Below are 142,617 nucleotides of genomic sequence, written 5' to 3'. Positions count from 1 at the left end.
ATTAAAACACCTATTTTGAATCTCTTCCTGGAAAAGATTCTGTGTGCCACTTCCTGCCGTGGACCGTGGCTACGAGGGACCCTGAGGATTGGCTTCCATGGACAGGCTCTTCTGTGCACCTCAGAACAGTGACTTTTCACTCAATAAGTCATGACCCCATAATGGATTTAGAAATCCATTTAGTGAGATGTGTCAGCACTTTTGCTTAAATGAAATAAAAGAGAATAGCAAATATCAGAATGTATCCTGCATGGTAAGAGTAAGTATTGCACCGTGAAATGTTGCTTCGGTTCCAAATATATGTGTATGTGTCATATATTTCTGATAGAAACGGGACTCCTCACTGACTGTTGTACTCTAAAATAAAAAGTATGAAAGCCCAAGTCATGGAGAATCTATTCCACCAAATCAGAGAGCGCTCCTGCCTCATGTCCATGTCCCAGTTTTTAAGGCTATGTTGGCAGATAAGATGGGGAACTCAACTAATGGGAATAATTAGCTCAGGAGAGAGGTTGACGTATATGAGCAGGAGCATGCTTTCCCGTCAACCCGCTGGAGTGCCCTCATGCTGTTCAAACCCTACTGTGCCTGAAGCTTGGCCCCTGAGTCTTATCTCTACACTTCACTTCCATCTTCTCAGGATCCGCTGTCATTCCTGGGTAGTCCTGGAATTCCCACAGCCCTTCACAATTACTCTGAGACAGACTCAGGCACGGGGAGCTCTAGAAGTCTCTGAGGAGGGAAAGGAACCACCTTAATCTCTCTCCCTAACCATCCCCTTTCTCTTTCTATGCCTAAGTGTCCCATTTCCCCTTTCACCAATTTGCCAGGAAGAGGATTGGTCACTCCAGCTTCCATTAAGGATGCCCTCTCATCCATGAACCTGCTGACTCTCCCAGCCCAGTGGTCTGATATTCTGGCCAACGTCCCACCGCTAAGCCTTGTGCCCTACAGAGTCTGCCTCATGGATCTGCTACTGGTGTTCTGATCACCCAGGAAGGCGGTCGCTAGAACTTTTCAACCACATATGGCGAAGAACGGTGACTAACCAGGCTGGCCAAGCGGTGTCGCCTGGAGTGTGCTCCTTGGCATCAGCAGAACGGGGTCCAAGTTTTGGTGCTGTCACTTTCCTGGATGTTGACCTTGAGCCCATTGCTTAACTTCTCTAAAGCCTCCGGTAAAATCAAGATAATGCTAACACCCATCTCACAGGATTTGTTAAAGCCCTTTTTTAAAAGTCGGATTGAAGTTTCCGTGATGAATCCCTCTTGTGCATCTTATGAATGGACCTCACAAAAAAGTATTCTCTGCATGCTTTCAGGAATCTGTATTACCTCGGGAAAATATGAAAAACAGAGACTTTTTGAAAAATACGTATGTCTAACAAGTCAAGCCATGCCTAATATCTTAGACTTATAAAAAGTAAAAAGCAAGAAACAAGGAGGGAAGAAGGAAGGGAGAGAAAGAAAATTCTACATAGGGTCTGACCTCCTGCAATGTGCCACTGGGGGTCTTCTCATTCTTGCATTAACACAAGCCTGTGCACATCCTTCCGCCAGCAGCGTGGTCTGGCTTGGCAGGTCTGCAAGTCTGTCTCAGCACAATAGATCTGCTTAATGGAAAGCAGGTGTGCTGAGGAAAAACCAGGTTCCCATTTTCTTGTGCGTTCTTTGCACAAAATAAAAATGATTCAATAACCCAAACTAACCGAGGTCGTATTTGAACGAACTGCCCTTTACATGTGGGACTGGTCTTTCTTCTAAGGTGGTCAAAGATGGTGTGACATTTAAAAAAAAAAAAAATGCAGTTGATTTTTAAAGGGTTTTTAAAACCCTCAATAATGCATCTGTGGCACAGCAATAGGAAAAATACTAAAGCTTCCATTTTCTCTAAAGGTCCAAAACATAAACAGATAATTCAAAAAAGAAATAAAGTTGCTAATAAATATATAAAACTAAGTTCACTGATGAGCAAAGACATACATAAGAGCAAAACTGAAACTCATATCCTTTAATCAAACTTGTAAATATTGAAAACAATACTTAATGTTAGTGTGGGATCTATAAATCCAGCATTCTTCTCTCCTGATGGGAAGAGAGAAGATCAACCTTCTGACAAACATTTCGTAATACAAATCAATAACTTCCAAAGTTCCATACCCTTTGGATAGTAATTTAAATTCCTTAAGTACATTAAAAGGGAAATCACCAGACAGGTAGGTATGTAGACATATGTCCAAAAATTCTCATTATAGTAAAGTCTATAACAGTGAAAAATTATAGCCTATATCTCTAATAAGGAAATTGATAAATAAATGATGGTTTATCAATATGATGGAGTATTATGCAGTCATTGCCATAGAAAAAAATCTTGTCATTTGCAATGTGGATGAAACTAGAAGGTATTATGTTAAGCGAAATAACTCAATCAGAGAAAGACAATTATCATATGATCTCTCTGATATGAGGAATTTGAGGGGGGGGGGATGGGAAAATGAAACAATATGGGACCGGGGTTGGAGACAAACTGTAAGAGACTCTTAATCTCAAGAAACAAACTGAGGGGTGTTGGGGGTTGTTGGGGGAGGGATACGGTGGCTGGGTTATGGACATTGGGGAGGGTATGTGCTACGGCGAGTTGCTGTGAATTATGTAAGACTGATGATTCACAGATCTGTACCCCTGAAGCAAATAATACATTGTATGTTCGTTTTAAAAATTCTATTTTCAAAATGTTTAATGGCATAGGAAACTTGGGGTATAAAATTTTGCACATAGAATGTTCCAAATTAGGTAACTGAAACACAGACAAAAGAAGGTTAAAATGAAATATACTGAAGCATTAACAGGTGTTATCTCTGGATAGTAGGATTATATGTAAACTTATACCTTATGTATTTCTAAACTTTGAAAACTGGGTATGTATAACTTTTATAGTTATATGTTCAGTTTATTACCGTGTTACATTAGAGCTCCTGCGAGAGTAAGCTGACTAATGCCTGGATATTTAGCTTTTAACTCCAATGTGCCGGCTGGTGCGAAGGATGCATGTATTACTAATGATCCAATTCCTTAAGGGGCACAACACATACAGGGATGAATAATCTGAAAACAAAGAATCAAGGATAATCCACAATCAATACAGGATTATGATCAACACAAAGCCTTCCACATACAGGCATACCTCAGAGATATCGTGGGTTCAATTCCAGACCATGGCAATAAACGAACACCACAATAAAGCCAGTCAAATGAGGTTTTGGGGGGTTTTGGGTTTTCCAATGCATGTAAAATTTATGTTTATACTATAGTGTAATCTGTGAAGTTTGTAAGAGCATTATGTATAAAAAATAATGTACATGCCTTAATTAAAAAATACTTTATTGCTAAAAATACCATTATCTGAGCTTTCAGCAAGTCATAATTACTGATCATAGATCATCATAACAATAATAATAATAACAAAAAGTTTAAAATACAGTTAGAATTACCAAAATGTGACACATAGACATAGAGTGAGCAGGGCTGTTGGAAAAATGACTAACCCCATACAGGTTGCTACAAACTTTCAATTTGTAAAAAATGCAATATCTGGAAAGTGCAATCAAGGGGAATGATAATGAAACAAGGTATGCCTGTAGTAGATACTCAATAAACTATTTACCTTCCCTTTAGTAACAGGAACAGAATAAGCAGTAAATTCTATTGTGATCCTATGGGAAGAGTCCTGTGACCTGGAGGAGAGAAGCGCACTGTGAGGGGAAAGGTCCTTGCCTTGGAGCTTAACAGAGGGGCTAACTGTGCAAGTGTGGAGGGTGGGGGAGGGGAGGACCTGTGCTAGACACAGGCATTCCTCCGGGGCATCCCAGAGATACAGCTGGTGGCCTCCTTGGTCTTCCAGTTTCTACAAACCCCCTTCAAGCTATGTTAGAGCCTCCATAAATGATTATCCTCTTCCTAGAGCCGCAAGAAACCAATGGAGACACAGGACTGTTGGGATCATTCATAAGTGACAGCTGCTGCAAAAGCATGTCCATCCCTTGGTCATGGTTTAATCTGAATGCTGATGATGGTGGATTCTGAGAAACCAGTCTTTTTTTCTTTTAAGAGTTTTTATTTATTAATTTGGCAGAGAGAGAGAGAGAATGAAAGAGAGAGCACACAAGCAGGGGAACCAGCAGGCAGAGGAAGAAGCAGGCTCCCCACTGAGCAAGGAGCTGGATGTGGGGCTCGATCCCAGGCATGATCTGAGCTGAAGGCACACACTCAATTGACGGAGCCACCCAGGAGCCCCCATGAGGAAGCAGTCTTACTGGAGCCCTTCAACTGCCCCCACACTTTACAGTGTAGCCAAGTCTTCCAACATTGAGTTTTCCTCCTTAATCTCCCACTGTCCCATGGAGGGTTCTCAGTTTACAGCTAAGGAAGCGGAGGCTCATGGAAGTGAAAAGGTATACTCAAGACAGCACCTGCTAGTGATAAAACCAGGACTTCAATTTGGTCTGGTCCTTTCCCTCAAACTATAGGACTAAGTTGTGATCCACTCCTGGAGAAATACTCTTCCTGGGAAAGTGCTGACTGTCCCTTCCGTTTTGCAAACCCTCCCAACTCTTGTCAACATCTCCCCCAGGTTTTGAAGTCCTTGTGTACATCAGCATTTGAGGCACTGGAAAGTAACACAAATAAAACATAAAATAATGTAGATGAAGATTTCCAAAAAGAGTGATCAAACGCCACTCTAAGCATATGTGTTGTAGGCATATATAAATGCTTCCTGAGGGATTCCTCTCTGCTTCCATCAAATTCCCACAGAAATCCATGAACCAGAAAAGATTAAGAATTGCTGAAAGAGGATTGTAACATAACCATGTGGGCTTTTGTGTGCACCAAATTCAGCTCTGAGCTTCCTGGTCATCAGGGGAAAATGAACAAAATAATGATAAAGCAAGGACTTTCTATTAGAGAATAACTCACCGCCAAAATATAAACACACAGACACAGACAAACACATTCATTCTGAGACAACTGGAAGCCAAAAAAGAATTGGCATTTCAGACTGCCAACCTGTGGAGTTACAAGGCACGAAATGGTCAGGAGGCAAGGCATTTCTTTTTAGTAAAACAGTACAGCTATTCAAGAAGTCAAAAGTGCTCATCTAAAGTAGAAAAACTTGGGGCATCTGGGTGGGTGGCTCAGTCGATTAAGAGTCTACCTTCAGCTCAGGTCATGATCCTGGGATCCTGGGATTGAGACCCGCATAGGGCTCCCTGCTCACTGGGGAGTCTACTTCTCCCTCTGCCTCTGTGCGCGCTCTCTCTCAAAAAAAATAAATAAACCAATCTTTAAAAAAAAATAGTAAAGTTGAAAAACTTGAAGCTAGCAGAAAAGAGACCTGCCCTAAATACATTTGGGAAACTGTAGCTTAGAATCTGCACCAACACATTGGAGGTATTTATCAAATGTTACCTCCCACCCCGAAAAAAAGTTCCCACATTATCCATTTTCAGAAATAGAAAACTTGTGCATTTCATATTAACATTCAAATAATTCAGTTGCTAGAAAGCTGAAGAAGAGATTAATTTCCAAGCCACATAAAGACTCTGCCTTTCTAATCTGGTTTACTCTGTTAATCTATTTGCTATACCCTTCTTCAAAGATAATGAAGTGGTGAGTGCCCGCCTCCTTTCCAGGTCTATTTTTCCAAATCCGGAATTAACAGGATCCTAATAAATAAAAGGGTTTGTTAGTAGAATTGGATTTTTTGGTCTGGAGGGTTTTTTCCCCACCGTGGGTTAAAAAAAAAAAAAAAAAAAAAAAAAAAAAAAAAAAAAAACAGAGGTTCTCTTTTCCTCACTCTATTTAACCCTGGAGAAAAAGAAGTTTAAAAAGCATTCTTGGTAAGGCTACTTCCGCAAAGCCAGTGGAACCACAAAACCTCCCCCAAGGATAAATCCCTCCTTGGAGTTGGTTGGTGTGAAAGTCCAGAGTTAAGGGGTTCTTTCCCCTAGCGCTTTGAAATAGCCATACTTAGTGCTAACCCAGAGGTTATGATGCAGTGGTATCATATACAGCAGCAGTCAGCAAACTATGTCTATGGGGGCACCCCTAGTTCCAACAGAGACCATGGGTCCGGCAAAGATACCCCTGGCCCCTTCCAGAGAAGGTCCTCCAACCCCTCCAAGCATCTCACCTTGGCCCTCAGGACTGCCTACGGAGAAGCAGGGTTTGAGATTCCTTCTGGAATACTACTTGCAAAGAATACCAATGTACTGGGCTGAATAAGCGGACGGGGGAGGGGACAGTAGGGAAGAGGTTTAGGGAGGTGACCCCAAAAGGAACAAATGAGTCCAAAGGAGGGGAAATTGGCAGCATCCAAGGACTAGCACTGAACAGGACACCCGGAAGCCACAACTGTCCTTCCTGCTGCTGTCCTTGCCCTTTGCATCCCCTAATGTCCTTGATACACACTTGGGGGGGGGGCAGTGGCAGCACTGGCCCAGCTCCTGGGAGGCAGCCCCCTGCACCTTCTCCCAGCTCTGTGGGCAGTCACATCACTGGGAGATTGCTATCAGTCACAAGAGGAGTATTTATACCAGAAAAATCGGCAGAAGCTACAAATCAGAGCTCCCCCCAACACCAAGAATGGATTATTAAGCATCTCCCAGCACAGCCCAGCACAAAATGCCATGGACTGGTAGCTTAACTAACAGATTTATTTCTCACAGTTCTGGATGCTGGAAAGCCCAAGATCAAGGTGCTGGCAGATTCAGTTCTTTGTGAACACCCTCTTCCTGGCTTGTATATAGTTACCTTCACAATGTGCACTCACACGGTTTTCCCTTGATGTGGGCTCGTTGGAGATCTGTCTCTTCCACTTTTTAATCCCATCATATACATTACAAGTCTGATTATGCACTCCCCTGCCCATTAGTAATTTCTCTTTGCACTTAAGATAGAGTTCACAATACAAAGTCCAGCCCAGCACATCGATAGGAAAGAGAATGTGGGGCCCTGACCCCCCCCAGCTAAAGGGGTGCTGGCTGCTGACAGCTTCTAGCCCTGTTCTTCTCCTCAGAGAACTGCCTGAAGCTGAAGAAACCACCCCACCCCAGGTCTGGTGGTTCCCTGGGGCACCCTCCTGTCACCGCTAACCCTTGATGGGTGCCCAAGCCAGACCCCGCTCAGTTCAGAGGCACTCCAGCTCCAAAGTCCCCTTTGGGTTCAGCCTATGTCGCAATTGCCTCAGAGAGATGGAGTGACTGAGGGACCCAAATACTCCAACTTCTTTCTTCGACTTCTCCTGTCTTGAACGATCTGTGTTGCTTAAGGTTCTTTCTAGAGTATCTTTCTCCAACAGGTGCCTGGGTACCTGGATAATGCATTTTCCCCCTGACCAGCAGGACACTTTTGGGCTGGCTCTCACCATCTTGAAGATGGTAACATCTTCGAGTTCCCATTATTAGAGGTGCAATAGGTGACCCCCATCTCTTTCCTTTTCCTTTATAACTGTTTCCCTCTTTGTATTGAAGAGGGAAGGGGGTTCTCTTTATACCTGCCTTTCAGGAATTTTATCTGGCTACGCTTAGGGGTGTGGCATTTCATCCTCAATGACACCACGACTTTTTTTCGTAAACCTCAGATTCCAGTCTTTTTTTCATGCAGGGCTGTTGTCTTCTAGCATTTGTCTAATTTCCCCCTGTCCTTCAGCTGTTTCTTTTTCTCTGCCAGGAGCTCCTGTGATTGACATCTCACATGTCCCACAGCCTCCTGGGCTCCTATTTCGCCCACATGATTTCCATTTCTCTGTATTCTTGTTTTGGGTTTGGGATATTATTGCACTTGATCTTCTAAGTCCACATTCTGCTTTATTTTTTTTTTTTAAGATTTTATTCATTCATCTGTCAGAGAGAGAGAGAGAGAGAGAGAGCGCACACACAAGCAAGCAGAGATGGAGAGAGAAGCAGGCTCCCTGCTGAGCAAGGAGCCAGATGTGGGACTCAATCCTAGGACCCTGGGATCATGACCTGAGCCGAAGGCAGCAGCTTAACTGACTGAGCCACCCAGGTGTCCCCACATCCTGCTTTAATTCATTCTATGAGTATTTTAGTTGAAAATGTTTTAATTCTGGGACATCTTCTTTCTTTTTCTGGTACTTTGTTGGAAGGTCCTTGTTACTTCTGCTCAGGCTGTCAGTACCATTTCCTGGAAGAGCTGTTCAATGGGCTCTTCTCCCTTTATCTCTGCCTGCTGAGCTCCCTCACATGCACAGTTTTCTTTTATCTATCCTTTGAAGCTCAGGGCCAGCTTTCAGGGGTTCCTTCAGTGACAACAGTCCTCGGAGGAGCTGCGTACAGGGCGACAGTTCCAGGCACCAGGCACCAGGAGGAAGGAAGACTCTCGGCTCCCCCATCTTCCCAGGTTCAGCTTCTTCTCAACAGCGTGGGACCAGAAAGGTGGCTCATGAATGCCGACAGAGCCCAGGGCCTACCACAGGTAGAGCCTTACCCCCATGCTCTCTGTTGTGTCAAGGTCCACCTGAAAGGTCCCATCCCCAGGTCTCTAACTGAGCCCTGCTTGCCCTCACTCCTCCGGGCTCCACCTCCACTGGTCCTAATGATTGCCTCACCAAGAGAAGTACCAGATTGGAGTTGGAAGTCAAGGGCAGCCAAGGTACCATTTAAGGAAAATCTCTACACCACCCCAGCCTCTTTTTTTTTCCTTAGGATTTTATTTATTTATATGACAGACAGAGATCACAAGTAGGCAGAGAGGCAGGCTGGGTGTTGGCGGGGGAAACGGCAACTCTGCTGAGCAACTCAATCTCTGCTGAGCAGAGAGCCCAATGCGGGGCTCCATTCCAGGACCCTGAGATCATGACCTGAGCCGAAGGCAGAGGCTTAACCCACTGAGCCACCCAGGCGCCCCTCGCGCCCCTCACCCTCAGTCTCTTAATACAAACGAAGGGCAAACTTGATCTGCTTTTTCCAGGAGGAGATGCCTAATTTGCATAGAAGACCATTAAACTCTTTTATCTCCACTGGTTTCTTTGGGGGAAGTCCTTCAAAGTTGCAATAAAAATCTTTTTTGAATAATTGGATTTTCTTTAAAATTGTGGTCAAGGGGAAAATAACTGGGCGAAAAAGTAGAGTACAAGATGCATGTATGTGTGTGTGTGTGTGTCACACATGCACAGACCTAAAAAATACACCCAGAAAAAAAGTTTGCACATAAATTATTATCTGTAGATGATGAATTTATAAATAAGTTTTACTGTTTACTGTTTCTCATTCAAATTGTCTCTTATTTCTCATTCATGAAAGACAAAAGAATGTTTCTTTTCGATTGTTAATTCAGCAAAACACATTATAAAATGTTGTTTGATGCTCGCAAGCATTTCTCGAGAGAGTGAGGAGGGTGATGGCATACAGCCCTTAGCCTCTCCATCTCAATGTCTGTACAACAAGAGCCCCTCTTGAGAGGTCTCTGCTCTCGGTGGACCCACCAGGCAATTAGTAACCTGTAAGGGTAAAGAAGAAGCACGTATTGAAGCTTCTTGCCCAGAGTCACCCAGGATGGCCCCACCTAGGATAAACCCAGGTCTGGAATGAGGCAAAGGCAAAGCTCAACCACCCCAGATTTCCCTGGGCTCCCCAAATGTCTAGGGGACTGGACAGTTTCTCAGAGCAGAACCATTTTCAGTTTATTGCTGAATCTCCAGCACCAGGACACGGTTTGGCACTTACTGGTTTCTCAGTAAACAGAGGTTGAATGAATGAATGAATAAATGCACGACCTCTCACCTCACTTGATACTATAGGACATGTTAGCAAATGACATTGCTTCCTTTGGGGCTATCTTTGGATTTGCAATCCCATCAAAGTAAGGAACAAAAATCTGAGCTCAACAAAGGGGAGTGGGGGGGCTCATACCTTCATTTGTTAGGAAGATTTCAGCTCCCGTTGCTTCCTATAGGGGGCTTCTTCCGAAGAGCTGAGTTCCCTGGCCATGAGCATGACCTACAAGGGGCTGGCTATCTCCTGTGGGGGTTGATCTAGAAGGGGCTGTGCTGGCTATAAAGAGAGACCAAATGTCCTCTAAGTTTCCTTCTGATCCAAACTCTACGACACATGCAGTTCCTGCTTGGAAAATATTATGCAAATGTGTCTTTTTCTTCCCCAAATATTCTTCATCCCTGACGTCACTCCTGTGCTTATCAAAGCCCTCCTTTGAAGCAGTCCTCTATGATTCAAGGGAACAGCTGGGTGTGTCCTTGCAGCAACCGGGGGAGTGACAGTCACTGGATAAGAAACCCTCCTCTGGGCACCCTGGCCTGGCCTGAGAAGGTCTGAGAAGAGGAGCCTTATAGAATTGTCCCTGGTGTGTTCCTCAGGTCTGTGCTGGACATAATCCCCAGGAAGATATGCTGTAGGACGAGGGATGTTCTCCGTATGTAACAACTGCTACCACATGGGCACCTGACACTCCAGAATGATGCGACCCTGGAGACATGGCCCAGAAGGGTATCTACAAGCAGCCTGTGTTGGATTGTTGGATTTCGGGGAGGTCCTGGCTGGGGCTGGGCAGCCAGGGCAGCCGGCGAGCCCTGAGGAAGCTAAGAGCAACAGCTACTGAGCCAGAAGGCTCTGGACAGTGTAAGAATCAGAATGGCCTGCCCAGTGCACACCAGCTAGACTTCGGCCCCGCTCTAAAACCACTTAGGAGCAGGGTGACCCTCTGGCACAGGCTGCAACCCCGTTGCTTCAAGCCACATTTTATGGAGTTCTTTTATTAGTCTCGCATGTAACCCATAGCCACATCATAAAATTAAACACCCCATTTTGTACATCAAGTCCACTGGCTTCTTGAGCCCTGATTAGCGCTAGGCTTTTCCCTTTGGGGGTTGTATTACAGTAACATTATAACCGATGGAAAAGGAATCTTTGCTGGGAGCAGTCAGATCCTTTTGACGACCTCAGTCAATGCTGTAGCCACTGCGGGTCACCCTGTTTCTGAAACCCCCTTGCCAGTCAGTCCCTCTGGGCTTCTTTCATTTTCCAAACCCCTCCCCACCCCTCCGGCCGGGTCCCCTCCCCTGCCCCAGGCCCTCCAGTGATGAGTCTGGGTGCTCAGATGTTGACCTGGAGTCCGCAGTCAGGGTAGCCCCAAGTCACCCCTGAGAATAAATTTAGCCCGTGGGTGATATCCCAGATGGAGAGGTTATCTTTAGCCTGGAAGAGGTTAGGAGTCAGTCTGGGCCGCGCCGTGAACCAGCAGAGAGAGTGGGGAAGAAGGCAAGGAAATGAATACTCCGGAGTCTACGATAGCCTACGATAGCCTTGCTCCAGTGTGCTCAGGTGGTAGAGAACTCAGTCGGGGCATGCTTCCTGAAACATGAGGCTGTTCCGGGAACACCCTGGAATAATGGCCTGTTTCATTCCATCCATGAAGGAGGAACAATTTTAACGGCAGAAAATATGGCTACATTCTGGGCAAGCAGTATAAAAAACCACAAAGCACACGTGTTCTTTAAAAAAAAAAAAAAAAGTAACAAACTCAGCAAGATCGGTGGTTTTCAAGCTTTCCCATTCATATGTTTACTACTTGTTCATTAGTTTTGTTGCCTGCAGGTGCTAAAGGTTTAAGAGTTAAGAAAAATGTATGGGAAAAAAATTTACGTGGAAAAATCACATTACCTGAATTAGAAGAAAGGCCACCGCCATTCGATTTGAAAGGCAGGACATGTGAGTCTGCCTCAGAGACACCAAGGAATCAGCTTGGAAGGAAGTAGGATGCCTTTTCCTGAACTATTCTAGAAAGGCTGTAGACTCTTCCTTCGGGAGATCAAAATACCTTTCCTGGTTATCATCCCGATACAAGACATCCTTCTTCCTTTTCATGCTCACTGAACTCTTTGCTCACATCCACAGCCTCTTGTTTGGCCTTCCTCACTGAACAAGTTCATCAGCATCTCAGTTACTACCCGGGGAAACCGAGGTCCCAGTTTGACCCTGAACGGAAGCTCTGGCATGTCTGGGCTTGTCTGACTGACGACGATGGGGGAGGCCTTGGAGCCTCCAGAGGGAACTTGGTCTGTGGGAAAGGTGACCTAAGGGACCCAGGCTAACCCAGGAAGGCAGTCCTGTCCAATGGAGGAAGAGAGCAATTAATTCTGAGTATCCCTTGGCCAAACACACTTTGGACTCCTATCTGAGTCTTATGAGAAGCAGCAGGACCATTAGGAAAAACTGGGAAGACAATCGTGTTGGGAGTTTGGTGAGAATTCAGAGAACAGACAGGAGAGCTTTGGGACCTCCTTACTGGAACGTCATGCAAAGCGAAGGGAGACAGGCAAAGAACCTTCTTCCTCATTCGCCAGAGCTTTGGCTCCAGAGTGCCTAGGGTGCCCAACTGTGACTTGAATGGCCTTCAGGAATGGGCCCTGGGGGCTCCTAGGACAAGTCAGAGAAGTTGTACAGGGGGCTAGAAATCCTTGGCTATAGGCAGCCATAGCATCCAGGGCCACAAGAAGACATCTGTCCTCAGACAGTGAGACCTGGGGCCACCCCATTTGCTTTGCCATGCACTCAAATAATTAAGTGCCCTTTTGTCCTCTTCTTTTTCAGCTTACATCATGCCAGTGTGGTCACCTTTATTTTAACATTATATGAGTGCATTTTGATCCTCCTTACTCAGTTAGAAGTTACTTTATTTATCTCTGTGACTCTCCATCTTCCCAGTATGTAGCAGAGTAACCAAGAAATGACAGGATATTTATAAATACTTAATAAGAATCTACCCCATAAATACTTAGCTGCTCTCCATCAGAAGTATGTCTTATGATCCATCCTAGCCACATAGTGGTACTTGCTAAGATGGCCTAACATTTCTTCGCCAAATCAAATCTGTGCCCAACCACATCTCCTTGGTTCCTTTTTTCACTACCCTTGGACCAGACCTGTCTTTTCCCAGGTAGTATTTGAGACATCCAGATTTTACCATTCCACCATTATTACTAGGCTTCATCCTAATGTGCAAGACTAGTTCTCCAGTTATCAAAGTCAATGAACCCTAAGCAATCGTAACAACAACAACACAATGTGCAAAGGCACTGAGCATGTCCACAACGATCTCATGAGTTCATCATAAAAAGTGTAAAAATATCTTATCCTACATGGCATCTCTGGGCCAAGAAATGCTGAACAATGGCTGCCTCTGAGCAGGAAGATGACGAGCTAAGGGTCTGCTTGAACCCTTGGCAATCCTTTGGATATTTAAATCATGTGCATGTGTCCCATTTCCAATTAACATGTTTTAAGGTAACTTCTAAACAAATAGAACTACAACAGAGAACAAGACACGGTCCTGCCCCTCTCAGCCATGGTGCTGACAGGTGCTCATAGTTGACATTGTACCCTTTGGACTCAAATATCCACACCGTGTCATTGGCCCCATGGAAATCGTCACTGAAATCAAGAAGGATTATGCAATGATCTGTCTGGCTCTCAACCCTCACAGTCCGTTCCTCATAACTGGACCAACAAGACTTCCTGCTATGCCCAGGCCCCAGGACTAATCCCACTCCTGGTCTGGAGGGATTTTAAGGGATGGCGGGCTTAGGTGACTGACTCTGCCTTTGTATTCCTTTGGCAGAGGGTGGTCCAGACCTTCACTGGTGCAGACACCCATCGTCTCCATTTTTAGTTTGCTTGATCATGAAATCCATCGAGAGGTTAAGTGAAGCATCTATGAGATTAGAAGCTTTCCCAGTCCCCCCATTTATTGACCAAATGTGGTTAGTAAGCACCTCTTATGTGCAGGATATTAAACCAGGCCTGGGGCAGACGTGAGTAAAAAGGGAAAGGAAGAGACTGGTGCCCTCCAAGAGCCCAGAGTCTAGTCATAAAGACAGAAAGGGGGACACCTGGGTGGCTCAGTGGGTTAAGCCTCTGCTTTCAGCTCAGGTCATGATCTCAGGGTCCTGGGATTGAGTCCCACATTGGGCTCTCTGCTCGGCGGGGAGCCTGCTTCTCCCTCTCTATCTGCTTGCCTCTCTGCCTACTTGTGATCTCTGTCAAATAAATAAATAAAATTTTTAATTTAAAAAAAAGAAAAAGAAATGGCCCAGAGACGAGAGCTTGACTGCATATGGGCAAGTGTGCCAGAGGAGAGAGGGGAAGATGGCTTTCACTTTTGGTGGGTCATGGGCTGGGAGATAAAGGGGCAGTCCAGGAAAGCTTCTGGGAGGGATAACTTTGCTCACTTGAAACCTAGTGGGATTTCATTGGCCACAGATAGAGCCTGCCAGATGAAGGCTGTGGCCTTGGAAGGAGATCCTGGTTCACACAATACAAAGGCTCCACACTTCCTTGGGGAGAACGCAAAATGGAAGGCAAAAGGAGCTGTGCCCTGGGAGCCTCTCTGTGTGGAGCCACCATCCTCTCATCATCAGGGTTGTCTGACTTCCCAGAATTCATGCTACATCCCTAATAACATCCCTGCCCCCAGGAAGCTCACCCCACCCATCCTGGGCAGGATTAGTCCTCAGGGCTGCCGCACTCCTGGGGTTCCCTGTCTGTTCTAGAAAGTCAGGGAGGTTTAGAGGCTGTACACGGACTCTGGTGGTGCCATGCTGCCAGGGTTCAAATCCTGGTGCAGCCACTGACTTCCTGAGTTATCTTACCCAAGTCACTCACCCTCTCTGGGCCTCAGTTTCACCATCTATCAAACGCAACAATAATGGCGCCTCCCACCTAAAGTCACTGTGAGGATCAAAGAAGCTAGTGCCCCCAGAGCATTAGAGCTGCGCCTGCCTTGGCGGCTGCTCTTGGCTGCTTAGAGCACCCTGCTGCAGTTCTCTGTCTAGGAATCTCTGTCAGCCACGTAGAGATGTCCCGCGAAGCAGGTATGCAATTACTAGGAAGGGAGGAAAAACGCAGGGCCATGAAAAGGGGAAAAAAAAGAAAACGAAAAGAAAGGGGAAAAAACCCCACCGAGAGTCAAGTCCAAATGCAAAGATAATGCAATGCACATGAAATGACGGGAAATGAAGTAAACGGTCAATGTAGGGGCTGAGAATCTGCCACTCCTGGGAGAAGAAACACTCCTGTCCCTCGCTTCTCTCTCTCAATAGGGCACGAAGCGTCTGGGAGTGGAGGATTTTGCCCTTTCCTTCCAGGCTCAGCGGGCCCTGGCGCTCCCTCCCTCGCGGGCGGCCCCGCCTCCACCCCAACCCCCGCCCCCAGCCTGGCCGCAGCCCTGACCTCGGCTCCCACGCGGGCCAGCAGTCGGCGGGCGGGCGGGGCAGGAAGGGGGAGACGCGGCTCCGGGCCCCGAGATCCTTAACTGCAGCTTCCAAAGCCCAGGCCGATCCTAATCAGTGTGGGAAAGGAGCGCGGGCCGGCCCGCCTGCCGCAGACGCCGCCTCTTTTCATAAACTTTATCACCGCGCACAGCCGCTGATAAAGCACCATCAATAAGCAGGCGGCCGGAGTGTGCCGGGGCCGGGGTTGACGGCGCACGCCCGCCCCGGCCCCGCAGCTCCCGGGGGAGATGAATCACGCGCAGAGCTGGAAGGAGTTCCGTGTGCCCCTCCTCTGCAGACCAGCGCCATAAATAACCATGCATTCCTCCCCTGCCCAGAAACCCCTCACCTTTTGTTTTATGGATTCAATAAAAAGCCCAGGAGTTTTCCTTCTGGCTGCCTGGCCACCCCTCCTTCCCAGGGCAGGGGGTGGGGGGTGGGGGGGTGGTGTTGGGGGATAGGGGGAGGTGAGTGTGCTGGCCTGAGTTAGCCTCCTGCCTCTGGTTAAGCTCCTGGAACTGAGTTGGAACCGGGGCCCTGTGGCTCCTGGATTCCCAACGCCTTTGGCTCCTGCACCACGGAGAGGGACTGGAGGGGGTTGGGGGGTAACTTGTAGTCTCTAGTGACAGGTGATGAGAACTCGGTTCCCACAAAACTCGCCTTGGATGTGGGCGCATGGAGAACTTGCCGAGGCTGACTCATGGCAGGAGGCCCGGGCTCTGGGCTTGGGGGCACCCAGAAGATTTAAGTCAGAGAGAGTGCAGTACCATTACTGCAGAGTCCCCGAGGGACCCCCACCACTTAAACTGCCGTGCCTTTGGGAGTGGAAGTGTCTCAGATGATATTTGGCAGATCTGAGACTCTGCATTCTTTAGTTCATGAAATTGTGACCGGATGGTCTCCATGGTAACCCATGGCACAACCTGGAGCCTGAGGTTTGAGGAAGACTGTGCCAGTATGAAGGAATATAGAAAGGTGGGGAAGCATAAAGTAGTCCAAAGCATCCCGCTCAGCCATCAGACCTCGGTTTCTTTTTTTTTTTTTTTTTTTTTTTTTAAATGATTTTATTTATTTGAGAGAGAGTATGAGAGGAGAGAGGTCAGCGGGAGAAGCAGACTCCCTGCTGAACAGGGAGTCCAATGTGGGACTTGATCCCAGGACTCTAGGATCATGACCCGAGCTGAAGGCAGTCGCTTAACCAACTGAGCCACCCAGGTGCCCCCAGACCTCGGTTTCTTGCTCAGCTCTGCTACTACGGGGCTCTGGATCCTGGTGCAGCAACTGACCCTCTCTGGGTCTCTGGTTCCTCATCTGTCTAGTGAGTGAATAGAATCTAAAAGGAGCCTCTGACTTTCCTACTATATAGAAAAAATAACATCCTCTTTATTTATAAATCACTACATTTCTGAAGTGCCCTATCTTCGGCCCTTCTGAGAAACACTGTTTTGTCCCCTTAGAAGAAATCGGGGCATGGCCAGTGTCTAAAAGTGATCCCTCGTTAGTGAGGTTAACGCTGGACTTTACCCCTCATGGAAGTCATGGAGGTCCAGAGTCCCTTGGGCCAGAAGGAAGTCTACCTGCGAGGCAAAAAGCCATTTAAAAATAGAATCATACCTACCCTAACAGCTTAGCTCACCAGTATAAGGGCCCCAATGACTGTGGTTCAGAAGGACTGGTTGGCTCAGAACATCTAATCTAGAAAAGCCAACGTTTCCCTCAGTGGGAAACCGGGCTAGGAGGAAAGAGGCCTCCGATGGCAGCTCTAGAGATAGTAAAATCTGGTGGGAGTCCTAAGGAGGTTGCCTTGGGTGTAAGGCTCCCTGGGAGTGTGCGTGGGGAGCCTCCCCTCCAGCCGTGGCCAAGAGGAGGAGCTCCCTCACAAAACAGAAATGGACAAAGGCCTTCTTCTTCCAGAACCCATTTCTGACACTACCACATGTCCCAAGGGAACGTGTGGCCCCAGACAGACTTCATTTCCTGATCTCTGGACAGAAAGCCACTCAGTCTTTTTCCCTCATTTGCATGATGTCAAAAAAAAAAAAAAATGAGTCATGCTGAATTGTCATTTGTTAAGAAATTTTGGCAAGTGGTTCCCAACTGAGATTAGAGTTGATTTCTCAAAAAAGGAGTACATACTAAATCAAACACTGATTTATTATGTGAAGGGGATCAACATCTTGGGTCTCAGTTTTCTGATCCGTGAATCCTGATGTGTTTCTTTCCACTCTAACCTACTGGGCCTCTAACACAGTCTTCTCATAAGTAGAAGTAAGATTTTTAAACTTTCCAGAGCAGAGTTAGGAAAACTTATCTAAATGTGACTCTTCCATCATCATTCTTGCTGCTGGGGAGGTCAGCAACCAAGGGGACAAAAAGGAGAGAACTCATCAAAAGGATAGGGCCCCATGTCAAGACTGGGGTTTAATCTGCCAATTATTTTACAATAGAGGTGGTTCTGAACCTTTCACTGTTATAGAACTTTGCAGAATTTGATGAGAATCACGTGCTCCTCCCCCTCCCCTCCCCCCAAATTCACATACAAATACATACTTGTCTTGGCGGGTCATTTCAGGGGTTCACAGACCCCTGAAGCCCCATCCAAGGACCCTGTTAGGAAATATTAAATAATAAATATTTAATAACTTATTAATCCTCTGTTTCCTTATCTGTGCAAAGAAAATACTGTTCCCCTGCAGTCAGTTTCATGAAAAAGGAGGAGGGTTGATAGGCCTGTGCTAGCAAAACCTTTCAGTTCTCTGCCATGTCATATTGATGCAATTCAATTACCATCAGCTGCCCGAGCCGTTCCCTCTTCTGCTTCACGGGATGTAAATTGCCACGCAAGACAGCAGCAGCCCTGGCTTGTGAAATTCCCGAGGCAAACCCTTCTGGTAAGCCAGCGCTATAAGTCTTCGTACTTGCTTGTTAGAGACGTAATGAGTCCCCATGGAGACCAAAGGGAAGGCTGGAGGTAGCTCTGCAGGCACTCAGAGGGTAATAACCACCAAGGTAGGAATGTCCCAAATGATACCCTTGTGGCTTTAAAAGTCAATGTAACTTTCCAAAGAGTCTTCCTTTCTCCCAGAGTAGGTTGTAGTATTAGAGAAATGAACTCATGGAAGCAAACCAAGGTTTAGGGGAAATGCTTTTGATGAAGTCATCAGATGATATGTTAAAGAGAGTCAGTCCATTTGGTACAAGGAGCCAGACCTCAGTTGCTATGTCACCCAGACAATGAAGGAATTAGATTAGACCCTGAGGTCCCTGTCCTCCTGGGTTCACATATTCCTTGGGAATGGGATATAACCTGTGGCTCCTGGCAGAAAATAGACATGCACTGGGCATAGACTCTCAGGCGCTTTTACTTACAATGTAGAGACCTTGCAGAGGCTGGTGGTCCAGTCGTGAAACACCAGGTTCACAGAAGCCACCCTCCCTGCTCCCTAATGCTTCTTCTGCCTCAGTTGCTAAAGGCTCTTGGAATCCCCCCATTAAGTCCCTCTGTGGCATCGGGGTCGAGTTCTTGTCCGTCTCTCCGAGCCCCTGCAAACAGAGAAAGGAGGGAACTGTTCTCCCTCAGTTGCTGTGAAAATAGCCATGCCCGAACCTGTCCATGTGCGCTATGTTTAGGAAGCAAAGCTCCAACAGCAGTCTCCCAGACAATGGCACGCAACCATAACTCCGTGGTTTGTTTGGTTTCGTTTTGTTTTGCGGAGATGAGGAATGGGGAAGAATAGGGAACCGGAACAGGGGATAAAGAGTAGCGTGTATTCAGAACATGCACGGTGCTTGGAAAAGTGAGTGCTAAGGTTTCTAGAAAGCCTGGATGAGCAGCCATCTTCCCTGTGTGGGGAGCTCCGTGGCTTCTCAACAGACAGAGGGACTCATCCCAAGCACCTATGGCCTGCTTTCCTGTGGTTCATAAATATTCACAGCCCCTTGCTGGGGAAGAGGATATTTCTTCTCCTCGCTGACATCAGACTTGGCCAGATGGTTTGCCCTGGCCGGGGAAATGAGCAGAAGTGGCATCCGTCACTTCCAGGCAGAAGATTCAAGGGCCACCTTGAGGCTTACCACACGCTTCTCTCCCTGAGCCACAAGACTGGCCATATTCCAAATCCAGCGCTCCGTCAGCCTAGTCCCAGAGAGAGGGCAGCCCGAAGCAGTCTGGCAGTCAGCCTGTCGGAAACCTCAGGCAGGTGCGAGAAAAAACGCTAGGCGTGTGAGCTACTGAGATTTAAGGGTTGTCTGTGACGGTTGCAGAGCCAAACCGAAGGTACCGATGCAGTGTCCTCTTTTGGAAAGGAAGAGAGATGGGTACCCTGAAAGGCCCTCGCTAGCGGGAGGGCTGCGATGACAGCGCCAGCCAATGTCGGTCTCATCCTTCCCTCTCCCTGACACTGTGACCAGTACCCTCTCTACCCACCGCCAGCCAGGCATTCAGGAGCCGGGCTGGGAGCCCCCTCTGTCGATCCACCTGTAGTGGGTTGAGTGGCAGCCTCCACAAAGATATGTCTGTATCCTAACTCCCCAAACCCGTGAACAGGATTTAGAAAAAGGGTCTTTGCAGATGGAAATAAGTAAGGATCTTTAGATAAGTAACCCTTCTTTCCCGCACATACTCTACGTCCAACAATGAGAGCCCTCATGAAGGTGAAGAGGCAAAGACAGAGGCAGAAAGTAGATGACAAGAACATCAGGAGCCACCGGACGCTGAAAGAAGCAAGGGATGCTCCTCCCCTAGAACTCTCAGAGGAAGCCCGAGACCCTGCTGGCACTGGCATTTCAGACTTCTGGTCTCCGGAACGTTAAGAAAATAAATTTCCGTTGTCTCAAATCCCTCGTTTGTAGTTCTTTGTTATGGCCACCTTAGAAAACTAAGGCCCCACCTTGGTAAAATACTTTTTGTTCCTGAGTTCCCCCCTCCAGCATAATTCTTCAAGGCCAGAACTACAAACCAGTATGCTAATGGGTCAGGAAGAAAGCCTCTCTTTCTCTCTACCCCGTCTCCAGGGCAAGGCCACAATTATGTTTGAAGAGGAGAATGCCAACTCACAAAACCGCCTGGGCTGTTTCCTCTCCAGAGGGGACACCAGCAGTGAGAGAGGTTGAATCCTTGATTACGGGCTGTGCGGAAACTGATGCTCAAAATAAAGAAGGCCTGGAATCAAAGCCGAGGGGGTGGTGCCTGGAATTTTAGAGTCTCGAGGACTGAGAGAGATCCCGTCCAACATCTTCAGATAGAAGTTTTAGATGCACAAGAGAGTTTGAAGGATTTGGGCACATTTGTTTATTTTTTTGCTTTGTTGGGGACCCTGAAGCCTAGAGAAGGGGTGTAGCCTGCCCAGTGTCACGAGAGAATTGGGAGTGATTCCTGCTCCTCCATTCAGCACAGGAAGGCTTACTTCTACAGGAGTCTGGCCATCCGCCTCCACAAGGACTGGGACTCTAACTACCACCAACTGGTCCAGCAGGCCTGGGTCCCTCGTAAGACCTCAACTCCCCTAATTTGGGGGCTTCCCTCGGTATCATTTAAGCATCTTCAAATGCATTTTCATCCCACTTCAAACTAATTTTTTTAAGAGGGGTACAGCAGGAGAGAGAGAATCCCAAGTAGGCTCTACACCCAGTGGGGAGGAGCCGGACACTAGGCTCGATCTTACAACCCTGAAATCATGACCTGAGCCAAAATCAAGGGTCAGACACTTAACCTGACTGAGCCACCCAGGTGTCCCAAACATCAGTTTTGTCTTGAAGTGTTTCTGTTGTTCTTTTATAATTTTTGCTTTTGAAATTTATTGCTTATAAATAACTTGCTTGATTTTAGATTTTCTATAATGGTCTCAGCATTCTTCGTTCCAACTCAAGAAAATTGAACCGTAGATTGTTTGCAAATGCAATGAAATGTTTATGAATGCTAAATCTCATGATTCATAAGACTGAAGTCATGCTTCCTCTGATAGAGATTTAATCCAATCCATACAGACTGTACAGATAACACGGGTATCGATTATTCCCATTTTATGTTTTCAAACAGAAAGGCTACTCTCCCAAGGATACCCAACTAGGAATGAAAGAAGCTAAGGGGACTGACATCCAGGTCCTCAGACTCCAAGAAGAGCCCCTTTTCTGTTGAGCCAAGGAGAGTTTCTGTTCAGAAGATTCACTGCCTCTCAAAGAATGATGAATAAGTCAGGCATCTGGGTAAATCAGTCAGTTGGGCATCTGCCTTGGCTCAGGTCATGAGCCCTGGGTCCTGGCATCGAGTTCCGCGTCAGGCTCCCTACTCAGTGAGGAGCATACTTCTCCCTTTGTCCCTCCCACCCCCGACTCGCACACTGGCTCTCTCTTTCTCTCACAAAACTAAATAAATAAAATCCTCCAAAGAACAATAAAAAAAGAATGGTGAATATGTCAAAAAGACACAGAGGTCAACTTGAAAACACTTGAAAATCTGGGACAATTTACTTATCAAAATAAATAATGATAGTAATACATTGTAATCATTGAGTAAAATAGGAATCTCTAAGTCCATACTAATACAAAAAAAAGAGGAAAGAAAGCTTTCCCTTACAGTTAAATACCAACTAATAGATGGAGAAACGATGGAATTTCTAAAATCGGCACTTAGTGGCCATCACAGCAATAAATTAATTCATCCAAGAGACACCAGCAGATTTTAAAATTGGGGGTAAAGTCAAAGTGAATAAGAAATGGGAAACTTGCATAGTTTCAGAGGGCCTCCACACAAAATTCTTATTCATGACAAAGAGAGAGCAATTTTATAATGAAAAATCAGGAGATAACATCAGACAAATGCAAACAGAGAGACATTCTCCAAAATAATCAGAATATAATATTCAGAAGTATCAAATTTGTGTAAGTCAAGGGAAGACTGAGGAAGCGCTCTGAGTGAAGGAAGGAGGAGACATGACTTACGAGACAAGATGTGACAGATGACCCTGAACTGGGTCCTTCAGTTCTAACAAACCTGGTTTGGTTAATCATCAAAACCCGAGCAGCACCTGAGGCGAGATGATCAGAAGGCATGAGTGTTAATTTCCTTACTTTGATGATCGCATTACAGTGATGTAGGAGAATATCTTTGTTGGTTGGAATTCTACACTACGGTTTTCAGACTCAAGAAAAAAGTCCTTTGTCTTATTTTTGTCATCTTTGAGTAAGTATGAAATTATTTCAAAACAAAAAAAAAATTTAAAGAAGAAATTTAGACACAAACAAGTCAAAGTAGTGAAGAGTAAGCATATTTATCGTTTCCAAGAAAGAGGCTGCCTCCCTCAGGGACAGGGTAGTAACCCGTCCATTCTGGCAGCCTAATACAGTGCTACAAAGACATGGGTTTGATGAATGTCCACATGCAGGTCTTGTATCCTTGCTAGTTCAAACTAGTGGTGCCTGAATGTCATTTACAGTGAACCTTTAGTTAGCAACAGCTTTCACTTTACCTTTAAAACTGATCCATTCCATGAAAAAAAGTTCTGCAAAGGGAAACACTAAAGGATATTGAAATGGTTCCCATCTAAAAGGAACACTTTAATAAATGTATTTTTAAAAAACAAAATCTAATTTTGCATCATGAATGCTGGGGTTGGGGGTGTGTGCGTGTGCCAGAAATGAATGTGCTATCATTAGCGTGTAAGATGAACAAAGGCAACACCGATTTACCACCACGCAGAGCAATATGCCTTCCTACATTGGATTCTCCTGTGGGTTCTATTGACATTACTATTAAGTGATGAATTTCCAATGAAACACTACTCCGTGTGTGTGTCTCCTTGTCTGTCGAAGTCTGGCTTGCCCACCCTCCCTCCTCATTGTCTTAATGCACTCAGCAGTGTCTGGGTCGATCGGAAAGTCTATTTTTCTTGCAGACTTAGGAAATCTACAACACCTAGTGAACCTATAATTAAGCTTAATATAACCTGGGGAAGGCAGAAGAGGAAGAAAATGAAGGCTGGGAATGAGAGGCGGCATGCGGTTATAACATACCCATTTCCTTTGCAGAAAGGTGACGAAAGTCTGCAAACATCTAGGGTTCCCTACGTGTGCTGGGTCCAACTCAGATCTAGCTATTTCAACTCTTCTTTTTTGAAGAAACGATGCTCTTGGAGAATGTGTGGGGTATTACCAGACAATTCCATAGGAAGCCACACTGACCCTCCCTTCCCTCCAGGTGGAAAGGCTGTCCCCAACTCACAGTCCTGCCATCGGCCAAAAGATCTTTTTCTAAATTATTATTTAGAGCTAGGAAATGTTATAAATTACGGTTGAATTTCCAGATTAGCTGCAAAAGCTCTCCATAATTAGCCTACAAAGTAACCAATACACACATGGACACGCATACACACTCCAACTTCATCATCTGAATGGCGATGGTGGCATTTTCAGGCAATGGGTGTGAGTCAGGGGATCACAGTTCAGACACTACCCTGATGAAAGTGATATCTGTTCCCAAATGGCTCCTTCGCTTGGAATTCTTGATGTAAACAAGAACAGGGGGAGAGTTCATGGTATGCAATTCTCACTCTCCCCAATGGGCACAGACTCCCCCAAGGCTTAACATTGAGTTTATTATGCTCTGATCATTGTCTTTTTATTCCACTGCTCAAACCTCTCATTTATTCTCTCTCTCTCTCTCTGCCTGATGTAATCTGTTTCACTTAGCCCAGAAAATATGATGTTTGGAAAAAGAAACTGAAGAAAGTAGCTATTATTGATGATTTCAATGCTAAATATGTATTTCATTTGACTGGAGCTTCTACTGATGCTCGGTGAAATAAAACATCTTTAGAATATTCTATTTATCATGATAAGAAGGAAAAGAAAGAGGAGGAAGACTTAGTTAGGTACTGGGATCAACTCAGTGCTGGAACCACACTTGGCTATAAATGTACAAAATGTGACGTAATTAAAGTTTCAAAAAATACGACCATCGCCAGGATGATCTCATTGAAAGTACAAATGTCCTTAAAATTCTTATTCTGTGACCAAAAAAAGAAAAAAGAAGAAGAGGGCAAATCTGCCTGGTATTCTCCCTGTGTGTTCTTCTCCAAGACAATGTTTCTAAAATAATCTCAGACCTGGTGTAACATTTGCCATACAGCTGTTCTAGAGAATGCCAAGACGATAATCCTTGGGTCTATCACAGTCTTTTGTACTTTTTCTTCTTTACGTGAATTCTGTGTCCAAGTCAGTCTATAGACTCACGTTCTGAAAGTTCAAAAATTCTCTCTAAGGAGATGATGTGACTTGAGGTCTTTTATGCCTATTCTACTGACCTACTTGAGAAGGCAGTTTGTAGACTCATTGGCAAAAGGATTGACCTTAATTCTGTTTGTAGAAGGCAGCTGTCTGTGAAGATGACTCTGTCACTGATGTTCGTGAGCCCCAGAATGTACCTGGTTTGAAAGCTCTTTCCTCCATTCCGGAGACCACTCCCATTCAGAGTAGATAAAACCCTACGACAGAAGTTACAGACTTGTTGGTCTTCTTAGAAGAAAACTCTAGAAGTCATATGGTCCAGCATCTCCAATCTTCTTCTTTTTTTTAAGATTTTATTTATATATTTACTTATTTCATAGAGAGATCACAAGTAGGAAGAGAGGCAGGCAGAGAGAGAGGGAGAAGCAGGCTCCCTTCTGAGAAGAGAGCCCCATATGGGGCTCGATCCCAGGACTCTGAGATCATGACCTGAGCTGAAGGCAGAGGCTTTAACCCACTGAGCCACCCAGGCGCCCCTCCTTTCCAATCTTCTGGTTACCCCTACAGTCCAATGGAAATAAGTTTTCTAGAAAACTAAATTCTTTCCACCAATAGATGTGTTCAGAATCCTGTGAACATTTTAAATATGGATGGCTTTATCTTTCATTTGAATTAGTTTATTGAAAGAATTTTAGACAGAAGAAAAGGATTTTGTGTGTTTACATAGGTGTAGATCTAAAATCTTAAGGTTGTCCTTCCCTCAAATCTTCAAAAAGCCAGTTCTCTGATGCGAGTGCTTCTTAAAGTTCCATCATCGGTCAGAGAACAAAGAGGACTGTTACAGGAGAGGAGCCGGAAAAGCACACAATATGAGCTCAGGGACTGGAGAGTAGATGCTGATCTCAGGCAGAAGCACTGAGAGAAGTGTTCCCAGCTCTCTCTGAGGCTCTTACAGATTGTTGCAAGAAGCAGATTTCTGGCCTTGGGGAAACGGGTTTCTCTTGTCACTAAGCTTTCTCCAGCTCTACCAAGAGAAAGGTTAGTAGATTCATTTTCTAGGGCTGCCATGAAAAAATACCTCAGTCTGGGGGGCTTACACAACAGAAATTCATTTTCTCACAGCTGTGGAGACGGGCGTCCCAGGTCAAGGCACTGGCAGGTTCAGTTTGTACAGAGGCCTCTCTCCTTGGCTTATGGACATCTGCCATCTTGCTGTGTCCTCACATAGTCTTTCCTTTGTGCGAATAGCCCTGGGGTCTCCTGTGTCCAGCTTTTCCTCTTCTTACAAAGACACCAGCCAGGCTGGATTAAGCCCCCACTTGACAACCTCATTTTACCTTAATCATCTCTTTAAAGTTCGGCTCTTCATCTGTGCTCACATTCTGAGGCACAGGGGGTTAGGGCTTCCAGATACAAATCTCGAGGGGACGCAATTCAGCCCATATCAGCTAGAGTACTTTTCAAATGAGCATGGTAAAAATCTAAATCATTAGTAGATTTTAGTATTTTTAAAGTAAGTCAAATGAGAAGTGGGATTGAGTTCATAATGTTGTCTGAGCAGACAGAGGCCTGAGCTAACAGCAAGTGGGAGACGCCCTAGTAAAAGAAGGCCTACACCTCGTTTCTCTGCCAAACCTCTTGGTCTGTGTTCCAAGACACTTCAGGTAAAAGCCTTGGCACTGACACCAGTGCTCACCAATAGAAATATAATGTGAACCACACAGGCAATTTTTAGTTTCCCAGCAGCCATGTTAACAAAAAAAAAAAAAAAAGGCAACAACAAGTAGAACTAATTTAAAAATATTACTTTACCTAAATATATTCAAAATAGCTCTTTGGTCTCAGACCAAGAAACAAAACAACAGAGGGATGTCATCATGTGGAAAGCACAGCAAGAAGACACACACGATGGGTGGCCACCATGGCCCTGAGGCCTTCTGCCTTCAAAGTCAGTCTGTGCGGAGTGTGGCCGTCCTGCCAAGTGGAAGAGAAATTTTAACTGGAGCACCAAGGCTGAACGACAGAATGCTTCTGGGACCGGTCAAATGAGACCCTCTAAAAATGATCTACCGCAGAGTCAGGCCTGGATTTCCTGAAGGAACAAACACCTCAACCCAAGAGGGAGGCTGTGGTGGTGCCCAGTTCGTCCCAAGGATCTTCAGCAATTAGTCACAACAATACGTGCTATGGGTTTGAATTAATTCAAAATATTATCATTTCAATATGTACTCAATATTGAGACTTGCTAACAAGAGAGTTTACATTCCTACTCCTGTTAGGTCTTCAGGCTCTGGCAACGATTTTACGCTGACAGCAACCTTCAGGGCTGATTAGCCACATTTCTTGTGCTAGATGCCCACCTGTGGTTACCATACAAGACAATACGGATCTAGAAAGTGGTCATGTCCACAATGACCCAGGAAACCGTTTTGTCTTATGTTCCCAAAGGAAGTCTGAGGAGTTAATGAATGAGCAGATTGGGCCCAAAATTAAAGACATGTTCTTAAGGTCCTCAAGAGTAGTTTGTGCCTTCTCGAACTCCTAGAGCTGCCTACAGACTTGTGAATGCAGCCCCAACATACGGGGCCCTTGCAAATTCAAATACGGGGCTGGGGGCACCTGGGTGCTCAGTGGGTTAAAGCCTCTGCCTTTGGCTCAGGTCATGATCTCAGGATCCTGGGATTGAGCCCCGCGTCCGGCTCTCTGCTCAGCAGGGAGCCTGCTTCCTCCTCTCTCTCTGCCTGCCTCTCTGCCTACTTGTGATCTCTGTCTGTCAAATAAATAAATAAATAAATCTTAAAAAAAAAAAAAAAAAAAGGCAGCAGCTGTTTAAAAAAAAAAAAAAAAAAGAAAAAGTAAAAGAAAAAAAAGAGCCTATGGACTCACCACAGGCATAGCTTAAGAGCAGAGCGCTCTGAGAGGGACGCTGACCTTCCTCACAGCTCTCAGCTCTGACGTGGTAACTAGGACCTAGACAGAGCCCTCACCTGAGCCATCTCTTCTCCATTAACTGGCTAGAATTTTGGTCGAATCATCCAAGCCCCTGCCCAGTAGGAATCAACTAGCCCTAATAAGAAGTATTTTATCAGCTGCCCTTGCCTCTCCTTCCTTCCCGGCTGGCTTTTCCCGGAGTCTATCCCCATGGAGGGCAGGAGGAAGAGATTTTCTGCACACTAGCAGGGGTATTAGGAAGCCACGTTGGACAGAAAAACAAGGAATCGGTGAATGGATGGGGAAAAACTTTGGAAGTCAACTACTTTGGAGGGTTACTGCCTTTGGAAGAGTACGTGGGAAGCGAAGCATCTCCTACTCCTCAAACGGTTCGTAAAGCTTCATCCATGCCCACAGATAAAGCAAATGGCCAAAAGCCTGTTTTTCGACTGTAAGAACAGGCCTGTTGCCTGTTCTGAAAGAAGTCATCCAAGTGTGCGGTTAATCAGAAAGAATCCCACCGTGACCTACAGTTAAGGTCTGCCGTAACAACACCCTCCTAATATCCCTAATATTGGCACCCCCACTGACATAGGATGTCCATACTGTGTGACTTTTGACCCCACCAATGTCCCTGGGACGAGAATAGAAGACTGAAGCTCCCAGAGTTGACAAAGTCATTGGGTTGTGGAGGATTTAAAGACCTATGTTCTGTCCTCAAATCTACATAAATAGTACACAGGGTTGTTGATGCATAAGGTATGCCTGGAATGTGGTCAAAAAACAACAAATAAAAGTTGGTTGAAAGAATGAATGAAGAAAAAGAGACTGAATTTCTTGAAATTCCTCAGAAGACACCATTTCTACAGTTAAGTATGAGGTCACACTCCCTCAGGAAAGGTCCTGAGGAAAGTGCCTTCACCTGAATGATATTGGGTAGGAGCAGCAGAAAGCAACTCATCGAGAAAATAGTTTGAGAACATGCCTCTGCTTCTCAGGGCTTCTTGCAACAATGTACAGATGTCCCAGCAGCTAGTGTTTAACATCAGGCAAAGCAGCCTCCACAGGAAAATGTTTTGTCCACAAATGACTTGCATCGGCTGTAGAGACAGAGCCAGCCAAATGAAGAAGATGCTGGTCTAGCCAGCCTCTGCCAAGGTCTGTGTGGTCCTCACTTACCTGGAGGTAGAAATTTCCAGGGAAGAAGTTGCCAGAAAGGGGGCCAAATAAATTCAATCGAGGTGAGTAGGTGGGAAGAACAAACCCATGAAGAGAGAAAATTGTCTGCCTATGGGCTATTTTTGTCCTTCAGGTTCAAATCCATTTTCCTTAGTCCTTGTAGGGTGGGGGTGGGGGGATCATTCAAGTGTTTTCAGACACCTAGTGTTCAAGCTGAAAGAAATTTAGAGGTAATAATAAGCACAATAATAATAGCTCCTACTTGCCTATCCCAAATGTGATCAGAACACTTGACCTGTATTAACTCATTCAAGCCCTAGCAGGTACCCTGACCACCTGTCTGTTCAGTACCCTGTCTTGTACAACCCGGAGTGTATTGTTCTCATTGTCTTTGAGAGCACGAAGGGAATCATGCCCCCTAGAGCTGTGCCATCCTGAAGCCCTGCTCACTTCACAGGAGGAAACATCACACATCAGGCTTTCTTCTCTGATGGAAATACCGATAGTCACTAACTCACCACACAACAAGTTACTGACAGAGGGGATTCTACGAACTTGACCTCCTCATCTCCAGTCTGGCACCTGTGCAACCTGACATGGGCTACCTTTGGAAGCCGTAAGTGATTTCAGGATTCCCGCCTTTAAAGAGCTCATCACAAAGAGGGATGGCGTAACCACCTAAGTACATAGAAATCAACAGGTCTTCCCATTCAGGTTCCGGGTAATGGTTCCACCGTCCTCTTTGTTGTCCTTGATTTCTCCTTCCTCAAGGCCCTCCCCCCAGCAGTCACCGTACCCTGACATCTCAGCAGAGCACCGTAGTTGAGGACATGTGCTTTGAAGCCACACCGCTATATGATCTTGGGCAAATGTCTGTGCCTCAGTTTCCTCCCCCAGGAGCAGCTAATAACAGAACTCATAAAAGGCTGGATTATTCATCAGCCACCTAGCTGCATTTACCCCCTGCAGGACCGAAGTCCTCTTGCTGAACCCTACGTCTGCTTCCCGCCTGCCAGGCTCCAGGGGACCTACAGCAATTGTTTCCAACCTCCAGTTTGTACAAGAATCCCCTGAGGTACTTTGCAAGAAAAAAAAAAAAAAAACAGAAAAGAAAAAAACAATGCAAACTTCTGAGCCACTCCCAGGATTCTGGTTTAGAAGATCTGGGTGGGGCTCAGGAATCTACATTTCTAACACGCACCCACAAGGGATTCTGATGTAGGTGGTCTGACAGCAGAATTTGAGAAAGAGAGGCTTCCAAGATGAAGTCTACTTTTAGTATGGCTTTCATTGACCCTGGTCAGCTGGCCCTCGTCCACCATTCCAGCCTCACTGCTCAAAACCCCACCCCCGATCCTGCCAGCCAGACCTGCGTCAGGAAAAATTAAAAGCCATGTTAAAGTCAAACCCAATTGCATTTTTCTATATGGCTGCCGCGTTATATGAGATTAGGAGGAAAGAGCTCAGTTGACACCCAGCAAAGGCTCTGTGGTCATGCCGGTGGGTCTCCATGGGAACCACATCTCTGTGACTCCTCCAGAGTGCGCATAAAAGCTGAGAGGGACAAAACACTTCATGTTGCTGAGTTCCTGTTCTCTTTCTGAAGCTCCCAGAGAGACCAGACCACTTGTTTGCTTCCCTTAAAGTAATTCGAAGGACTGTCAGTTCTAAATTTGGGGAAAGAAAGGCAAGACGGGAAGGGCAGAGAGGGAAGGAGCCCTGAAGGCAAGGGAACAGCACACTGAGATAAACAGAAACACTAAGGTCTGGAATGCCCCCACTCTAAACAGTGAACTCATCCATAGAAGAAAGAGAAACTGATTTGCTCTTCCGGCAAAGCAACTTAAACCGACTTCCTGTGGGACTCCCTAAAAACTAAGTGTTCCCAAACTCGTCCCAGAGATTTATAATAACCTCTTTTCCATAGTTAAAAAATCCAAGCACTTTTAAAAGGTCTTTAGTCAGAAAATAAAAGTCCCTATTAAATTCCACTACAAGAAGCTTTCTTCTCAGTGAATTCCAGGTCAGACCCATTTGGTTTTGTATCTAAAGTGGACAAACTGAGGGTTTTGTGGGGGTAGGAGGTTAGGTGAGCCTGATGGTGGGTACTAAGGAGGGCATGTATTGCATGAAGCGCTCGGTGTGGTGCATGAACAATGAATTTTGGGACACTGAAAAAAAATTAAATTAAATTAAATTTAAAGAATAATCAAGTGGACTTCATCCTCCACCAGAGGACCATACTCATTGCCTGGGTTGAATAGTGCCCCTTCCCCAAAATGTGTGTCTATCTGAAATCTGTGAATGTGATCTTATTTGGAAACAGGGCCCGTGAAGATGTCATTAAAATATAAGTTAAGATGAGGTCATACTAGTTTTTGTCTTCATCTGTTGGGGCTGCTAGAGGAGAAATACCACAGACTGGGTGTCTTATCAATAGTAGAAATAATTTCTCTGTCCTGGAGGCCAGAAGTCTGGTGAGGGCCCTCTCCTGGTTCACAGCCAGTTCCTCACATGGTAGGAGAGGGGAAGGAGCTCTCTGGAGCCTCTTCTGATGAGGGCACTAATCCCACCCATGGGGCTCCACCCTCATGACCTCATCACCTCCTGATACCACCCCAGGGGGGAGAGGGTTTCCACATATGAATCTGCAGGGACACAAACATTCCCAACCTGAAGTCATACTGGGAGAGAGTGGGAACTACATCCTATTACTGGTGTCTTTAAAGGAGTCACAGAGAGGAAAGTGCCATGTGAAGAGAGAGACACAGGAAAGAAGACAGAGAGTGACAAAAGAGGCAGAGAATGGAGCGAGGTGGGGGCCAGCCAAGAAATGCCAAGACTTGGCGGCCACCACCAGAAGCCGGAAGGGTCCAGGAAGGATTCTCCTCTGGAGCCTTCAGAGGGAGCAAGCCCTGCCAGCACCTTGATTTCAGACATCTGGCCTCCAGAACTGGAAAAGAAGAAAGAATAAATTCCTGTTTGAAGCCACCCAGACTATGGCAGCCCTAGGGAACTGCTCAACAGACTCCTTTCTTGGTGAAAGAAAATCCATATTCTCCCAGCTTTCAGACTGATGAGGCTTGGACAATCCCTGAGTCAGAACATTGCAAGGATAAGCTCAGATAACAGGAAACAGTCAAAAGTAGCTTTATTTTTGAATCAGGAAATTTCCTTAAGCAACGCCAGGGTGTGGTGGAGTTAGAGTACCCGCTGGAAACAAGTCCTTTCTCTTGACAGAGTTTTGGTTTCCTTTAGGCATCTTTCTTCTCCCCACTTTGTAGGCAGTCTTGGTGAGGCTGATGACATTCCTTGACATTTCCTAACAAGGAGCTACCATATGATCCATGCTGTGGCACCCGGACTCTCTTCTAGGATTTTTGTCCCAAGCACAGTGATGCCAGAAGGAAGAGCAGCATGTCACACATCCTCTGCTGAGCACCAGAAGGACTGTCCACCAGGACCTGCGCTTGGACGGCAGGAGGTAACGCAGACCGACTCTACTACTCCGTCCTCTGAAATCCCTCCTCTTCTGTTGGGTTGGCCAGAAGCCAACTTTTATTCTCTGTTCCCCACAACTTCCATGAAGACACCTGCCTGCATCCAAGCTCCCTAACCCACCCTGTCCTCAAAGGGAGAGAGTGGACAGAGGGAAATCCTAGGAGTGTCCAAAATGTCACAATTGCCCCCCCCCATAGACACACAGCCATATCGGTGGTCAAAAAATGCAGCTAAAAATAGTCATATTTTTCGAAATGCCTTATTTACATATTTCTGACATAAATTTATTTCAGAAATCAATGCTGTGCTAGATAAAGGTCTTCTCTTCTGAATGAATGTCATTTTTTTTCTGTCAGACAAAGCACATCCCGTAACTTTGCTGTGTCTCCCTTCTCCCTGCGTGTGCCTTTTGGTTCATAGTTTACTACCTGATCAGAATCACTCTGTTAGTTGATGACTTGAAGTACATCAGTACATCCCTTTCCCCTTTTCTTTGATTATCATTTCAAATATCTTCCATGATATCCGTAAACTCTCTTGTGGAAATAGGTGAGACGTACATTATAAGTAAGTAAATAAATAAACACAGAAAGGGATCAAATGGTCTCCATAACTCTTATCAAGTGAGATCCAGAAGTGAGCTGGATTTAGCTTCCAGAAGTGTGTGACTTATCCTCCAGACATAGTTTCATGGGAATTGGGAAGAAGACAGATTGTATCACAACATAAAACATGCCCCACCCTCCATCTCCCTGGGTGTTGCTGAGGTCTTCATGTTGTCCCCAAACTTTGACACCATGACCTTCAAAGACCTGCCTCAGACCCCCGAAGTAGGTCCTGCCAAGTAGGTTCTGCCAAGTGTTCAATGGCATTCACAAAGCAAACCAGATGAATTCCTGAACCACCAGTCAGAGATCCCAAAGATGAAAGGCCATGCTACTTCCGCACCTTTCACAGAAACCTGTGAAGAACACAGGCCACACCGGTCCAGTTTGGTTTGGTTTTCATATTTTTTAACTGGGTCCATGCTGTTCACCTGAGAGAGCTTGCCCATGAGGGAGGGATTTCACGGGGTGACCATTTGGCCAGAGAAAAGCCATCTTTGTCTTCCAACCCCCCCTCCTGTCCCCAGGGCCTGAAAATAACACCAACACCAACTTCTCTCAAATCTGAGGCGCTATTGTATGAGCTTGAATAAGTCAGTTACTCTTTCTTTGCCTTGGGGAGGAGGAAAAAAACAAAACAAAACACAGACGGGACTCCTCGCATAAACCAGACCCTAGCACTGAAAAGATTAATATTTTCCACAGTCAGATGAAAGATGGTATATAAATGCAAAATGGGTCACTGTACATTATTACATTTCTATTACACTCGAATTAGTTATAAAGTGACATTTTGACTGTTTCCTCCATGTAGTTCTCATAACTCCACCTGTCTGACATTTCCTTCCTCTCCGGGGCCCGTGCAGAACAGGTCCCACTTTGTGGGAGAGAGGCCACCCTGCAGAATTTCACGAACACATTCCAGGGAAGTCTTTTGCAGAGGCACACACAGGAAATTTCAAACACTCACAGATAGAAAGAGGTTAATCACCTCAGGACTGGATCATTCAAGAACTACCCAAGGAAGAACAGAGAGAGTTCTTCCTGAAAAAGAGAAAGAATTCCCAATCCTTTCACTTCGCCATAGCCCTCAGGGACAAAAACTCTCTGAGTAACCGAAGAGAGGCTTCCCTCCGGATCTGAGTGGGCACTCTGAGAGAAATTGCAAAAATTAAAGGGTGAGCACCCCTTGTCCTGAAGAGAGCAGTGAGCGTCCTGGAGAGGGGAAATCACGTGCCGAGAACTGAGATTGATGAAAAAGAAAAGAGAGACAAAGAAAAGACAAAAGGTAATGACCTCCAACAACCATAACCTTTCCTGCACTAAGGCGATTGACAGGCAGAAATTTTATGAGGTGCCCGTGCCGGATCCTCTCCTTGGGTCACAGCCAGGAGTTCAAATGGCAAATCACATTTGACATTCAGCAGACTCTAGCACCTACCTCACTTGAAGATAACTAGCCCAAGCACAGATTTCACTCTAATGCATCTTCTTTTGTCTTGGATAAATCCAAGGGGCATTACTGACGAGAGCCCCAGAAGGATCCTGCTGTCATGGAGTAGGGAGGCCAGGAGCCTTGCCCCCTCACCTGGCTCTGTGGTAAGATGGCTTCCTAGCGCCCAGCCCTGAGGACAGGCCTCGATGGCCTACCGTTTGAAGCCAGTGTTTCTCATTTCTCCCTAAAGTATTTTAAAAATGAGAAGAAAATGAAAACCCACCCTCAGAGGCTTGCTAGCCAGGCCCTGGGTGTTTTTGTACACTTAACCCAACCCACCTCCCATCTGTACTCGCGCCCAAACTTACCCTATAGCCTGGGGTTAAGCTTAGGAAGTCTTGCAGAATCGATGATATATCTGTGTTTTATTGTAAATACATTTTAAATTACTTACTACTCCATGAATTCATATCCCATGAAGATGTACCAAGTTTCTCCTCTGGACTCACGTCTTTCTCTGGGTCATCGCTCCAAAAGAGGCTGTGTACCCCAGTTTGAGGAGCGTGGTCTTAATTCATCTCGTAGAAGAAGCAAAGGTCTGAACAATTGTTCAGGAGACACGTTGGCTCTCACTCAGTGCAAAGGGGTAAGCTTCCCCACCGGCGGTGTGCCTGGTTCTCTTTCTGCAAGGTCCTCTCGCGGGGAGCGGGGGTGTGCGGTTGAGGAAACACGGTCCAGTCCTAATGGTCCTTTGTTCTAAGCAAAGCCCTCTAACTCAGTAAAAAGAAACGGTTCCCCTCTTGTCCATGTGAGTCCAAGCCTCTTCTCTAATAATTTGTCCAGGACCCCAGCTCTTCTAGAAGGGGCCTTCCTGCCACAGGTCCTTACTCTCCTGGGAAGTACAGTTGGCCTTCCCAATACCCATTCTACCCTTCCCCCACTTCATAACAGTCTTTCCATCTTGTACAACTGGTCCCAACCTAACTCTAAGATCTAAATCAATCCTGGAAGTCCTCTTCCTCTTTCCACAGTTCAGGAGTGGACATACAACTTCAGATCATCCGATCAGACCGAAGCCCAGGACTTTGTCTGATGGTCGAAGGAGAAACAATCTGTGCTTTCGTCCTTTCTCTGCACATACACAAGAAAGCTGGTCTCCTGGAGGCTCCTAACAGACACTGTGTAACCAAAACTGGAGCCCATCTTAGGATGAAAGCAGAGAGGAAAAAGGGAAGGAAACTGGGTGCTTGTTTATATCTCTGAGCCACTGAATTAAAGCAATATTGAGGCCTGTCCCCTAGCATGTTTATTTCTAAGAGCCAATACACATCTTTGTTATTTAAGACAATTTGATCGGGGATACAACAGATGAGTGACCTTCCCTCTGGGGGTGTATAGTCCATAAATGAATACAAATCCTGGAAGAAGTGTGGTGTTCTGAGAGGCATAGCACTGGGCCACCGGATCCCAATGTGGCATCCAAACTTGGAAGAAGTGACCAAGACCTGATGGGCAGATACATATTAGGCAGCCAGTGTGAACTGGGGAACAGAAAAAGAAGACGAAGAATATGGAATTCCTCAGAGAGAAAGAGAGAACCTCTTATATCAAGCCATAAAGCGAGAAAGAACATGGTGTTTTCACACAACCAAAAATGGTCCCATGATTTGATCCTGTCGTAAAATCAGCCCCTGAGAGAGCAGTTACCTTGGATCCCACCAGGGATCCTGCCATCCCTTTTCAATGACCAGGCTTGAGGGGCAGACCCTGGTGCCATCTTCAGCCTAAAGGCATCCTTGCATGAGCTGTTGCAAGGGGAAGCAGCAGGTACTATACCCACCGGGTTTGGGGGAGCCACACACAGTGATGGTCTCTACATACCCCCATCTCATTGGCTGCCAGCTAGTGAAAAGCTTCCCCCAGTCCGCCTCGCCCCAGTCCTCCTGACCAGCCTGGACGTGCACAACACCACGACAGTCAGAGGACTCCAGGGCTATCTCGTAAGAGTCTATCCTCATCATTTGTGGATTCACCTATTTTTAACCCCAAAGTCAATAAAATGGTGCTTTAGCGGTCATTTGCAGACATTAGCAGAGAGACAAAAAATTTGAGTCCCTTTGATACACACGATCCCAGCGGAGGCCGATGTTGTGCCTTCTTGTTTCATTCGGCACTCCCACTGTAAAGCGTCCTTTTCACAATCTATTTGGTGCCAGGATGGTTTGTTTGGTTTTTGCACTTTTGTGCTTAAAACAACAACAACAACAACAACAAAACACAATGATTTCACTGTTTAAAATGATCCCCAAGGATAGTGCTGATGTGCCATCTGGTGTCCCTTAGGGCAAGAAGGCTGGGATGTACCTTGGGGTGCCATGTCAGATAAGTTTCACTCCAGTGTGAGTTATAGGGCTGTTGGTTGTGAATTCATTGCTAATGAACCAAAAATATATTTAAATAATCTGTCTTTTAACAGAAACACACATCAAGTGAGATTATGTATTGACCCAAATGATGTGACCAGAGACACACAGAAAGCTAAGCCTGAATTTCACCTAGGAGCAGTAGCTCAGTATTTGCTAACTCAGTGTTCACAGCAACTTTATAGAACCTAATTCCTACAAAGAATGAAAATAGACTGTATAGGTTTATAGATTACAAAGACCAGAGGCTGTTTCTCCAGCTCAGATGTTTGTTTTTATATGAGTTAGTATACATACACTGCTCTGGCAAACAGACTCCAAAATCTGTAACAGTTCAACTACAATAGGTGTTTAGTTCTTGTTCATATATCAGTTTGGAGCTGGTAAAGGAGTCAACCCTGTGACCCTCCTCCACTTGGGTCTGCAGGCATCCAGGCTGGATGGACACAGCCATCCTAAACATGGCCCTTGAGGGTACCTGGGCATTGACCTCATTCGGCCAAAGGGAAAAGGAACATGTAGGAGTGTACCTGAGACATTCTGATGGGCCAGACCTGGAAGTGGCACTCATTGGTCCTGCTCACATTCCACTGGCTAGACCTCTACCACATGATCATGCTTAGCTGCAGGGGAGTCTGGGAAATGTAGTCTGGCTGATGACCAGGAAGAAGAAAACAAGATTGCCTGGACAGCAAGCAGTCTCTGCCACAGTTTGTTTTAAGGACTCATAGGAAGCCATGTTCATACTCAGACCTGTGACTACCCCAAGAAGATTAATAATTTGCTCCCACCCCCTCAATTCTTCCTCAAATATCTGCTCAAAGGTTATTTGGAGATGCAACTGCAGTCTATGTGAAGGTAAGGAAGAAGGGAGCTGTACCCTGACCTGAGGAAATCTTGCCCAAAGCGTTGCTCTGGTTCCCAAGCCGCCTCCTGATCTGACGCAGACTTCGCAGCCCCTCCCTAGGGCTTCCTGGAAGGCAGTATTTTCCTAATCCTCCTGCCAGCCAGAGCCCTCGGGTGTGATGCAGCCCAAAGCCTGAGGGAGGGCCCTCAGGCGCCTGTGGGGGACAGCCTCAGGGACCAGTCAGCCCACGCCCTCAGAGAGAGGGGGCCATAGAGAATAGCCGGCTCCCTCTGAGTCATGCTGAGCCTGGCAGCTCCCAGAGTCGAGTGGAAGGTGAAGCCTGAACCAGAGCCGACTTAACTGTCTGAGCCCCTTCCCACCCTGTGAGACCAGCGGTGAGGAACCTGAACGGAGTGTCACTGTGTGAGAAGGGCTCTTCAATAAGAGAGGCCAGAGCAGGAGCAGGCAATGGAGGGACCTCATCTCGGACCCATGTCCTAAGAAGCAGGCAGCCTCTCTTTGTGCCTTGGAAGCATTTCTAAGAGATCCTGTAGCCACGGGCTGCCTACAAGGCCTCCTCGCCTCATAGCCCCACATACTCTAGCTGAAGTTAAGCAACACAGACAGGTGTTAAGCACTATAGATATTGTTGTCCCTCTTATAACTTGCCTGGGTGCCCACTGTAAGACCCCTGTCCTATCAACAAGGTGCTTTCTGGGGTCTGGAAAGGACCCCTGGAAGAAAAACCTGATAATCATAGTGGTACACGGAATGCCAGCTCCTGTGGAAACCACTCGACACTTGTGCCGTACTGAATTCTCGCAATGACCTGGGAGGTAGGTGTTCTAATCCACCACCTACTAAGGAAGAAACTAAGGTTCAGAAGAGGAATTTGCTCATGTTCATGAGGCCACAGAGAGGTTGAGTCAGGATCTTCTGCCTGACGGCTAAGCCTCTTTCTTAACCCCCGAGCTCTGTGGCTGACAACGGTGGCCACTGGTGGGCGGGGAAATCCCCGCCTGCTCACCTTCTTGTTCCTGAACCCTCCTCCTACACAGCCCAGGCCTTCTCCCTCGCTGGAATCAGCCCCATACTGTCCCCTGGGAAAGTGGCCCCAATAGCTCTACACATTCAGTAGACTCTGTTCCTTCTCTCAGTAGCTTTCAGGCCTCCCCTCAGCATGAATCCCATGCTGGAGCCCCCAGCCACTCCCAGGCCCTTTGTCGGTGTCCACTGACCAGGTGCCTGGCCTCCACTGTGGAAAGGGAGTGTCTCTGGGGTGTTCAAGGGAGCCTCAGGTGGCAGAGCTAAACCATTTGAATGTTCTCTCTCCTCCTGGTCCACTTCCCTTCAGGTGGCTCATGGGGAGATTGGAATTGTACCCACAGCTCAGGAGCTATGGCTTCCCCTTAACCTTCCCACAGGAACTCACAAGGCAGTGCACCAAGCTCCCATAGGAGCTCACAAGGCATCCACCAGACAAAGAAGTGTGTTATTAGGCCAGTATCAGGCCGGGAGTCTGGCCCAGGCTTTCAGCTGGCAGGCGGCCACCTGCGGCTGCTTGAGCAACACGGAGATGCGGCCTTGATCTTCACCTGTACAAACAGGCCACGTGATGGAGCTGAGCCCTAGACAGGCAGGAAAGAGCTGGGGTTTCTCTTGACCCTGCTGTTTGACCTTGGACAACATCCCCTCTTCTCTGAACCTAGGTTTTTCCCTTTTGTGGGTGGGTAGACCCTCAGGGTTGGCCAGTTCTAAAAATCTCTGGGAAAATAAGCAAGGTTTTAAAGTGTGGGTCCTTCTATGGCTTTCTGTGGGCAGCCTTAATCGATGCCATCAACACTTATCTTGGCCTGTTCTTTCTGGGGGCAGTCACCATGCCCAGCCTCATTTCAATTTTTTCCTTCTTTTGGATTTTCTTTTATTTTCCTTTTTTTTTTTTTTTTTTAAGATTTATTTATCCATTTCAAGAAAGAGAGCCCAAGAGTGGTGCAAGGGGTCGCACAGGGAGCGGGAGAAAGAGAATCTTAAGCAGACTCCCAGCTGAGCACAAAGCCCGACGCAGGCGTTGATTCTGAGATCACGACTTGAGCTGAAATCAGGAGTCAGAGGCTTAATTGACCGAGACACCAAGGCACCTCAACTTTTTTTTTTTTTTCCTAAAGAAATCCTGTAGATTAGTGTGGTAAGGAAGCAATGAAGATCTTGTGCAGGCTCCTCATCTAGGACATTTCTTCTTTACATTCTTTCTAGGGGCTTGGGGTGGGGGTGGTTTGCATAGGCCACACCTCCATCAACGTGTTGTTAAGCCCTGTAAACTCTTCTCCCCAACCACTTCTCCTTTCCAAGGCAGTGGCAGATGTGGCAGAGAAGGGTTGATCGGGTGCCATGGCGGGTTTCCTAGGAGCCTGGGTCGTGCCTCCCACCTGGGTTGGATTGAATGACAATGTGGTTAAGAGATTTGCGCAGGGATACAAAGAGCAGGCAAAAGGGCATGAAGCAGGGTCCCGGGGCAGAACATGCCCACAGGGCCCAGGAGAGGGCCCAGGGCTGAACTTGGTCTGCTCGGGGCCTGAGTCTGCCAGCAGCTCCCTGGAGAACCTGTTGCTGCACACCCCTGGGCCTCAGTCTCCTCATCTGGGAAGCCAGCAGACCTTGCTGTCTGAGGGTCTCTTCCAACTTCAGGATTCTCTGCCCACTTTATAATTTAGGGACCCAAAAATGCCCACCTATCCTTTCCCACTTGCATGGAGTTCTGGGAGGCACACCAAACCTCAAATGCAGCACCCAGAGCCCCCTCACCTCCCATTTCCTTCTCCAGCCAAGCCTTGCATGTGGAACTCAGGCCCTTATGATCATTTTACTTCAAAGGCAAGCAAAGAACAGACTCCCAAAGGGGATTCAATGCCCCCAAAGCCACCAAGAGCCTGCTGGGGGGTGACTTTTATGACTTCTCTTCCTCCTTGGGACCAGAAAGCTTTATATGACTGATATTCCAGCCCCCAAACTTCCATTTGGCCTAGACCAACCGCAGAAGTCTTAACCTTGGGGTACCAACCCCCCCCAACTCCAGCCTTTGCCAGACATTACACAGGGAAGGGGGTAGGGTGCAGACATGTTACACCCTCTGCCCTGTGACACCCTCATCCCCTCCACAGGGGAAGTGGTCCCTACCAATGTCTAGGAGTCTAAACAAAGATCCTTCTCCGTGGGCATTTTCTTCCTCAATGGCTTAGACAGTCAAGTCATCAGGAAGCATGGTCTGGTGCTCCAAGCTCCAGACAGACAGCCTGACCTCTGTCCTGGCTCCCTGGTCTATCCTGGGCCAGACACAGCACCCCCACGACTGTTTTCTCATCTGCGGAACAACTCGGGCCTCCCTCAGCAGGCGAGGTCTGTCACTGCAAAACACTGCCCCTCCCTCCCCCAGCAGCAGCCCAGCTCCGGTTCCAAGACAGAGAATCCATCATTGGGAGGCAGACTGTGGAAGAAGCACACGGCAGAGAGTAAGAAAAGGATTCATTGCCCAGAAGGCCGGGAGAGGGGAAGAAGATTTCAGGGACTGTCTTTCTATTCTTCATCTTCATTTTCCTGGCCCTGAGTTGGAGGGTCTCCACTGAAATTGGGTGAGTTCCCTTTATAAAGGAACAGCCTGATGTGCAGATAAACAAGGGGCCCCACTGGGGGATGGCTGTCGGGTATCTCTGGGGATTAGTAACACCTTCCTGAGAAAGGTGCTTATGCATTGGCTTCCCTTCCTGCCCCCACGTGTTCTCTGCTACGTCATTCCACCTTCCTCGGGCTACTGCCCGATTCTCTCTCTCTCCTGCCTGAGGTTGGTGCAGCCCCTCTTCTGCCATACGTGAGTTCTTGTCTTAGATCTGCCTTTAAATAAGACCCTGGCCTGACCATGAAGGAATCCTTGTCTCCCCATCTGTGGCTGGTATGACACATATTTTGGAGTTGAGAAGCATGAGGTAAGGTCTTGAGGTTATTAAAGAATGGGCCCCTATGATGACCCTCTGCCAGGCTTCATGTGAGGCTTTTCATCTAGTCCTTAATCCACCTCCTGCCACAACAGCCCCACACCCCAACATGGACGCCTGTAGGGGCGGTAGGAAATATCCCCGGCTCTCCGGCTACCAGATAAGGAAATCCTCTCTTGCCCTTCATCCTGACACAAGGCATGGGAGTTCATCCCTAGGGGGAGGGAAGGGGACTAGGTGCCAGGGCAGAGAAGTCCTAGGATTTGAAGAGGCAGCCATCTTTGTTTCCAAACGTTAATCACTGTACAGTTTCATGGGCACTTTGGTAAGGTCGACAACAGTGATTCTCAACAACCCTGGGGGGTTCCAGGTGATTAAACGGAAATCTCTAGAGATGGGATCCAGACAGTGCCTAACTTTGAGAGCCACAGGTCTAAAATGGTGCCTCATTTGGCAGTTTGGGAAACAAGAGCCAAGAAAAAGGAAGTGACTTGCCCAGAGTTAAATGGCCAGTTGGGACTAGCCCTGACACGAGTGTGCCCTGGGTCTCTTGCCTTTACATTCTTACCTCTTCCCATAATGGTTTTCCCTCTGATTGCTTTTTGAGAGAGGATGTTAATTTCAGGTACACATTAAAGTTATCTGGGAACTTTTAAAAGAGATGGTGGTAGGCTTCCTCCTGAAATTCTGATTTGATTGCTCTGGGGTATGGCCTGGATATATGTATTTTTTGAGGATCCTTGAATGATTCTAATAGGTAGTCACGATGGAGAAATGTCCAGCTTTAAAGGTGAAACTCAGAAAAAAAAGAGAAAGAGAAGAGGAAGGAGAAAGAGAGAGAGAGAAGGGGAAAAAGGTATTGCTATGGAAGTCAAGGAAGGAACAAATATTCCTGTAGAGGGAATCCTGCAGTCTGTCAAAATCATGATGGGTCTTGAAGGAGAAATGGATGTAGATACTTAGAAGTGGTAAAAGAGCTTCCCAAGGGAGGTCTGAGCACAGTCCCACAGGAGCAGAGTCCTACAGTAAAGGCTATGGGACATGTAACAGCCACATAGTGGACATGCAAGTCAATAGGACCAGAGTATGGAAGACCCTGAATGCCACACACAGGAGTGTGGACTGAGTTGTCTAGACCGCACATCAGAATCCCCGAGGCCCCGTTGAAACAGACCACCAGGCTTTGCTCTCACAGCTCCAATTCAGTGCTTTTGGGCTGGGGCCCCGAAGCTCGCATTTCTGACAAGTGTCCAAGTGAGGCTGCTGCTGGTCTTAAAAGCCACTGTGCTAGGCCAAAGGAAGTCACCGAAGGTTTGGGCTCTACACTTACTTGGAGACTGCATTCTAAGACAGAAGCATTGGTCTGGTATAGGGAGAGGAAACAGGAAGTCCAGAACAGCCTGGAAGCTAGCCCAGAAGCCCAGAATCTTCTAGCAGAAGTAGCCCATGAGATCCTGAGGAGTCCCTGAGCAGTGGGAGGAGGGAGGAAGGGGCAGTTCAGAGACCGACCTATGGATGAGTGCCCTGAACCTGGTGACCAACTAAATTTGGAAGAAGTAGAAACAGAGTCCAGGGTTAGTGGATTTTGGAGTCTAAACAGCCAAGACAATGATGGTACAACTGCCTGAGCAGAGGAGACAGGAGGGGCAGGTGTAGGGCAGCACCGGGGGTGTGGCTGGAATTCAAACACTACACCCCTGATTCAAGAAAACCCATGACCTCTGACTCAGGCCTAAGGCATGTCAAAGGCATGGCCCTGTTCTCCTAAAAGTCACTGCTTCTCCCCCAACCCTCCGATCCTCCTGAGGGTTGGGGAGGGTGGGTGCAGCCCGTGTGACCCTCGCCTACCACACACAGAGTTTGGGGCTCACATCCCCTTTTGTGGGCTGGAGGAGGGGAAAGCAGCGCTGTATCTCTTCAGGTCAAATCGGCACGGCAAAGTCATCAAGCTTGTGAAGTTCCTCATGCTAAAATTCATTTCGTTCCACCCCTCACCTTTCCTTTTTGCCGGCCTTTATGTTCCCAGATGTGTTCCCTGAAGAAGTCGGTGACCCCCAGTCTTGGCCACACATTAGACTCATCTGGGGGGCTTTAAAAATTCCTTCTACCAAGGCTGCATCCCACACCGTCAGAATATTTTCAAGCTCCCTGAGTGATTCCGAAGTGCAGCCAGGATTGAGAACGGGGTCCTGCTGGGTGTGTACAAGTAGCATATTTATGAAAATGACATTTCCTCTCTGAGGAAATGGTTTGAATGTGTCTAGCGTCACCCCACCATCTCCGGCTCCCTTTTCCCACACATGGAAACGGGTCAAGGGACAGGCCGGCCTTTCTGACCCGCAGGCCGGCAGTGCAGGCTCGGGGCAGAGGCTGTTGACCACAGCTGTGTGGTTTATGGAGCTGGAGGCCGTGCCCTGGAAGGGCGAGGCTTGAATGCCCGAAGCCTGAGCAGGCCTTCGCTCAAGGAGGCTGGCTCAAAGTGGGGTGTGGTGGGGAGGTGTGTGGGGAGGGATGTGGCAAGCTTCAGAGCCCAACCCACAGGGAGGCTCTGGGGACCTGAGAAACCCCAGGGGAGGAAGAATGGGCGTGGGCGATGGGAGGTGTTCTGTGTGGATCTGGGCAACCCCCACAGCTGCCCTTCAGGCACAGATGACAGTGCGGAAGCCAGGAGAGGGCAGAGCGACAGGGCCCTGGCTCCTGGTCCTCCTCCAGGACTCTGAGGCCTACAGACAGGGAGGATGAGGAAGCTCACGGGGGAAGGATTGCTTGACTCTGGGGGCTACTGGGATTCGGGAGTCCTCAAAGCTTGTACAATTTGAGGGGGTTGGGGGGGCATCTTTAAGAAAAAGAATACAAAATGACAAGTATGCTACCCACTACAGGGCCTTGGAAGGAGCCTGGGCGAATGGCGGGGCCTGCCACAGAGCTCTACCAGGTCCCTGTAATCCACTCTGGTTAACATGCTAACGTTCTGTGATAACACAGTAACTGCGCATCTTGTTTCCAAATCCTGTCAGGCCTCCCAGCGTTGTGCCTGTGGGGCCCTGTAGGGACTGCGATCTTTGGGACGCCTAACATACCAGGGAGGCCAGTGGTCCGTTTCATTTCTTAGGAAGCAAAGAAGTGGAGAGGTATCTGCAGTCAGTCACAAAACACGTCTGAGACTCGCCTCCAGCAAGGCTGTCCATGCCGGCTCTGCGTGCTGTTCACTCAGACCAGAGACACGTGGTAGGACCCACTGAGGGTCGGGGCATGGCAAGTGCCACAGTGAGCCACACACGGCCCTGGCTCTCAAAAATGACAAAACCTGGCCCTCAAGGAGCTTGAACCATGGTGAGAAGGCAACGAGACAGGTAACAACAGTGTGAAGAGTGCCGGAGACAGGTGCCTGGGGCAGCCGTGAGCACAGCAGAGAGGGTGAGAGGCACCCACCTCAGGCAGCGAGGGCAGGCTTCCCTGAACGGCCACAGGAGAAGGGAACTGACAGAACTTGCCTCGCCCAGGAAATTTTCAGGCAGGGAGAGTTGTCCTGCACCTCAAACAGCGACAGCATTGACTAAGCACCTAATATGTACCAGGCCTTGAGCGCAATATTACATGTACTAAGCCCATGAGTCTCCCCATCAACCTCACAAGATGGGTTCTGTTATTATCCCCATTTTACAGACAATGAACATGAGGCCCAGCAACGTTAGCTGTGGGTCTACAGCTACGTAAGTGGTGGGTCTGAGTTTTAAACCCAGGAAATCTGGCTTCAGAGCCCACGTGGGCCCAGAACAGTGAGGGGAGAGTCTGGAATGTTTGGGGAACGGCAAGATATTCGGGGTCTCACACACAAGAAGCCCATGGGAGGCCGGCAAGGAAAGAGACTGCAGAAGCTGAAAGGGCGAGGTGGGTCCCAAAGGACGGAGAAGAGCAAGTGAAGCAGTTTAGGTCTGGCCTTTCAGAGGCAGGAAAGCTACTGAAGGTCTGTAAGCAAGGGCATGGAAGGATCAGACCTAGGGTCTAGGAAGGTTCCTCTGAGTATGAAATGCTTATAGAAGATTTGAGGCCATTGGAAAAGAGCAAGGGACCTTCCTTCATGAAGCAACAGCCGAGGCTGAGGGAAGAGCTCGAAGCCCTTCTGGCTCCAAAGCCCGACTTGACCAGCCTGGGGGTGGGACTGGGGAAGAATGGGGTAGCAGCTTTATACTGCAGAACGTGCTCTAGACTTGGAACCGAGAGACCACATCCCCACTGGCCACCTTCATGGACTCGGACAAATCTCTGGGTCACGATTTCCTCATCCAGAAAATGAGCATGACCAATCTTGCTCTGTTTGATCCATCCTGTTTTTACAAAATTCAAACAACATATGGGATGTGACAAAAGGGTCCATGAGCATTATTGACAGTTTTGTGGAAACTTTAAAATGTCCACAGAATTAACTGACAGCCCAGAAACCAAGGGCTGCACCTTCTTGGCCTAAAGGGTTTCCTCCATCTTGGCAACAGGCCGCACAGCTCATGCATGGCCCTTTTTCCCACTTCCACAGGACCCAAAGAATCTTCCCTGTTCTTCAAAGCCCAGCCCCAGTGCTACCTCCTCCATGAAGACTTCCTGAGCCTTTCTTCAGATCCCAAGCAGAAATAACATCTTCTTCCTCTGAAGGACTACTACTCTGGCTCTCCCAGAGTCTCATTTCTCTCAGTCTTTGAGATAGTTGCAGCTGGTTGTGTACGCCCCACTGACACCCCCAGCATGAGCTGCTGCCTCTTTGTCGAAGGATGGACGTACAGAGGGAGTGAGTGTGGGAGCGGGCTGCGGCCCCACACACAAGTTTGGGAAGACAGCGGCCCTGACCCGTTGAAAGGGCAAGAGGGCCTGTGTGGTAGCCTGAGAGGGTCAGAGTCATGGAAGGCTAAAACAGCCTTTGGGATTCGACTCTTCAGAGACATCCAGGGGAGTAAGGGCACTGACAGGGACTGCATTCACCAAGAACCAGGAGTACTGATTCTCTGCCAGGCTGCTAAGTGCTTTACTGGAACATCTGCTCTAATCCTCACAGCAAATTTATCCACACAGCACAGGGCCTCAGACAGAGACGGTGCCCAGGAAATGCGTAAAAAGAAATGACAGAATTGGGAACTGGGCCCGGGGAGACCAAGCAACTTGCCTCAGGCTGTCCAGTTGACAGGCAGCAGAGATGAAATCCAGTCCCTCGGGGATGCCTAACTCATCGTGCTTCTCAAAGAAAGGATGACAGGTTGTGGCACTGAGACGGAAAAGCAGGCATGTAGCGGGAAGCGGCTTTCCTCTGCATTAGTAGGAAGAGTGGAGTACAGCCTGAAAATCCAGAAGGGGCTCCCCGGGACAGCTGTCCTGCCCTGCCAGCCTTCCCCAGCCTGAAAAGAGTCAAGTGTGAGTCACTGGTTTCTCCCCCCTCCCCCGGCCCCAGAATAGAGGGGATGGTTTCAGGCTCCAAGACCAGCAGAGTCCAACACAAGAGGAGGAAAGGGGCTTTCCTTGCTTGAGGCTTTTCCAGACATTTCCTTATCAGGATTTCTTCTGGAAGGATCTGGGCAATCAGGTCCTTTACAGGTGCCCAGACTGACAGAAACCTTGCTTATTAAAAGGGATGGAGCAGACTTAGGAGTTTGGGGGTTGGTCCTCGTCTCCCTTGGCTCAGCAGATAGAGAGAGACTGGGACACGAGACAGAGGGGGTGGGAAGGAGCAGAAAACCTGTGGCCTTTGCCTGGGAGAGGAGTGAAGCAGATCCTGTCTGACAGATCCCAGACCCCTCCACTGCCCCTGCTGACATCTGATAAATGCTTCCTGTGAAAATGTTTACCCAGGAGGAAATGGATCATGCTTCCCCTTCCGACCACGAGGGTGGGAAGACGGGCCGCAATGGTCCCATAAATTCCAGCAGCTGTCCATGCTCACCGCCTCACCTCCCTGGGTGCCCTGGAGGGGGTGAGACAAAGGTGCCAGACACAGCCAGAGCTGACAGAAGGCAGCTATGCAGTCAAGAGGCCATGTCTGTGGAAACACATTCGTGTCCGTTTGTCACTTTTATCTCCCATTTTTTCTTCCATTTCTTTTATTTTTTTTTTTTTTAAAGGTATCTTTTTTTTTTTAAGATTTTATTTATTTATTTGTTCAGAGAGTGAGCGAGAGCAAGCACAGGCAGACAGAGTGGAAGGCAGAGTCAGAGGGAGAAGCAGGCTCCCTGCGGAGCAAGGAGCCCGATGTGGGACTCGATCCCAGGACGCTGGGATCATGACCTGAGCTGAAGGCAGCTGCTTAACCAACTGAGCCACCCAGGCGTCCCCCATTTCTTTTAAATTAAGTTGCCATCTGTCCTTCTTTTGCCCAGGAAGTCCTAAAGGGATCATCAGGAGTTGGTTTCTTTTCATTTCTCCCTGCTTGGGAGGTGATGTGATGGGCGGATCTAGCAACTTGTCATGAGAGATCTTAAATCTTGGAAGCAGAGGTGTCCACGGGCCTGGAAAAACCATTTGCCTCCCCAGCAATCAGGGTCCCTTGGTTGCAGTCTCCTTCCCGCCGCTGTCTCTCGGGAGGCCGTGGGAGGTATGGAAAAGAGGGTGAGAGCAGGAGCCAGAGCAGCAAGCCTGGTCCTGGGTCCTTCACAGATCCACTCTGAGACCTGGAGTGGGTCCTCTGAGCCCTGCAAACCTGGATTCCCTCCCCAGTGTAACGGACACCATGATATCACCTGCAGCAGTTTCTGTGAAGGTGAACTAAGGGAGCACGGCCCAATGCATTGACATGGTAAACTAATGCACAGTCTGGGGGGTTATTTTAAACCAAGGAACTTGGCCAAATTGTCCTTCTATAAAATGGGGTATAGTAGGTTGCACTAAATAATAAAGGAAAATTTGGTATTGATTTCAGAATGCTTAGAACTTCCTTAAGAAATGCATATTAAGGGGCACCTGGGTGGCTCAGCTAGTTAAGCCTCTGCCTTCGGCTCACTCAGGTCATGATCCCATGGTCCCAAGGCTCTCTGCTCAGCAGGGAGTCTGTTTCCCCCCACCCTCCACCTGCCTCTCTGCCTGCTTGTGATCTCTATCAAATAAATAAACAAAATCTTAAAAAAAAAAAAAAAAAGAAATGCATATTACGGATCCTGGAATTAAAGAAGAAGATGACAATATTCATAGTTTTTCCTCCTTTTCCATTGATTTTTTTTTCCTCAGTTGCTTTATTGGTATCTATGAGGGAATAAAGAACGAGAGATTTAAAGAATCTGGTATCACAGTGTTTGTGAGTACTCCATGCAACCCATGAGTATGATTTATTGAGTATCAGTAAAATACTATGCTATACATAGATAGATAAGTAGACTGATAAACTAAATACATAAATAAATAAAATAGGTATAATATTTTCTGTATCTCACTTTTCCTGAACATCAGGAGAACAGAAGAGATCATGTTTGCAAAGCTGTCTAAGAGCTCAGGTCATTTTCTACTTCACCAACACCCAAACATCAGAAAATGAAAACCACCCCCAACCTCGTTTCAGTTTAACCCACTGAGCCACCCAGGCACCCCTCAACCTCGTTTCAGTTTAAACAACGATCCCTCAGCCAACAACAGTACCCTGAGGCAAAACACGGAAGCTGAAGTTATTTTGAACATATCACATTCTCAATGTCTATAAGTTTTTGATACATATTCCTGGCTTCGCAGGACTATCTCTTTAACTCAAAGGACCCCAGTTTCAGCAGTAGATGTAGGAAGTATAATGCACAGGTATCAGAAGTAAGCCAGCAGCATACTGAAAAACCTCGATTCTTGTGGTGTGAGGAATCAGAAACTCCGGGGGCCAGGACGCAGAAACCACAACTGAACAGGTGCTCTAGATTCTTTTGCATGCTGAGGTTGGAAAACCACTAAACTGGAAGGCTGGTAACATGCTACAGAAGACTCATGTAAATGTTCTCTCTTGGTCCTTTAGCAGTCAACCTCTAGAGCCCTCCCCAAAGAGACGACTTAGGTATACAGAAATCTATTCAAGCCCAAGTCATGTCGCCCCAACTCCCCAGACCTTACATCTATAGATCTGATTCTGGAAAAGGCAGAGGGGAGAGGCCGGGTCCAGAGTCTTGACTCTGAGTTGAGACCACAGTGGAGGTCAGCAGCAGCAAGCCCAGCTAATGCACGACCCTAAAGTAATAAATAGGACCACAGTACCCTGCTTGGAGGGAAGGTGACATCAGCAGCCAGGTTTCCAGGCAGCTGAGCCAGGCCACAGAAGCAGTGTAGAAGGGCGGCCACAGGAGGAGACAAGGGTCATTACAGACCCTTGGGATAGAAGAGTTCTGATGACTTGGATATTTCATTTTTGTTAGTATATAATCTTCTCTGAGTCTCTGGAGATGAACCTTGCCCCTTGGAGACCTTCAGAAGAGAACGTTGCATTCTCAGGTCCCAGGGGGAACCACAGTTGGTTTATCAGTTGTCCAGATCCAGTGACTCTCCTACATGGTGTTAGAGTTGTGTGAAGAGATGCTGGATATCCCCACGGGGCTGACCTCCCATTGACTCAGCAAGATGACCTGAATGTACGGGATTCCACGGTGCTTGTTGGCTGAGGCTCTTAGTCACTCTACAGGGAAGTGCTGAGCATCTGCAAATACATAAACTTTCTGATTCCATCATGGTGCTCACTTCCAGCTAGAAGCCCCATGAGCAAGACAGGATAGGCTGTCATCTGCATGTCTCAAGTGAGCGAACTGAGGCTCAGCGAGGTTGCAGTAATTTCCAAAGTCAGAGTGTAGTGTTCATAAATGGGACTCCGGGTCTCCTGGATCAAATCTCCCTCCTTTGCAGGTTTCTCAGAAACTTGACTTTGGAAACACATCTAGAAACTGTCTTCTCAGTACTCTACAAATACATATAGCTCTTCCTTCTTGTTTTCTGGTCACAAACAACATCTTTATTTAATCCTTTGGCAGATGAGTGAGGGAGAGGAACCATCTCAGTTTCCCCAGGACTATTCGAGCACTGTCTCTGTGGGAATTAAGCTGCAGGTACCCCCAGTGATAGCTAGCTAGAGAAGAAGCCCTTTCCCGGTTGCCCTCCCTTCCCTATGTCCCTGCCCAAACCTCTCCCTGTGCTTTCTCCTCCTCCAAAATAGGCTACGTACACTCACATCCTTGGCCCAGGGTCTGCCTCTGGCCAAACCCAAACTAAGAGCCTCCTATTTCCCATGAAACTGGTTAAAAATATATCCTTTTGACTAATGAGGAGACTAAGGCTCAAAGACATTAACTAACTCATCCGAGGTGACACAGCGAGCAGGTAGAGCCCAGGTCTGAAGCCACGCCCTTCTGACTCCCCGTCCACGCTTGTTCCCCCAGTACCTGAGAGCAGAGCGACACAAGCATGCCGTGACATGCCGCCCCCAGCTCCCACACACACACCCCAACGCGGGAAACAGGGAACCTTCCCGCAGTCAAGGGTGAAACACAGGCTGATGATTTGGTCCCTCGTGGTTCTCATTGACTTCCTATTCATTTAAAAATGCCTCAGCCCCAGCTCTGCCTGAGAAATAAGGACACAAACAGTGGTAACAGGGAAGAGAACCAGCCACGTGAAAATCCTGTATTTGCCATGTGAAGGTAGGTGCAAGCCAAGACATAGGAAGACACGGTTTCTGAATGTGGAAATGCTGGTAGCACGTTGTCTCTATGCTGTTTAACCCAAACCACAGAAAATGGCTTTTGCGGCCACACTGGCAATTCGTGACAATTTTTGCAAATCATCTGGATGGAGGTAGCCTGCAGCCGTTGTGTCGGAATACGTGGGGTGGGTGGCTGGATGTGGACGTTTACCGACAGCCGAACCAGACTCCGGAGGCTTGAAATGCTCTACTGGGGTTTGGAGCTGTCCATGAACCCAGGTGAAGTTTTGGTTCATTTGAAAGGTAACTTGATCCAAGTTTTAAGCAAAAGGGAATTCTCATGGTCAGGAGCAGATGGATGGGGTAAATCACATGAAATCAGCCTCAATGCATCAAAAGCCATCAAGCTCATCCATTTACGTCCAGTATTCTGGTTCTCTATTGCTGTATATCAAACCATCCCCAAATCTAGTGGGTTAAAGCTACCATTTCACTGTAGGTCATGATTTTTGCAGGTCGGGAGTTCACGGCGGCCTGGCTGAGCGAGTCCGTTCCCCAGGGCTCCAGCCACAGCTCCTAGGAGGCATGCAGCCGGCAGGTGGGTTGGTCTGAAGGATCTGAGATAGCTTTGCTCACATGCCAGGCTCACAGTGGCCACGGAAGGCTGGGCTCAGTGGGGTAAGTCTCTGGTGCAAAAGGTGGAAGGTATGTGGCTTTTTATGACCCAGCTTTGGAATGCATTTCTCCCTAAAGCAGTCACAAGCACACCCAGACGGAGGACTTAGAGCCAGCCCCTCAACGGTCGGTGTAGAAAAGTGCAACATTCAGCTTGGATTCTAAGCAAAGAGAGGAAGTCAGAGCCTGCAGGCTCCCTCTGACTCTGTGGCCGTGGCTGCTCCTCCTTTGCCAGGCTGTGTGGGACGTAGGGCATGGACAGTGAGGAGGCTGGGAGAGGAGACAGCTGGCTGGCTACCATCTCTGCTCTGCTGACAATGCTCCTGCTAAATCCGGGCTCTCCGGACAGGGCTCTCCACTTCCCGCTGTACTCGGCTGGCTGACAGCCCTGAACTTGGTGCCACAAGTCGCGACTAACGAGTTGAGAGAAGGGTTTCACCTGCTCCAGGACGCTGGTCCCATGGAACTGAGAAACAGGGAGGAGGCCAGTGGGAAGGATTTGGCTGATTTGCGCAAAGTGCAAATCAAGCAGGAGCCTCAGAAAGAGGGCCTGGGGTCACTCACACATGGAAGATCTGCCGCTGAGGTGAAGTTCCACGGGGCCCTGTCCACAGAGCCTGCCTCTCCCCAGACAAGGCCACCCTGTGGGCACCAATCCTGAGCTATTGCCCAGCCCGAGAAGAGAATGACACAGTCCCTGACACATCTGCGGACCAGAGCCTGGCACAAGTGTGTCCTCAGAAGACGCCAACAGAAAATAAATTCATGAATTTAATGCTTGTTTGCTTTTTTCTCTTTTTCTTTCTTTCTTTCTCTCTTTCTCTTTTTTTCTCCCTTCTTTCTCTCTTTCATTTTCTTTCTCTTTCTCTCTTCTTTCTTTCTCTTTCTTCCTCTTTCTCTTTTCCTTTCTGTTTCTTCTTCTTTTTCTCTTTTCCTTTCACTCTTTCTCTTTTTTCTTCCTTTGTTCCTTCTTCTTTTCTTCCTTCCTCCTTTTCTTCTTTCTTTCTCATTTACTACATTAGAGACTTAGAAGTAGCCTGCAGTAGGATTGGTTATGAAAGGAAGGGAAAGAGAGGGACCTGACCCTGCTGGAAACAACCTTAGCCCTGTGACCAGCAATGGCCTGACCCCACAGAGACAGCTCAGCCATAATCTCTTTACTCACAATGAATTGGAAATGTTTGATTATGGCCCCAAATGGACTAATCATTTCCTTCCAAACTGGCATAGATTTCATAAATAATTGGATGGATGAAATTGACATTAAGTGAGAACCATGTCCTAATTCATTCTAGAATGAATTATACCATATATACCAATCCACCAGTCCTTACAAAACTCCAAGAAATAGGTGCCCTCAACCTTCTATTATCATGGAAGCCATTCAGAATGAATTAAATGAACACCCAGTTTCGTCTACTTCCCAAACCCCTGTGTGCCGTTGCTCAGGCTCCAAGGTGATTCTGGAGTCACCACGTTCTCCCTCACGTGGCCTGAACACCTGGAAGCAATGTGGCCTCCCCACTCCATGTCAGTCAGCAGACAGGTCTCAGTTGTTCTTCACAAACACACTTGTGTTTGCAATCTCTGATGTTAAGTGAACAAATCAAGGGACAGCTTCTAACTCTTAGTACAGAGTTTCTCAAACAAGGGTCCCAGGACATTTGCTCCTGGGCCCTCAAATTCCTCTCTATGTTCCAACTGAGGATCAGATCACAAATTCCATTTTAGCCATATCCCTGGGTCATCCCCTTGATTCGTGTTGCCCCTTTGGTTTAGAATGCCTTTCCACAGCCTCTGCACTCCGCTCCTACCGACAATGACTCCCAAGTTTCACGCACATGTCACTAGGGATAGCTTGACATAGAGCTCCAGATGTAAAGATTCTCCAACCTACAACGGACATGGTAGGCCATCCAGTCTATTGCACTTAGTTTAGAGTTAGGAAAAATCTAGACCCAGAGAAGAGAAATAACAAAATGGGTCTAGAACGCAGGCCTCCTGACACCCTACATGTTGCCTTTTTTTTTTTTTTTTAACATCTTGCAACATGCTGATCACTTTCTGTAAAGTTTTATCATCCATTTCTGCATCGAGTCTCTGGAATGGCTGCACACAGAGTAAATCCTTAGTTGCTTTATACCCATGACTGACAGAGCCATTAAACCACAATAATAATCTGACATGTTCAGATGTCTGCACATAATGGATTATCCTGTGGGACCCAAATGCTGGAAGCATTTTGCATTTCTGCATTGGACAACGGAGGCTGCTCCAATTAACACCATTCAGATCCGTCCACTCCTGAGAAGCCCAAAATTATATGCTGATTTGTTGAATCTATCATCAAGTTCCAAAATCAATTTTTAAATATTTCTGCAAACCAGAACATTATATAGAGGCAATACAGCAGTTATTTTGGTATCTGAACTTAGTAAATATTCCATAAAAGAGCTGAATGAATGGATGCCTCATAGGCTAGAAGCTGGGACACCTGAGTTCCAATCTTTCTTCTACTAATTGACCATGAAGTCTTGGGAAAATCACATCTCCTCACTAAACCTGTCTGCTCATCCACAAAATGAGGCATTTGGACCAACTCCTCTTCTTTTAAGTAAATGCCTTGCTGCTCTAAAATTCTACAATTTCATGAAAATACTAAATCCATGTACTCTCTTGGTGTCCAATGAAAAGGAGGATAAAATGAGCACTCACTAACTGCTCTTATTTTATGCTTCATTGCTTATTCATGCATCATGGTATATGCTTTGTGATCTATTACATATTTTAGTTATCACAACTAACTCTTAAAGCAAATATTGGTATGCTCTGTTTCTACACTTTGGGGGAACTGCAGTTTTATTAACTCAAGAAGGCTTCAACTTCTAGTTGTGATAGAATTACAACCAGTTTAGGACATCAGGAAATAGGCAGTATGAAACTCTGATTCCCAAGAGAAAGGATCAATGAACTGAGCCTTAAAATAACCCTGGTTTATGCTGGGAGGTAATTTCCAACTGGAAATCACAAGCACAGTCTGGCAACTTCTCTAAAGAGAGGAGACAGAGGCCAGAGACCGGAGAAGCTGAGGGAGCCAGGAATTGAGGATAATACTTCTAAAAAGGAGGAGAGATACACAGAAAAAGAACATCATATATCTGAAGATAGCCTCTTGAGTCCTTTGAGTATTAGGCCATGTGTGTATAATGTGAAATTCCACAAGACCAGGCAAAAGAAATGACCAAAGAGTTGTAAGCTGGACAACCCAAGGTTCTCACAAGGGGTGGATGTGGCTGTGCACCAACCAGCCAAAGTGGAAAGTCCTTAGTGACACCTGGAGCATTCAGTACAGAGCCAAGAGGAGTCCCCCTTGAGTAAAGTGGCTGAACCATTCTTGCAGTAAAGGTTACTCTAAACCCCGCATAGCAAAGCTTAAAGACAAGACTCAAAGGGATCAAACTATTTCATGAGTACATGAATCGCCTGCCAAAACAAAGTCTAACACTCTTTAAAAGAAGACAGCAAAGTCCAGATACTTAACAATATAGCTACACAACGTCTACCATGTAATAAAAAAATTATTAGACATATAAAGAAGCAAGAAAATGTTCACCCACAACCAAGAGAAAAACAAGTCAATAAAAACAGACCCATAAATAACAAAGATGATGTACAAGTCTTTAAGTAGCTGGACAAGACCCAATGAAGAGTTGGTTGAAAATCCAAATTCAAACCAGGGTCTCCTGACACTTTCATCTAGTGCTCCTTCCCTATGTGTCCTCACCAGTCTCTCTGCATCTATGGCGATTTATAAGGTTTTTACCATGACAATCCCCAAACAATTTTCCTATGCTTCTGGTCTTCACTTGAGTTAGACTTTCTCAGAAGCTTGCAAAGGTAAACACAGATGCAAGGAAACATAGGAAACAATGTGTGAATAGTGGGGGCCCACACTGGAGGATGAGGCCTCAACTTCAGCCCCGAATTGGCAAAAACTTAAATGAGAGGTCAAGGGGAACATGAAAAGTATCACAGGCCATAGTCAGCCTACAGACAGGCACGAGCATCCCTCCCCTCAATGCTGGGGTTCAGTTCATGTGTGCACTGCCCATAAGTGGTGGTGAGAAAATGGCTTAGGGAATACAGACATAGGGTCACCTCCCAGGCTAGGGGTGCAGTTTTCCTCCCTGCAATTTACTACATAAGTTGTTACCAAAGCAAATATCAAAGCCCTGCAATTTGCTAATTACAGGCGGGATCCTGGGCTTGTGGGCCCAATTAACCACTTGTTCCTCATTTTCTGTGTGTGCCCCGCCAGCTGCACCCACAATTACCCACTTGTCTTTTAACTACCTTGAGAGCTGGCTGACTCACCTCCAATTCACTCCCACTATCACCTCCAGATGGCCTTTGGTATCTTTTTGCTTTCCAGGTGCCCCCCACCCCCCCATCGACTTACTTATTACATCTCTCTGCATCAAAGGCCAATGTCTCGTCTCCCCTCACTGGGGCTCTTACGAGAGTTCCCAGGCTCGCTCCTTGCCTAGGCTCAGAGCCTACAAGGCAGGGAACAGCTCCCGTTGGTCTGGGCACCTTGCCTAGCTCACCCAAGGAAGCTCAGGAAGCTTTGGCCACATTCGGCCTCTGCCCCCAGACACGGAAGAAGAAAAGACAATTACAGCTTCTCTGGAACCGGCCCCCTGCCAGAGCTCCTGCCCACACTCTCCATCCAGGCATCCTTGGCTCCCTGCCTCAGTCTGGCCAGTCCTGGGTAAGGAGGTCCTGGCAGTTACCACAGCAGCTCTCCGGGGAGACACGAGTCAGAGAAGGAGAATGACTTTCTTGTGACCTTCTGCTTCCTCAGACAGACTACCTGGCAAGCAAAAGTTTCCAGTAAACTTGTTGATGATTTACTATGTCAATGGTTCCTATCCCATTTTTCTTTCTTTCTTTCTCTCTCTCGCTCTCTCTCTCTCTCTTTTTTTTTTTTTTTTTTTTTTTTTTTAATGTCACAGACACTTTTGAAAATCTGATGGAAGTTCCGGACCCTCTCCAGCATGAAATGCTCATATTCACTCTTCTATTCCTTCAATCATTCATTCATTTAGTCATTTAACAACTATGGGGCACCGCCGCACTGGGCACCATTTGCAGGGATCAAGGAAACACTAGGGAGCAAAAATAGACAGGAAGTCCTACTCTCATGGAGCTCACATTCTAGCAGGAAAAGATGGGCAAGAAGTAATAAATGTAATAAGTGAATATACAATTTGCTAGAAAACGAGCACTATGGGAAAAGAGCGATTCCAGCGGGGTAAGAGAGAGATCAGCACGGAAGAGGCCGCATTTTGAAATAGGGTGTGTGCCAGGCTGTCCTCTCTGAGAAGTGAAATGTGAGCAAAGAACTGCAGCTCGTGAGAGGTCGGCCCAGTGACCACGTGGAGGAAGAGCATAGCGGCCCGTGAAGACACAGGGCAAGGCCATGCTGGGGCATCTGAGCAAAAGCAAGCTCATCCAGCGTGGCTAGACCAGAGAGAGGAAGAGGGAGGCAGCCTCAGTGGGGAGGCGGCCAGGGGGCTGGGGCGGAGGGGTGGGGGGACAGATAACACATAGGGCCTTGTGGGGGCCAGGACGACTTCAAATTTTACTCAGCAGTCAATCAGGAGCCATTAGTGGGATGTGAGCTGGGGGTAACATGATCCAAATAAGATTCTAAAATGTCTCTGGCTGTCGTAGGGAAGCAAAAGGTCCAAGTGCAAGGCAATGACAGCTCGGGCCGGTGCTCGTGCTGGTGGAGACTAGGGGGGAAGGTTGAGTCAAGAGGATTTCCTGAGTAGCTATGCTGTGTGCGAGGAAAATTTTACACTTTGTGGATTACAACCCAGAGGTTTACCAGTCACCTAAACCCATCTGTAGATGCAGGTAAAAGGCCCCTAATGAAAAGATAAAGGGAAGCAGTGACCCCAGAGAGGGAGGGAAAGCGGTGACCCCAAGTCAGAGGGAGGGCCTCAGCTCAGCTGTATCTAGAAGTTTCACTTCTTTTAAAGAATATAGGAGTAAAACGTTAACATCTGGCAATCTGAGTGGGTGGAACTGTGTGCATCTATTACAGGATTTTCTGTATGTTTGAAATAATACATAATTTTGACAAGCACTGCTCATCTCAGGGTTTTCCAGAAAGCCTCCTGCTGGCTTTGTCAGTGGTGCCAGGGGAAATCAGCACAATTAATTCTGCTAGTAATTCTGGCTGTGACATCTGGGTGGGCCTCCTTCTCTTCCCTAACTTATTTTCCCTAATTCCTTCCACTAGCCCAGAGCCAGGGACTAACAGACACGCCACACCACATGGAAGAGAGTCCAGAAGAGGAAAAGGACAAGGATACCTGGACAGACTGTGGGAGGCCTCCTGGCAGAGGCAGTCTTTCGGGAGAATTCAGGAGAACAGGCAGGTTGGGACTTGCAGAGAGGAGGGAGCCTTTCCAGCTGGGGGCTGCTTGCAGAACCGAGGCACATGGCGAGGCAAGTGTAGGACCCCAGCGCTGACCCTGCTGTGACCCATTTTTAAGGCGAGCAAGCAGATTCCTTCTTCCGGGTACTGAATTAGAGAGAAAAGCTCAAATGGAAGGTGCTTTCAGAGCCCTGAGGTCACCCCAGCAGGGCCAACAGGTTCCATGGTGGAAAACCATGGATCCAGGCATGCGGTGGGCTGAAACACACACGTAAGGTGGCTTCAGGCACCCCGGTTTGTGAGACGCCGGAGCAGGACAGTCTGCTTGCTGACGTGGGAGAGGGGGCCTCCTTGGAGGCAGGAGACCAGGCAGTCCTCCAGCCAGCACTGCGTCAGTCACCTCACGCCACGGCCCTCAGACGGTGCATTCCTCACCCTCTGCAGACCTGTCACTGAGCCTGGGGGAAGGTCCCCTGCTGCCCACATTTTGCAGAAACTTGCCATGTCACAAGTCCTGATTAGGTGCCAAGAGAACAATTTCCCAGGCCAGGGCTTTAACAAGACCAGGCTTCCTAATGACTGGTTTTCTCCTAATTAAATAAAAAGAGGGGAGAGAAACCCGTGATTACTCCACCTTCTAACACCACCTTCCATTTACGCGCGTCTCTCTTCAGAGGAGCTCAAAGTGCTTTGTGTATTATTGTATATGTAATGTCCTTGAGATTCCTAGGGGTGGTTATTATCATACCATTTTACAGCTGGGAAAAGGGATGTGGCTGATGTCGAAGCCCGGTGTCCAAGCACCCTCGCTGGCTATGGTCACTATTTTGAAGCTCTTACAAGAAACTTGTTCAGAGTTGAAAATCCAGTCATCCCCCCAACAGATAAACTAGGCTAAAGGAACACATAAAGAATAGCCACCTACTGCAAACTTTACAATAGTCATTAACACTATTTAATTCTCACAAGCATCCTATAAAACAGATAGGATTGCACCAGTCTTGCCCAGAAAGACAATGAGATTCAGAGAGGCAAAGTGAGCTGCGCAGAGTGGCATAATAATCAGAATTCTGGCAAAACAAAAAAAAAAGCCGATAGAACTTACCATGTGCCAGACATTTTACATTGATTAATTCACTCATTCCAATTCTCCTGACAACAATCCAAAGTGTTCGCTAGCATCATCACTGTTTTCGCTGATGACAAGACTGAAGCAGAGGGAAGTTAAGTAACTCGCCTGATGGCGCACAGCAAGTTGGGGCAGAGCCATATAGGAACCCACAAAAAGCAAGGCATGTGCCTCCCACCCCAGCTGCTTTCTCCATCTGAAGGAATGCCGTATTGGGTGGGTTAGCCTGGGAACGCCCAGATACAGTCCAGGTGACCCAAGTATAGACCTGGGACTGCACTGGGCCCTTATCAATGTCTTCTTTTTTTCCATTTTTTAAAATTTTTATTTTTTATAAACATATAATATTTTTTTATCCCCAGGGGTACAGGTCTGTGAATTGCCAGGTTTACACACTTCACAGCACTCACCAAAGCACATACCCTCCCCAATGTCCATAACCCCACCCCCCTTCTCCCAGCCACCCTCCCCCCAGCAACCCTCAGTTTGTTTTGTGAGATTAAGAGTCACTTATGTTTGTCTCCCTCCCAATCCCATCTTGTTTCATTTATTCTTATCAATGTCTTTTGAAGGTGGGTGTGGTTGCACTTTGGGCCCATTGCTCAGAGTTAGGCCCTTGGCTGTATGGGTAAGGTACTGGGAGAGGGGGTGGCGGAGGAAAGGTTCTTTCTGCCTGACTGAAGGCAAATGTGCTGGGTACTTTTGCTGGTACAATGGCACCAGTGGGGTTGTTCGAACAGAGGTAGTGAAATCCACAAGTAAGAATTAGCCTAGAGAGACATCTAAATCAGTGGGAAGTAGCCTGCTGTGGTCTGTGTAGGGGGGATGCAGTCCACTTAGCTCTCCCACACCCCGAGAAATGAGCCGCCCAACGGGCCTACCACCTTGGGTTTGTCCCTGCCTTCTCCCCAAGAGCATCCTCTAGGGACTTTTTCCACGCCCCAGGACGTCCTGGGTGGGGCACCACTTCTGACTCCTTGATAGTTTAGCTGACCTTGGCTGTCAATAAATCAGCCTGCCGGACTTCAGAGCAGGAGGCCTCCCAAGAGCCTGGCATACTTCCCCTCGCAGTGAGGGTGTGACCCGGCCCCTCCCCGGGCTCTCAGGGAAGGCCCTGGTGGGGCCGCCAAGTGGCATGTCCTCTCAAACCATTCCGAGTGAGAGCTGGCTACACCACCCTATTTGTCCCCAGCTCCTTCTGACCAAATTCGAACATTCAGGAAGGTCCTGACTTGCCCTGACTTCCAAACTTTCCAGATCTAGTTTCTCCACCTTATTGACATCTGTTGTGCTCGGAGGGAAATTCTAGACTCCAGCGTCTTTCCTCTGTTGAGCAGAGTGGTGATTACCAGCACAGGCCCTGGGGTAATAATTTAAACTCCGCCCTACCAGCCACTAGCTGTGTGACCCTGAGCAAGTTGCTGAACCTCTCTGTGCCTCTTCTATAGGCTGAACCTCTCTGCTTCTCTTCCTCTATCTATAAAGCAGCGATGGTGAGAATCCCTTTTTCACAGGATTCATATGGGCATTGCAAGGACTAAATGAGTCACTGTATTAAAATGCTTAACACAGAGTGGGCAGTCAATGTTAGCTACCATTACGCGGCCTTGAAACTTCTTCCCAGAAAAGAATCCACCATTTTCCCGTCTCCACCAGCTTGGTACCCCCGGACTTCACACTGGTAGAGGCAGCTCAGTACTATGAAAACTTGTCACAGCCTTGGGGAGCCCGAGCTTGTCTTGCAGGGGTTGAAATATTCTCAGCCTCTGCGGACCACCTAATTCCTGCAGAAAAGAGGACAAGAAGAAAGAAGAAAAGAAACGCCCAGTCCTCCCGCCCTCGCCCCCCCCCCCCCAAGGCTGAGGACACACCAGGCTCCCCCACCCCCACACCCGCCTCTCGCTGCAGATGCATTGGCTGTTTCCGGCCCGGCCCAGGCCCCGCCACCCAGGGGAGGTTTCCCTGCAGATGTTCAGACGCTTCTGAAACGTAAAACCAGGGCAAGCAGAGCTCGTGAGTTCCCAGAGCGGCTCAGGCACGCGGCATCTCTCCCCACCGGCAGCGCCTTAAATACCAGAGGACTTGCCAAAGATGGAGCTGTTTGGTTGGGAGCTCGGGTTTCTCCCGCCGCGAGGCTGAGCGGTGGCGCAGCTGCTCCGAGGTCACGCCCGAGACACGTCCGCACACGCCCGGGCAGGGAGGGGGTACCGAGGCCCCGGGGACGCGGGGGCGCGCCGCCTGCTCCAGGGGACCTGCCGCGTCTTCGTCCCCAGCTCCGCGTCCCAATCCAGCAGCCGGGGATCTGGCTTCCCTCTCCCCACCTAGAAAGGTTTTTTTTTTTTTTTTCTTTCTTTTCTTTTTTTGCAAAACAAAAGGGTTGCGAAAGCTAAACACAAAAGACCCTAAGTGAAGAGAAATGCTGCATTTCAGCGCCCGTCGTGAGCTTTCTTTGTTTTTCAGTTGTTTTGGAATTCAGTCTGTATTGGATCTGAAGTGATTTTTCAACAGAGGGCTGAAAGAGAAGAACCTGAATTTGCCCTAGGAAACCTAAAGCCCTGTAACCTTGAAAAGTTAGTCTTCCTTTTGTATTACTTGAAATACTTGCGTGCGAATGCTTAGAGCCCTTTGCTATGATAAAAATAGAGGCCCCTGACAGTGTGACCACCTGTGTTTCCCTTGGATTGCATATTTTCCATGGTAAACAAGAAAACACAGATTGGAAATCCATTCATTCCTTCACAGGCTCCTCGGTTGAGATCTATTTGTGTTTTCAATCAATGGAAGCCAAACCTTTGCAAGATTAAGATATTTCACGCAAAGAAACTTCAGGACATCTCTTATCCCCTCTAAAGCTATTTCTACAAGAAAGGCCAAAATTTTTTTTAATGTATTTAATAATTATCATTACCATGTAATTTACTGAACACATATTATAGCACAAAGTCCATGCTTACCTACCTCTGTGGTTCGCAGCGCTGGCTGCAGGTTAGAACCTTCTGGAGGTGCTTTTTAAAATACAGATGCTCAGGCCACACCCCCAGAGATCCTGACTTAATTGTCCTGAACCCTGGCCACTGGCATCAGTGTTTTTCCGAGGCTCCCCAGGTGACCGTGCAACCAGGATGGACTATTGATCTAACCTAGTGAACTTACTTCAATTTCATCCATCCCAGTTGTGCTTTTATAAATGTACTTGCTGTAACTGGAATTCCTTTTTTATAAAATCCAGTAACACTAGTGCTACCAGAGGCGAGCTCAAAACAGATGTGAACTTTTTACTTTGTGTAATTTGCCTAAATAAGTGAAGGCATTCCACCGACACGTCAGAACGCTCGAAGAGAGTGTGCTTGCACACGTGTGTGTGCACGCGCGCGCGCGCGCGTGTGTGTGTGTGTGTGTGTGTGGTTGCTGTTATTGTCGAGATAATAGATTTTTCTTTCTTCAGGGGTAGAGATAGAAGGGTGTTTTAATAACCAGAAGGTTCTAGGTCAATCAGATCCAATAAGTGATTGGCCAGGTGAAAGAAATTGCATGAAATATTTATTTAACCCGAGAGTAATACCTGTTCTTTGCCAACAGCCTATTTTAGGCCTGGCCTAAGAGAGGTCTTGAGCTGAAGGTTGTAGAAGTAGGCAAGTCTGCGTGCAGGGACAGCCTGGAGCCTATCAAATCCCGAAAGGCCCTATATTATGGCTATATTATGTACTCTGAGTCTCTCCATATGCCATCAGTTACAGAGAGTCACACTTCCCCAAAGTGCTCCATCTAAATGTGACCCAATGACAGAAGTGTACCCAGGGAAAGTCCAAACATTCTTTTAAGTCAAAAAAGATTTACTCTTGGGGTGCCTGGGTGGGTCAGTCAGTTAAGCGTCTGCCTTTGGCTTGGGTCATGATCTCAGGGTCCTATGACTAGGGCTCTCTGCTCAGCAAGGAGCCTGCTTCCCCCTCTCTCTCTGCCTGCCTCTCTGCCTACTTATGATCTCTCTCTGCCTGTGTCAAATAAACAAATAAAAGCTTTAAAAAAAAAAAAAAGAAAGAAAGAAAAGATTTACTCTTTCTTTATGGAATATCTACTGATTTCATAATATACAGAAGAAATCTAGGGTGCCTGGGTGGCTCAGTGGGTTAAGCCTCTGGCTTCGGCTCAGGTCATGGTCTCAGGGTCCTGGGATCGAGCCCTGCATCAGGCTCTCTGCTCAGCAGAGAGCTTCCCCCTCTCTCTGTCTGCCTCTGTGTCTATTTGTGATCTCTGTCTAATGAAAAAATAAAATCTTTTAAATAAAATAAAATAAAAAAGAAATCTATAGAGGTTGTTTCATTAAAAAATAATAATAATAATCGGTTACACTTTGTTCATTAAGCTTAACCTTTTCTCTCGTTGTTTTGCATGAACCTACAAGACCCACCAGGCCATCACCACATCACACACACACACACACACACACACGGAAATGGAAATGTAGTCTTTTCATTTAGTCTCTGGTGACCCAGTTCAGGCAGATGAAATACTATCAGATGGTGCTTGTTGATACTGTGGCCAGAGCAGTGATTTCTCCAAACATCTCTGGTGGGACTGACATTCAGCCAGGAACATCAGGTGGTTCTGTGGACCTTGGGACTTTACCTATCATTTGTAAACAAACTCAACCATTCGATATAGACACAAGATTCCACTTAATGTAAAAATGCATGACATCGCCTTACGTGTCAGACTGCTGCGTTTCCCCCTTGGCAATAGAGAGATTAACATTTCTGTACGGGGAATGGTTTTGATCTTGCCTTCCAGCTACAGTATTTACATTCCAGTAAAGTTCATCTGGATCCCTTGGTAGTCACATGAATGAACGTGCAGCCCAAGATCATGTTCTGAAATAAAGTTATCATCCAAGGAATGGGGTGGGGGGGTGCTTATCCTAATGATCTAAAGATGAAAATCCCAGAAAGATGCAGATAAGTTTCCTAATGTAAATTTCTACCATAAACTCTGGGTCAAAAAAAAAAAAAATGTTTCAGGACTAGAACGAGGCAGAAACAAACTGATTAAAGCTTGCTTAGATGAGGAAACTGAGAAAACATCTTGTCAACCCAGATACATTGTCCTGCATAGATGAAAGATGGGTCTGTGCTTTAAAAAATTAAAATTAAAAAATCAATCTAGGTAAGAGAAAGGGACTCTGAAGTGTCAGGCAAGTTGTCACTTCTTGTGTGAACAACAGGGATCAGATCAGAATTACTGACCTTGAAGAAGGAGCTAATGGCACAGTCTCCAAAGGAGAAAATGATTTTTTTAAATCTCTTTTACTTGTAACGGTATGTAATCTAAGTTTAGGGACAGAGGCCCTTTAATAGAAAAATGTGTTTCAGTTCTATATAATCCAAGAAACATTTCTTGAGCTCCTTCTTTGTACCAGGCACTGGGCTAAGAATCAAGATTCCAAGGTAGGTAAGACTCGGATCAGTTCCTCAAGACGTTCGCCATCAGGTGACATTGCTTACAGTGGAAATTCATGTAAAGTGTTAGTATGATGCTGGGTTCACAGCTGATAGATCTAGCTAGGCACCTCTCAAGGCTTGGGGGAATGACTTGAACATGCCACCAGCTTTGGTCATCAGTTTAATCTAACAGAAGTTCCTTCTGAGCCAGACCTGGGTGGGAGCTTGTGACAGCCACCATGGAGATGGAGAGATGTGTAAGTCGGGACCCCCGTCTTCCAGAGGCTCTCAACCGAGTTTCCTGATAAAAAGGAAAACTAGATGAGTAACTTTAATGATAACTCATTCTCTGCCTGCTAATTGGTTCTCTCCAAGAGAAACTAGACAGAGAGACTTTTGAAATGCTGTGGAAGAAAAATGTTATAAAAGCACAATAGGTTAAAACACGGGAATGACAAGTTAGCCTTGTTAACCACTTAGTTAATGGCCTTCTTCAACACATTGGGCTAAGAAGTCAGGAGCTTCTCTGTCACAGACATTTAACCCTCTGCAGAGAAAGAAGTTTTAGCAGCCATCAATGTGCAATTTAATGGGAAAGCAAAGTACTGGTACAATTAAATTCATCAAACCTTCTCTAGACAAGAGTTGAAGCAAGAGGTATCATTCAAGAAAATGTTACATCATGGGGGCTGTGCATGTGGCTCCTTCAGCCATTCCCTCCCCCTCCCCAACCATCTGGGCCTGGAAGGCTTCCTTGTATCTCACTTCTACAGGCCCCTGGGCTGTCTCCCTGGATCTGACATCCCAGCCAGTAGAGTCTGGAGCTGTTCTCTAGTGGGGTCGTGATCTTCCCAATTAGTCTGTGAAACCCTGACATTAGAGATCACATCTCCTCTCCCCTCCCCCACCTCCCCACTCCTGTCTTGGGCCTTGTGTATGATATGGCAGAACATGGCCTGACAGGAGAAGGGGAAGCCTTCTATTTGAACCAGAAGACCTGGAGACCATGTCCAGTACAACCACTGACTAGTCATTGATCCTAGAAAAGTAACTTTCTCAGTCTAGACTTTAGTATCCCCATCTATAAAGTGAAGAGGATGGGCTATACATTTGTTGAGGCCAACCCCTTCATACTCTACAATCATGTGTTTTCTACTTCTCTCCACATACATACACACACACACACACACACACACACCACTTCCCACCTCACTTTTCATTTCTTCTTCTTCTTTTTCTTTTTAAGATTTTATTTATTCATTTGATGGACTGCCTGGGTGGCTCAGTCAGTAAAATGTCTGCCTTCAGCTCAGGTCGTGATCCCGGGGTCCTGGGATCAAGGCCTGTGTTGGGCTCCCTACTCAGGAAGCCTGCTTCTCCCTCTCTTCCCCTCTCAAGCTGTCTCACTATCCCTACCTCTCTCTCTCTCAAATGAATAATCTTTTTCTGAAAGATTTTATTTATTCATTTGAGAGAGAGCACGCATGCACACAAGCTTCATGGGGGGGAGGGGGGTGGTAAAGGGCGGAGGGAGAGGGAGAAGCAAACTCCCCACTGAGTAGGGAGCTGCCCACAGGGCTCCAGCCCAAGACCCTGAGCTCATGACATGACCCAAAGGCAGATGCTTAACAATTGAGCCACCCAGGCGCCCCCACTTTTCAGTTCTTAAATAAGGCAAACATGCAACCTCGAATATACAAACCTCAAATTACTGCCATTAGGCCTCCCCAGATGACTGCTCTGTAGACTGGCATTTTATCCTAACAGCATCAACATGACATTGACCCCAACTCCCACCGAATCCAAAACATATGTGGCCCAATTCTTCACAGAACAGCTTCATGTACAACTCCCGTGTACAACGGTGCGATTCTATACTAACCTGCCACGGCTGGGCCCGTTTCACAGAAGCAGGCTCTCCAGCCAGCCCTATCGGCACCTAGTAAATTGTCTCCACTCTCCAGAAGCCAGCCACCCCCTCCCTTAGGTACCACATGCACAGCTGCAGATGCGAGTGGGAGACAGGAAGGGAGCGGCTGAAGTTCAAGAAGAGCAAGGGGGAAGAGCCCAGAAAAGAGGAGGGCGAGGGGGAGGAGGGACTGCATTCCTGACACCGGTGAAAATCCGACAGCATTAATCTGCCCTCAGCTTCCAGCGCCTCACCACTCCTAGGAGGAGTTAGAGCCCCGGGTGAGTCCAGAGCCTCTGCCACAGCCCTGCCCTCTCCTGCTCTCTCCCCTTTTAGGTGGCCCTAAAAGGAATGTCCTTGCAATCTCTCTCCAGCTGTTTGATCTTTTTAAGCATCTCTCATTTGTGTGTGGCACATGCTCCAACCAAAAAATAGATCTTGGGCGTTCGCGATGGAAAAGGATATTAAATGGCAAAAGCCAGACTCGTGCCAAGGGTGTGGGCAGGCCCTGGATATCCCTGATGACCAGATGTCCTGGATTTGCTAGGATGGTCTTAATTTAAAACATTCTAGTCTCATGTCCCCAGAAGTGCCTTCACACTTGTCCAACCATGTGTCCCTATTTGGGGTTTGGAAAATATAGTTACCACGTGGAGGCTTGATATCCAAGTGTCAAACAGACCCAGTGTTGGCGTCGTGGGGGTGGACAGCGGACAGATATTAGAGCCAGATAGATCTTGGGGTCAAACAGCTCTGCCACTTGCTCTCTGTGCAACTCTAGGCAGCTGGTATTCTTCCTAAGCCTCAGTTTCTGCGTCTAGAAAATGATGGGTTTCCCTAGAAGTCAGAGCCATGGATTTTGACTTATCAGGAAAACCCGTCTCACAAACACTTAATGTCTTCCAGATGTTTCTGTCTGTCTTGTCATATTGTTTGGATTTTGGTCGGCTCCAGTGTGCTACTATTTAAAGCATGGACTGAAACATACAGTTCAGAGTGCCATCTCGAGCAGCTATGATAACGGCCACTGAAATAGCCTGACACATATACAACGCCCTTCTTTCTTCCCACCCTTCATTCCAGATCCTGCTCACTCCTCAAGATCAATTCAGATCCACTCCCCACAGCTGCCTGCCCCGGCCACGTGAGGGACTGCTACATCACTGCTACAGGCTCAGCAGCTTTTTGCCTCTGCTCTCTCCTCCCTCTGATCACCAGTCTCCAGACCAGCATGTGGACCCCGCCCTTGGACCCCTGTCCCCACCCGGTGCCCTGATGCCAAGGTGGACAATGGAAGGCGGGTCCTCTACTGGAGCCAGCCAGGCATATATCTGAGCCTGGGGTTCCACTGACCTACTGGTGACCTTAGTCTGGTCCTTGACCTTTCTCAGCCGCAGTGTCTTCATGTGAAAACGAGGGTGAGGTTTCCTAGAACGTTTCCCCGTGAGAAGCTTTTAAAGCCTCTTGTAACTGTTGTCTTTTCACACGTGTTTACTACTCCATACGCATACCTTCTCCAGCTCCTATTTCCAGGCATTCTGTGCACAAACTCAGCCTTCAAAACTCTCCATCATCCGGCCACACCCCCAAGCTTCTCAAACTTACTTTCCAGCTGGCACATGTCTGTGGTACCTGCCACGTTGGGCTCCTCACTGCTCACTCACCCCTGTCTTTGCACCTGTGCCCAAGCTCTTCCCTTCCTCAGGCATTCCTTCTGCTCGCCTATCCACTGCTATGAACTGAAGTGTGTCCCCCCAAAGTTCATATGTTGGCACCCTGACTCCCCCAATGTGAGGTGTGTTTAGAGATAGGCCCTTTCAGGAAGTAATTACGGTTACATGAGGTTATAACGGTACCACTCTAATCTGATGGCATTAGTGTCCTTACAAGAAAAGACATTTGAGAGCCATCTCTCTCTCCCTCTTTTTGCTCTCTGCCATCCCGGCCATACGAGGACACAGCGAGAAGGTAGCGGCTATAAGCCAAGAGGAGAGCTCCCACCAAAAAAACCAATGAACCATGACCTAGATCTGGGACTTCCTGGCCTCCAGAAGGAAGTGTGAGAAAATCAGCCTCTGTTGTTTAAGCCGCCCGTGTGTGGCATTTTTCGATGGCAGCCCCAGCTGACTAATAACACACACTGTCCCTGCTCTCTCCTCGCTCCCAGCCTTGTGTCACTTGTCACCTGCCCCTCATGTGCTATAGCACTAAATTAATGAAACTCTATCCTGAGTACTCTGTCATTTCCCCCTCTCAGTGCCCATTCTGTTCCTCCAATAAGGAATGTGAGGTCTGTGCCGCCCAAAGCCCAGCACAAAGCACTGCACACAGCAAAGGCTCAAGACATGCTTAGCTGGCAAAAGGTCACTGATGGAGGAGGAGCAGCGATCCTGAGGGGACAGAAGTCTTTTAGGCCATGGCATGCCTCCAGTGGCTCACACTTACCTCCCCCAGATGCGTTCTTCTCTATGTCCCATCTTGGCTTTGTCACCATGGCCCCAGGGAGGGCACTGGGAAGGGGTAAGCACACAGAGGATGGTTCACACTAATAACCAGGAATTTCCCCTAACCAGCAGTCTAGCTGCCAAAGAGACAGGTGTATCATAGCAAACAGCCACTGAAAGTACTTGTCATCTATGGACAAATTTTATATGCAAGCTGAGCCCAATTTCGTATATTCACCTGCTGTGTGCCAACCACTCACTCCACAAGTCCCTCCAGACCCAATGCCAGTTGAGGTTATCTCGATTTTATAAGTGAGAAAACTGAGACTTTAAGGAGGGTAAATATCTTGCCCAAGGTCGCACACCTGGTGAGTAACGTTGGAGCCAGTGGCAGATGCATTTGAAAAGCACTGATTTGCTAGTGCGTTCAGCTGACAGACAGAGCAGATATCATAAGCTGAACCCCCAAACTATTGTTTGGGCGCTACAGAGAGGAGGACAACATAGTCTATCCTTAAGAAATCTAGAAGGGAGAAGACGATCATGAGCTCTAAGCACTAGGAAGACCTTAGAAAGACCAGAGATCAAGTGTTTCTGGCATTCCGGGGAGAGGGTGCCCCCCGGCCTCAGAATGAAACACTGAAGGACAAGCAAAAGTGAAGTTCCCATCCAGCGTGGAGATGCAGTGGAGGGGCTCGCTAACCAGGATCACAGGCCTGTAGAACAGGGCACCCCGAGGCACACCAGCTGGGGTGGCAGGAGTAGGACCTCTGGCTGCAGGAGGCTGAGTTGAGGCTAAGCTGCTGGAGTCCCAGGATGCCTGGTTTACCCCCACCCCCCTCCACGTGTGCCTCCCTCTCAGCTCCTTCTAGTAGGGCTGGGAACTCAATGAGGGGCCTCAGGCCTCAGGCTGAGGAAAGTGATGCCTAGAAGGGGGTTGTCACAGTGTAGCAGAAGGAGCACTAGACTGGGCCTTTTTTTTTTTTTTTTTTTTTTTTTAAGATTTAATATTTTGAAAGAGAGAGATAGCAAGAGACAGCATGAGTGGAAGGAGAGGGAGAAGTACATTCCCCGTGGAGCAAGAAGCCTGATGTAGGACTGGATCCCAGGACTCCCGGATCATGACCTGAGCCCAAGGCATTTAACCAACTGAGCCACCCACGAGCCCCTACACTGGGCTTTTAGAAGTCACTCTGGAGCTACCCAGCAGGCTGACCTTGGATAGGTTCCCCCAGCATGGTTGGGCTTAAAAGGCTTCAGTCTAGGGGATTTCTGAGGCCCACCTGATTCCCACTTAAACCAGGCACTTGGCTGGAGTTGTGGGTCTCTGAGAAAATGAAGGACCCCCAGATCCCCTGCCTGGCCCTGGAAGAAGCTGTTTTTGATGTGGGGGAAGTAGGCACAGTGGGGTTTCCTGCTCAGAGCTCTCAGGTCATTGGGCCCAACATCGGGGCGCCTGGTGAAGGACCAGAAAGATGCGCCCCTCAGACACCCGCGGTGGGGAGCATCTCCGCACCTCCCCTCCAGCCACAGGCCCCGCCCGCTCCCCAGGCCCTTCTCTGAGTAGGGTCTGCGCCTAGAGGGCTTCTCCATCCCCCGCGGGTAGACGGGTGGAGCCGACGGAGACTAGATCGTCCTCGGCTCCCCTCCAGGGAAAGGCCCTTCCAGGGCCCCGAGGCGATCGGGGGAAATGCTCCCAGCCTGGGCGGCGGGCGGCTCCTGTTTCCCCGCTGGCCGGGCGGGCGCGGGGCAGCTGCTGGGAGGTGAGCAGAGCAGCGTTTTCCCACAGTCTGGGGCGGTGACACATGGCGCTCACACATTCCACAGCCGCCGCCGCGCCAGGCCTGGCCGCGAGTCAAGGCAGCGCGGAGCTGCCGCCCGCAGGTTCTGACTCCCGCCCCGCCGCTCCGCCTTCTCCAGGCCGGCCGGCGTCTGGACCTACCCGCGCGGGCACTGCGCAAGTCGGGCGGCCGTGGCAAATCTTGATGCTGAAGGTCCGCGGGACAGCGACCCGAAGAAAAGGCTAAAGGGAGCTCCTCCCAGCATGCACAGAGCCGACTCCCACTTTCTCAGGCCATCCTCTGGAAAAGACAAGACTGGCACCCTGGTGTCAGCCCCAGCGGGTCTGGGCGGGGTTTGTACCGGACTCAGGGAGGGGAGGCTAGCTGCAGGCCGCAGTGTTCTTATCTCCAGATTGGGTGGGAACTGGCATGTGGGGTGGGGGACACTCTCCATCATGTCTGTCGTTTAGCCCTGAGTCTGTATGGTGGGGGCAGCCAATCCCGCCGGAGAATCCCCTCCCACAATTCCCTGTTTGGGAAAGGACAGTGGAAGTGTTGATGAGCCCACTCCAGGGGACCATTTGACAGATGCAAAAACAGACAAGTGGAAAACGCCTCGAAAGTGGGTCCTCAGGGCGCCTGGGTGGCTCAGTGGGTTAAGCCGCTGCCTTCGGCTCGGGTCATGATCTCAGGGTCCTGGGATCGAGTCCCGCATCGCATGGGGCTCTCTGCTCAGCGGGGAACCTGCTTCCTCCTCTCTCTCTCTCTGCCTGCCTCTCTGCCTACTTGTGATCTCTCTCTGTCAAATAAATAAATAAAATCTTTAAAAAAAAAAAAAGTGGGTCCTCAGAATCTGGGGTGGACATCCGTTTCTTTGGAATGGTGGGCATTTCTGTATTTTGCTTCACCTGGGTTTCTGCATGGACTTCCCAGGATCCCTCTAACTCTATCAGCTCCAGAACTGGATCTAACTGCCTAGGTCAGATATGCCCTGGAGCTGGAGATCCCGGGGAGCTTTCTGGCTCCCAGAAGGCCACAAAGCAAGGAAGCCTCCAGGCATTCTCCAGGGGGGCTGTCCAAACCCTCCAGGACAGGAACTGTTCTGGAAACTTCACTATTTCCAGAGCTGTCTTACGCACATTGCCTTTAATTCCAACAACACCCCCGTGAGACCTGTGCTGTTATTACCCCTGGTTTATACCTAAAAAATGAGGATTTAAGAGCTGAAGTCACTTGCCCGAGGTCACGTAGCTACAAATGAGCTTGACCCCAGGTTTGTCTAACTACCAGCCCAGTGCTCTGTTAACTGGGTCTTGAAGTTTAGATGCAGGTCAGATTGGATTCCGTGCACATTGCACAGGCCTGTTTCCCCCCCACCTCCCCATGCCACACACAAGAATGCAGCGCTGCCCAACTTTGACCTTTTCCCAGCAGAATCACAGTGGATCCTCAGTGAGTCCTTACTGAGGATTCTCAATGGCTCTTGCTTTGATAGAACCTGGTAGAGTTTTTCAAACTCGCGTTTGTTCTGTAACATAAACTATCCCCATATGTATTCTTGACCATTACCACGCAACCGAAAGGAAAAGAAGTCAACCATGAAGACTCACAAGGTCCTGAGCTCATTCAAGTTAATTCACGCAATCGGTTAGCATTCCCTGTGGGTCTGCTGTGGGCCAGCACACGGAGATGAGCGAGGAGGATGGGAATGCACAAATAAGAATGCAATCCAGAAGACCCACGATCCCCACTTGGGACTCCCAATCAGCGAAGTCAGAAAGACCCATAAAGAGACAGTTACATCTTAGCATCATCAAAGTGGTATGGATTAAGTGGGGTACAGTGTTCAGAAATGCTGCTAGTTCTTCAGAAAGGGCACCCTATTTATGATAGACAACACATGAGTGGTTCCCCAGACAGAGGCAACGGGGAAGGCCACTTCAGGCAGAGGGCGTGCCACAGGATAGCTCAGAGAGGACACAGGAAAATATGAGCCACAAAGAAAACACACTGATAAACTGTATAATATCAAAATTGTCAATGTGTGCTCGTAAAAAATTACACCGCGAAGAAAATAAACAGGCAGACCACAGACCAGGAGAAAATATTCTCAAAACGTAAATCTGACAATGGGCTTACATGCAGAATATAAAAGGAATGCCTGCCACTCCATAATAAAAAGAAAACCCAATTTTTTTTAAATGACCAAAGGTTAAACAGACCATTATGAAAGATACACAGATGACTGTAGTAAACACATGTGAAAGCCCTCAGCAGCAGCAGTCACCAGGAAAATTCAAACTAAAAATACAGTGAGATCCCCCCCCCCCCCCACACACACACCTACCAGAAGGGCTTAGAGGAAAAACTGACAACAGCAGATGTTGGAGAGGATGTGGAGCAATTGGAACCCTCCTACATCACTGATAGAAACAACCAATGGTACAGCCACTTGGGAAAAGTTTCTTAAAAAGTTAAACATACATCCACCCAGTGGTATAGGGGTAAGCGTTTAATGCTTCTGGGCTCCCCAGAAGAAAAGCAAGCCCAATCCGTGCCATTTGCTAACCTCCCTGGTAGGAACACTCCCATGAGTGCCAATTTCGAGCTGCCAACATGACTCGAGTGAAAGCTGTGTTGGGAAGAGATGAGCCCTTGCTAGCCAGCCCCAGTCCCATCCAGCGCACCATCACACACACCCTGTGACCCATGAGTTCTGCTCGCAGGTATGCACCTAATTTTCATAGATGAAAATCTATGTCTCCAAAAAGTCTCATACATGAATGGTCGTGGCAGCTTTTTTCATTATAGGCCCAAACTGAAATTACCCAAAGACGCTCATTTTCAGAGAACAAATAAAACAGGCCGCACTATATTCATACAATGAATACTACGGATGGGTGAAATTGATCTCCCGAAACATGCAACTGCGCAGATGAATCTTGAAAATACAGCGTTGTGTAGAAGAAGGCAGACCTGAGAAGAACACCCTGTATGATTGCATTTATATGAAACTCTAGGCTAGTCAAATCTGAGCAATGCCCCCAGAAATCAGGTCAGCATGGCTGGGGGAGGCAGAGATGAACTGGCAAGGGCCCCAAGCCAGCTAAAGTTCCAGACCTTGACATGCATGGGTCAAAACAGAACAGTTAAGATCTGAGCATTGCACTGTTTGTTGATTCTAAGAAGAGGAAAAGGCACCCCAGCGAAAAAGGCTGGATTTCCTCCACTTGAACGCCCAAGGTACCTCAGGGGGCAAAGGACCACAGGCCAGCAAGGGGGCCCCCAGAAGCAGCTGGTTCAGCACAGAGGCCTCAGGGAGTAAACTGTGTTTCTCTTGTTTTCTTTTAGCAAAACCAACAAAGCATTATTTGCTTTTGCCTCCCACTGCGGTTACTAGGTCCCCCAGCCACAGGGCAGAGGAGTATGTGCTGGGCAGTCGTGGGGCTCTGAGGTCGCAGGCCTAGTCATCCCCACCCACTGGCTTGTCTCTCCTCCATCCCCGACTCTCCTTCCCCCAGTTTTGAAGAATCCATTCAGGGAACTTGAATGCCACGTCACCGTCCAGTTGTCTCCACTCCTTTTTATTTTCCTCTAACCTCTAACACTCCCTACCTCCTTCCAGAACCTTCCATCTCTCTTCCACTTACACCCAGATAGGGAGATCTATGCTAATTATTTGATAGCCCAGAGCAGTCAGGAAGCTCTATCTCCAAGAGTTCTACAATAACTGAAGCACAGAAATTGCTGAGGAACTTGTGTGTGAAGTTTAGAACATCGTCCTGCCAGTGCTTCACTTGCTGTGTGATCTTGGGAAGATTACTCAGACTCTCTGGTCTCCAGTTTCTTATTCGCAAGGTAGGGGAATCAATTCCTACCTCAGTGGGTTCCAGCGATAAAATGAGATAATTTGTGAAAAAGTCAGCATCTTTGAGACACTTAAAGTTTAATGTCTTTTTCTTTTTTCGTATTTCACTGTAACTAATCCTTACCATAAACATTTTAATGATACTATTGGAAAGAGATCGCACAACTCTCCAGAGTCACGCACCTAAGGAGACGCAGACAGGATTCTAGCCCAAGTGTCTGCTTGTCTTCCGGTCCTCGGCACCCAGGGAGCAACTGTCCAGCTCAGGGTGTAGCAGTGGACTCCACCCACTGGACCTTCCATTTCTGCAGTTCCAGAAAAAGAGCCTAAGAGGGCCAGGTGCAGGAAGGTAGAAAGGCTCTTGTCTCACACAAAAACAGTACAATTCCTTTCACACCCTCTTACCTCCCACTCCTTAATGAGTCTCTTAGAAACATAGAGTCTCCTTGACTTTTCAAAGTCGTATAAAGAGTTACTTGTAGGACTCTTAGAGACCGAATGTGAGGCACTTGTAAAGCTTCACACAATGCATGAAGTTTCCTTTTGCCTTTCTATATTTTATTCACACCCTTTCCCATCACGGAGCTCGGCCAGTCAGTGTCTAGGGGCTCCCCACCCCTCTCGTCTCCTTCACTTCCTTCCCTCCCACTCCCTCCACTGTAAAACTGGCGGGTTCCAAAGTCCTCCTTAATCGCCTCCATGCGATGCCCAAAGTTAATGTTTCTTCAATCTTCTTTCTTCTTTGACCTTCTTTCTTGACTAGTCATTGTGTCCCCACGCAAGCACACTACTTCCCTATCTCTGGGCCTTTGCTCACACGTTCCTTTCTTTACACTTTGCTCATCCTTCAGAACTCGGTTCAGGTGCCAGCTCCTCCGTGGTGCCTTCTCTGAGGTCTCCAGCTGGAAGGGATGTCTCCCGTCATCCGAGCCCCACAACACTTTCCCAAACCTCCTCATTATGGCACTCATCGTCATGTCTCCTTAGTGTATGGGTGAGTGAGCTAGACAGACAGGCAGACTGATGAGTTGACGGGTAGATGGATAAATGGATAAATGGATAGATGGATGGATAGAAGGATGGATGGACACACGCACGCGCGAATGCATGGATTCATCAGTGGATGAATGCATATGGATGGATGCATGGAATTTATATATGAATTTTTGAATGGATAAACATATAGCAGGCCAGCAGCATTTCCCAGAGCTATGAGACATCTCATTTTCGGGCATCTGCGTCATGTTAATATATTTACCCGATCAGTGGTCATTCAGCAGCTTCTATGTTTTGTCTCTTGGTCCACACTGTATTTCTGACCTCAAGAAAACACACTGGGCATATTTAATTCAGGCTGAACCCCAAGGCCTGTGCAGTCAATATTTACAGATGACGAAAAGCTAAATATATTTCAATTTGTCCCTTACCTGAAACCTGATGAGATGTTACTGGCATTCTAAAGAAAATGTTAATATATTTCTTGTTTCTGCTCTTTGGGTCCCAGCAGAACCTTTGGGCCCCAGGTCAACCAGTCCAACTGCTCATTTCTCAGATGAGGAAACGAAGGTCTGCAGAGAGAACATGGCTAGCACAAGATCACGTATGAAGTGAGACTAAAATTCTACCTGACTTCCAGCCTCTCACTTGGTCCTTTATGCCTTAAGAGTTAGAGCCAATGGACTGGCTTATCTCTTCTAGGTATGTTTCGAAGCTTGATGAAAAGCAAGAAGGTTTACCAAGAAAATCCAAGACCTCTCAGAAGAGGCGTAAGATTTCTCTCACTATCTATAGTCTTTCTGTGTTTAACAGCATTAGATCCAGGGCCTTTACTTTCCAAGGTGTCGTTTATTACAACAGCAGGAAAAATGCTATGCCCCTGACCCCTTCCTGTGAGCCGTGGAGGATTCCAGAGTTGTATTTACACGTAAGCTCCCCTAACAAGGAAAAGGAAGATTTGGAGACCTGCATGCTGTAGGCTCCGACTTCTCTTGGTTAAAAAAAAAAAGTCTAATATCCACTAGGACATGGCAGCATTTTGAAGAACTCCTCTATTATCAGACCAAAAATCAACCATTTCTCTGCTCTGGCAATATAATCTGTTTTCATAGGTTTTACTGAAGGACAAAATACCCAGGTAAGCTTCTGTGTGTTACCAATTCCTCTGAGTTATCTAGAGAAGGCTCTGGTTTCTCTAATCCCCCCAATACAAGTCAACAACACTCTCCAGGAACTTTTAAAACTTCCATCCAAAGTTTTCTGAGACACTGCCACTTGTATTTTTGTATTATAAAATCATTTCTTGATGACCATGGCTCAAAACCTCAGCTGACCTCCTTTAAAAAATACCACTAAGCTGCTCCAAAACTCTTCATGAAGAACAAAAAGCACGACTTACACGTTCGTCGTTAACTGTAGCCAGTGACGATGCGTGGGCACATTTTTCTTTCCTTGTCCTTCTTTCCCGGAGAGCCCAAAGATAATAAGAAGAAAGTGGGAGAGTAGCCAGAGGACGGGGGCTTCAGGGGAGGGTGTCTCTCCAAGAAGTTGACCTCCTCCCCAAGCACCCAGGCAGCAATTATGACTGGTCAACCAACCTGAAACGCGTCCTGCTTTTACGAATTTTCAATCAATACCCCAAGTGCCAGAAGTTTCTTTTCAAATTAAAAAAAGAAAAAGAAAAAGGAAGAAAGGAAGAAGTCCGAACAGTGGACAAAACGCAGGCTCCGTGGCCCCCCACTCCAGCTTCGGAAGCAGCGACAATAGGGAGAAATCAATGCGCAGAAGCACAAGGCAGCTTTCAGACACCTCTTGACCTTGTCACTTCCTGGGTAATTAAGAGGCACTACAGGTCCGTGTCACTGTCAGGAACTGAATGTATATCGATAGATAGATATATATGTTCTTAAAAGATTCTTTTTCCACAGCCTTGGTTAGGATCCTGCCAAAGAAAAGGGGGGAAAGAAAGACGTTCTGTCGAGTGGGCACTGAAAGGAACATGAAAGGAGAAACCTAAATTTTTCCGTGCGGTCTCTCCTGACGTGGGAAAATGGCGCAGACAAGAATAGATGGCTTGTTCGCCCTTGTTTTTCTCCTTCCTTCCCTTGACAGATTATCTCTGGGAATGTGGTGGAGGCAACAGGGTACTGCCCCTGCCCCTGTTCTTCTTCAGATCCCTTAAGAGCGGTCATGCAAACCCCGAGGTCTCCAAGACAGACTGCGTGTCCCTCCTGCGGAGGAGCCAGAAGGAGCCGCTTCCCTTCTGGGGGCCTCAGTTCCCACACACGAGAGAAATTGGACTAAACCCTCTTTGGAGCTTTATTTCCGGGGCTGACGTTTATGGAGGCCGTGAGAGATGGTTGCTGTCTGCCGAGCCTGCCAAGGAGACAGAGGGACTCAGGGTTCTGGGACAGCAAGAGTGGGTCTCCCCACACGTGTCTAGCAAACACCAGCTCCGGAGGCCACTCAAACCCTTAAGGAAGCTTGAGGCTGGCACTCTGTGAGGGGGTTGGCTCAACCTGCTAGGAAGCAAAGCTGTGAAGATACTTTGCCCGCTAGGACTCTGGTGGCTCTTGGGCAAGTCTGTTCTCTTTCCCAATGGCTCTAGTCTGCAGGCCCCCTTCCCGAGAGGGCTGATGACAGTCTACTTTATCAATGCATACAGGTAGCCTCTCCATTGTGAACTCTGAGCTCCCGGAGCCCTCAGCCCTCGTTGACCATCTCTGAGTCCCTCTTAGCTCCAAGCCCTGCACCAACATGTAGGAGAGGCTCCGTGAATGCTTACTAAGCCAACATCTGAATTTATTTATTTATTTTTAAAGATTTTATTTGTTTATGACAGAGAGAGGGGGAGCTGCAGGCAGAGGGAGAAGCAGACTCCCCACTGAGCAGGGAGACTGATATGGGACTTGATCCCAGGACGTTGGGATCATGACCTGAGCCTAAGACAGACATTTAACTAATGAGCCACCCAGGTGCCCCCAACATCTGAATTTAAAGACCCAAAGGGGAGCAGGAAGTTTGTCGGTGTTGAATGCGTCAACAAGTCACCTCCGTGTAAAACTGAGGGTTTTATTTCAGCAAAACTAGTCATTTCACGAAGTTCTGGGTAAGTGGTTTCATACCTGGAGGACAAGAAGCTATTCTCTCTCTGGGCCCACTACTAGCACAGCAGCCAGTTGTGCGAGCCAGTAGCTTTGAGGGATGTTACTGGTGAGTGAGGTCATCCACTGAGGTTTTCCTCCTGGGTCTGCCAGCTCTGGCCCTTGGCACAGAGGCTTTCGTATATAGTGAGTGCTGTGGAAAACCTGTCCCGGGCAGCGAGGCCCGGGGGAGAGGGCACTGATCCCCTGTGGTGAGTGGCGTTGTGTGCTGTGTTGGGGTCCTGATACGAGCATGGGCTCCCAGCAGGCAGCAAAGTACTGTGGAAAATGCATTAACTGTCAAACCGAAGATGTCCCCCTTCTGCTCCCGGAATATCAGAGTATAAACATAGTAGTGAGCAAGGAAGAGATTTGCACTCCTCTGGAGGAAAAGTACAATAACGTGTTACGTTACATGTTTGTAACTCAGGTGGAGCTTGTCTCCACCTTCTCTCCTCTCATCGGATCAGTGCTGGGTTTTAAAGCATTCCTGCCGAAATGAAGAAAAGCCAGGTCCCAGACACCCTGGCTTCCTTTGCAACCCCCACCCCAGAGGAGGCGTCAGACACAGTGATCCAGCCTGAGCAAGGGCCCCTCTCCCCAGGTACAAAAAGATCATTATTACTTTGGGATCCTGGCTACTTTTCCTCCCGGCCGGCTAAAAGCCTTCTGCATTTTCTCTGACAGAGACTTGAGGGGCAAGAGGGACAGTATTACAAGGCCGGGGGTGGGAGGGAACTGGGCACAGAAAAGCAGAGCTGGTCACTTGGGTGAAATGAGTAACAGTGGCCGAGGCACTACATCTTTAGGGGCTCAGCATCCACTCTAGCAACCTGAATCCTCAGAAAATCACCTGAGGGGCACCTGGAGGGCTCAGTGGGTAAAGTGACTGAGCCTGGGTTTCAATCCAGGTCACGATCTCAGGATCATGAGATCGAGACCCCAGGGGGCTCCACACTCATCGCAGAACCTGCTAGAGATTCTCTCCCTCTCCCTCTGCCCCTCCCACTGCTTGCTTGCGCTCTCTCTCTCTCTCACTCACTCAAAATAAAAACAAAGTTTAAAAAAAAAAGTATCTAAGAGGAGACCAAAGGGAGGTTAGAAAGAGAAGCTAAGACACAGCTAACCTTTTAAGAACAAAACACTGAAAACTAGTAGCTAAAAAGCAACTTTCTCCACCAAAGCTATCCCCTAGAACATTCGGGGGTGACAACGGAACCGCTCTAGTCTGTGCCGTCCAGTGTGGTAGCAGCTTGCCATGTAGTTATCAGGCACATGAAATGTGGGTGATGGGAATGTAAAAACAGCATTTAAATCGTACTGTATCTGATTAACTTAAACAAATTTAAGTAGCCCCATGTGTCTGGTAGCTACCGTTTGGACAGCACAGCTCCATACTCATGCGCATCATCCAAAACATTACAAAACTTCAAGTATTTGGGGACTTGTAAAGCCTTAAAACCTGAATAAGACAATAAACAAACCAACAGGAGGAAGAGGCTTCTTCGCTCTCCCTTAGCACCCAACCAAGACCACATTTTCAAAGTCCGTTCAGGACCCAGCTGGAGCCGGTCACAAAGCCTGCCCCGAGCCAGCCGGCAGGGACATGCCTGCCCCAAGATGCCTCTTCTCCCTCCCATGGCCCTGGGCACACTCTGGTCCCTGCCTGTCCCTGGCCATCCCGGCGCTGATGACCAGATACAGGTTATCTGGCTGACTGTAAGCTCCCAGAGTGCAGGGACTGGGTCTCCCCCACCTTTGAATCCCTCCCTCCCACTAGCCCCTAGTCCCAAGCATGGGACTCATACCCGAAAGAGGGTTGTTTTGAACAGAATGCTCAATTTTTATTTCAGAGACTATTGTGATTACAAAATAGGCTGTGGACTGAACATTTGTGTCCCCTGCCCCCAGAATTCATATGTAGAAACTCTAATCCCCAAAGCGATGGTATTTGAAGTTGGGGTCTTCAAAAGGTAATGAGGTTCGGAGGCGGTCATGAGGGTGGAGCCCCCAGGAAGGGATTGGTGCCCTTATAAGAAGGACATCTCTCTCTGCCATGTGCAAACACCGCAAGAAGGCAGCAGCCTTCAAACCAGGAGGAGGGTTCCAAACAGATGCCCATCTGCTGGCACCTTGATCTTGGACTTCCCAGCCTTACTGTGAAACATAAATGTTTATGGGTTAAGCCACCGGGTCTACCGTATTTTGTCCTAGCTGCCCAAGCGGACTAAGACAGGGTTTGGGGGAAAAGCAGCTTTTGACATCAAGCTATTTCACATGCACTCGGCAAAAATACAAACAAAACCATTCAGACCAAAAAAGACATTATCAGGCATCTTCCGTGGGAACTATGAAGCCAAGGAAGAGTCACCCCCTGCTCTAAAAAGGACCCTTGCCAATAAGAAAAATGACCAGGAGCAACTGCGATCCCAGACCTAAAGTCACTGGTTTCATTTGAGTGATGCAGAAGGAATCTTTGGGGAAGAACGGGGAAAGAAGGGTAGATCACTGCTAAAATGGGGGTGGGGCAAAAGGGGACAGCTTCCTGGACAGTGTGGCATCTGGGCTAGGTCTAAAGGATACAGTGGCTGTGCTGTGCGGATGGGAGTCAAGAACAGAAGCTACAAGGCAGGAAATGGGGGAGGGGTGCTGGAGGACCAGAGACCAGTCTAGCCCTTTATGCAGCCATGTTGTGTAGTGAGGACAGGAAGAAACTCTGCTCTAGCAAGGTAACAATGTCCTTGGAGCTCTGGATTTTCTAGCTGCTCGGCTCACCGTGGCTGAAATAGATCCCCCACCTCAAGCCCCTCCTCTTTCACAAAGAGAGAGGGTGGACAGCTGAACAGCCCATGCGGCCTCCCAAGTGGCCATGGGAAGGGCTGGGTTGTCTGCTTCCCCCAACCCTTCTGCCTGCTGTGAAATCCATATCAGCTGGAAATGCCCAGGAGATGTATTTCCATCTGTTCTGGGCATGGTTGGTAGGAAAGCCTCGGATCCAAGAGGTCGCTTGGCCTATTAGCGTGAGGGAGACTGCCTCAGGTGGGGGCAGGGAAGGAGCCCATTGCAAAGGCTTGCTCAGTCAGCCCTGGGAACAGCTGCCCAGCCGAGGGGCCAGGAGGCTCCCAGCTTCCCAGCCGCTCCCAAGTCACCCATTCTGTAGCCTGCTTGCTGATGATGTCATTCACTTCATCCAAAGAACATCTGTTCTGAATGATAGGAACAGTGGGTGTGGGCTGAGCGAAGCCCACCAGAGTTTAGGGGCTTGGGTGACCAAATGGGCAGGGCCTGCAGTATCCCCAAGAGCCTGGGAATAACCCTCCAAGCTTCGTCTGTCTTTAAGTAGATCAGAAGGATCCTCTGCCAAGACCCCAGGCAGGCTCACCAGTGGCTGGGCCATTCTCTGCGTGTCCTGGGAGGCCCTCCCACCCACCATCCCTGGCCCGCATGGGCTCCTCGCAGCTCTGGGACACTGGGCGTGGGGCATACTTCTGAGCAAAAACCAGATGAACAGCTGTTCTTCAGCATCTTGTCTTAGTGGTTTCCTCCCAAAGCAGGGCTGGACACAAAAGTTGCCATCGGGGTGTTCATTTGGGTGATGAGCCCAGAGGGCTGGAGTGAGGTCCTGCGCAGAGGGGAACAAGGAAGAGGGGAGAGTGCTCCATTCCTTGGGCATTCCTAAAAAGCTTTACGAAAAGCAGCTGAAGACTGCCCACCGGAGCACTGAGCACTGAAAAGGGAAGCACTTATCTCCAGGGTCCTATCCACAACTCGCCAAGGCCAGTCTTGTGCAGCTCCAGGTTACACATTGGTGAATGTCAATACTACAGGGCAGAAAGTCCCAGAATAGGGGGTGAGAGGTTCGTGAAGTGGCCCAAGGTGAAACGCAGCCAGAGCACCTCCAAGGTTCTGTGGCTCCAAGCCTCAGGTGCCTGGGGGCCACACCAGAGTGGGAGTAAGAGGGTTCTCCAGAAAGCCTGCAGAGCTGTATCTGCTTCTACCACATCTGTCCCGAAGTCCAAGGCAAAGGCTCAACCCCCGGAGGCCTTCTCCTCTGGAAGATGCTGCAGTAGTTTCCTGTGGGAGTAATAACAAATCACCACAAACTTAGTGCCTAAAAGTAATACAAGTGTATTTTCTGACAGCACTTGGAGCTCAAAAGTATAAAATGGGTCTCACTGGGCTAAAATTAAGGCTGTTCTGGGTTCTCCAGGAGAGAATCTGTCTTCTTGCCTTCTCCAGTTTCTAGAGGGTACCTGCCTTCCTTGCTTTGTGTCCCTTCTTCTGTCCTTAAAGCCAGCAGTATCCAGGCAAGTTTTTCTAACATTACATCATCCTGACACTGATTCCCTGGGCTCCCTCTTCCCCATTCAAAGGACCCCTGTGATTCCACTGGGCAGCCCCTCTCCTGGAAAAGCCAAGACCATTTCCCCTTCTCAAGGTCATTTGATTAATAACCTTAATTCCACCTGCAACCTTAATTCCCCTTTGACACAGAGTATCACATATTCACAGGTTCCAGAGATCAGGTTGTGAACATCTTTGAGGGACCATTTCTACTTAGCACAGATACTGTTCCATCTCTTCCTGAAAAGAAGAGTTTAGGGTGTTTATGCCATTAATTGGGGTTGACCTGCATGGTCCTTAGAGCCAGGAGGGGAGACTCTGCCTGTCCCTGAGGCTGTCCCTAGGACTCCCACGTCCTGCTGGCATGGCATCCTACTTTGACAAGGACAACTAAACCCGATAAAATCAGGAGACAGATGACCCAGGGGCTCCAAGGTGGCCTTTCATGGAAAGGGCCTAAACTTCATAGGCAGATGGACTGAGCTCTAATGCCAATTCCCTAGCTGGCTAGCTGGGGGACCCAGGAAAGACTGCTCGGTCCTTCCAAGCCTCCGGGTCCCATCTGTACAGCAGGGCCAATGTCCTAGACAATGCATGGAACATAACAGTTGCTTCATAAATTGAAGACAACATGAGGGCTTTCGAGACAGTAATTCCCAAGGAAATGACACTACTCTTTAGTTATTTACTGATTTATAATATACAAAGTGTAATCATAACCGTTACTTCATGTGATTCTCAAAGCCACAAGAGAGATGGGTCGGATAGCAGTCCATTCCTTGGTTCTTCCTAGAGCCTTGGGGAGACCTGCGCCCAGTCCAAGCACCCCCAGCCATGCAGAGTAGGCAACCTCCTGCCCTGTTTCTGTACTTCCGTTAAGCAAAGGGCCCAGGAAGGAGAACCCAAAACCTAAAGAAATGAGAATGATTGTTCTCTGGAGCTCCAAGAGCAATAAAACATAAATATAATACATCTTCCAGCCATTTTCTCACCTGCTGTATGTGGCTTAACCATATTTGGGGGAGTGTGGGGCGGGGAAGGTTTGCATCTCCCTTTGTGCCTTCAGCGCAGGCTGCCCTGAGCAAAAAGGCAGGTTTGCTTGTCTCTCTCTCCCACAGAGCTGTGAACACATCACCCAGGGGTAGCAAGCCCTCAGGGAAGGGCTCTGCAAGGATTCAGCAGCCTCAAGGAAGCATTTGCTAAATCTGCCTCCTGTCCCTTCCTAGGTCCGTTGGTGGACAAGATCTTAGAGATGGCTCAGGAGAAGCCTCCAGTGGCCACCTCAGGTGTGACGATTTCTCCTTAAGTCTCTTTACCCTCAGGTTGGCAAGCATGAGCCTCGGCTCCCAGTGGGAGCCCCCGGGTGACACAGGCTGGCCTCCCGCAGACAGACCGACCGTGAGGCTGTTCGCGAGCCTGAGTCTGGCTTTTCCCTCCAGATCCTGCAAGATGAGCTTCACCCTCACAGGACCTGAGGGGGCAGAAGGAATAGTCCGATGTGCAGTGTGTAGAGCAGTTGTCTCTGTCTTCACGAACATGAGCCTCTCTTTCCTACACTCCACTTGCTCCTTTCCAGGGCTCCCTCCTTCCCTGGTCGGATCTCCCAGGCTGACAGCAGGCAGTCTGCCATAATTCTCAAGAATAAAGGAAACATTTTAGGATTTGACAAACCCAACATTTGCATGTCTGTTTTCAGAGAAATACCCATCTGGGGGGATTAAGCCTTTTGTTTTGTTTTTTTGTTTTTGTTTTTTTTGTTTTCCTCCCTTCCCATCCAATCCAAAGTATGAAAACATTCTTGACATAGTCGCCTAAAAAAAGGATTTCCAAAGAGAAAAGTACCTCCCATACCTTGTGATTTCAGTGGCTTGGTGTGAAAAACACCGGAGAGGAAGGGAATGAGGTAGAGAACAGAAAAGGAAAAAAATCTCCTTTAGTCAAACAGCTTGTTAATCTGCAAGGAGGCCACGTATTGGGTTTGTCTTCTCTATCTCAGGAAATACACGTGTTGGCGTGTGGGTCACCCTTAGACATGACGCCTTCCCTGAGGAGTAGGGCCTCAGGGCGGGGCAGCCCCCTCCCCCAATACTACTGTGGGGAGAAGGAGAAATCAAGGCTCAGAGCTACTGGGCAGAGGAGAGGGGACAGAGAGCACTTCTCCAGGGATGTGCCTCCCTCTTGGGGAGGGTCTCTCTGGTTACACTAATCGTATAAAGTGAATTTGTGGCGGGGTGGGGGGGGTTCTCAAAAAAGGGCCAAGTAGGGTGGCTCATCCTAAATTACTAAGATGTTAGCTGAAGGTGATTTCCACAAACCAACTCCTCTCAAGCAGGTTGGGAAACTTGGTGAACTTACTAGCAACAGGGCCTTTCTGACCTAATGAACTTGGCTGCCGTTGCCCCAAGGGAGGCGGACTTGTGCCCCAGAAAGTGATTGAGAATTGAGTGGTTGGTCCAGGTAGATGTAGCAAAAGGCAACATGAAGGTTTTGAAGGTGAAGGGAAGGTGACATTGCCTGAGATAAGAACCATCCCCCAGTCCACTCATTCAACGATCGCGCCTCTATGTTGGGCCCAGCACTGGTTAAATGTTGACCCCGTTCAATCTCAGGCAGGCATGTTGGCCCATGAAGCCCTGGAAGGGAAATATGTTGGGAAGAAAGGAAAATTTAAAGAACCCCCAGTGAGTCGATGGACCCTGGAAGAGCCAGGGTCAGTGTCCTAGTACAAAGCCCGGAGGCAACAGGGGCCAGCCTATGTTGCTGGAGGCGGGTGGCCCGACACACACAGGATGATTAGAGATTTCCTGGGGCCCGAGTTCCAAATGGCACAGGCCGAGATGGCACATCCTGTGTGCCCATCAGGAGAGCAGTTCCAAAATGAAGCCCAAGAAGAGAAGCCAGCAGGAAAGGACCCCTCTTCTCCAAGGAGTCCGGGAGCTGAGGAGCGGAGCTCAAGCTAGCTGAGGAGACAGGGAGGGGGGCTCATCACAGGATGTGGTGCCCAGAACCAAGGAGCTCAGGACAGGACTTTTGGGACAAAGCGAGGTGAGGCCAGGGCAGGAGGCCCCAGGGGGACATAGGCTGCACCACAGTGACAGTCTGGGAGTGCCCCTGGGGCCACCACACAGGGCAGTTGCCTAATCACTGCTGGAAAGCAGAGGGCTGGGCCCCTGGCGCCTGAAAGGCTATACTTGAAGAAACAAAGGGGGTGCAGTGAGGTTGGGTGGGTTCTGAAGCTGGACACCTTTTGCTTTAAAGGAGAAAGACCCCCTCCAGTCCCCAGGAATCCTAGAATCTGCAGTAAGCCACTTCAGAGAAGAGAAGTAAGGAAAGAAGCCAGGGAACCATCCATCTGTGACTTTTGTCCCAAAAGTGTAGCAAAAGGCTGACTCCCACCACCTCAGCCTTCTCCCAGTCACAGGTAAATTTCACAATTTCTTGTTAGGTACACGGTACAGGATACAAAATGAGGCATTCAGCCATACCGCCTTGGATTTCGCTCTTGGATTTCTCCCTAAGCATTTAGCTTTCCCTCTGCAGACGGAAGAGGAGATTGGAGAACTTTGCAATCGGCTTACAGAGCCGAGCTAGACAGACTGCAGGAGATAGTGGAGACTGGCTCTGGATAGGATATCTGACCCCAGTTCTGCTCCCCTGAAAGCAGAGCATGGAGACCCACCGGCATTCAAGCAGGAAGCAGAGGAGGCTGAAGTCCATTCAATACCCATACCCGTGTGCCTTGCTCTCACCCCAGCCTGGACTCGACCACCCAGTTCTGCTCAGTTGTGAGCTGGTTAGTCATTCCTAATGCTCAAGTCATTAATTCAGGAAGGAAGCCGCGTTAGCTGCCTCCCCTTCTCCCTGGGAGTTTGCTGCCGTTGCAAAACAAATGAGTAATCAGACATTCCCGGAGCCCTGATTAAGCCCATTGCCAAGAAAGGTGTCTCGCAGCTCATTTGCTGGTGGGGAAGCCACGCTACAGGCCCTGAATCACCCTGGATCCATGGGAGAGCAAGGCCAAACTTGCCTGACTGAGTTCAATATGGCATCACTGGGATCAGCACATAAGAGGTTCATGGGTCACCAAGCCTGCCAACCCTCCCCACAGCTGGTCAGCTGGGGTTGACCCTGGGTGGGCCACTCTGTGACTTCTCAGGTGTAGGGAGACTCAGGGGTTCAGAGATAGGCCAGGAAGGGCCCTAGACACCCAGCCAGAGGCCAGGGTCCCCCTGGACAGATGGTGAAACTGAGGCCCAAGGAGGCAGTGGCACTTGCCTCAAGTCAAACAGCTAATTGATACAGACAGGGTAGAATCTCATCTCTCAGTGCTGGGTCCCCGGCAGTTGCCACTGCATCAGTTTACTCCAACAGCTTGTTGAAGCTTGGATGTTAAGGAAACAAGTGAATGGCAAAACAACAAAAACCACCCAGTGCCCATCAGTGAACAAGTAGTTTTTTCAAAATGAAATGTAGGTTAAAGAAAATGAAACGTGAATCAGCCACCTAGAAAGATTGGCATGACTCTGTTTTGATGTGGGGCTGCGTCCCTGATACAGTTGTATAAGCAAGAGAACAAGACACAGAAATAGTGCTTATAGTATGTTACCATTTTGGCAGAAGGGAAACGCCTAAGTAATGTAATTAAAATCGAAAAATCGTACCCTGCGCAAGACTAGGAGTCAGCAATCCTGGTGAGTGTCAACATGGAGTAGTTTCTTAGGACCCATAAGCATATAAGCTGAATAAACAATAGGTGGATGATTAGAAGACGAGGGAATTAAAAAAAAATTTTTTTTTTGTCTGAGCTCCAAGGTAATAATTAAATATATGGCATCACATTTTGGAAAAGACAAGGAACATAGATCACAGTACTTAAGAGCCAGAAAGAGGTATCAGGATTCTGAAGGGCAGAGTGATAAGTGTCTGAGAACCTAGGTTCAAGTCCTTGGTCAACTAAAATCTCAGAAACCTCAGTTTCCTCATCTGCAAAATGGGAATAGCAATATCTCCTTCCTGGAATTTTCCTGCAGACCAAATGCGCTGAATAGAAAAACACTTCCTAGTATCTAATGTATACAACAGGTTGAGGGACAATGGCAAACCCCCTTTTCCCGGGGCCCCACCTCTCCACCTACAGGTCTGAATGCTGTTCCCAGCCTCTGGCACCTCAGTGCTCAGTGCCTCCGTTTCTACATGCTCAGGGAAAGTTCTGCAGGAGCCTCCTTGACGCCCCTTCCACCCTTTCCCCTCAAGCAGCAAAGGCTCAGACACAATTTGCCTGAGGTCACAAAGGGACAACCCCAGGAAGAGAATGGCTTCATTCCTTCAGGTCTTAAAAGCTTTCCTTCTTTGCAAGTTGTCTGGTCACAGGTAGGGACCTTGAGACAAGAGTCACACCTTGAGCTGAATTAGCCACCACCTCATTATTTACCCGCCAGTCTCTCCTGGGATTAAGTGACATTCAGGGGACAGCAAAGCTCTCAAAAAAGGCAGCCTCACAGGTGGCTGCATGAAGCTAATCCACTTCTAGCTCCCACCTCAGGAAGAGGGAGCGGGGCCGTCTGAGCCGGATCTGGTGGGGCTGTGGTGAGAACAGACGTCTGGGTTAGGACCGAGGCTGTGGAAAGCGAGAAGGAAAGAAGGTCCCCCACGGTTCTCTGCAAAAGTGGCTCCAGGAACTCCCAGTATCATCTTCCCACCTCCCAAGCAGCTACCATCCACACCATCAGTAAAGCCTCAGGAGAGTCCAAATAGGGCTCCCGTCATGTGGCTGGGGAAACTGAGGCTCGGGGAGACAAAGAGTGTTCTATGTCTAGGTTTAGAGCCAAGGTCTCCCACTGACGTTCCAGCTGTTTCCGTCTATATCCATGTAAAATGGTGCTTGGGAAGAGTGGGACTCCTATCGTTTAGGATACAGATATGTGTGGTCTAACTGGAAGAAGAAAGCAGGGCAGTGCCATGGAGACAGGAGCACCACGTACAGATGCGCCCTTGCTCGTTTAGGGCCACCGATCAGGTCCTATTTATGGCTCCTAATTATGCATAAGGGCCTCCGGAGGCCTCATTTCCGTGCTTGGCTGCACCCTATGCCCTCAACGCTTCTACCCACTCCTAATTTTCACGGCTTCTCTCCCCCTCCTCCTCCCCCAGCTGTATCATCGCTACCTTACGTCCCCCTTTCCCTGTCCATTCTCTTCTCATCAGTCCCACAGGCTCCTTCCCCAGCCATGGGCGGAGCTGGCCCTTCGCATGGACTAGGCTGGTCTGTGCAAGGACAGAGCTTCCCTTTTTGGAGTCCTCCCGTCTTGCATGAATGTGCTCACTCATTCATTAATTCATCAAATATGTACCAAACACCGATAGGCCAGACTCCCCAGTATCATTGCATATGACTTATCATTGAAAAGTATGCCGACTTTGGGATGTCTTCCATAGACAGAGAGAAACAAACTGCTGCAAACAATCTGAAAATTGATCTCTAAGCAACAGGGATGGCAGTAAAAAGCTTGACTTTGTATTAGTGCATTATTATTTATTAACTATATTCCTCTGTCTTCAATTTTCCCTCAGTCACCAGAATAGAATCAGTAAATGGCAACATTTTCTCATCAGATGATTTTAAATGAGATTACAAGACATGGAGTTTTAATTTCACATGCATTAGTTTCTGGGTCTCGGGTTTTTTTTTCCCCCTCAAAGCAGATAAATGAGGTTCTAACTTAGGATAATAAGGCTTAACAGTGAGGCACTTTTTAAAAAAGTGAATCATTTCTCAGTTCTCCTTTGCTAATCTCTCTTGGTAACATTAATTATGAGTTTGTGCAGCGTGCCCCAAGGCGAGCTCGGCTTTCCCAGGACAATTAAAGTTACTTAATTATTAAAAACTGTGTGTGCTGCTGCCCAGAGAGAAAGAAGCAGCCGGGCCCGGCTCCCACAGCCCCCCACAGGAGTGACCGGACACTCTGTGGGAACTCGGCTCCTTTCCCTCACCATTGTAATTCTTTCAATATAATCTCTGAAAATCCCCTCACCAACCCCTCCCACCCACCAGAGCAGGAATGATTGAGAGGCTGCTCTCTCCGGGCTGATAGCTGCCTGCTGCTCCAACGTGCCTGGAGGCTGGCCTCCAGCTACTCCAGGCCAGCGGCCTCGGGCCAGGGGGCCAGCGAGGTTTCAGGGCCTCCGCGTGGGATTCACGCTGCAGCAAGGCCCTTCTGGCCCAAGGGCACTGGGAAATGCTGAGCCCTTGGTTCTGAGTGGTTCCTCATGGCCCCCTCTTCCTCAGGCTTTCCATCTCACAGCCGTAGGACACGTCACCCCAGAGGAGGGGTGCCAGGACCAAGCTGCATTTGCAGCAGACATTCCCAAGAGCAGATACTAATTTGTAACAGCCTTTATTTTCTGGAAGCCTCTTTGGTTGTGGTCCTGGTTCTGCCATACACCCCAGAGAGACCTCAGGCAAGTCACTCCTGGGATTCTGCGTCTTGGTTTCATAGTCCAAGGCATCCTGCAATGTCTAGGGACCTCCATCCAGACCCTGATTCTTTGATGAGTCTGATACTTAACCTAGAAAGGAAAACTCAAATTTTCCATTCCACTTTCTATTCGCATTCATTCATTTATTCATTCATTCGGCAAGCACCCACTCTGTGCAGGGCACTGTCCTAGCTCTAGGGACAGAGAAGAGAGGCAACATTCTCAAATCCTAGCCATCCTCTTGCACACGGAGGGGAAGGAAGACTGAGAAGGGAGGACGCTGGTTCTGGGGTCACCCAGAGAGTCATATCAGGACAGGGGAGAACCCAGTCCCCTGACCTCCAGGCCAGGGGCTTTCAAGAAGTTACTGCCAGCTATCTGCTTCGATTCCTTTGCTTTCTCCCCTTCAGATCTACTTAGCTCCTTTCCACCCCAGCTCCCTCCCTGGGCTCCAAGTCTCCCCAATTTTTTTTTAAAGTGCTATTTATTTTAATGATATATTTTAACAAATATATTCAAAAATCACAACTTTGGCTTGTAATAAATATGAACATGTGTTAATTAATAAGATAGTTGACATTTTAAAAATTAAATCTTCCAAATGCAGGGAACATGTGACATTTACAGTATATATCCCAGTCCAGCTGACCATGTTTCAAATGCTCAATGGCCACCTGTGGCCAGTGGTTACTATCCAGGATGGCACAAGGCGTAAGGTCCCTCTCATCTGTAACTCTCCTGCACTCCTCCATACTCAATACAATCCAGGAAGACAAGTGTGGGATTCATGCTCACAGCTTGGCAGGGGAAGTCGGTGGTACACTTTCCCCAGTACCTGAAGCAGATGAATACTATGTAACGGAGAAAGAAAAAGTATCCATCGGTAAGGGCAAAGGGCGAAATAGAAACAGTGTCTGTGGAGCTCTGCCCTGGCTGGGAATCTGTATATTTGCTTGTGTGCGCAGAAACTATGTCTAGAAGGATTCCTAAGAACTAAGCCCTTCATATTAGATAGATGGAGGGCAGAAGGGGGTGGCAGGCCGTTCACTACATATGTATCTTACACTTAGGAATTTCGAAACATGGGGATATATTATTCATTCAAAAATGAAAATATAAATTATTCGGTTATTGGATGCACTTAGGTCACCAGAGGCCTGCCCAGCACAGCCCTCCTCCCTGTTCCTCCTGGCAGTGCACCGGTGGGAGCAAATGCCCGTCCCTGTTGTTCCTGCTGCTCCACAATAGGAAGAGGGAGGCTTGGCAGAGGCCCAGGGCAGGAAGACATGATATCAAGTGACTTTAAAGGGCTCTTTTGTTTCCGGAAAGGCAGCGGTTTCCACTCTGCATCCCTGCCCCCCCCATCCCTGCTTTCTCTGGGCTCCCTCCCACCACCTGCTACAAGAGCATCATCTTTGTATCTCTGCTCACCACCACCCCCGCCCTCCACACCCCCACCCCGCCAAGACCCTCTGGATTTGAGGTGGGGAAGGGAGGGAGGGAGGCACTGGCTGGGAAGGAGCGTCATCCTCTCTTCCCAAAGGATGTCATTCATTCCCAGATGTCATTTCCAGAGAAATGATACCACCCTGTAAACCCCGACATGTCCAGCCTGTGCGTGATATGGAGCAATGCAATGAGGAGAGCAGAGCATGAGCATGGTTGCACATGTCTGTGTCCACCTGCGCACATCTGGGGCCACGCACTGGCATTCATTCACACGCTCATTGATGCTTTTAACAAATACAAGTTTGGAAAAAACAAAAACAAATACAAGTTGGGCTTCTACCTCATTCCAGTTACCGTGCTAGACCCTTGGGATACAGCAGGGACAAGGCAAATGAGATCCTGCTGCAGAAACAGTCATGAAATTGAAAAATAATTCACTCTTGGGCCACCTGAGTGGCTCGGTTAAGCGTCTGTCTGCCTTCACATAAGGCTCCCTGCTCGGCAGAAGTCTGCTTTTTGCTCTCCTCCCCACTCGTGCTCTCTCTCTCTCTCTCTCTCTCTCTCTCTCAAATAAATAAATAAATAAATAAAATCTTTTAAAAAAAATAATTGACTCTTAACTGTTGTGATAAGTGGAAGGAAAAGTATATGGAATTGGAGTCCACGATCTAGGCTGGGGGACCAAGGAAGGCTCACTTGAGAATTGGCATTGAAGTCAACTCTAAGAAATAAATCCAGAGATAAGAAGATGTGACAAGTGAGCTTTACACATGGAGAGGGTCACCTCCCCCTTGCTATGTCCTTGGACAAACCACATCCCCTTTTTAAAGAAATTTTTATTTGAAAAAATTTGTTAATATTTTATTTATTTAATCGAGAGTGATTTGTTTGTTTATTTGTTTATTTATCGAGAGAGCACAGAGGGAGAGAGAGGGAGCCCATTGAGCAGGGAGCCCTGATGTGGGGCTTGATCCCAGGAACCCGAGCTCATGACCTGAGCCAAAAGCAGACACTCAACTATCTGAGCTACCCAGGCACCCCAGTTTTTTTTTTAATTTGAAAATAAATTTAAGGGGTGCCTGGGTGGCTCAGTCGGTTAAGCATCTGCTTTCAACTCAGGTCATGATCCTAAGGTCCTAGGATCGTGCCCCTTGTTGTTGGGCTCTCTGCTCAGCAGGGAGCCTGCTTCTCCCTCTCCCCTCTGCTCCTGCTCTCTCTCTCTCTCTCTCTGAAATAAATGAATAAAATCTTTAAAAAAAAGAAATTTCAAAAGAGTACAAAAATAAAATTAATATAAAAAAACATGTATATGGGGGCACCTGGGTGGCTCAGTTGATTGAACAACTGCCTTCGGCTCAGGTCATGATCCTGGAGTCCCAGGATCGAGTCCCGCATCAGGCTCACTGCTTAGCAGGGTGTCTGCTTCTCCCTCTGCCCCTTCCCCTATCCATGCTCTCTCTCTCTCTCTCATTCTCTCTCTCTCTCAAATAAATATATAAAATCTTAAAAAAAAAAAAAAGTATATGTTTTTTACCTAGCTGATTCACTACTATTAACATTTTGCCCCATTTGCTTTGTCAGTTTTTCTCCTCCCTCTCTCTCTCACTTTCTTTCTCAACAGTGTGACAGTACCTAACATACACTTGGCCCTTCAGGACTAAACACTTCCGAAGGTCATCCCCTTCTGAGCTCAGAAGGTGGGGGGGAGTGTCCTCTCCTCCCAGCACAGCTACAACGAGCGCTTGAAAGCTGCTCTGAGCACATCGTGGCCCCATGAAGTAAAATCATTACTATCTTTTTGTTGAGCGCTGCTCGGGATTTAGAAGTGAAAATTAGAGTGTTTTCCCAGAGAAACGCCCAAGGTCTCAGTTCCTCCAGAAGATAGGCTGCTCTTCAGCCAGGCCTGGAGGGTGGGTTGTGGGGGTGGTTATGTCAGGGGAGGCAGTCAGCTGCGCTGCTCCCAAGACCTTCCTCTCGGGTAGGCCTGAGCCTGGGGGAGGACGTGTCTGGCTGACCAGCTCTCCCCACAGCTTGGGGAAGCATCTCGAGGCAACTGCGGCTGGCCTAGACAATGCTCCCCCACCCCAGGGAAGGGCTCCTTCTCCCTGATGAAATGGAACAGAGCCAGCCCAGAACCCCTCTTCCCGCTGGTCAGCCCTGCATTCAGGCACACAATAGTGTTGGTCGTCTCAGCAGGTTTTGAGAGCCATTCCCTTAATGAGAACGATAAATTCACAAGAAAAGGCCAGTTGCCAAGCGCAAGCAAGGGAACTGCTGCCTGGGCCTCACTGGCCCCAGGGGACCACCCCTCTGAGCGTGGGACCTACAGAATCCAACAACTAACCAGACAGGGACCAGGCCCTAACTCCTGAGTCATAGGTCTGGGCTCAGAGCCTGGCTATGTGTACTTTTAAAAGCTTCCCAGGTGACCAGCTGTCAGTTTAGCAACTGCTGGCCTGGTGACCCTCAGATCCTCCCAGGACTGAGATCCCCTGATGGTGGAACAGGGCAGAGGCCTGCAGGGGAGAGGACCTGAAGCTGGAAGGCACAGGTTCACGGAGAAACTTCAGGCCTTTGGCTCGCGGACCCAAGAACCTGGGAAGGAAGTGCGTGCAAGGATGTCCTGCAGCATCTGGTCCTTGGTTTAGCCAATCACCTCTGAAAACAGGCAGAGTGTCTACAAGTTCTCTCCGAGTGGGTGGAGAGAGGCAGAAGAAAATCAGCGAAGCAGCCAAGTTCTGCTCTAGCTGCCCTGATGAAAGCTGGCTGCTGGCGTGGGCCGCTCGCTGGAGCACAGCTGTGGGCAAGACCAGGTGCGGCGGGGCAGCCTCTGGGTGAGCCAGCTGCCCGGCTCCTGACTCATTCAGCCCTCCCACCCGCAGGCCTGGGCCTTCCCCTCCGGCTGCCCTGCAAGCTCCCCACCCCCCCCCCCTGCCCCCACCACCACCCGCTGCTCCTCCCCACCCCCCACCCCGCCCTTGTCCCAACACCCCTCCCCCCACATCTGTGTGGCCAGCTTATTTTCTTTTACTCTAGTTACCCACACCCCTCAATGGGGTCACCCTGCCCCACGCTGGGGGCTTCTTGAGTTTCTAGGCAAACATGGGGACCCTGGGGCCCTGCAACATTATCCCTCCCATCATTAAACACTGAGACTCCCAGGGGACACAAACTGTGTCAGAATGGGCCCCCACCTCCCCTTCAGAGGCACTCAGTCCTGCCCTAGGCAGAGAGCAGGCACTCAGGACTCGAGGGAGGGAGGGAGGAAGGAAGGCTGCAATAAATCTGTAATAAAATCCAGTTCTTAACTGACCCACTGCATCAGACCTATCCCCAGGGCCTGTTCCAGGAAAGTTCCTGGTCGAACCCAGTCCAGAGTGCTTTCCTCTCCTGTCGCCAGCACTCCAGGACTTCTGCATGGGTACAGTGTGAACTAAGCTGAGACAGTGAACTAACTGGATTTTATGAAGATTCACCACATGTGGGAAGCCACCCACACACCATGCAGAATGAACAACTGACTGAAAGAATAAACATCTCTGGATGTCCAAATCTGGCCTTTTCCTCAAAACCTGGAGGCAAAAGCCACCTCCTCCATGAAGGTGTCCTGGATTTCTCCCATGGGAAGTGATCTCTCCCTCCTCTACCACTACACAGCACCATTCCCATCCTTCTTTCCCTGACCCTGTGAGGCAATCGTTCCTACACACATGACAGCTGCTGTAAAGGAACCAGTAAAGGCTTTGCAGTCAGACTGATCCAAGTTCAAATGCCACATCTCCCTCTATTAGCCACGCAATTATGAAGGAAGAGCTTGGCCCTTGTTACCCTCAACTTCTTCAAGTATGAAATCAGAATAACTACATGCCCTTAATGACTTTTTCCCTGCCTGCATGGGGACACCATGTCACATGTGCAGCCCCACAAGTCCCCCACGCATCTGCCATGATGGGAGCTGGGGTCTTCTGCTCCAGCGTGTTTGCCACCAGAGGTCCCATCTGGAGGCTTCCCGCAGAGTCACCCTTGCGAATTCCTCAAGCCACCTCACCACCCACAAGGCACACTCCATCTGGGAGGGAAGCCTGAGGAAAGGGATCACGTGGAATTCATCTGTCTTCCAGTCCTGGAAACTCGGGGGGCTGGGCAGGGGGCGGCTAAGCACAAGCAGGAACAGCCCCCGGCTGAGGATACACAAGACCGCCACCTAGGAAGGGGCTGAGAATGGACGTGGGCAGCATCTGTCAAGGGCCTGGGGCTTCGGAGCTTACCAAGTACTTTCACATCCAGTATCTGCTGGGCTCCACATAGCAGCCTGATGAAGTTGCCTAAGCCGGAATCATCATTGTCATCATTTTACAAAACAAGAATCCAGGGCTTGGGGAGAGAGAGAAACGTTTTATCTCCACAACATCTAGAGGAGGTAGATTGGGTCGCTGATACCAGGAACTTGCTCAGGATTTCCCTTCTGCCCTCTGAAGGGGAGAGAGAGCTTCTTCACGCCACTTTAAGGACATCCTTTTTCCTCCCGCTGACTTCCACTCTTGATGAAGGGGGGCCTATGGCCTGCGTCTCACCCCACCCCATCCTCAAAGACTCCCCACAGCTATAAAAAATAAAACATGAAAGAGACAGAGAGGGCAGGAGGAAATGGCACCCTGGAAACCAACAGAAAAACCCAGAAGGAGGGCGGAGGCTGTTTCGGTGGCACCAACTCCCAGCCCTGCTGCGGAGGGAGGTGTATGCCCCAGAGGCGGGAGGAGTCGTGCCCTGAGTGTTCCATCAGAGTTAGTTTTGAGCGGGTTCGAGGCGACAGCAAGGAACCAGCAAGGGTCAGATCCAAAAAGGCAAGGCAAGTCTGGGAGAGCAAAGGCCAGGTCAGGCAGAGCGAGAGTGGGTGTGGAGAGTGAGATCAGGAAGCCTGAGGGTGGTGGGGCTCCCTCTTCTGTGGTGTTTGTGTGGGTCTGAGGACAGGTGTGGTGGCCACAGGGGCCCCACAGGGTGGGGCGTTCCTGACTGCAGTTTCCTTTTCTGGGTGCCACAAGGCTGACACTGGGTTCCTTTGCTTGCACCAACCCCCCCGCCCTGAAATGGCTTTCAGGGCTGAAAGCCTTTCGATTCTTCTTCCCTAGACCAGGGGCCAGGTCCTATCCAGACTCCTGGCACAGCAGGTGTCACTGCACTCTGTCCTTTGGTTCCCACCCCCCAAATCTAGCAAGAAGAGCAGTTCACTCCTGTGTGCTACGGGGGACACTGAGGCACACGGCAGTAAAGTACTTTATCAAGTCTCACTATTCTTAAGTGGAAGAGTCCACATTTGTGAACAGTCCTACCTCCCTGAACATCTCAGGCAATTGATCTGCATTGTCCCCTTTCCCAAGCTTATAGTGAAACTCTCTACTCAGAGCATTAACCCCCTGGGGCCCTTTTCTTAAAAAGTTGAAAACAGACAGCTAAAAGGGACCAGCGATATGAAAAGGTTCTATCTCTTTCCTTTGCTGAAAGAAAATAAAACCTAATGCCGAGGGCATTGGTGCAGAAAGCCGTTTGCCCAAATGTCCTTGCCAGAGACAAACAGATAAACCTTTCTGCAAATTCGGTTACATATTAACTCAGCACCCAAGGGCGCGATCCTACACAAGCAAGACAAAGTCCTTGCCTTTAGTTTGGAATGGAGCAAAAAGGAGCCCCAGCAAGCATCCAGCCACTTTCCTGCCATACGGAGGAGCCCCCTTCCTCATGGAGTTGCACTTGGGTGCGGCATAACCACACACACCGCCGGCCTGCACCAGCAAGGAGAGCTCAAGCCTGGCACCAAGCTGCAAACCTCCTGAGCCGCAGGAGGACTCAGTTCACACCCTGCATCTGCTCTGTGCTGCGCCGACTTCTGCCCACACCCATATGGTATCACCCACTTTCCCCTCTGGTCTCACCCACCAGGACCAGGCAGAGCCCAGAGGTGTCGTTGGCTATTTGGATGAGAGCCACCTCTCCCACATGTATTGGAGCTTCTGCTATCTGTCCTCTGTCACCTGTGGGCCAGCTGGGAGCCACAGAGCCCTAAGCCTGTAACTGCTGTTGCTGTGGACACAGTGGGGTGGTCGCAGGGGGCGCAGGGCAGCGACACATGTCACTGGAACCAAAGGAGGGCTTCAGCCATTCCCTAAACATGTTGACATCTCAATTCTCAGCCTAGATGCCAACTGGCCTTTCCAACTGGGCTGGACAAAATAAACGACATATCTGGAAGCCTGCTTCTGCTCCCTCACTAATCCTTCACTCCTCGGGGTTGTGTTAAAATCTTAAGAAGTAGAACACTGCTGCTGGCACTAAAAACCTCACCCAGCAGAGCAGATGAGGAATAAGAAGAAAAGCCATTAAACAAACAGACCAAAAAGTGATGTCTTCCTCTTAGGTGGTTAGCACTGTAAGCAGGACTCTAACGTTCAGGCCGATAACCCCAACACGGGACTGGAAGCTACAGTCAACCAGATGATGGGCCCCAAAGAGACTAACCAGGCAGCAGGACCTCGACTGCCCATTCTTACCAATCAAGCCATGGGACCGTCTGCAAATACACTCTCACTCTGGTCACTCACGCTAGATCTCAGGACTAAAGGCCACCCCAAATCCCCCACCCTCTTTCAAGACTCTAAGCCTCCATCTAGAAGACCCTTCTCTTCCTTCACCTGGGCTTATGCCCATAAGCTCAATGCCAGCCTGTCGGTGAAATCTCTCCTAACCTACCCAGCCTTGAACTTCCATCACGATCGATTTTCGCCCACCCTTACCATCTCCTCTTTTGAGCATAGCTATCTGATAGCACTTAACACATTCTGTTACACTTAGTCCCTTTAAAAATCAGACTCCTTGAAGATTGCAAATTTTTTTCTAGACAGGAATGGTATTGTATGAACCCCACGCCTGTCTCATAGTAGCTGCTCAGTGAACGGTCCAGGGAGTGACAGCATAAAAGACTGTTATAATTACAAAGTAGAGTTGATCTTTGAACAAGGCAGGGATCAGGGGCACTGCCTCCCCTCAAAGACGAACATCTGCATATAATTTTTGACTCCCCAAAACCCTAACCACTAATAGTCTATTGTTGACCATAAGCCTTACCAATGACAGTTGATCTACACGTATCTGTGTGTTATATGTGTTACCTACTGTATTCTTACAATAAAGGGAGCCAAAGGAGGAAAATGTTATTAAGAAAATCATAAGGAAATCATTTACAGCACTCTACTATATTTACTGAAAAAAGTCTGCATGTAAGTGGACCCATACAGTTCAAACCCATGTTGTTCCAGGGCCAACTGTACCTTATGCCCTCTCCCAGCATCACCCCGATGGGAAAGAACAAATACCATTATCCCCATTTTATAGATGAGAGCAAGTCTCATTCACTCTCACTCATTGTGTACAAGCTTCAGTCCAGGGCCGAGTTTCTCAACTGTAACGTGCACCCTGTGGCCGAACGCAGATTTGGTCTGTCTGGCGTGGAGCCCGAGATTCTGCATTTCTAACAAGCTCCCCGGTGGTGCCCAGGCTGCTGGTGCGAGAGCCTCACTTGAGTCTCACCTACGCAGCAGCGTGGAGGCTAAGAGAGAAAAAAAAAAAAAAAAAATCCAATTTGCTTGAATGCAGAGCAGGAACTAGAGTCTTCTTTATTATTTTTTTTAATAATTTTTTTTTATTTGACAGAGCGAAACTAGGCAGAGAGGCAGACAGAGAGAGAAGAGGAAGCAGGCTCCCTGCAGAGCAGAGAGCCCTATGCGGGGCTTGATCCCAGGACCCTGGATCATGACCCGAGCCGAAGGCAGAGGCTTTAACCCACTGAGCCACCCAGGCGCCCTTAGAGTCTTCTTTAAAAGCTTGGGAAGGAGAAAGGACATTATGCCCATTTTAAGCTAGGGAAGTCAAGGGCCGGAGAGAAGACATGACTTCTCCAAGGTCTAATCCAACCCTCGGACACTGGTTCTGTGCTGCACACCAGGAAGCTTCAGAGATGAAGTCACCAGATCCCTCCCTCAGGGAGATGACAGGGGAATTGCCCATGCTCAGGGGACTCCAACGCCAAGCCGACTGAGAGAAGAGCCACAAGTCCAGAAGCAGGCGAACACGTGCCAGCCAGATTTTACTCCCCAAACGTGCCACATCTTTGTTTTTCACCCACAGCCCAATTAGACGGCGGATGGGGGTCTTCTTCCATCAACCCAATCCCTTTAAAAGAAAGAAAGAAGGAAAAAAAAAAAATAGTGGCTTTAGGATTTTTCTTTTAAGCCCTGAACCTCTTCAGTGGAAAGTGCTGCCCTTCCGACCTGTTGATGTAATTGCCATAATTGAAGATTCCAGGACCCCATGTGGGTGGACAGGGCCCCATTCATCCATCGGGTCAGCACAGTGTAAACCTGCTGAGTCCTTCAGATGCCCCGGCCCTCCGCCTCCCCCTCCCACCCCCCTTCAGCCCTGCAGGCTGGGCTCCCCGCGACGCCAGGGCAGCCCGGCCCAGGCTGCTCCCTCTCTCGCTCTGGGAACCGTGCCTAATTAAGGGGTCTGTTCTCATCTCCATGGGGCCCGACTTAAGGCCTCCTGACAGTAATGAGAGCCACACGTGTGGGGGTGGGGGACGCAAAGGCCAGCCCTCCTGCTGTCTTAGCACCCTATTAAACAGCAAGTCACATACGCGCACGCGCACGTACATTGCAATTCTGCAGTAATCACCATCCTATCTTTAGAGCTCCCGGAGCTGCTCCAATTCTGAAAGAGGAAGGAACCCAAGAGAAGAAATAACTTGCCCAAGGGCACACAGTGACGCGGGACTCAGGTGTCCGGTTGCATCTGGCAGCACAGACTTTCCCTTTGGGAAGGTGGGGCATGCTACTGCAGCCCCAGGGGAGCAGATATGAGGGAGGAGGGGGAGGAGACAGACTCCCAGCTGGACATTCTGGAGCAGCCAGTTTCAGAGGGCTGGCCAACAGCAGAGCAGAAAGGAGAAGTTAGCTGGGGCTGGGGCTGTTGGCGGCTCCGAGACACCCTTTGATTCCCCCCCCCCCCCCCACAAAGGCAACCTCAGAGTGGGACATTCCCGGCTGCAGGTGGATCGGTGCCTAATCCGGGTCCTCCTGGTGTGAAAAGGAGCCAGTCTTGGTAGCCCTCTCTTGCAGTCTTTGTGTCCGGGTCTAAGCTCCTCCCCTCCCCCTCCCCCACACCCTATCTCCAACCCCTTCTCCCCTTGGAGCCTGAGAGCACCCAAACGCGGGGCTCTGCAACCCATTCTTTCTGTCTCCCTAGCAGGGGGATCTTGCCCAGCACCCAGCACATAGTTGGTCCTCGGTAAATATTCATGAAATATAATAAACGTGGATGTTTGCTCCAACTCTAAATCATGTTAGTGCTTTGATATGGGCTGAAAATCATGTGGAACAAACGTCAGAGATATTGGCTCATTAATAAAGACAGTGAATGAAAGGGACTGAATATTTCAGCTCTGTCTAACTCCAACTCCATGGCACAGCAGTGAATCACAAGAAAAAAAGCCGACAACTTCCTGGGTACTAACAATAGAATCTGGAGACCCAAAGTTCTTCCCCAAGCCCCCTCACCACATCTCTCCTCCCATATTCCCCCTTTCCACCTCCCAAGCCTCTGTGATTACTAGTTATGGACTGATGGGTCCTACCACTTGTATCACGTGACACTCCCGCTCAAAAGTCTTCAATGGCTCCCTATTTCCTCTGTATGAAATCTGCAATGGACCTCCTCAGTCTGGCTCAGCCTTAACTCAATACCATAATTTTCCATTGCTCTGTAGAACACTTTCTTGCCTTTTAGGTGGGTTTTAGGTGGGTTGGTCCCCTCCCCCAGCCCAGAGAGTGTAGGACAGAGGGTGGGGTAAAGATGAAATTCGGGGCCAGAAGACCCAGGTAGGAGTCCCAGATCCACCACTGGAACTCTCCGAGCCGAGTTTCCCATGGTTAAAACAGGGATGATGATAATATGCAATCGTGGGCTTGGTGTGAAGATGAGGGGGTATAATGGATGTTAAAATACTTTACAAACTGTAAAGGGCTAAAAGAATGACAATTGTTCATATCTACTCACGAGTATTCCCACCTCCAACCCTGCCTTTGATCTCATGATTCTTGGGCTCAGTCCCACCCAACTCAGGGCCTGTCACCTATAGAGAATTGTCCCCCTGACTTAAGTTCTTGCTGGAGTCCTAGCTCTTTAAGGCCTCACCCCCAGAGCGTCTTGATTTGTTCTCTTTCTTGCACATGTTAGCCTTAGAACTCCACGCATTTGGTTATTTACTCCTATGTAATATCATACAAAAATTTAGGTTGCTTACAATTAAAAAACAAATATGCTTATGATAGCAAAGCTCAAGAAACAAATAGAGGGAAAAATCCCAAACATCACGGGGGAAAGAAAGGGACAATTATGTTAGCCAGGTTAGCTGGCTACTGCAGTTAAGTACCCTTGGGAATAAACCTCATCTTCTCTTCTTCACCCTTCTATGGAAGAGGGACTTGTGCACAGCAGCCCACAAAAGGGGAGGGTTGGAGTGGAACTTTTCCAGCTAATGTGACTGGTGAGCACACACTCACCAAAAGGTGGTCACTGAATCCAGGAGCACTGTGATGCAGTCCCTGCCTTTTGCACTCTGGTCTCACGCCTGTTCTCTGGCCCACTGAAGACTTCTGTCCTTGGCCACCTGCACAGGGACTCACCGCTCGCTGCCCACCACCACCACCAAGCAGGATGGTCGCCATTCTCTGCTGCTCCCACTCTCTTGGCTTTCTAGAAGCTAGCTCACAATCTTTCCTTGCAGCAGCTTAAACACGTGGGCTCAGGGTCTGCTTGGCAGAACAGGCAGATCCCACAGTCTAGCACAGGGAAGAAGCTGGAGGTCTCACCTCACTCCCTGATACAGGGGTTAGAGAGGACCTGCAGATTTGGAAGCTTACCTACTCATCAATTACCCTGATACCTGATGTGCCTTTGGCTGGTGGTGGTTGAGCCTGTTCTCCTTCTCCCTGAAAGAGGAGGAGAAGCAGTTTCAGAGACCTTTACTTCCCCACAAGCATCAAGGGGAACTCTGAGCTCTTGAGAGCCAAGGTATCATTATTTGATACACAAATGGAAAGAGAAAGAGTTAATATGTCCTGATACAAGGGACACTGAGTGGCCAAGTGGCTGGGGTTCTCAATGATGGTTTGCAGAAGATGCAAAAAGGAACTTTTATCTTTTGTAATGACACATAAGAAAAGCTAGGGTCATGTTTAATTTACAGTTCAACGTAAAGGAGCTAAACTCATGTAATGCAAACCTATTTCTTTGTGTTGACTCTATCAAATACAAGGACAGGGTTAAACTCATTCTCATTCTTGACCATGTGTTCAGCAAGAGGCAAACAGCAGATAATTTAGAATTAAACTCATCTACGCCCATATACTGCAGAAATAAAACTGGCATGACCCTTTGATAAAAAAAAAAAAAATTGGCAATGTGTTCTTAGGTGCGAAGTTGGAGAATGTCTGTTTTAGGATGTGTTAGGCCAGTACATAAAACAGAATGTTCCCCATGAGATCTGGAGCCAGTGCACAGTCAAGCAAATATGGAAGTCTGACCTTGGGAGAGAGGCCCAGAGCTCCATGTAGTTATAAATTCATTTATAACTGCAACCTAGAATTGACCAAAGGATAGCCTATGACATCTTTCTGTCAAATGCAAGGCTTGGGTCTTATGTGTGCCATAACCAATTTTGTCTCAAAACATTTGGTAATCTGGGGCAGCTGGGTGGCTCAGTTGGTTAAGCATCTGCCTTCGGCTCAGATCATGATCCCAGGATCCTGGGATGAGCCCCATATCAGCTTCTTGCTCAGCAGGGAGCCTGCTTCTCCCACGGCTCCTCCCCGCAGCTTGGGCAGGAATGCGCAGACTCCCTTTCTCAAATAAATAAATAAAATCTTAAAAAAAAAAAAAAAAGTTTGGGAATCTGTTTTCTATTGATGTTCCTCTCTGTCTTTCCTAAGGAAAACTTTCATATAAGGAAGCTGAAATAAAAATTCCAAGGAGACTACTGGGGTGAACTCTATCACTTGCCCGGCCACCTCCCTCTTGAGGAGGACTGACACCTCTTGGAGGTTCCTTTCGTGGAACACTTGCAATAGCTCTTGCTTAAGTGTCCAGGTCATCCTCAGCCCAGGAGAGCAGGCCCCGCTTCCCTGGGGGCCGCTGATCTGTCTCTTGGTCCCCAGAACTTTCTCAGCCCCCTGGACAGACTTCCCCTTAGGCACAAGTCACACTAGCATCACTAACTGTGGCCGTGTCTTTATTTCCCCAACACATCACACAGTGCACAGCCTGTAATGAACGGATTCAGAAAATGTCCATGTAATGAATGAATAAGAGAATGAATGAGCAAATGCATTAATTTACTGTCACCACAGAATAATTATATAATTCAGTTTCCCCCAGTTCTTCAGAACCAAACTTGAGGAGACCACGACTTGCTGTTGGAGACCGTTCCCTATCCTCCTGGGGTTTGTGGGCATCTGTCAGAGACACTGACTGGGAAGCCAGCAGTTCCACAGATACAACCTAAAGGAGGCCCCCAGTCATCCGCTGAGACCTGGGGAAGATGGTTTTCCCCACCGAAGATTTGTGGATCGAAGATACCCACAATTATTGCTGCTGTGGTACCTATGCTGGAAAAATGGCACTGGAAACCTCTCTTTCGGGCAGCAAAGCCCTGGTCAGCCAGGACAGATTTGGGGGAGTGATGGGGGTAGCTGGTGATGGTTTGGTCTTCTCCACACCTATGGAGGGGGCTAGAAATCCAGGTTGGGAGATTAATGGTGGATTTTGAATTAAAATACAGTAAGCCCTTCATTCCTTTCAACTTCCATCTTCTGGGAAAGACCTCCTCCCACTCCTGCAAGACTGCTATAGGCCTAGTCGGAACCAAAGGGGCTGCCATTCACCTGAGCACAGCAAGAATCCTCAAGTTGGGTGTTTAGAACAGCACGATGCGGGCGGGGCTTGTTGGAAGGCGTCACTGACGGAAGCTGGAGAAAGCCCGCGCCAGAAGACCAGCTGGGGCTGTGAAGTCATCTGGCCCAACAGGTAGGCAGCTTTGTTTTCTCAGCCCTGACATTCAATGCCCCGCCAGTTACTCAATAACCCGACATGAGCTGGGTCCCACAAATTCCTGAATCTCCTTGGTGATGGAGGAGGGAGGGCCGTGCTTGCTTGATCAAGGGCACCCGGGAGAAGCCAGAGCCGGTAACCTGCTCCCAGGAAGAGAGGGCCAATGAAACAAAACTCAGGAAGCATATTCTGAAGCAAGGAGTACCACTTCTGCAGAGGTGTGAACAGTGATTCTGTGCCCCTGCTTTAAACCAGGCAAGCACGCGGAGCTCCTAGAGAGGAAAGTGAAACTCATCCCCAGGCCCCACTTGCATTCAACCTTTCAAGTCAAATGAGTAGCCGATTCTCAGCAAATTTGCCTCAAAAAAAGATGAGGACTAGGACGAGCTAGGACTGGAGTTTTTGGTTTGTTTGGGAGGGAAGTTGCTTGCTTTTTGATTTGTCTATTTTACTTTCCAATAAATACACACATATGACCCAATATACAAAGATTTTAGAGCTTTAAATACATGAAGCATTTGGATAGAGATTGTAATTAATGCTACAAAACAGTAAATTCAAGTTAAACAGGTTCCTATGAACATTTCATAGAGGTTAAAGGAAAAAGAGGTTGTAGATTTTTCCTTTTAAGCATAACTTTGGTGGTAGAGGGATATAGTCCTTCCTTAGAGCCACCCTCACAAAGTACTACAGACTGGGTGGCTTAAGACAACAGAAATTAGGGGCGCCAGGGTGGCTCCGTCAGTTAAGCATCTGCCTTCAGCTCAGGTTATGATCCCAGAGTCCTGGGATCAAGTCCCGCATCAGGCTCCCTGCTCAGTGGGGAGCCTGCCTCTCCCTCTCCCTCAACTGCTGCTCTCCTGCTTGTGTGCACTCTCTCTCTCCCTCTCTCTCTGATGAATAAATAAAATCTTTGAAAAAAAAAAAAAAAGACAACAGAAACATATTGCCTCACAGTTCTGGGAGCTGTAAGTCTGAGATCAAGGAGTCAGCAGAGCCCCGCTCCCTCTGAAATCTAGAGGGGAGAATCCTGGCCTGCCTCCCCTAGCTTCTGGCGCCTGCCGGCGTTCCTTCGCACCGCGTGCATCCCTCATCTCTGCCTGCATCGTCACATGACTGTCGGTCCCCTGTGTGTCTGTGTGTCTCCTTTTCTTCTCGTGAGGACACCAGTCCCCCTGGATTAAGGGCCCACCCTACTCTATCCATCATGACCTCATTTTAGCGAATTACATCTGCAAACCTCTCGCAATGCATATTTCCAAAAAAGGTCCCATTCTGAAGTACTAGGGGTTAGGACTTGGATACCTTTTTTAAGGGGACACAGGTGAACCCATACCATGGGATGACCCGCACAGGCCATAACCATCCCAGCTCATAAAAGGAACACACAGAGCTCACAGCATTCACAAAGCTCCAGTCAGTCCCGGGAAGGCCCTTCGAGATGGGGACATCTGTGATTCCTCCCACAGAGGCGAACAAGCCATTCATTCACCAATCCTTTCAGCAAACAGTTACTAAGCACCTACTCGATGTCCTATGTGTGCTGGCTGTGGGAGAGGGATGTGAGACGAGGTACTGGTTATGGGGAGTAAGGCACAGTGGAGATCTCAAGTCTTTGGTTCCACTGGCGGGCTGGGGACAGTGTGAGCAGTGCGGGTGGGGGGGGGGGCTCTCCCAGGCAGCCTTTAAAGCAAGCCCCACATGCTCCAAATCATCTGCGGACTTGGCTTGCGACGACCCTTGAGAAAGAGAAAAAGAGGGATCCAAGGGGTTAACACAGAACGTGCTACAGAGCAGGGGAGACAAAAGACCAAAAGCCAGGGAGGCATCAGAGAAGAATCTTGTGATTTTCTCCATTGGAAAGGAATTCTGAGTCTCTAAGTTGGTGGTTTTCAAACTTAAACACAAAACCAGTGGAATACTTTCTTTGAACAAAATTGTGTGAGGACCATGGAACGTGTGAACAGGCAAAAGCCAAGCTGTTCTGGTAGAAGGATCTGAGAGCTTACAGGGACCACTCCCGCCCAGCATCACCTCCACGTTCAGACCCTGCACTGCCTGGGGAGGAAACACCTCCCAAGGCATTGGGTGAAAACCAATGTCTTATGACTGCTGATGGGGAAACCGAGGCCCAGAGAAGGATGCGGGAACACCGCCCGCAGGGACATACACATAAGTCTACGGCACAGGCAAAACTAGAACCCGGATCCTTCTCTGACTTCCAGGGCAAAGCCTTTGTGTACTGCCTCATGCCCTTAGCACAGATTAGACAAAAAGATGAAGTTTCACACTCTGGTCTCCCTTCTCATCCAGACAGACCCTCCTTTCCTACAGCTTCCTCCTGGTCCCCACGCTGCATATTTCCACAAGGCCATAATCACCTCCAGCCCCTGTGGGCAGGAGAAGGTGCTCAGTCCCTCTCTGGGTCTCTTTCAGCCCAGTGATACTGCAGCTGCTATTTCTGACGTCCTGACAAAGCCTTGCAAACTACTTGGGACTTACATCACTCCCCACACAGTCCTTCTCTCGCTCTGAGGAGGAGAAGAATCAAGGTTCACAAGACACAAATGGGGAGAATTCCCTCATAAGTTGCCTCTGAAGCCACTTCTTCTGTTCCACATAACTGACAGAGTGAGTCAGACAGCTGCAGAGACTTTCACAAGGAGTTGGGACCACTTAGAAATCCATACCTGAAGAACAACACCGGATGCCCACGTTTCTTAGCACAACCAAGTCAATGCTAGGAGAACCTTCCAGCCAAGCAGGGTCTCCTCACGAGATGTCCTGTCCACGTCTGAAGTCACCTTGGCCTCCATCCATTGAAGTGACTCTTTGAAGACTCACTGCCATCTTCAAGAAGGTTGCCTTCACAGTCGCCTTCCTGCCAGCCAGAGAAAGGCCAGTTGTCAAGAGAATTCTCTGAGGCAGTGCCTCTAAGGAGAACTGGGTACTAATGAGCTTCTATGAGTGAATTCAAGACCTCTAAGGTCAAGTCTTACCTCTGCCACTTACTCCAAGGGACTTGGGACTGATTTCTTGATTACTTGTGAGGCTGTCTGACCTCTAGAAATTGGGGGTTTACACAACATTTATTCAACAAACCCTCACTGAGCACCTATTCCGTGCCAGGTGCAGTGTAGAGCTGTGGTAAATTTTGCCCCCGCCCACTGCACAGGCTGTGGTGAGGAACAGACCAGCAGGAATGTGAACTCGACTCATCAGTGGTGGTGTCATATAAATGTTGTTTCCACTTTAAGACTCCTACAGAGTGGGGGGCGCCTGGGTGGCTCAGTGGGTTAAAGCTTCTGCCTTCGGCTCGGGTCAGGATCCCAGGATTCTGGGATCGAGCCCCGCATCGGGCTCTCTGCTTAGAGGGGAGCCTGCTTCCTCCTCTCTCTCTGCCTGCCTCTCTGCCTACTTGCCATCTCTGTCAAATAAATAAATAAAATCTTAAAAAAAAAAAAAAAAAGACTCCTACAGGGTGGGAGACATGTGTTTCTTTTCTTTTTCTTTTTTCTTTTTTTTTTTTTTTGTTTTTAAGATTTCATTTATTTGTCAGAGAGAGGGCATTAGTAGGGGCATGGCAGGCAGAGGGAGAAGCAGGCTCCCAGCTGATCAAGGAGCCCGATGTGGGGCTTGATCCCAGGACCCTGGGATCATGACCAGAGCTGAAGGCAGATGCCTAAACCGACTGAGCCACCCAGGCGTCCCAAGACATGTAGTTTTTTCGGCATGTCCCTTACTCTGCCACACTTCATTCCCTCATTTTACATGATTGGAGCTTGTGTTTTTCAAGATTTTTCCATCACACCAAGTCATTTTGAAGGTTGAGTTGGCACCCAAAAAACCATGATCCATGTAAAGCGGCATTCTTCAATTTCCCTTAAAGAAATGTAAATGGCAGGGCACCTGGGTGGCTCAGTCGATTAAACGTCTGCCTTTGATCTGAGGCCCTGGGATCCAGTCCCTTAGAATTAAGAGGACGAAGATTTTCCTAGAGTGTATTTTACCCAATAGCCTCCCAAATGATAAACATCTTCTCTGATCCTCTCCTGACGACCGTGAATGACCCGAGGTTGTACCTTTACTCTCTTCCAGTTCCTGGCAGGAGGACCCTTCGGGCCAGTGGATCTTGTGCATCTTCCAGCAGCCAGGGCCTGTTGCACCAGTTACAGAAAAGGGAGCGGGCGATGCGGGTGTCCCCCGCCACCCTCATGCTAACAGCCGGGGCCAAGTGGAATATTTTCATTCAGCCTTTCTCCCCCTTTCTTTTTCCTTTTAATCTTCTTCTAGTGATAAAAGCTGAAGAAAATTGAAATTGGCAGCTCTGTGGTCTTCACTCAATGGGAAAAGTACTAGAGATCATGTGAAGCACACTTTTGAAAACTTAGAAAAAAATCTAATCTTGCCTCAATAAAAATGACATCATGTCACTGTAAGCGGCAGGGGGGAAAGGCTTGAAGGTTGCTGGCAGTGGCCCAGCAGAGTTCAGGGGTTCTGTCGGCTGTGCTGAATTCCCACGGGAAAGGTGGCCAAGAGTGCTGCCTCTCAGGTGAGCCTCTGAGGCATGGGAGGAGTGGGGAGGAATGAGAAAGCCCCCCGAAACCTCACTGTCATCGCTCACATTGCTGTGATCACGGTGCAGAGGCTGGCTTCCCCCGACAACCCCCACCTGCCTTTCTTCCCAATGTAGCTTTGCTAGAGAGAGGATCTCAATGACAGCAGACCTCCCCGTGAGGGCACAGATCCAGAGCCACAGAGGGCAATGCCAAATGCCCCAGTTCCACTCTAGCATGGGGTTTTTGCAAACTTATCCTTAGGGGGCCTGAACCAAAGATGATAATAGAAATGACAGGTTAGCTGACCCTGCCGCATGGAAGCCACCTTAGCCCTGGGAAGGACATTGCTGGGGGCTGGGTTCCATGGTGCCTCAGTTTACCTTCAATGGGTCAGCACTTTCTATTACCAGCCATTGACTGTTCATTAGCCATCCCTGCATTGGTGAGTAAGAGTGGCTGTCCTCAAGACAGGACTTGGGGGCTGGGGCCACAGATGGAAGGGTGACTTTTCAGGATCTACCCTTTTCTGCTGCTTGAAGTTTTTAAACGTATGCATTTTTTAAAGTGAAATTGATCACCAGATAAAGAGAAATCCATTCATAGCAAATGAAACCTCAGTGACATCTACCTCTCCCTGGACCCCTCACCTGACTTCTCAAACTATTTTTTTTTTTTACAGCACCCCTCTAAGGATATGGGGTAGCCCAACTAGAGCAAATCTGGAATTTCCATTTGACTTGAAGAGTTAGGCAGAGGGAGAGGCAGAGACATTATTTTTATATTAAAGGAAATATGAATATACGTGGAGTATAAGGCAAAATGTACTTACGTGATTAAGAAGAAACATAATCGTTTCATTCTGAACGTATGCCATACACCGACAGATCAGCTAACAGGCTGCTGAGGCACCTGGGGCAGTCCTGGTGTCTAAGGGGCCCTCACACTACAGGCATATTTGTGGTCTCTGTCTCCTGGGGCCGCACACGTGAAGCGGACCTGGTTAGTGTCCCCCACCGACAGGGAAGTGTTCAGAGAGTGGGGCTGGGGGCAGCAGAACTGCATCCTTAGAAGATGGGAAGGATCTTGAGAAGATGGCAGGTGATGGGTAGACCAGAACAGAAGCTTGGCCTCGGGGCAGAGCGAGGCGTGTGGTGCAGTGCAGAGAGATACAAGGTGGACCTAGGTGACAGAAGGCTCCCAGGAGAAGCCACAGTGCCTGGACTCTTTCAGACATGTGCCTGAAGCCCCACTTCGATGCTGGGGAGGAAGGATATGCCCCCTGGGGGATCTGGAGGTAGCTTGAAGCTGCTGGCCACAAGAAAGTCCCTTCCTGGCAGTGGTGGTTCTATCTTTAAAATATATCCACAGTACAACCACCTCCTGGATGAATGTGATGGTTTCCTCCCTGTGGGCTCCTTGCCTCCTGCTGTGCCCACCACAGGGCAGCAGCTAAAGCACTCTTTTAGGAACAGGTGTGACCCCTCTGTTCAAAACCTTGCCAAGGCTCTGGCTTCCTCAGAGCCACAGCCAGGCCATGAGGACCGCCCCAAGCCCACCGCATCTGGTCTGCCACTCTCTGCTTCCTCTTCCCTCTCTCCCCTTTGCATTCTGCTCACTTTGTACAAGCCACACTTTCCTAGGGCCCATCACTAGGCATGGTCCTGCCTCAGGGCCTTTGCACTTGCAGTTTCTCCTCTTTAGACCCCATATTCACGTACTGGTTCCCTCCCCTGCTACAAGTCTTCCCTCAGAGGCCTTTCCTGACCATGTGATTTAAACCTGCTACTCCCAGCACTTCCCCCTCCTTCCCTACTTGACTTCTCTCTATAGTACTAATATACTACCTACCCCACTCCATTTATTTTGCTTGTCCATCTCTCCAGTTTAAATGTAGGCTTCAAAAGAGTATGGATTCCTTATTTCTGTTTTATCACCTGCAACATCATGTAATTCCTCCTTAAGCAGCATTCCAGTGGATAAATGTAAAAAGAATGAGGGAGATCAAAAATCGCTATTAGATTATGACAGCAGTAATTGCCACAGGCAAGATTCTTTGATGGATCCTAAATCTGGTGGGCAGAACGGTTAGCAGAAACAGCATATTTGCAGAAACCTTGAAGTATCACCCCCCAAACATTCAGGGACTAGGAAGGGGGAAAGTGTAACGTTACAGTGGACACCCCTGGCAGAAACCGTCTGACCCTCATAATCATGCTTAACAGCAACAGGGAAATAAGACAACACATGTCACCCCTTCCCTGTTGCTCTGGGAAGGGTACACCACCTCTGCTATGTGTTCCCCAAAAGTGCAGCTCCCTGACCTCATCATGCGAAAACAGCACACAGACCCCAGGAGGAGAGTTTATGAAAACAGCTGGTTGGTATTCCCAAAAGCATCATGAAAACAAGGACGGACTTCAGAACTGTCACAGAGAGGAGACTGAGGTCACCAGACAACTCAAGGCACCTGGAATTCTGGATGGGGTCCCGGAAAAAAAACAAAAACAACAACAACTAGAAAAAAAAATTGATGAAATTGGAAGGAAGTCTGTCGTGTAGAGCACTGGACCAAGATTATTTGCTCAGTTCGATGACGCTGGGGAAGCTGGTGAAAGGGTGTGAGAGCTCCCTAACTAGTTGCAACTTTTCTCTAAGTCTAAAATTATCTTTAAAAAAAATAATAATAAAGGGTAATTAGGGGCAAATGTAGTAATCTTTTTTTCACTCAACTCTGGGCTTCAGGGCAGAAAGAAGGGAGAATAATAAGTCTAGGACCTCTTATTGCAAGTGGAGCTGTAGAAGAATTAGTTGTTTGGGTAACAAACCAGGTGTCATCAAGGGACTCCTCCTTGGCCATCCCGGTCCAGTCTGTCACTGAGGCCTGTTGTGTCCCTCCATCTGTCGAATCCACCCTCTCAGGGAAATAGGTCCCCTAAAGAACCATCCAGAAACTCCCTTCTTTTTTTTTTTCTTTTTTTTTTTTAAGATTTTATTCATTTGTTTGACAGAGAGAGATCACAAGTAGGCAGACAGGCAGGCAGAGAGAGAGAGAGGAGGACGCAGGCTCCCTGCTGAGCAGAGAGCCCGATGCGGGACTCGATCCCAGGACCCTGAGTTCATGACCTGAGCCGAAGGCAGCGGCTTAACCCACTAAGCCACCCAGGTGCCCCAGAAACTCCCTTCTAAACAACTGACATGGAGGGACCAGACAGGTGGGAAGACAAGGGATACATGTGACTGGAAAATAAGAGGAAAAGTTGCCTCAATCCTATCAGCGAGTGAAAGGAAAAGTCTTTAAAACTCAAATGCCTCATCTTGGTCATTTGACGTGGTCTTGATTCTGGGAGAGAAATCGGTGGGCCCCACATGGGGTATCAAAGACTGAGATCCCCTGTTATCTCCAGTTTCTGCTCAAAGAATTCAACATATTTGGGTGTTTTTTTTTTCAATCTCCCCCTTTCGTTTATTGTCTCAGAGTAAACACTTGTGATTCATAAATGCCTCAAGAGTGAATCAGTATTCTCCTGTTCAAACCAGCAGAGGCCACATCAAACAATAGCCCACAAGGTATTATTAATCATTAAATAGGCACATAGGAGAACACTCAGGCAAGGGACCCAGTTTTCTTTTCTTTCTTGTCTTTTTTTTAAGAAAATAACAAAGAGCAAACCTTGACTTTGACCTATTCGGTGGGGGAAAAAAGTGTTTTGGTTTTGGGTTTTTTTTTTTTCCTTTCCATAAAAGACTTAGTCAAATACAAGACTAAAAGGGCAAGTATTTCAGGTGGGGAAAAAGCTCCTTCCTTTGGGGTCTTCCTTCTGCCATTAAACAAGGGCCTGGATTTCAAATTACGGCACTTGCTTTCTTGTATTCCCATGCCCAGGAGAAACGGATATTGTCAGCCACAGTCGGGAGGTACAAGAGTGGCTGGTGGCATGGCTACTCCAGCCCACAGCCTGGTGCAGACCAGAAGATGGGGAGGCTCAAGGCATGTCTGTTCTATGGAAGGGAGACCAAGACCCATCACACATCCTGTAAGCAACCATCCAACTATGACAGGGCCTCCTCTGACCCTCCCTTCTAGATACGCTGAACAAGGTTCTCTAGGCTCAACAATGGGGCTCCTTCCTTTACGGAAGGTAGATCAATGGCATCACCTTCCAGAGACATAGAAGTGCTAAGACATCAATGACCAAGAATGGTGTTCCTTCTTAGGGAGTATCTCTGATAAAAAGACATCTGACTAGCTGGAGGAACGACGTAGCCCATGTCACCACAGGCCACAGAACCAGGATGGCCACGAGTCCCAAATTAGGCCGGGTGTCCTGACATGATTGGGAACAACACTATCTTTTACTTTCAGAAGTGACCGAGTCGGGACCACGAATTAGACAGTCATCGACAAGAACCTGCTCGGGCAGGAAAGGCCTCTCAGACGCTCATGTCTCCACCAATCGTACTTCACGTAATGGTAGCTGGATCTAGCGAGGGCCTGCCTGAGTGTGCTCCTGCACATTCAAGTGACCGTTGGCAGCTCTTCCCATACCTCCCTGAGGGGCCGGGCCATCCCACACACCTGCGCGCCAGGCCCACGATGATGCCCTTGCCTGCATCCAGAACTCTCCCTTCTGTGGGCCTGAGGCTCATCACAATTATTCAGAGCAGGGTTACTTGTGTGGAGGAGACCCTCTTCTCTGGAAAAGGAGAAGGAGTCAGATGTGTGTGTATGTGTGTGGGTGTGTATGTGTGTGGGGGGTATATTTTTTTTTTGAGAGAGAAAAAGCCACTGTGTGTGCATGCTCGAGAGCCACGGTGTGGCCAGGGGAGGGACAGAGGGAGAGGAGAAGAAAGAATCTTAAGCAGGCTCCATGCCCAGCATGGAGCCCAGCACCTCTCAGGACCCTGAGCTCATAACCCGAGCAGAAATCAAGAGTCAGACTCTCAACCAACTGAGCCACCCAGGCGCCCCGGGAACCAGATAATTTTTTAGGTTTCTACTGGTCCCCCCAGCCTATGAAGCATGCATGAAAGATTGGCTGAAGCCTTGGCTTTGTCAAATAGTCATGGACCAATTTACCACAGTGGCTGCCCATCCATTTCTTTGAAAATGTTAACTAACATCTTGTGATTTCTTTTTCTGATAAATGAGGCTACCTACCTTACATACTGATACACAGACAGCACTGAGAGAAGCGGCAGAAAACTTAACACTGTATTTGTGACATGCCAGGCCCTGTTCTAAGCACAATACGTATTAGTCCTCATGGCAGTCCTATAAGCACTGGGACTATCTCCCCATTAAACAGGGAAGGAAACTGAGGTACAGAAGACTGAGGTCCCATAGCTAGAAAGCAAACAAGCTAGAACATGAACCAAGGCCGTCTGACTCTGTCGTCCTTGCGTTCTAACCCCACGGCCATCATTTTCCCTGAATATATACAGAGATCTGTGTGAAACATTCCTAACAGAAATAATCACCAGGTCAATCACAGCTGTAAAACACTTGAAGTGCCTATTTAAATACGAGGTCATTTCACCTCAACTTTAAGGGGCCCCTTTATCAATATCATCAGCATCGTAAAGCAACAGGTGTGTTGGGGTGTGCTATAAAAACCGGTGTTTTCTTGTGTTGTATTTACACTTATTAAACCCAGCGTGTCTGCACACGATGACACCGTCCTTCCTGGTTACACAGAATGTTCCATGAGGGCCTGGCACGAACAGAGCATGCGAGCCAGGGAGGAGGTCAGCGGGGCTCCTTCCTCTGACCGTTTGCGGGCTCCTGGTCCACCTGAGTGACTGCCCATCAGCTTTTCCTTTCCCAGGTGACCCCTTCTTAATTTCTCTTACAGTTTTCCAGAAGGAACAGTGATCTCCCCGCCCGCCTTTCCTCCTCTTCCTATCTGTTGCCCGGCGGTGGAACCCGGCTACCTGCACCTTACTGATTAACTGTACAACGATCCGGCAGACTGTGATTACAGTGGAACGGTTTGGGAGCTCAGTATCTCACTTCTTCCCACGCACCTTACCCTGGGAATTGCTTTGTACTTTCATATTGCCATGTGGTGGTGTGCCTTTAATAACCATCAATAAAGATAGGCCTGGGAAAATACGGACAACCACGGACTCCTCCAAATTCACCTGAATGCAACAGAGTAGAGCTGTCTGTAGGGGATAGCCCGGCTAGCCAGAGGTGGCCACCAGGAGCAGCCAAAGGCAACCGACCTCTTAGATTGCACAACCAAGAAAATTTTGGAAAAAATACGCGGATCTTTTGAGGGTTTCACCCAATTGCCGATAAAACCTATTTCCTTAAGTCAAAGCTCATTCGTGTATTTCTTCTCCAAAGATCTGGGGATGCCAGATACTATATGGAATTTCGGAGCTTATTTTTTTATTATTATTATTTTATTTTTTCTAATCAGAGAAGCGATAGATGTGAAAAAAGTGGAAGGCAAAGGGGAAATTTTTATATTGTTAGTCTCACCACTCTGCACAGATGACCAGCATTCACACAGCAGCGGGGATAGAAGTGATCTGCTGAAAGAGGCGTGTGGGTATGCCTTACACACAGTAGGTCCTCAAGAATCGTCATGAACTGAATGCAGTGAAATAGGCCACTGGAAATCCTTGGCTACATTACCTCAGCACCATTAACACAGGTCCACGTGTCTCAAAGAAAACAAGCTGACACTCGATCCTTCTGTCCAGATAACAAGAAGTCCTAGACACCAAGTCTAGGTCTGTCCCAAGTGCCAGGTGAAGAGGGGGACTCGCGACCGAGGACAAGGAGATCAAATACTTGAACGTGAGTGCTGGCTCCGTCCATGGCCATGGAGGGCTAGAGAGAGAAAGGCCACAGTTGGAGACATGCCGGATAAACCCACACACCTTGGCAACCTCCTCCAGGAGCCGGCAATGCTCCGGGACTTTACCAAGAGACCTCCATCATTTAGGCAAGCAGCACTACCCACCATCGTGTTGCAACAGAGCTCGCCCTCACTGGCTCCCTCACTGGCTCGCTCCTCACTGGCTTCTGCCTCACAGAACGCCTCACACAGAGGAGGGCAGAGCGTGCCCCGAATGCACTGTATGTGGGCAACTGCCCACAAGTGGTTAGGGAGCTGGGGTTGAGCACTCGGTCCTCAGTCCTTTCCTAGAGCGGCGAGGATTTTATGCACTTGCCTTCCCCTTCGTTCTGAAGGGGCAGCCACCTTGACGTCGGGACCATGACCCTCAGACCAACCATGGCACAGAATGCAGGGTCCCCATAGCCCCCCGATTCCCTGCAACCACCCCAAACAATCCCACGGCCTTTTCCAGTCTGTGGCATTTTATGTTATGCCTACAGCAATACAAACTAGCACAGAACGAACTATCTAATGGGGAGAGTGATGCAAGGGCCCCCTCACTCAGAGCCCCTGTCTCCCTGTAGGTAGTACTGTCTGCTGAAGGAAGCCTCAGCCCAGGGGAGACTATGGCTATTGCCTTTCCTGTATCCTTTCCAGAACCCGCTCAGTCGTCTTCTTGCTAGGTGGGATTCCTTCCCCTTTCTTCTCCTGCACTGGGCTTCCCATCACAAGAGAGTACACTTCCTCCTTGCTTCCCCCCAACACACACACTCTCAAAGACGTGTCCTCCAGATCACCACTATTCTATACCAAGCTGACAGACATCTCTCTTCTCCTCTCTGTTCCATTTTTCTGGAAACTCTATTTTTGCCCATGGCTGAGAAAGAAAAGTTAATTCTCCCCTGGCTGCTAAGCTCCCTGCCCTGCCTTGTCTCTCTAGAGGTACTGTTTTCCAGAAAGCTTACCTGTCCTATATCCTGTGCCCCCCACTGCCCATAGCCTGACCAAATGTCTCCTGCACTGACAACTTGAATTTTCTCTTCCTCCCTGAGCCTCCCACCATATCCTTCTAGATCATAAAACCATATATGAGGACAAAATGTTATAATGGACTAGAAAGTGCCCTGTCCTCTACCAAGCAGGGCACAGTGACCACCAGCTCTGTGGATGAGACTGGACGGCCCGAGCCGTGCTGGAAACCACCAGAGTCTTAAGCCGTGGCCACAGCAGCTGCCTAAACCATCTTCTCTTGTTCCCTAAGCCTGATCTCTAAAAGGAAAAATAGATATTTCACATGCGAATGCCATCCATCAACCACTTGGAAAATCCATTCTGTTTCTCACCTCTCACTCTGCTATGTGTGACGTCAGCCAGCAGCTCAATGGCTTTGGGCTCCAGCATTATCCCAACTTCTCTGGTCCCCATAAAAGCCTAGTATTGATAAAGCATAGATTCAGGGCCTGGACATATTCTCTCCCTGCCCCCCTTCCCATCTTCCTTTTAGAGCACTAATGAGGGAAACAGGTTGGCAATTGAAGGAAAGGAAGGATGGTTTGTGGCTTGGCTTGCTTTGGCTGACAGAGAGGCAGGCCGACTTACTCTGTGTGGCCCCTGTAAGTGGCTTCCCAGCTCCTGGAACTCAGAAATCAAGATCCTTTCTTTTCCAGAGGTTACAGAGTGATGGGCAAATCCCAAACAAAATCCCAGTGCAGCAAGCCTGGAATTTACTCGTGCTCTGGGTGGGCATAGCCTGTCACGCTACCAAATCACTCGCCAGCAGGTAGTTCAGGTTCCCGATTGGAAAATCCATCTTTGGTGGATTTTAGCCACTTGCTGTAAATGATATGTCAAGATGTTTTTAGCGAGATACGGCGAGGTGGGTTTCTAGACTGGTGGGTGGAAAATCTAAGCCTAATTCTGGCTTTGCTATTTCCTCTTGGAGAGGCTGCTGAACTTGGGGCAAGTCACTTCTCTCATGCTCAGTTATACCCCCTCTCAGGTCCCCTCCCCAGCCTCCCCTGACCCTTCTCCTGTAAGTAGAGAAATGACGGGAGAATAATAATGATGGAGATTTTAATTTAAAAATGTTGGAACATTCGCCTCATATCATTTTCAGGCATTAAGTTTTATCCTAATCGTTTTCCGGACTAACTCAGGGTTTGGGTGGGGTTTTTTTATTGTTGTTTTTTTGTTTTGTTTTGTTTTGTTTAAGCAATTTGACCTGATGTCACAACTGAAGCAGCCATCAAGAAGCCAAATAAAATGCATGTCCTGGGTTTAAAGGGGCTAGGCTTCACCCTGCCTTCTTGAGCCTTCCAGATACATCCCTCCCCCGCACCCACAGGCACTGGCCCCTGTGCGGTTCTGAACCTTTCACAATAGGAGATGCAGTTAGCAACCCTATGCTCCCCGGGGAATGCCCTTCTCATCCCTGGGCTTGCAGGTTTGCCTCACTGCAGTGCTGTTCAGAGGGTAAAGGTCAGCTAAAAGCAAGTTTAGAGCCTTTCCACTGCACTGCTGCTGCTGCCGATGACTGGGTCAAATGTGGGAGGTAAGGCATTCCAGAGTGCACTGCCCCACCCCCACTCCCCAACCCGGTTTGGAAAAGGCTTTCTTGGCAACCATCCTTTTTCAGGGCCCATCAAAAAAGTGCACATTTCCCTGGTCTCACTGGCTTGGTCAAGTTTTGTAAGGGAGGTGGGGAGTGGGGAGCAGAAAGCATTACAGACTGCTATTAGCCAAAGTCAAATTTTCTGCCTTCACCCTGTTTGCACCTCGAGGTCCCCGCTTGGCTAGAAACCAATCAGACAGTTTTGTTGGGAAGTAGCAGCTTATTCTTTATCAAAGATGGAATGCAGACTTGCAGTTGTTTCTAATGCCTCTTCATGGCCACCAGGACTCTTGTTCCAAGCATTCCTGAGTCCTGTTCTCTTGATGAACACTTGGCTTTCTTGACTATCCTTTTCTCCATCCAAAAACTGGGTGCAGAGCGGCTCAAGTGTCGCAGAATTTGAAACAAAAAAAAAAGTTCTGGAAATTCAAAGTCCTTTTGTTAATGTGTCTATTTTAAATCCGGGCTTTGGTGGTGAGCACAACTCTAATAAAACCCCACCCTGAATTTCCCACGGGCCACAGCACTGTGGTGGGGTGGAAAGAGTTCGGAGCTGGCTGTCGGCTCCCCCTCTGGCTCTGTGTTGCTGGAGGCCCTTAAGTCAGTCCCTTGCCCCTCTGGAGTTTAGACTACCAACTTGTAAATGGAGATTGCCTAAATCCGTTTCCTCCACCTTCCTGGGTCCCAAGAAGCTTTGACATTCTGCTGAAAGCTATGGACCCTTCTCTGGGGTGGGGGTGGGGGGTGGGGGGAATGATGCAGCTATTGATTTATTTATTCATTCAAAAAGTATATATTCAGCAACTGCCAAATATGCACGTAGACTTAACTTTGAATTCCATTTCAGGATTTTTTTGTTGTTGTTGTTCCTCTGAAGAGGGGGCGGGGGGGGGGCGGACATTCTTCCGTGAAACTTCCAGTGAGAAATCCTGGTTGTGAATTCTGCCATGATGAGCATCTATGGGCTCTTATCTAGAAGGACTACAATCATGATTCCAGCAAAGGATCATAAAACTACCGGTCAGGCGGATGCGAGAAAATGTAGGCAGGGAGGCCTGTCATTCTGCAAGTGATCTCTGGCTCCCCAACCCTTCCCCCCACCCCCGCCAGGCTCACGCACCGGCAAACACGCGTGCACCGCCCCACCGTCGGCGGCAACGTGCTGTTTCTGGGCACTCAGACTGCGGGGAGCTGGCTGCGGCTCCGGGGAGACAACAAACATCTCTTCTATCCCGGGCTTTATTTTTCTCACGGTCTCTGAAAAGGCTGCGATCAGGTGATATGTGTGGGACTGCTCCCTGTACAGGTGCGCAGCAGGTCCTGGGGGTGGAGAAATCCGCCCCATGTGTACTTACTCAAGGCTCTTTCAATAGCTCTCCCAGGATAGCTCTTGGCCGTGCAGCTACCTCGGCTCTGGCAGGCTGCAGGGAATCCGAGTGTGAGAAAGTCAGTCAAGCGGAGGGAAACGGGGTGGGGGTGGGGGGGAGACTTCAAGTCCTCAGGCAAAATACCTTTTTTCTTCTCTCCCTCTGTCTTTTCTGTAGCTTTAAGCCAAACCCACAAGCCATTCTGATACCTAGGGACAAAGGGGAATCTCACTAGAGGTGCAGTTATTTGTTTTATGGTTTAAAGCAAACAGGTAATGTCAGAAGACAGAGAAAATCAGCCTTCATGGGCCAGAAAGCCGGACAGGGATAAAGGGAGCAGCCCCTAGTCCTATTTATCTGGGTTGATACAGTAGGAAAGATTCCTTGTGTTCTGCTGGTCTCACAGTGGGATCAAAGAAGTGACCTCTGTTGATGAACAGGGTGCAATTTTCCCTTTGCTTTGGGGGGTTGGAGGACTGAAAAATAAAGGTCGTCCTATCTAAGCGGGATGGGGGTGGGGGGCTTCCAATCCCTAAAGTCTTTTCTTGAATGTAGGAGCTTAGGTCCGCATTTGAGAAGGGCTGGAAAGAGTGTCAGCTTGGTCCTATTTTCTTTGACCAGGATAAGTAAGGATACTGAAAAGTAGTGTATAAGTACCTTCGCAAAGAAATTTTCTTCTTGAATGGTTAGGGAAGAGGGCCAGAGATTTCGTGGGTTTGGGTTTTTTGTTTGTTTGTCTGTTCAGCCCAGAGACAAATTCATGGCACATTTCTGGTTACTTGACTGACCCCTCTGTCTCTCCAGAAATGTGTGTGTGTGTGTGTGTGTGTGTGTGTGTGTGTGTGTGTGTTTAAGTTATTTGCTCATTCTACCAGTCTAAGCATTCTAAAGTGGCAATAAAGAGTTGCTGATTAACTATTTGACCCATGAGAGCTGCCTTAGGTCCAGCAGTGAGACCCTAACCTGACTATAATCAGCATTCCCCATGCACCTTCAGGGTGCCAAATCCCGGGATGACAGAGGCAGAGACAAAAAACAAACAAACAAACAAACAAAAAAAAAAAAAAAACCATTCAGGCTAGAAGGGACAGGGGGTGGCACACCCAGCTAGTTCATTAGGGCCAGACAGCAGACCACAATATCATAGCAGAACTTACTGGAGGAAGTCACAGGCTCTCACAGGCTTGGGGGAGGGTACCTGGAAGGGTTAACATGCTTCCCTGGGAAGGGTTTAGTTCCTTGGAAGAATCTGGGTCAGAGTATTTATGCAGTTTTTTAAAAGTCAGATGCTGAGTAGAGCATTTTAAGAAGCTTGCAAAGTTTGCATGGCAAGAAAGGAGGGTGACTTGGGAGGCTCATCACCTTTCACCAAGAGGATTTCAAATACACAGGAAGACTCCCCTTTTTCCTCCCCTGCCCCGAAAGCAACAGACAATTTTTTGTCATCACCACCTTTCCATCTGTTTAAAGTAAGAAAGAAAAGTTCTGTGCCATTGGCCCAGGGTGCAGGTCAACAAAGGAGACATTGTTCATCATTTCTTCAGAACATGATAGGGCACAGCCCACTCGGCAGTGTGTTAAGAAAACACACCAAAATCCCAGAGAGTAGCCGGAGGGGCAAGAGTGAGTAAACCAAGCCTGCAATGAGGTAAAGGTTTGGCTGCCGACGTGAGGGCTGTCCTGCAAGATGGAAATGATGCTTGGAAGGTAAATTCGGTCAGAGTCAAATGAGTCTTTAGTTAGACTCCACGTCGTGGGGAATGTGGCGTGAAAGGGTATACAGGTTTCTGTTGAACTTAGGTCACTGGACAGTGCGCAGTCAGTGTCCAGGTGAGCTGGTTCTAGGCAGGTGCTTCCTGGTGACAGTCTATACCTGGCACTTAGGAACCTCCTTCACTGCTTGAATCCTCCCAGCTGGGCTCTCTGCTTCTAAATTCTGCAATCCACTCTCCACACTTTTGCCAGAGCCATCCTTCTAAAGGAGAACCTTGCTGTCCCTGCTCTATTCAAGAGCATTTCACAGCTCTCCATTGTCTGAAGATAAGGCTAAAGTCCTTTAGTGAGAAGTTTAAGGGTCTTGTGATTTGGCTGCAAGCCTCCTCCTTCAGTTTCTTCTTACATTCCTGCCTGTCATCCACCCTGGACTCCAGACCATGCTCTCTGAATCAGGACCTCAAGTTCCAGGCTGTAGGCCTTTAATGCCATGAGTACTCCCATTCCCCCCTGCCCCATGACTCCTATTTCCAGTGCCCTGATCCTACCTATTTTTAAGATACAAAGCACACACCATTTCCTCCCAGAAGTGTTCCAGGATACACCCATTTCTTAGTAATTTAACTATCCCAAACCTCCATAGCATTTTACTTCTATCTAGACACACAAATTTTTCTCTTGAACCGACTGGAGGAATACACTGGGAAACAGATGTCAGCTGCACTCCTGAGTCTAGTATCTGCTGTAGGCTTCTTGAGGGTAATAACCATTTCATTCATCCCTGCCTTCCCCCCTCCCACCCCCGCATAGTCGGGCAAGAGTGTTGCCCATACAAGTGTGGTTTAGTGCTTCCTTTAGTTTCTCCTGATCGCTCACGCCATCATCTAAGCCCTAAGGGAGAGGAATAATGGAGGAATGCCCGGTCATCCATCAGAAAATCAGGGTCTGTCTGCCTCCAGTAGACTGTAAACTCCTTGCAGACTGCCACTGTATCTCTCATCTTGGTAATCCCAGGGTTTAACACAGTGTCTGGCACAGAGCGTGCTGTACAGAATGAAAGAACTAGAGGGGCTTGCCCAAGGTCACCCCGAGTCAGGAACCGCTGAATCTCATCCGGACGAGATCTGGTGGAACCATTTACAACATTATCTCAGTGGGGAGCTCGGAGGAAGGAAGGAATGAAGTGTCTGAGAAATGTGTGCCAGGCCTCTGGCGGCCTCCAAGCCTGGAGCTTGGGAGGGCTGGGAGGGCGGGGGGGGGGGGGGGTTGGGGAGAAGCGCGACGTCAAACAAGACGCTGGGCTCCCGGGCTGCCCGGAGCCCCCCGAGCAGCGCGCCGAGCTCCCGGGTGGCGGGAAGGGTGGAGGGGGTGGGGGCGCGGGGGCCGGAGACCCACGCTGGCGGGCGGGAGGCAGCGGTGGCGGCCCGCCGGCCAGGGCAGTGCGCGTCGCCCGCCCCGCGCGGCAAATCCCCCAGGGAGGCCGCCGCCAGAGCCCTGGCGCTCCCGGCCCGGCGCCCGCCACGTGGCACCCGGCGGCGGCGGCGGCGGCTCCTCCCGGCGCGCGGCCCGGCCAGCCGACAGCACGCAGCCGCCTGCGCCGCCCGCCTCCTCCCGGCCGCCCGCCGGCGGCTGCCTGGGCGCAGCGAGGGGGAGCTGCCCGGCCGCCCTGGACCCGGGGAAGGGGCGGGCGGCGCGAAGCCGCTTTAACCGCAGCCGCCGAGCGGAGGCAGGAGGCTGACCCGGCCGCTTCCTAAGTGCGGTCAGGCATCTCGTGACCGCGGCGGGCGCCGGGGGCCCCGCGAGGGGAGGGAGGGAGGGCCGGGGCAAGGAGCAAACAAGAATGCCCCCACCCCTCCCCCGGGCTGTTGCTAGTGAGGCTTTCGGCTGAGTTAAAACCCCAAGCCCGAAATCAGGGGTGGAGTGGGGGCTTGGAATAATTCCCTACTATCCACCCCAGGGCGTGCGCTCCCCGCCCGGAAGGGCTGACCTTGGCCGGGGAAAGGCGGGGGGCGGTGGTAAGCGCCGGGGCTCCGCTCCCAGCCCGCCGCCCCCTCGGATTCCTGGCCCGGCGGGGGCCGGAGGAGGGGGCCCCGGACACACACACACACCCCACACGCAGCGCGCGCCAATGAGCCCCGGCCAGGCGCAGGGGGCGGGGTTTTCCCAGGCTCGAGCACAGCAGCTGCTATTTACCTTCTTGGCTTCTCCCGGGGACCAAGAACCAGCCCCCGCGCTCCGCCGCCCGCCGCCGCCCCCCGCCTCCCTGCCCCCGGGGCGCGCACACACACACTCACACACGCACGCACACACACATCCTCCCGGCCCGGCCGCAGCCGCGGCGGCAATAAAACATCCTGGCACGTGCTCCGGCTCCAGGCGCGCCCTCGCCGGCCGGCTGATGTCAAACTGCAGCTCGGCTGGTGTAGCTCTTAAAGGGCCCGCGCGCGCCGGGTGCAGAGGCTGCCCCGGCCGCCCGCGGGGCGAGAAGGAGGGGAGAGGCTGCCGCCCGGCGCACCACCTCAATAGGCCGCAGAACCCAGAATCTGTGGGTGGAAAGGAAAAGGATGGCGAGGGCGCGCGTGCGTCCCTGAGGCTTTGCCATCAAAGCCCCTCTTGTTCATCTTTCATTTGAAATTCCATTTCCTTTCTGCCCAGTTGGAAATTATTCTGATTGTTTCCTGGGGAAGCGCGGGATCCAAGGCCCCAATTCCAGAAGAGGAATGAGGGACGGGCGGGCGGGGGGGCGCCGATTTTAAAACAACATCGACAAAAAACCCTTGCTCTGAAAATTCGTAAATGTAAGTGGGAGGTATTTTTTCCTTTTTCTGCATGATATATATATATATATATATATATACACACACACACACACATTGGCGTCCCTTTTCCGCATGATCGCTTTCCATTATCCTCCTTCCCCCAGTGTATAGTGTCTGAGCGGGAAATCACTTAGATGTTTCGCTAACTCACACCCTTGCATACGTTCTCCTCTTTTATCCCTGTCCTTCTAAGTCTTTTTTTTTTTTTAATATATTTCAAATGAACTTCTTATTAGTGTCAAAGCAGCTCTATTACACATGTGAAAGGAAATAAAGAGCAAAGAACCTGGCCCCAAAAGAAATAAACTAGACTGGGACAAAACCTGCGGAAAAATCCTCTCTAAAGCAAAGCCCAGCAGGAAGAATAGCAAAGGGTTAAAATCCTTTTGATTGACGTTGTAGCCTCCGGTGCCCCGGGCTCAGGCGCGCGCCATTGGCCGCCAGGCCTTGTGCCTGGCGGCCAATGGGGGGGCGCGGTCCACGAGCTGTGCCGCGTGTCTCCTCCTCCCATTGGCTGAAAGTTACTGTGGGAAAGAAAGTTTGGGAAGTTTCACACGAGCCGTTCGCGTGCAGTCCCAGATATATATAGAGGCCGCCAGGGCCTGGGGATCACACAGGATCCGGAGCTGGTGCAGATAACAGTGGAATCCCCCGTCTACCTCTCTCCTTGGTCCTGGAATAGCGCTACCGGTCACCAAGTAGCCATAAGATATTATAATAAACCCTCAGCACTTGCTCAGTAGTTTTGTGAGAGTCTCAAGTGAAAGGGATATAAACAAAACAATTTTCTGTGTGAAGGACTCCAAAAATAAAATTCTCTAGGGATTAAAAAAAAAAAAAGCAACAGAAAATGCCAGCTGATATAATGGAGAAAAATTCCTCGTCCCCGGTGGCTGCTACCCCAGCCAGTGTCAACACGACACCGGATAAACCAAAGACAGCATCTGAGCACAGAAAGGTAAGGGCAGTACCACTCTCTCTCTGCAGCCCTAAGAAATTAAGTCGGGGTTGGGGGGCTCCCTTCTCCCCTGAAACCCCGGGGTGAAATGGCAGATCCCATGGGAACTCATGGCTTCTTCTTTTTTTTTTTTTCTTACAGTCTTCAAAGCCTATCATGGAGAAAAGACGAAGAGCAAGAATAAATGAAAGTCTGAGCCAGCTAAAAACACTGATTTTGGATGCTCTTAAGAAAGATGTAAGTGGGTAATGCTGCCTTTTTTTTTTATTATTAAAAATGAAATACCATTTCTCATGTACAAAACGTGACCACCACCCCCGCCCCCGCCCCAACTGGCGGGATGGTCCCCGCCTGTACTGCGTTCTCTGAGGCCAGAGGGCCGAGCCCCCTCCAGGGTCCGAGGATGTCGGCGCCGCGGCCGGGAGGTGAGGGGGAGGGACCCCAGACTCCGAGGCCGCTGGCCGGGTTCTCACTTAGTGCCTTGCCTCTTATTCTGTGCAGAGCTCGCGGCATTCCAAGCTGGAGAAGGCGGACATTCTGGAAATGACAGTGAAGCACCTCCGGAACCTGCAGCGGGCGCAGATGACGGGTGAGGGCGGCTCGCCGCGTCCCTCTCTGCGGGCGTCCCCTTCGCCCCGCGGTGATTTCTTCCAGACTTCCGCCCGTGGTTGTGAGAGGCATTCAGCTACATTTTACTGCCTTGGCTCACTCTTGCGTTCCCACGGTCTGGGGCTTATTTATAGCCACAACTCCAAGTTGTTACTGTTCCGGAAAGGGAGGGAGAGAGGTTGTAGCGGCGAGGGTGGCGGGCGGCTTGGCAGTGGGGGGAAGCGGGTGGGGACGAAAAGACTCAGAACCGAGGCGGTTTTGAGCTGCGTGGAACGTAGGGGTCACCTGGTTTAGCACTCCCCGCTTCCCGATTAGAGTAGGGGAAATGCGGTCCGGATGGCGGGGAAGGGAGGGGGAAGGGCATTGCCCAAGGTCACTACGCGCGCGCGGACCGTGGGGGAAGATGTGAGGCTGAATGGGTTAAAATAGAGCTGCGGGGAATGGAGAGGAACCGTCTCAACTCCGGCTGCCAAGCTAGTGTTGAGAGGTGGAAGGTTTTTCTAAACCACCACCCTACCCCCAACGCCAGCCGGGGGCTGTTCCGCGGGCGGGTGGTCAGGGAGGAGCGCCGCGGGGACCTCCCAGGGCGGAGGCGGTGGCCTCAGGGCCAGGGCCACTGGGTGACCGTCTGTCTGCTTCTGGCCCGCAGCCGCGCTTAGCACAGACCCGAGCGTGCTGGGGAAGTACCGCGCCGGCTTCAGCGAGTGCATGAACGAGGTGACCCGCTTCCTGTCCACGTGCGAGGGCGTTAACACTGAGGTCCGCACCCGGCTGCTCGGCCACCTGGCCAACTGCATGACCCAGATCAACGCCATGACCTACCCGGGGCAGCCGCACCCCGCCTTGCAGGCGCCGCCGCCGCCGCCCCCGCCGGGACCCGGCGGTCCGCAGCACGCGCCATTCGCGCCGCCACCGCCGCTCGTGCCCATCCCCGGGGGCGCGGCGCCCCCTCCCGGCGGCGCGCCCTGCAAGCTGGGCAGCCCCGCTGGAGAGGCTGCTAAGGTGTTCGGCGGTTTCCAGGTGGTGCCGGCTCCAGACGGCCAATTTGCCTTCCTCATCCCCAACGGGGCCTTCGCTCACAGTGGCCCCGTCATCCCAGTCTACACCAGCAACAGCGGGACCTCCGTGGGCCCGAACGCAGTGTCGCCTTCCAGCGGCCCCTCGCTCACGGCGGACTCCATGTGGAGGCCGTGGCGGAACTGAGGGGCTCAGGTCACCCCTCCCCCTAAACTCCCAACCCACCTCTCTTCCTTTGGGACACTCAACAGGAACTTGGACACTGGGAGAAAAGAGGACTTTTGTGATTAAGTGGTTATTTTGTTTTTTTTAATTTCTAAAATGTTACTTTTTTGTAGAGAGCTGTATTAAGTGACTGACCATGCACTATATTTGTATATATTTTATATGTTCATATTGGATTGCGCCTTTGTATTATAAAAGTTCAGATGACATTTCGTTTTTTACACGAGATTTCTTTTTTTATGTGATGCCAAAGATGTTTGAAAATGCTCTTAAAATATCTTCCTTTTGGGAAGTTTATTTGAGAAAATATAATAAAAGAAAAAAGAATGAAGGCTCCTATGTCTTTGAGCTGATTATTTCAGAATATGTTTAAAAAAAAAAAAAAGAAAGAGGAGGCTCTTGGCAGAAGGTGGATTACAGGTAATTTTGAAAATTCAGTCACTGGCTCCTTTGTTATTAGAAGAACATTTTTAAAAATCCGTCAAAACTTTTACCAATGCTCCGTGAATTAAATTACACTTAATTTGCAGGAACCCATCTAATATGGCTACTCTGATCAATTTATGGTCTATCTCTTAAAGGATTTCAAAAAATTTTTTGTTGCAGTTGGGTAAATCATTCAGTCCTGGTTCTCCCACTAGCTCCTTCTGAGGAAGGTTGAACCCAGCTGAAGTAATGAAGTTAATAGAGTAATGCATGCTCACCTCCCATTAAGGAAGACCCTTGTTGGCACTGCGTCTGTCCAAAGTAAATGGATTCAGGCCGCCTCTAGCCTTCAGTGTTGGAGCCTGTTTAATTAGTGAATACTAAGGTGCAGCTAGGCATTCCCTTGTACCAGCATCCAAAAGTTTGAAAATGCCTCTCCGCACCCTCTTCAAGCAAGCTGAGAAGGTCAACAGATTCTTTCTGCCAAGGGACAGCTAGTTAGACTCCCAAGTGGAGCCCAAGTCCAGATGATTAACACCAGACATATGTTTTTGATAAGTTTCTGCGCTTGCCTCTAATAGAGAAAGCATGTGGGGGCTGCGCTGGCAGGCACACAGGCCATCTTCCCTTTAATACAAACAGCAAGCGACCCCTTCGCTTGGTCATGCCCCATTTCCAGGCAAGATGTGGGCTCCAGATAGAAGCAAAAGGGTTGTCTCGGGTTTCAGCTCACATAACCCTCCTTAACAAGTCCTAACTCAAAGCGGACAGCTTTAAACTGTGCCAGGATCTGCAGGGAATTTCTTCCAAATCCCATCACAAAGGCTTGTCAGATTTTGTCAGATTTGGCCAGGTGTTTGACTGCATCCAGGTGTTGGGGAAATGAAAACCACGAGCCCTACGAGACCAGACACATCAGCCGCGCTGTGGGTCTGGCGGGCGCGCCCTCCTCCCCCACCGCCGGCCAGTCCTCCTCCCCTCCCTGCCCCTCCCGCCAGCCTCCTCTCATCCCCCTTCTTTTAGAACGGCTTCTGGGAGGAGAAGGATGAGGCGGGAGAAATCAATCTTTGAAGCCTTCCTAACAAAGATAAAGCCAACGATTTTCTGTCTTGTTTCAAAAGCTTTACCTCTCCCCCGCCTTGCTCTGGCCTTTCCCACAGGCCAGTGTGGAGAGCCGCTCTATCACAGGAATGATCGAGCTAGCAGACAGCACTTTTCTACCCGAGTACCTTCGACCCAGCTTCGGACCCAGAGGGAGAGTTTTAAAGATACTTTTTAAAATTTGGCTCCTACTTGTCTCATTAGGTGAAAGGAGTCCAATACCCACCCCGGAGAAATACACAAATATATACACATACACTCCTTTTTATCGTACCATTTTTGCATGATTTCCCTCTTGTTTAAACGCAAACATAAAGCAATTGCTCTGTGAAGACACCCAACACAAACCTAAATGCTTCATTTGGCAAACTTGTCCTCTGCCTCCCTAGAAGTCCTTAACTGTCCCGGCATAAATAATGGAGGCATCAGGGTCTCATTTTTATAAAAATACCTGTATTTTTTTTTAAGGCACACACACACACACACACACACACACCAGTGCAATCTCTACACCAACTTAAAATTAAATGTCTTTCCGTGTATTAAAAGGGAACGACTGAAAAAGTGAATTTTTATTAACATCAAAGTACAGAGATCTCTTAGGGGAGGGAAATTTAAGGAAAAGAAGATCTCTTGGGGGGACGGAATAATATATTTAAGAAAAAGAGGTAAAAATTTGTTATTTTGGTAATCTGAAAATCGGGGTTTTTTTTTTTCCCCCCCCCTGGAATTTGGGTCTAGACTCAGATGAAGCATCTGTTTCCATACAACATGGGGAGAAAGAGTAACATCTTGGGCCCCAATGGGAATTTTCAGGCTTCGGTGCCAGCTACCCCACTAAACTGACTGTGTCACTTTGGATGAGTCATTTCCCTTATCTGGGACATTGCCAAGTCCGTAAAACGAGTGGGTTTATTTCGAAGACCTTGTGTCCTCAAGCACCCAAGCTGTTTCTGGAGTAATTGGTCGGGTGGGGAGGGGGTGGGGGACGAAGCTTCAAAGACGACGGCAACCTTGCCCACCCACCCCCCACCCGGCCTGGCCAAGTTTTACGACCTCGAGGCACACCCGGCGGCCCCTCTCTCCCGCCCCGGGCAGTCCCGATGGTTCCAAGAGATAAGGCCCAGCTCGCAGCTCCACGTCCGGATGCGGGCGGGCGGCCTCCGCCGCAACGCGCATTATCCTCTCAATGGAGACCCTCCAGGGCACCGGCCCCCTGCCGTCCCCGGCAGCATCCGGAGCGGGAAAGGCGCTGAACTGGAAGGGGAGCTCTCCCCGGTGGAGACGCGAGCCTTCTCTAATGAATCAGTGCGACCCCGGGGCGCACCCCCTCCTCGCGCCCCATTCCACCCCACGTGTTTCTGGAATGGGGGCCCAGGGGTTAAACTGGACCCCCTCATCGTCACCACCGTCCCGGGAAACCTGTCATTAAAGTCAATTAACTTTTCCCACACCCCTTGGCCGGTAACAGCCCGCTGCTAGCTTCCTCCTCGGCTCCTAAGTGCAACCAGATGGGCCGCCGAGCTGCCCCCGCCGCGCGCCCGCCAGGGAGGCCCGGGGGTTCCAAGGGAGGCCGCCGGGGCCCGCGGCCCGGGGCGGGAGCAGGCCAGGGCGGCCACGCCGGGCCAGCCCCGGCGGCCCTGCGGCCAAGGTGGTTTGCTTAGCAGGCCTGGCTGCTTTCTGGCAGGAAATGAATAGCTCCCAGATGAGCTCAGGCAACCTGAGAGGTCGTGAGAACGGCGCGAACCCCCGCCTGTGCAGCCGGCAACCTGCCAGGCCGCGGGGGGAGCGGGCGGCGGCGGCGGCGGGAGGCCGGGAGGCCCGGCGGGCGGGCGGGCGGGCGGCGGCAGGGGGAGAGGGAGGAGGGAGCCGCTGACACACGAGCCCGCGCCCGCTCCCGCTGACAGGCAGGCAGCCGCCCGCGCCCGGCCGCCTCCCCCGCTTCCCCCGCCCCGGGCCCCAGCGCCTCCCAAGCAGCAGGCCCCAGCCGCAGAAATGCGGCCGCCCGGCCCCGCCAGGGCCTGGGGGTGGGGCGGCCTGCCAGTGTTTTTCCAGTTCCCCCGGTAGCTCCGGGCCGCATTTAGAAGCCGGGGAAACTGGGCCGAGGCCAGTGTCAGGGCACCCGAGGCCCTGCCAAGCGTCAGGCCAAGCCAGGGCGGGAGTGGGCAGGGAGGGGGTGGAGGAGGGGCGGGGGTAGGGGGGAAGGCCATCTTGGCCCACACCGGCGTCCCAAAAAAGACCGAACCGCCCCACAGCAACTCTGAACTCTAAAAAACAAAACAAAAAAAACCTCGTTTCTAAAAACCCTGAGCACCTACAAAGTGTCCAGCAGGCCCACCGCAAGAGTTGCGAAGATAGCAGTAACTCCTACCCAGCCCCTAACTCCCAGAGCTCTGGTTTAGCTAGGAAGACAGACAAACATTCAGGTGACTCATCCCAGGTATGATGAGGTAAGCGCCAAAGATGAAGTTTAAACAAAGGGCACCTAAGAACAGAGAGATTAATTCTGATTTGAGAGGAAACCAGGTAAGTTTTTCAGGGAGTTGGCACTTGAAGCTGAGAGCTGAAAGATGAGATCAACAGGAAGAGAAAGGAGGCATAGGAAGGTGAACGAAGAGGCAGAGATGGGTAAATATTTAGGTCCAGTTTGAGAAATTTCCGGACGTTCGCCGTGGTAGTCCTATTTAAATTTTCAAATATATAACTTGGCCTAGAGGCCAGGAGGGGGGAAAAAAAAAAAAGGAGGACCAAGCTGTCTGTCTGCTTCAGTCCTTGGTTTACTGCAGAAGTCTGAGGGTGTAAAGCATAGCGTCTGGCTTCAGGTTGCTTAGGTTGTAAGACCAAGGCGAATTAAGTTCTTTGAGCCTTGTCTGTAACTTGGGGCTCAGAGGGGCAGTATTTCATAAGGTGGTGAGGATAAAATAAGTAAGTGCACGTAAAGCATTTAGAATGGTGCTTGGCACAGGAGACCTCAACGCATGGTCAAAGCCACGCCAGCGAGGAAGGGATGCTCACCAAACGCGGATGCCAAACGCTGAACTTTGCCCAGTGGACCACTTTTAATTGCACCAGGCCCTATGTGAAAGGCCTGCTGCTTCTTCCATAGTTTTTGAATTTCATGTACTCATTCAATAATTCCTGGGGCCCCTTCGTGGCTCAGTTGGTTAAGCTTCTGCCTTGGGCTCAGGTCATGCCCCCAGGGTGCTGGGATTGAGGCCCCCCCAATAGGGCTCTCTGCTCAGTAGGAAGCCTGCTTCTCCCTCTCCCACTCTCCCTGCTTGTGTTCTCTCTGTGTCTCTCTCTGTCAAATAAATAAAATCTTTTTAAAAAATTACTGAATGAGGCACTACAGGAATAAAGGCTGAAGAAAGGCGTGAGCTCTACAGCTGCAAAGCTCACAGTCTAGTAGGCGAGACAAACCAGTAAAAAAAATTAATAACAATAATAGTTAGTCTGTGTTAAGTGCCATAAAAGAGAAGTAGTGCACCTTGATGGTGCAAAAGAAGGGGACATGTCATAGCATAATTTGGTCCTCCAAATTAATTATGATTAACCTGGGAATCTGTGTGACCGCAGACGTGGCAGGCATGGTATGTAACTAGTCAAATTCCACAGAAGAAAAGCTATTGTTAAATGGTTAATTTGAAGATTAATCCTTTTATGATACTAGTATGTTCCAAATGAGCACAGTCTACGAGATGTGGTCAAGGAACTGGACACAATTCAAGGAATCCGGTTCCAAATTGGCCACTACCTGTGAAATGCTGAGTGAGTCCCCTAGAGTCTCTGGGCTTCCATTTCCTCCCTGACAAGGTGGGAAGTTTAGACCGGAAGTCTCTAAAGTCCTTTTCAACTCCGTGGTCTGTGATTCTCTTTCCTCAGCTTGCTTCCATGTGTCTCCACATTTTGACACATGCTCTGTGGCTCTGAGAACCTGTATCTGGCATAGTTCAAAACTTTCGACCAAAGGCTGGGATGATTTTACAACCAAGTACTTCCATCCGCAGTAAAAGATGGGGAAGCAGACCCGAATAGATGGGCATTGTAGTTCCACTGTTGCAAGCAAACAGGCCGCATGTTAGATTCTGTAGCCGGGCCGTGTTGGTGAGAATCATGTTCAGAGCACGGCACATCAAAGGAAGATTGCGTCTCCCGGGATTTGCTCACATATCTGCTCCTAAGACCCTATACTTTGCTGTAATATCTTGTTATCTTACTGGGAAAACTGAATAACAAAAGTTAAAAATACCACCACTTTCCTTCTTGATCCTAAAAATTGCTTCCCATCCTTCTCATTTGCCCACTTCTTTCCTGAAAAAAAAAAAAAAAAAGAACGTGATCTGTTGTTTATCAGGACTCCTTCCATTTAGGAAACATAGTTCCCCAACTGGCTAGAATTTTTCCACTAGTACACTTACTGGATTAAATAAACTTACTGAATTAGTCTTGTTAAACAAGAATGTCAGTCTGAATTAGGGGAAAATCTAAATTTTAAAAATTCAATAGGGAGAGCAGTAAATTTTGTAAATACTTGTAGCAAGTCTGAATTCATAGTTTACAAAAGCACTTGCTCTTATAAAACAAATAAAGTCATTTAAAGAACGTATTCTCCTAAACCGGTTAAACGTGGCTTTTGCAATATTATTTATAAAATAGGTGACCCTTGAAGAATGCAGGTTTGACCTTTGCAGGTCCCCTGTATGTGGACTTTTTTTTTTTTTTTCAGTAAATACAGTACAGTACTATAAAATATATTTTCCCTAAATACAGTACAGTACTATAAAATATATTTTCCCTTCCTTATGATTTTCTTCATAACATTTTTTTTCTCTGGTTTACCATAAGAATACAGTATGTAATACATGTAATATACAAAATATGCGTTAATTAATTGTTTAGGTTATCACTAAGGTTTCTGATCAATACTTTATTAGTAGTTTATTAGGAGATAAACTTTTGGGAGTCAAAAATTATATGCAGATTTGAGGATGGGGGAGATCCATGCTATAGTTCCTGCATTGTTCAAAAGCAAACCGTAAAAATCTTTCTTTGGAGTAAGAAAAAGAGCTCTCATTGCAACCCAAGTAAATAATTGTAGCCTAAATTAATAATAAGGCTTTACTGTAGCTAGTCTATGTCTGGATATGTTTGAGTTGTAGTCTGCCTTTGGGCAAGCAGAGATTGATGCATTTTTTTATTTTCCCTTAAAATTGCAAGTATCACTCAATGAGAGCAATGTTATTTAAGGAATACTACTTGTAGCTTACTATTTCATTATTCACAAATGTGATCTGTTTTCATGTTAGATTCATTTCCCTTATTTACTCACCAGCATGAGACATGACCTTTGTAAGTCCAGCTCACAGAAAACTCCTGCCTAGAGAAACACCGGGGTGGACAAGCTCCGGCACCCAAAATGTCATGTTTCCTTCTCCATAGTTTCTCTTCTATGAGCCTTCCCCCCTTAGCCATAAAAATCTGTCCTTATGGCATCAAAATATGTCACAGGAATACCATTCCTTAACAGGGCCAGGAGAAAGAAAAGAAAGAAAAAAAACAGGGCCAGGAGAGGGCAAAGGCAATGTCAAATTAGTTTCAAAAGCAACTGCCATATATGATGTTGAGGAGTCAAAGTTAAGTGGGAACGTGGTGAGGGCATTTCTTCATTTAAGTGAACGCCCAATAGATATGTGGACTCAGGGACGGGATACAAAATGTAAAGGAAGTCTTCCTACATCCCAGATTTGTAAAGAACAAGTACTCTTGAACATACAAAGTTCTTCTTTCTTGTGTTTTGTTCCATAATTAGGAACCCCTGATTATTTTTATACAAATAGAATCTTTCAAAGGGGCGTCTCTGTGGCTCAGCCATTTAAGCATCTGCCTTCAGCTGGGGTCATGGTCCTGAAGTCCTGAGATTGAGTCCATGTCAGGCTCCCTCGTATGGAGCAGAGGAGTCTGCTTCTCCCTCTCCCTTTGCTCCTCCCCCTGCTTGTGTGCATGCTCTCTCTCTTTCTCAAATAAATAAATAAAATATTAAAAAACAAACAAACAGAATCTTGTAGAATCACACAGATATTTCCCTTGAAACTCTATATAACAAGGTAACTGGGGAATTGGCCATTAATGCCTTGCAGAAGAGAGCAAGTCTCAAAAACAAAACCAAACAAACAAAAAAAAAAATCCAAACTAAAGACTCATTTGTGTGCTTTTTGTTTTTTGGTTTTTTGGCAGCAAAAAGCTTTATTGTGGTCCATTTGATCCAGGCTCGGGAGAGAGCTCCAGGGCGATTAAAAAGCTGCCTGTTGGTTGCAGAGAGATGCTCAGGCACAATCCCTGGGACCAGGGAGAGGCCAGAGGGGCCCCTGGAAGGCTGCTGGGCTCTGGAGGCTCCTAGTTGGGTGGTCGCCCATCTACTTGCTGACTCTCACCTCCTCATCTAGGAAGTGGCTCTCCAGGAAGTCACAGAGGTGGGGGCCTGAGCGGGCAGAACCCAGAGCAGGCAGATTCCAAAGGGACCAGCCCAGGCTCTTCTCTGGAACCAGGGTGCCTTCCATGGCATCCAGGGTTCCCCTTCCACTCATCTTGGGACGGCTTCTACATGTCCTAGAAGAGGGCCCTGCCACTGGACTGGTTTTGCACCTGCAAGAGAAGCTCAGTGCCCTAGTGCTTCTCCTGGGCCACGCCCTCTGGAGCCACATTGTAGTAGTAGAAATAGGAGCCCAGACAGAGGGAGGGGTAGGACCCCGCGGATGGATGTTGAGCGGGGCCAACAGCAGCCTCCACCTTAGTGGAATAATTCTCACAAATCTGGGAGATCTGGTGGATCTGTAATAAGGAGCTAAGCTCAAAAGAGGGTGTTGGCCATCCTGGAGGCAGAGGGTGGCCAGGAAGATGGCTTCGAAGGTTGCATCTAGAACAAAGGGTGGAGGGTGGTAGGAGGCTGATAGAAGGCTTCCCTGGGTCTGTTCTGTCCAAATACCCATAAAGCAAGAGGCAGATCTGTGGGACCTCCCCCCATAACCCGCACCCTACCTCATTCATGCTATTTTTGTTTTCCTGTTTCGGGGTAGGGGTAGGGGCAAGATGGGGAGGCCGAGGTTGGAGGGGCTGCCTAATATATGATCCTCTAGAGAACCCTGAAACTACTTTTGTGTGATATGTTTGAGATATCATTGTCGGTTCAAAACAGCCACAGAAGAGGCATTTTTGAAGCAGTTGAATGCTGGGAGCCTTTCAGAAAGGATAACTTAGGGACACCTGGGTGGCTCAGTGGGTTAAGCATCTGCCTTCGGCTCAGGTCATGATCCTAGGATCCTGGGATCGAGTCCCACATTGGGCTCGTTGCTCAGCGGGGTGCCTGCTTCTCTCTCTCCTCTGCCTGCCACTCTGCCTGCTTGTGCACTCTCTCTCTCTGAAAACAAATAAATAAAATCTTTAAAACAAAAAGGATAACTTAAACTGTTGCTATCACCTCACCAAGTTACAAAGACCTCAGGCCAGAGTCATATTTAAACATACACTGGTTTAAAAGAGAGAAGTTGCCTTTCCCACAGTCCATCATCTTGAAATCTGGCAATCAGTGTCTAACCTGATGGCGGGCTGAATTCAGCTTCCTCTTTAAAAGCCAGCTTTTAGAGTTAGCCCACAGCTTCCAGCCTGGGGTCCTGGCCTCAGCTCTGTGCTTTCTCTCCTTTGCCAGGACCCTCCTCAGCCTCTCCACTGTACTCCCTGGAAACTTGTTCTGTTTTCAGTGGATGCCCCTTTACCGCAGCCCTTTACCCCCTCATTGTCTGGTTCTCCCTTTGTTGTGAGCCTGCTGGATAAATGACTCTTCATGTCCCCCACCCAGGGTGCCAGTAGGCAGGAAGTCGGGGTGGGGGGCGGGGTGAGGAGTGTGCACACCCGAGCTGGGGAATGGGGTCCCGGAAGTAGGGGTTTGTACCTGGGTCAGACCCAGACCCTCGCCAAACCATGGCTCCTCCTTCTTCGGGTGAAGACCTGTCCTTGGTGGCATCCAGTTCTCTTTAATCTCCGTTCCTCCTCATCTCCTGACCTCCCTCAAGCTCGCCTTCACCTGGCTGGGCCTCCCTTCTTTTTCAGAGATGGGCTGTGATGCCACCCCTTTCCCCTTCATGGAAGGTGTGGTTCAAAAAACATCCACTTTTATTCCTGACTTTGAACCTCCCTTACCTTATTTTTACTTTTCTTCGCAGCCTAGAATCACATTTATTTCTCCACAGTCTCCACAGAGCCAACTTCAAGCCTTCCGCTCTCTCCACCTGCAACTTCTCTCCCTTCTCACCAGGAAACTCCTGACAGCTCCCTCGCGGCCCCCACTGTCTCAGTCTTCTCATGGCCACTGTCGTGGCCAGGCTTCTGTGTCCCCCTCTCCACAGAATGCTCTGGCCAGGGCAAAACTCAGTGAACAAGCCAGATAGTCACTTTTCTGTCTTCTCCTCTGTCAGCATTCCTGAGGTTTCGACCAGGTGCAAACTCCATCCTTGAAATTCCCTCCTTCCTTAGCCCCTGGGGCATATCTTCCTCCTAACTTCTTCCAACCTGTCTGGCAACTTCTCAACATCCATCAGTTGGATTCTTTCCTTGTACTCACCCCATTAAGGTCACTGCCCCTGAAAACCCCATTCATGTCCTGTTTCGCTTGTTGTTTGGCCACCCACAGCAGTGACTGGCATCTGCACAAAGACCATCAAATCTGCCATCTCCCATCTAGAATTCTCTCCTGAGATCCAAACCAGAACCCTGCTGCCCACCAGACAGTCAGTATATCTCAAACCCTGTGCCTATGAGATGCCTATCTCTACCTCCCAGGCTCAACGTGACTTCCTCCACCCTACCCATCTCCTCCCTGAGTGTCAGGGGTCACCAGGAGTTTTGGGCTTTTGCTTTGCCCTCCTCCAGCCTGAGCTCATTGCCTTCAGTTGTGCTCCCTCCCCAAACCATCAGCTATACCCCCATCATCTATGCCAGCAACCACATCTCTGGGAGACAACTTCCAGAGGTTTCCTATCGCCTCTGAGACTGAAAAACTTGTGTGATCTGCTCCCAGCCTATTCACTTTGCCTTATTGACCCTAAGGAAGCTGCGTCCTATCCATGCACCACCCACACGCCAGGCTGCTTCAGTGCCCTCCAGGCTCCCTCTGGCTTCTTTCCCTTTACACATGCTGTCCTGTGCTGGGGCGCACCTCCTCTGCTTCTCCATCTAGGGACCTGCTACCCCATGGGTCCCACAAGATTTTGCTCCATCTGCCTGCTTCCAGAAGCCCATCCAGATGACTCCAGTTCCCTGCCAGGACCCCTTTCCTTCTGCCCCATCCTGGGACCTTGAACACAGCACTGATGCTACTGGATTAGAGTATCTGTTCCTCTGTCTCCCAATCCAGACTGGGCAAGATTTTAGAGGCAGCAACAACATATTTTTCTGTACTTTCAGCATACGGCACAGTGCCTGTCATCCAGAAGATGTCCAGAAATCTGTATCCCAGCATAGTAAGAAAAACAATAACTAATGTTTGAATAATACTTCAACATTCACAAAATGCTTTCATAAACACCACCTCATTTGATCCGCAAGCAATCCACGGACGTAAGCAGGACTCAAAGATAGTAGTTGGTTTGGCCTGAAGGCAGCTAGAAAGTAGCAGAGAGGGGTCGCTGGAACCCGCATCTTCTGGCTGAAGCGCCAGCCTTCCCTCATGCTCTGCCTCATTGGAGGGGCCTGAGCCCTGCTCTAACACCTGTCTCAGTGGTTGCCCAAGTACCCCTTCCCTGCTGACTTCCAAGGGAAGCCTACATTCAGTCTCCACAGTCCCTCACTTTTGCTACATATGTAACGTGAACCAATTCAGAGCAGCTGGAAATCTATTCTCCTTAGTCCTGCTTTGCTGCCTTAATACACATAACTGAAATCTCTCAGGCACGAGAACTGCAGGTTCCTTCCTTCCCCTTGTCTCCCAGGTGTCAGAGAATTAATGCAATCAAAGGCAAGTTTGTTTGTTTTTTTTTTTTTTTTCAACAGAAAGATTAATGATCCTCAACACAAATGCATTACCAGGAATTTTTCAGAATCAAAAATTCTATAGAGGGAATGGGAAAGTAAATCTCAAACTTCAAGAAGGAAGAAAAGTCTTCTGATTTTTTATATCTTATGTGCATCGTTGTTTTGAAATAGAGCCAACCTGAAATAGGTGAACGAGTCACACCGGGACCCAGAGAAAGCAGAGGGGGAAGGCATAGAAGGGTGTAACACGTGATCCCAGAGCACCAGCTATGGATGAGGCCACCCCAGAAAAAATGCTTCTTGCATTTACGGTCTCTGTAAGCTGAATGTTCCCTAGCTGTGAAGCAGTTGCTAACTTTCTAGATATGCTGTGTTTGGCTTTTCTCTCCTGCCTGGAACTGCCAGTGGTTTGCATTCGGCTTTGTGGTAGATCAAAATGAGCCTCTCTTACCTGAGGGGTTTCTTTAGAGGAGAAGCTAGTGTTTGTTCAGGGTCACCTGCAGCTGGGGGCCCAGTACCCGCAGGGAGGGGCATCCTGCCCAAGATGGGTCACTGGCCAACCTAGCAGCTCCCGGTGGGGACTGGCTAAGCAATCACTAGGGGTTACCGCATTGCCTATTCAGTGCCAGGCACTATTCCAGGCACCAGAGTTTCTGCAAGGAACAAGATAGGGAGGCTATGGCTTCAGCACACATTCCATTTCCACATGCAGAAGACAATAAAAAAGAAAAGAAAGAAAGAAACCAAGGAGAGAATGTCAGCTCATGGTAGATACTAAGAGGAAACTAAAACAGGACGCAGGGTAGAAGGGGACTGAAGTGAGGCTAGGGTTTAATTTAGAATGGGTAATCAGGGAAGGCCTCACTGAGGAGGTGACCCCTGAAGCCCTGAAGGTCAGTCAAACAAAAAGCCTAACCCAATTTTGGGGACCCAGTCAGTGAAGACAGAAGATGTTACCTCTGGCCAGCCTGGGCAAGGCTTATGAATGGCTGACCATGGCAGCCAGGGCCACAGAGAAGGCTCACACTGCCCCTACCCTGCACCCCAAGGCAACCTTTGTCTTGGCGTGTCCTCCCTCCTTTCTTGCCTCTTTCCATCCCTCTTTTTCCTACCTCCAGGCACAGCATTGGACCCCCGTGCACCTGCTCTCCACACCAGGGATCCACCAAGCCCTGCCTTCCTCAGAGTTCCTGGGAGACTCTTCATACCGCCCTTGCCTGCCACTCACGCTGGCCGTTCTGGTTTGATGAATGACAGGAGACCGGAGAGAGCCCCGATGGAGCCACTTCTCCAGTGGGTTCCTTTGTAAAGGACCTAGAAGTCCTTTCTGTATCCTTCTGAACAAGCCTCCCAAAGCCACCCGTTCCTTAACAGTTCCCAGGTATGTGCATGGCATCCACTCACAGGACAAGGCTGGGAGGGAGCACGCGGGCACTGTCCAAGCGCCTGGGTTAGGGAAGGAGCAGATTCGGTGGCGTTTTTCCTTTCCCCATTTTCCAAATATGCTGTAAAGTACGTATGCTCTTTTTATAACCGGCGCTTCTATTTTAAGAAAATGAGTCTTGGGCAACAGCTTGGAGAAACTATTTCTCCTTTCCGAATGCCCCCTATGCTAATAATCAGGACAGTTCAGCTCATCATTTAATTACCATCTTCCCGAGTCCTGAGTGTCTTTGTTGGGTCTCTCACGGGCGAGGCTGGCGTACAGGGACAATCAGATGCTTTTCTCCGCATCCCTCTGTTAAGATCAGCCCAGGGAGTGCCTGGCATACCGTGGCTTCTCAGAAACATTGTTAGGCTCCTCTGCTTGTAGGACAGGATTGACTCAGCCCCGGGGCTTCACCTTGAGGATCGAGGAGAAGCCTCCCCATCTTCTCAGCCTTGCTTCAGCCTCTGGCTCCACTCTTCTCCCCAGTCGTGATGACTAACGAGCATCTAAGTCTCTGAATTCAGCTCTCTGGGAGATCAAGATGTCATGACTGCAGTCGAGAGGTGGAGTTTTTTCTCCTTCCCTCGATGCTGGCCCTGTGGCCGTTTCAATGAGCAGAAGGTAGTAGAGGTGCTGCTGTTCCAGGCCTAAACCTTAAGAAGGACTGGCAGCCTCCCTCTTGCACACCGGGAGCCCTGAGATGCCATTGTGAGAATTCAGCTACACTGATGGAGAGAGAGAGCGGGAGAGGGCAGCCACAGGAGAGGGAGAGACCTCAACACCTCTCCACCTGGAGAGAGCAACAGAGGTCCTGCCATCCCAGCATCCCGGCTGAGGTCAGCCTTCCGGCCATCACCACCAAGGCACCAGATGTTCCAGGCAGCCATCTTAGATGTTTCAGCTGGTGGAGTCCTAAGACAACGGCAGCGCAGCATGTGGAACAGAAGAGCTGGCCAGGGCGCCTGGGTGGCTCAGCGGGTTAAAGCCTCTGCCTTCAGCTCAGATCCTGATCCCAGGGTCCTGGAATTGAGCCCCGCATCGGGCTCTCTGCTGCGCAGAGAGCCCTCTTCCTCCTCTCTCTCTGCCTGCCTCTCTGCCTACTTGTGATCTCTGTCTGTCAAATAAATAAAATAAAAATCTTAAAAAAAAAAAAAAGAAGAAGAAGAAGAAGAAGAAGAAGAAGAACTGGCCAGCTGAGCCCCGTCATCCCACATGATGACAGTTGTTCTGTTAAGCCTAAAAAGCTGGCCCCAAGGAAAATGAACACGGTCTGTGGATAAGACAAAGATAAATTCATTGCTTACTGTAGTAAGGGAGATCCCCTAGCAGAGCTTGGTCAGTGTCTCCAAGACAGGAGAGAAGGTCAGAATTTATTGATAACTAGAAGCCTGGTCTAAGGCAGTCTTTCCATAGGGGGATATAATTAGAATTGGGCAAGAATCACCCTGTGACAATCCAAGACTGTTGGAAACCCAAGGCAGGGATTTTCAGCTGAGCAATTCAGAGGATTTTAGGACACACTGTCTGTCACTATCTCCCTTGAAGAGCGGAAGGGAAATTCCTTTAATGAACAATCGAACCATTTCCCTGAACT

General features: G+C 48.7%; 1 protein-coding gene and 3 long non-coding RNA genes across 6 annotated transcripts; 1 reads left to right on the top strand and 3 right to left on the bottom strand.

Annotated features, from left to right (window-relative positions):
- Positions 1–55,183: 55,183 nt before the first annotated feature.
- Positions 55,184–71,379, bottom strand: LOC131824714 (uncharacterized). Of its 3 annotated transcripts, XR_009350954.1 has the most exons (5): positions 71,046–71,379; positions 69,105–69,169; positions 64,964–65,051; positions 61,390–61,636; positions 55,184–61,099 (listed from the first exon to the last, which is right to left on the bottom strand). It is a non-coding gene; the product is annotated as an uncharacterized LOC131824714 (long non-coding RNA). The 3 variants fall into 3 exon arrangements; XR_009350953.1 differs by having other exon boundaries at positions 55,184–61,636; positions 71,046–71,375; XR_009350952.1 differs by lacking the exons at positions 55,184–61,099; positions 61,390–61,636 and having other exon boundaries at positions 64,597–65,051; positions 71,046–71,362.
- Positions 71,380–82,104: 10,725 nt separating this feature from the next.
- On the bottom strand, positions 82,105–97,101 carry LOC131824713 (uncharacterized). The gene is made up of 2 exons (XR_009350951.1): positions 96,429–97,101; positions 82,105–82,965 (listed from the first exon to the last, which is right to left on the bottom strand). It is a non-coding gene; the product is annotated as an uncharacterized LOC131824713 (long non-coding RNA).
- A 2,701-nt stretch (positions 97,102–99,802) lies between these two features.
- On the bottom strand, positions 99,803–124,680 carry LOC131824712 (uncharacterized). The gene is made up of 12 exons (XR_009350950.1): positions 124,610–124,680; positions 120,848–120,912; positions 120,692–120,757; positions 119,500–119,755; positions 118,069–118,156; positions 116,518–116,715; positions 111,723–111,830; positions 108,006–108,196; positions 106,842–107,054; positions 105,150–105,455; positions 103,131–103,199; positions 99,803–100,383 (listed from the first exon to the last, which is right to left on the bottom strand). It is a non-coding gene; the product is annotated as an uncharacterized LOC131824712 (long non-coding RNA).
- A 1,147-nt stretch (positions 124,681–125,827) lies between these two features.
- On the top strand, positions 125,828–128,375 carry HES1 (hes family bHLH transcription factor 1). The gene is made up of 4 exons (XM_059163114.1): positions 125,828–126,193; positions 126,335–126,430; positions 126,695–126,782; positions 127,452–128,375. Exons 1-4 carry the CDS (start codon positions 126,086–126,088, stop codon positions 128,003–128,005), a joined length of 846 nt encoding a protein of 281 aa, XP_059019097.1. The 5' UTR covers positions 125,828–126,085; the 3' UTR covers positions 128,006–128,375.
- The last annotated feature ends 14,242 nt before the right edge of the window (positions 128,376–142,617 follow it).

The sequence above is a fragment of the Mustela lutreola genome, chromosome 2 (assembly GCF_030435805.1).
Source record: "Mustela lutreola isolate mMusLut2 chromosome 2, mMusLut2.pri, whole genome shotgun sequence".
Classification (NCBI taxonomy): Eukaryota; Metazoa; Chordata; class Mammalia; order Carnivora; family Mustelidae; genus Mustela; species Mustela lutreola.
Note: the sequence above shows the minus strand (reverse complement) of the source record. Positions and strands in the feature narration are given on the sequence as shown.

Bases quoted from the DNA above. Each gene is read 5' to 3' on its own strand.
- HES1 (XM_059163114.1), top strand. From the start codon at position 126,086: ATGCCAGCTGATATAATGGAGAAAAATTCCTCGTCCCCGGTGGCTGCT. The intron at 126,194-126,334 runs GTAAGGGCAGTA...TTTTTCTTACAG, and splicing joins CAGCATCTGAGCACAGAAAG to TCTTCAAAGCCTATCATGGA. The intron at 126,783-127,451 runs GTGAGGGCGGCT...TCTGGCCCGCAG, and splicing joins GCAGCGGGCGCAGATGACGG to CCGCGCTTAGCACAGACCCG.